The following is a 142709-nucleotide window of genomic DNA, read 5'->3' as shown; positions in this document are numbered from 1 at the left end:
ACTGCATAAGCAGCAGCAAAGGTGAAAATACAAGCTCCACTCAGGAAACACCAAAACCAAAGTTCAGAAAGGACTGAAAGCTCTGTACTTAAAATTCTTAAATTATATATGTGGGATAGCAGCCCCTGGAGATGCTAGCCGGGTGGGTAGAATTAATCCAGGCAAACTTCCTGGAAGAGGCACACCTTATTTTGAAATGTGAGAGATAAAGGAGAAAGGATGTGGGCTGATTGAAAAGAAGGAATGATTTTCTGTGCGAAGCTGGTCGGGTTGGCGGAAGGCGGGAAACTTGGAAGCAAAAGAGAAAGGTCTTGGAGGCCTCAGGGTGGCAAAGGATGTCAACTGGAACCTTTAGTCCAATCTAGCCCATTAAGACTTCAATCACAGGAGAAAATAAGAGATAACTTGAATGGCTTGATGTAAGTCACTCCACTACCGGCCACCTTCCTGGGACAGGCAGCCGATAGGATTTAAACACAGCATGTTTAACTTGTGGGTGTCCTCCCTTTGGTCAGGACCCTCTTCCAGGGACAGAAGCGGTTGGAAGCCACCATATAAGGTCACTGTGTCAAAGAGCCTCAGAAGAGGGTTGCGATGTGCTTCTCCTTAGATATTCCCACTGGGTAGGGAGCAGAGGTGGCTTTGGACAGCAAGATTTCTAACCTGGATCTCCACTCCCTGAGTCTGCATTCTGGCCACACGCATGATGAAATGTGCTGTGCCTTCTTTTTCTTCTAGATCTTTGAAAGCCAATTCAAGGGTCCCAGCTGAGAGATGGCGTCTTCCAAAAAGCCTTCTCTGATCCAACTCCAACACCCAAAAATCCCCTTATCTTAGTATGTACTGTTACATTATACCATAATTTCTTGTCCTCTTGTCTGCAACTACATTTGATTAAATTCCAAGAAAGAATGTTGCATTTTTTTTGTTCATTTGTTGCTGTTTCCTCAGGACCTAGAATAGCGCCTGACATATCAAGGTTCTTGATAAAGCTCTAAGAATTAAAGTCTACAACCCCCCCCCACTCAAGTGGTTCTGAGTAGCCCAGAAATGAAGGAATTCAGGATAGGTGGGACCTAGAAGCATCCATCTTCCCTGCCCTGAAGCTTGCTTCTGATATGGCTTTGGTCCTGGCCAGTGCTGTTGACTGGTCCAACACCACCTGAGCAGGTTGACTTTGGCTAGTATCATCCCACCTGCCCTCCACATCCATCTCGCCTAGGCTTTGGGGAATCCAAGTGACCCTGCAGCATATTCTGAGTATAATGCCATGTGCTGACCAGCCTTGGCAAATGAATTGGGTGTGGTAATTCAACCACAAGGCTGGTCAAAACAGACCAAGACCATGCACAATTGTCTCAGAGACTCAATTTTTTTTTTTTTAATGAGGGGAGAACTCACACTGATCCTCTAACTCCAACAAAAAGAAGACAAAACTATAAAAGGATCAGGCAGGAAGAACTAACCCTAGGACAACCCAGAGCCCGAGACCTAGACAATCATAACGGCTACGTCCGTAGGTTCCAGGGGACATCGGGTCAAGAGAAACATCTGGATGGTCCTGGAGTGGGAAAGAAGACACATGTGGGCAGCCTTTGGAAAGAAGCAGCCATTGAAAGCAGGGAGAGATGCCTGCCCCACCACGAAGGGCAGGCAGCGTCAGCCAACCACCGTACATGACCCCAGGCATCTCTAACACACGCTACCAAAGTAACTTCCTCCTCTCTCCCACCGGCTGCCCCTTGGCAGCTGCACAAGGGCCTGGCATGGTCCATAGTGACACCCCAGAAACATCCTGAAGGCTGGGTTTTTTCTGTGTCTCTACCCACCGTTCCCTCCTAGCGGCATCATGAAGAAAAAGGTTCTATCGCCCCCAAATCTTGAGGGTGCGTGATGGTACCTTTCTTCTGTTACTCTGCCGTGCATAAAAGGTCCCCAGCAGGGGCAGAGGAAGGTGGGGAGACAGAGTAGTCAACCTCAGAATAGTGGCTTCTGGTGGGCTCGGAAAGCCACCTTGTTTCCACCTCACAGCACTCACATTTTTCCGTCCATAGGCCATGCCCTTCCCTTCAGCTAAGGGTGACATAGATAACCCACTTCTGCCAGGAGATCTGTTAGATCCCTCTTCCTTTGCAAGCACCACTATCGTTTCACAATTCTGCCACTTCTTACATCCAAAAGGCCGTCTGCGGGGCTGCGGACTGGTGCGGTAAGAGGACCATCAAAGTGCGGTTGTCCCAACTTCCTCGCTCCCATCCCTTTGAATCCCCGCCCTCCCCCCAAGTCCGCAAGTTGCCCTCCAACATGGACCACGGCCTTGCCTGCGCTCTGCCCCACAGACCGATGATGACATAATTACTCTTGCCCTGTGACCATGGGGCTGGCCGAGCCTGACCCTCACGTGATCGATTTGCCCTGCGTCATTTATCAACAAGGTGGCTGGTTCCCCATGTCTGGGTAAGCGGGAGAGGCATTTTGTCAAGACATCTGACACCTTCCTTTGAAGGGTGAACAACAGAATATATGAATGCCCCTGATTAACATCTAAGACCGCACTGAAATTGCCCCTCCATCGGGCGGCTCTCTGTAAATCCAACCGGCTCACACGGGACGGACCTCTGCCGTTTCAAGTCATTTATCAGCAATTCCATCTGCCTCAGTTCGGGGCATCCCATGTGTCCGTGGTTGCGTCGTGTCAGGGCCTGGGGCTGCTCCCTCAAGAGTTTCCGGCCTCCACGAAAGGCCTAATCCAGGCCTGTCATCTTTCCCAGTGATAGCTGGAGCAGCTGCTGCTTCTTCCTCCGTAGCTTGGTGGTTGCCAGAAAGTCTACGGGGCCCACCATCTGATTTCCATGCTTGCAACTCAATCTGTGTGTGCATGATCTTTCCCCGAAACTCCAGGAGGGAGCTATGTCCCTCCACCTTTTACACGATTTAATGTCTTCTGGAGGAGTGGTGAGCTCATTCCTGATCCCCTTCAACTTCAACAGGCCAAACCGTCTCATTAACCTAATTGTCTGACTTTCAGTCACTGGCTTAAATTACCAACGAATGGATGGCCATTCCTGTCCAAACAAGATATGTTAAAGCATCCCCTCTAGAAAGAAATTTCTTTCAACCATGACAGATGAGTGTCTCCTTGAGAGGATTATTATAATAATTGTGGTAGATATGCTTCTGAGCCCTGAGACATTTTTAAAAGAAAGATATAAGTGGTGAATTTGTGTAAATCACAAGCCCTGGCATCTTTTCTTAGTGATAACTTTTTGCAAAGTTTGCCATTTAAACCGAGCTGCGCTGAATTAGAAAGACAATCAAATATCAGTGCTATAGAACAGTAGAACAGTTGCCCTTCTGGGGGAAAAAAAAAATCTCTCAGGAAAAAGTATACTGAAACTATCATTAGCCCCTGTTGGCTACATTAAACCTAATAAAATTACCAATGATAAATTTCTCGTCAATGAGGGTCCCCCGCTGGGCTGCCTCTGCTGACTTTACTCACAAGGAACCAGGCAGGGAGATTGAATTATTAGTTAGACTCATTTTATTGGTTTGGGCTGCGGGGGGCAGGGGGTTATATGGGAGATTCTTTTCATGTTTTGTTTTGTTTTTTTTTTTTCCCCTCAAGAAGCAGCTGGTTTTGTCTTTAGTTTCAAATATCAATTAAAAAAAAAAAAAACCCGAGCAATCATTAGAAGGCAGGAATCTATACATGGGAGCGTCCCAACACCTGATGTCAGTCCCAGCCGGTGTGCCGGTGGGGTGGGGGGGAGGCAGCTCGAGTCTCAGCGGGGGAGAGACATGGAGAAGGGCCAGACTGACATGGCCCATAGGTGGGTCCGGCGGAGGAAAAGAAGGGGGTGTGTGGAGAAGGAGAAGAGGAGCCGAGAGGTGTGTGGGCTAGGGGTTGCCTAGAAGGAGCAGATGGCTGGGCCTGCAGCCCCTGGGGCCGACTCCCCATAGGCCAGGCTCGGCCCAGCCTCTTGCTGGGTTTTAAATTTCCATATGGAGGTGCCAGCGACAGTATGCAAGTTATCACAGTTCCACTGTACGTCTCCAGAACAGCATGGGGTTCCTGAAGACAAGATGTGCAGCAGAAGTACCGGGGCCTGGAAACTTCGGAAGAGAGGGGACTGTGCCGATTTCAGAGTGTGCTTTCCTGAGTGCCAGGGGGATCCCATTACTGCTCCCATCCCTCTAATGTTAACCAGACAGCCATTTGCCACCTTAGACTCAGGCACAGAGGCTACAAATTGAAATCCAAAACCTGGGCTGAAACTCAGCCTCAAATCTCTCAGACTCTGTCCTCTTACCTGGCAGGACTCAGACCCAGGACCCCATGAAAAGGCTGGAGCATGTGTGTAACCAAAGCCTGAGCCCCTAACTGAAGCACAAGACCCCCTGCTCTGAGAAACACAGCTCAGAGTCCAGGACGGCCCCGGTGCCCACCGTTCCCCAGTGCTCCAGTATTTCCGGGCACCTTCTCACTGGCTGTTCACATCCCTGCTCTGCTCTGTTTCATCCTGCTCTGTTCCTAGGAGGTCGGCTTCATTCATGGGACACACTGGCAGGAGATGAGGGCCAGGAGCGTGAGGTAAGGGTCTTTGTTCCTCCTGCTCCCTCCACACAGGGACAGGGGACACCACGATGTCAACAACTAGACCCTCTACCCACAACTGGGTGCCTTCTCTTCCCCAGCTCCAGGCTCCAGGCTCTAGCAGCACGGCTCCATGTGGGGAAGACTGAATAATGGCCCCCAACCATAACCAGTCTTTAATCCCAGAGCCTGTGAAGGTTACCTTCTCTGGTAATAGGGGCTTTGCAGATGTGATTAGGGATCTTGAGATGGAGGGTTATCTGGATTCTCTGTGTGGGCACTCAAGGCAACAAGGTCTGCTTGTAAGAGGAAAACAGAGGGATATCTGACATAGAAGGAAAGACTGTGTGACCAGAAAACCAGAGAGCAGAGTGACACAGACATAAGCCAAGGAATCCAGCATCAACCAGAAGCTGAGAGAGGGAAGGAGTAGATTGTCCCCTACAGCGTCCTGACCCTTCAGTCCTGCTAACCCCCCAACTTTAGCCCAAGGAAACTCATTCTGGACTTCTGGCCCGTAGAACTGTCTGAGAATATATTTCTAATGTTTACGTCACAAAGTTTGTAGTAAATTGTGGCAGTAGCCCTAGGAAACAAATGCATTTCCCAAATCCCCTACACCTGGGATGTTAATGTTTCTCCAACTGCTCCTGTTTCTCCAACTGCTCCTGGTCCCTCTACATCTCTTGTGGGTCTCCTGAATCCTGTCCACGCCTCAGTGAATAGTCTTTCTCAGAAAAGCTCTTCAAGAACCTGCTGAGTGTGCTTTTGTTTCCTGCCAGAATCCTATCTAATATATTCTACTTCATTCAAAAAGAATTTAGATAGAATATCAAAAAATATATATGGTGCACTAATATTTTGTTTAATGAGAAAATTGGGGAGAAAAAGAAAATAAGGATAAAAGAAATGATGTGAAGATGAGTATTAATATCCAAAATCCATACCACGATGCACACGTACAGCCCTGAACACTTTTTGGGAACTGACCTGCGAAGCTCCCCAGCATCCAATGCAAAGAAAAAAGACATAATCAAGTTTAGGTTCCTTGTTCTTAAACTAGCCTAACAGTAGGAATGTCCTGGATACCTTATTAAACATCCAAATATCCCGTCATCACCTCATCCAAACCTACTAAGGAGAGAACCTAGTCGAAATGCAGTAAGAACCTGGATTTTAATAAATATCTAAGATGGGATGGGGGCGCCTGGGTGGCTCAGTGGGTTAAGCCTCTGCCGTTGGTTTGGGTCGTGGTCTTGGGGTCCTGGGATCGAGCCCCGCGTCAGGCTCCCTGCTCAGGGAGCCTACTCCCCCCTTCTCTCTTTGCCTGCCTCTCTGCCTACTTGTGATCTCTCTCTCTCTCTCTGTCAAATGAATAAATAAAATCTTTATTTAAAAAGTAGAAATAAAAAAATAAATTTAAAAAATAAATAAATAAATATCCAAAATGAATTAGACAGGTCACAGCATCTGTAAGATAGGAACACCATATGGGAATTATAGTCAAGGGTAATAGTGTTAAAGAGGTCAGAAGAAAGCCATCATCTCAAGACTTGAGAAAATCTCCAAGTCAGTGTCTTTCCAGCTATGGTCAGGCACTGTCTTCTATACTAGCATGTAGAGATGTGAGGGAGGACTTGCAACTGGGAGGGAGGCCAAGGTGAGCATGAAGTGAATACAGGGAGGGGAGAAGCCTGCAGAAAAAAGAGCCAGAGCCCTGATCAAACCATGTTGAAACTCACTCCACCACCTAATTTTTGATCATGCAAGCCCATCAATTTCCTTTATTGGATGTGTCATCTTGCATTGAGTTATTCTGCTTACATCTGATGGCATCCTAGGTAGAACACTTAATTATATTTATTTAACATTTCCAATGGACAATTTTATCTTTTTTTTCCATTGAAAGTGACAGAAAAGGAAATTCTTGGAAAAAGAGAAACTTTACCAAAAGGAAGCATTGAGTTCTTTTCAGTAACTACGGTTATTTTAGGGAATATTTTTTTCTCTCCTCCTGCCGCACTTCACCAAAAATATTACTAAATATCCCGACTTTTTTGTTCTCCTCAGAGCGCCAACCAACACCAGGGTTTGGGATGCAGCAAGATACTAATCTGGAGCTTATCTTTCTGTATCTGTTACTGTAACAACCGTTCAGGCACTTACTGGAAACATGTCAAAGTTTCCAGCCATTGTTAACTCCCTAAATGCGTGATGAGCCCTCATTTGGAGGACATCACACTATCTTCAAGCCCAAGGGACACCCAGGGCTCTGTCAGCAGCAGGCTGTTCGGATCCAAGGGGCTAGAGACAGAAGAATCAGTGGAAATGGCATATTCAGTGGAGCCTGATAACATTTTCAGGACTCTGGCTGTCTTTTCCCAACCAGTTCAGCTATTTTGAATGACTGACTAATTGATTTCTTTTTTTTTTTTAAAGATTGTATTTGTTTATTTGACAGAGACAGAGCACAAGCACTGAGGGTTAGCAGAGAGAGAGGGAAACAGGCTTCCTGAGGATCAGGGAGCCTGAGGCGGGGCTCGATCCCAGGACTCCAGGATCATGACCTGAGCTGAAGGCAGAGGCTTAACCTACTGAGTCACCCAGGCACCCCTGACTAATTGATTTCTTAACTGGAACGGTTAATATTAGACAAAAGTATTGACTAAAATTCTAATACCTGGAGTCCCATTCACAACAACATAAAAATATGACTGAAGGGAAGTTATTATTTAATGGATATAGAATTTCAGTGCTGTAAGATGAAAAAGTTCTGGAGATTGGATATCTTAACACTACTGAACTGTACAGTTAAACTAGTGAAGACGGTCAATTTTAGGTTTTGGATATTTTACCCACAATCTTACAGACAAATAGATAGATATAGATATAGATCTGAAAGGAGAGGAGGGTTAAATTTTATTGTCACCCAGTAAGGCTTGCAACCTGTATGTATAATAATAATAATATCTACTGCATACAGTAGTTAGTGGTTTCAATAGGTGAGTACGTAAGTACCTAAGCTCATTTGTTATCTAATTTTTTTAAAGATTTTATTTATTTATTTAACAGAAAGAGAGATCACAAGTAGGCAGAGAGGCAAGGGCAGGGGTGGAGGGGGGCGGGGGGGAGGGAGAAGCAGGCTCCCCGCTGAGCAGAGAGTCTGATGCGGGACTCCATCCCAGGACCCTGAGATCATGACCTGAGCTGAAGGCAGAATCTTAACCCACTGAGCCACCCAGGCACCGCTGCTATCTAATTTAATCCTCACAATAATCATAAAAAGAAGGCACTGTTGTCATTACTATTATTATTTCAATTCACTATAAGGAAACTGAGCCAATGTTGGAGAAGTTCCAACACTAACCCAGAGTCATCTGAGCTGAGATACAAGCCCATTCAGTTTCTCCTGAGTATAAGCGCCCTACCATCAGCCATGCTGCCTTTCCAAAGTTTATTATCAGAAACTATTGTCCTCATTTCACAGAAGCAGAAACTGACACTCAGAGTTAAGAAAATGGCTGATCACCATGAAGATAGCAAGCACAGAGTCCAGACACAAATTTAGCCTCTCTCATTCCAAGGTCTATGTCTGAGCCGTAAACTTGAAGATACTCTCAGGAGAAAATCTCAAACGTTATTGGCCTCAAAATCCTTTATAATCTTAACAAGTATTGAGGGAGCTAAAGGACATGTATTTGTGTGATTCCCCCCATTTACATTTACCTCCAATTAACACTGTCCAGGAGAACTTTCTATGGTGAAGGAACATCTGTACATTGGCACTGTACAATGGGACAGCCACTGGTCACATGTGGCTGGAGTGGCTGAAGAAAGAAATATTTCATTTCATTTAATTAAGTGTAAATAGCTATACGGCACGGGTCCACATGGGAAACCAAAACATATTTTTGGAATGTACTAGAATATGCCCACATTCCATAGGCATCAGAGCCATGACATCACCAAGCCTAATGTGACCTTTGGGAAACTCCATTGCACCCTTGGCAATGGCGGTGAGGCTTGCTGCGGGAGCATTCTCCCTCAGAGGCTCCAAGTCTCCAAGGCAGCGGGGATCAAATCAAGAAGTAGAAAGAAACTTGCAAAGTGAAATTCAAGATGCTGGAAAAGATGGAAAGGCTTCTTCTCCCTGGGGTCTCCCGCTTCTCCCCTCCTTCCGGCAGGCAGGAAAGAGGAGGCCGTTGGAGGGGGAGAGGAGAGGGCTTCGGAGGGTCTTCTGGGGCAACTCAATCAAAGAAATTATTTTCCCACAGACGAAGCCAAGAATATCTTAATGGCTTTTTCCTGATTGAGGAATAAATCTATTAATTTATGGCCCAGCCCCAAACCAGTTGTGTCAACCCCGCCCACCGCCTTTAAAAAAAAATAAAGTGAGAAGTGCTTCAAAATTCCACTTGTTTTCGTGATCTCCACCTTCTCTCTCCTACTTCTTCTTCTTTATTCACTCCGTTCTTTCCTAATTCACTCTGCTCCATTTTTTACTTCTAACTCTCCTCCTATTTTCAAATAAATCGCCACTTCCATACATGGATGAACCTAAGGAGCTCCCGCGTCCCCTGTGCAAAGTGAGGACACCCACACGCGTCATTAGATGTCCCCGGAGAGAAGAAGTAACAGCGAGGGCACAGCTCTGCTTGCCCGAGTGGCCCGGTGCATCAGAGAACACGCGTTTTCACCAACCCTGGGTTTCTGAAAAGCTACTGTAAATCAAAAGAAAGCAGAGGGCGAGAAGCCGGTGTCAATGACTACCGCCGAGTGCAATTAACACGCCCCGAGGGTAATTGCTCAATGGCCCGAATTTATGGACTGGGCCACCCCGCTTGCCTGACCTTGACAGCTTGCGGCTCCCAGGGAGGGGGAGAGTGTCTGGCCCCTTCCGAGGGGGACACAGAGTGGGTAAACAGATCCCCTGGGGCTTTCCGTGGCAATTCAGCCCGCCCTTGACTGCGTGACTCTTAATATATTCGAAATAAGTAGTGGTGTCACTAGTTCCACGATTAGATAACGTAGGTGGTGGAGAGAGATGTAAACTATTCCCAACTCCATTTGCGAACTGCCTGTCCTTCAGGGACTTAATTAACCTTTCTTTGACTTGGTTTATTCATCTGTAAAATGGGGACACTGAAGGTCATCACCTAACTGGAATTTGGTAAAAAGCAAGTAAGTTCAGTTTTTACAACAGTGCCTGGCACAGAGGCACGCAACAATCCGCTACGTGTGAGTTAAAAGTCATGCCCGATCAGTTAAACTGAGTTACGCTAAACCATCCTCCGAGGTCCTAGGCGAGCACACCCCATGACACCGGTCCTGGTGACACCATGAATAAAGGGACCTGTGAAACAAGGCAGTCACTCACAGCTCATGTGCCCCGGTGTGACCCCGCCTCGGAAAGACAGCGTGGACAGCTTTGTGCTAACCTGGCAGGAACGAGGCACCAGCACGCAAACCTCTGGTCTTGCCCTGCTTTGGCCCTCTGCCCCGACCAGCTTCCCGCCTCCCCCACTACCCAAGGCGCAAGGAATTTTCTGTTTGTTCCGACTTTTTCATGGGCCCTTTTATCCGCCACGGTCCCGCTCTAGAAACAGAATGAAGTCTGGGCCCACAGGCGGAGGACCGAACCCAGGCCTCGACGTGAAGCTGGGAGGAAGCGGCGTCTTGGGGACACCGCGGCGCGTTACCTGTCCGCGCTTGGGGCCACGTAGTCCTACACCGGGCCTGGAATCCCACCCTGTACCCCCTGTACCTAGACCACACTGTCGGTATAGACGCGCCTCCCTCCCAGGACTATCGAACACAGGTCTCGGAGTCAGTACCCTAAGGCTTGCCTGCCTGGGTCAGGGCGGCGCGGCCGGCACCCACCTCCCCGCAGGACTTTCATTTTCAGCCGCGCCCTCCCCGGGAAGTTTATGGCCTGAGCGCAGTAGAAAGGAGAGACTCATGGGCACCATACTTGGCCGTGGCGCCTACGGCCCCAGCTCTCCGCCTCGGGGGCTCGCGGGGCCCCGCGGGGCCCCATCCTTCTGGTGCGCGGGGCTCTGGAGCCAGAAATTGTACACAGACCATAAATTTCCCGCCCTGCCCGGCGCCGGGCCCCTCGCTCCGGCCCTGGATGCTGCAGCCAGTGGCAAAGCGCTGCTGGGACGGCCGCAGCTCCAGGCCGGTCGCATCCCGTCCCCCCGCTGCACGGGCACCAGAGCAGCGTAAGGACTCGGGTCACAGCCCGCCCGAAGCTCGGAGCCGCTGCGTGGGAGGAGGAGGTGGAGGCAGGCGAGGCCTGTGGGAGGCCCGGTGAGGATGGAAAGGGAAAGGAGTGACTAGGAGCACAGAGAGGGAAGCTTCTGTGCCTCTAGACTACTCGTCTTTTTCCATCCTGAGGTGGAGGGGGACAGTAATTGCTCCTGGCAACCACTAACTTACAGATGCTTTTGTAGTGAACTCTCCCCTCCTTGGATTGTCAACCTTGTACACCAGCCAGGGCCCACCAGGAATGCGCTTTGAGGGGTGGGGGAGCAAGGAGATTCTTAATGGATTTCTCTGGGGTTGTGTCTACTCCGTCAATGTAAAGAGGGTATCTGAAATAATGAATGGAGTAATTCACTTAAAAAGAGAGCAGAGCTTTTCTTTGAACTCTGAACTTTTCGTTTTCTTTGAAGAGAAAGTCAGGGAAGTCCTCCAGTTTAGGACTGGGACAAGAAACTGGTGGGCTTCAGGGTCTGAGGCATGGCCACGCCCCTTGCCAACCAGTACCCTGATCAAATTATCCAACCTCTGGCTTCTCAAACTGAGTATCTGACAGATTGGAAGAACAGTATCTTCTCGCCCAGCATTGGGGGGAAGGTTAAATGAGATACAAGACTTTCAATTCTTGCTTTAAAGTGGGCAACAACTGACTCTGTTTCCTCCGTCTTCATTTGCATGCGCCCCCCACACCTCGCCTTGGGTGATTTCCAAGTAAAGATGAGTCCGGGACAGAAGAAATTAGCTATGTAATGGTGGCATCAGTGGTGATAGTTTAACAACCATTCTCACTTAGTGAGCGCCTTCTGTTTGTTGGGGTAAGGGTGCCCGAGGCCGTGCCTGCATCTGTGACTGCTCGCTGTCCCAGACGCGCTCCCCTAACCCATGCAGACCGGACATAGAACTGCCTCCAGGTTGCAAACTGATGGGAAGAAAATGGGAAACCATAGTGGGAGAGCCGGAGAGAACCTAGAAAGCAGAATGAGTGTCCTCCCCACCACTCCTCTGTGATGGGAAAATCAAGAGGGGGAAAGGAGTGAGAAAGAAAGGTTCCGGTAGGTAAAATTGTTGGTTCGGACCATGCACCTTAGGGTGCGTTCCTCTAGCTTCCGAAAGGAGCCGCTGATGGTCTCTAACTCGGAACCCTCCAGCACATAGTAGGGGGTCAGATGGTGTATACCGGGGTGACACTGAGGCTCTGGGTGGCCCCTTTGCGCCGGGACATCACCCTTGGCTCCTGAACAATACTTCTGATGAGGATGGCATCTTTGCTCCTGGTTTGTTTTGTTTTGTTTTGCTTAATCTTAGGGAACCATTCAGTTTTTTAATAATAAGTTTTTAAAAACTGCCTTACATTTCATTTTGGGTCATGGAGGAGTCTGGAGTCCATAGTCACGAGCACCCTGGCTGCAGGATAACTAAAGTCACACACCTCACTGACAGGCACCATATCTAATCGCTTGCCCTGGTTCCCCCAGAACACCGCCATCCTGGCCCAGCTCCTCTTAAAATCCTACAGCAGAAGCTTTCACCATCTCAGGATGAAAGGAAGAGCCCGGCGCAGGGAGTGGAGAGGGGAAAGCAAAAAAAAAAAAAAAAAAAGGAAGGGGTAGGGATCCCCAGAGCAAGAAGGAGGACAGGGGAGAATGGAGAGTGAAGGAAATTGAAACATTTACATTACAGTCTACATTCAATTTTAAAATTGTGTGCCTCAGAAAAGTCTTTTGTTTCACTTTTTTCTAGTGTTTCACCCCCTTGTTCAACCACCAAAACTGCATTTTCAGGGAGAAAAGTCAATGGCGGAGGCAGGGACCTTGCCGGAGATGAGAACAAAGGGATTTGGCTTAGACCACTGCGGAGGACCTTAAGCAGCCTTCCGGCGCCTTCCATCCGTGCGGGGCCCACGTGGAGACCAACCCGAGAGAGGTGGTGGCCTGAGGGCCCTCGCTGACCCTGGACGGGGCGCTGGGCCGGCGGGTTGGGGATCCGAGAAGACAGAGGTCTTGGGAGCGTTCACCACCCAAACGAGTGTTGAACGGGACGCAGAGCAGGCTCCCTCCCTCCCAAAAAAGGCTTGAGGTTTCGTGCGCGGTCTGCGCGGGAGCAGGGAGATCCCGACCGCACCGCGTCTCGGGACGCTCCTTTGGAGGGCACGCGAGGCCTGTGATTCTCTCCATAGAAGGATCCAGAAAATGGCCTGATGACCAACGGATGCCCGTGGGGATTGCGAGATAAGGAATCCTATTCCGTTATTCATTCATTCGTTCGTTCGTTCACTGGCTCATTTCCTGAGCTCGCATCACGTGCTGGAAAGTGCGGGGTGCACTCTGCACCCCATTCCGACTAACAAAAATAAACAGCCCTGACAAATCAAAGCGCAGCTGAAATCTGCGGACCCTGAAGTCGTCAGAAGCCAGCGGGGCTGAGGGTAGCTTCGGAAGTCGGCGAAACTCCCCGACGCGTTGGTGCAGCAGAGGGAGAAGGCAAGGTGCAGGTTCACAGCGGCCGACTTGCTGCCCTCCGCGCTGCAGAGAGACATTCCTGCCATTCCCGACGCCCCGAGAAGCACACAGAGTGTCTGGCTTCCGCGTTGGTCCTCACGTTGACTGCTAGCGAGATGACCGTGGACGACTCACTCGAGACACAAAATGAGGCCCGTGGGCGCGCGACGTTCTACAGATGAGCGTGAGCGAACTAGCGCGCCCGTCATCTGTATGGGGGGCTGCTTGGGAACTCGTTTTCTTGCTCAGCCGTGGACTTAGTATCGGGGACCCTTGTGTATCCTCGTCCAGATGATTTGGGACTTCCAAGTCGGCTCCTCCTGGGTCACCCCTCAGCAGCTCCCATGCCTTGCGGCTCGGCTTCTTCTGTTTACAACGGCAATCACCCGATCCCACTCTTCCTGAGGATTCACTGGGACTACAAATAACCACAAGGAACACGCATTATTCAATCAACACTTCTTGAGGTGCCTTCCGTGTATCAAGCGCTGGGCTAGGTGCTAGAATTACTCCCGTGGTGAAGCAGAACCCAACCCTGCCCTCGAGAAGCAAGGGGTGCCTTTTCCCAGCTAAATGGACCCTTGATATCGTGTTTCCGTTTTGAAGTGTCTCCCTCTATGTAATTAGTTAAGAACTTAATAAAATCCCAAAATGCCATTTGTCCTGGTGTGATCTCAACAGTGGGCACATATTTTTTCCTCCTGGGGCCCCAGATACTTGCTTAGGTTTCCCTCAAATCTGAAGTGTCAGAAAACCCCGGCTCCTTCCCCTTCCAACCACTAAGGAAAACTCCCAGCCACATCTACCAGGACGGTCTTGAGCACCTGCTGTGTGCACAGGGTCTTAGCTGAAGTGTCTGGAGGATGGAGAGGAAGGAGTGCCGCTGGGCTTCTCATGGAGTCAGCGGGTCTAAGCTCAACCTCCATGGACATGCTCTCCAAACACTCTGGTCTACTCTTAAAAGGTTTCCCTGGAGGGGCGACTGGGAGGCTCAGTCATTGGGCATCTGCCTTCAGCTCAGGTCATGATCCCAGAGTCCTGGGATCAAGCCCCCCATCAGGCTCACTGCTCCGCAGGGAGCCTGCGTCTCCCTCTCCCACTCCCTCTGCTATGTTCCCTCTCTCGCTGTGTCTCTCTCTGCCAAATAAATAAATAAAATCTTTTAAAATAATAAATAAATAAATAAATAAATAAATGTATGTTTCCCTGGGGACATTGTGACTGCCCTGAATTCATGAGCCTCCACCTAAGGATTTAATTTCTGGGAGAGTAAGGATTTTCTTGTACTTTTTTCAACTGTGCAAATACTAATAAGGTAATAAATACCATTAACAATAGCCAAAGGGAGGAGGAATATAATAAGCTTATGGTGTATGACATCCACTTTCTCATTTCACAATTTATATTGCTATTAATTCTCACAGCAGTTTCCAAAAATCGAAGTTAGGCGACTTTGATTATTTCCTACCATAGAGTTGAAGAAACTGAAGCCAAATGGTTATATTTCCCATGGTCTCACATTTAGTAATTGGTGAATGAATGAACGCTTCTTGTGTTCCTTGGGTTGGGGTCAAGCGTGTTCCTTTTAGACACCCTCAACTCCGAGCTCCACCTGCCGGCCTTTCCTCATACCCAGCCCCCAGAAAGAGTTGTTGGAGTCACCAAAGCCTTGAGCTCTGAGCATAGGTCAGGTAGTATAGCCGCTGTCCCCTCCATGGCCTTCTATTTCTGGTCTGTCACCCACAGAACACTGTGCAAAAGGAGGAGGCTCATATCTGCCGGCTGGGACGAGGTCCAAGGGCAGGGGGAGAGAGAAGGAGCTAGCGCAGTGGCTGCCTGACAAGAGCAATGAGGCCTCGAACCCCTTGTGTTGTCCAGAAACCCATGTGTCAGCAACCACCGATGCGATTAGAAAATCACCAAGGATGATGCACTATCCCACGAGCAGGGTGTGGTCCCGACCTTAGACACATTAACAAAACCTATGGTGGCACAAGCTAAAGGGTGGGGTATCAATGCCCCTCGACTCCTGGAGGGTCACCTCTCAGGGACTACCCAGACAAAAACCAAGTAGGCCAATGGGAACTCAAAGTTCCCCTCGAAGACTCAACACCTCTTATGCCCTTTTTAAAAAGCCACTGAGTTGTATCAATCCAGATCAGAATCTGGTTGGTCAAGTGCATCCCAGAGGACCCCTCTCCTTTTGCTCCTCAGGAAGCACTAACCCCACAGCCTTATCCGAGTCCTGGCATCACCCTCCAAAGGACACTGGGCAAGTGTCAAGAACCCAGACTTCATTACCCCATCCTTAAAATGAAGAAGTCAGAAGTAATCACACCTGTGAGGACTCCTATGTTTGTTCATAAAATGATGGAAGGCAGCACATCCAAGGGACCCCAGGGCCAGCAGTTCTCTGAGCTTACCTGTCTGAGCTGCAGAGCCTGGGCCTGTTGGAACCCAGGTGGGGGAGGAAGAGGGAATAGCTTAGAAAGCGCGCGCGCGCACACACACACACACGCACACACACACACTCCGCCTTGCGTAGCAGTCAGAAAGTCCAAAGAGCTGCTGGGGTGGGGGGGTGCACTGCAGGTTTTAATACCCGCATTCATGGGGAGAACCTGCGTCATTCATTTATCTTTAGGACACTGGCCTCAAAGGGAAGACGCTGAGCCAGATGCGTGCGTGAGCACAATTAAATCGCTCTAATACCTGCAGTTAAAGCCCTCGGAAACCCAATAGGTGGGGCTTCACAAAGACCATGGAGTGTGCAGCCTCCTTCCCAAAGGCCAAAGAAGGGGGAATGTGAGGGCCCTTCATGTTTAGAGTCCTCTCCACCCTCTTTAAAGTAGGGTCACACGGTCCTGTGGGGAGGGCCGAATTCTCACTCCTTCAACCAGCTCTTCCTTCTCAAAGAAGGACGAAGGTGGAGGAGACCCTTGGGCAACCCGGAGGTTGGTGCACCCACCTCAGCCCCCTGCCTCTCTTCCCCATTTCTTGCTCCAGAGCTGCCCCAGCCCCCCTACCACCACCACCCACCGATCCCAGCCCCGCCTACCCAGGTCTGTTTGAGGTCCAGCCCCCCTACCACCACCACCCACCGATCCCAGCCCCGCCTATCCAGGTCTGTTTGAGGTCCGCAGGGGCTTGAGGGGAAGTGGAGTCTGATGCGGGAATAGATTCGAACTCAACAGGTTAAAGCCACACGGGTTAAAGCTCAATTCTGAAACGCCCCCATAATAACCCCGACCCACCTCCTCACAGGTCCTGGTTCCTGCCCCGCCCTGGGGACCTTAAGTTCCCTGAGACTGGGACCGACCCACGGCAGTGGAATCTGGGGTCACCTTCCAGTTAGGTTGGCTTCCGGCACCTAGAACAGGGGGGACCAGAGGGCTGGGCACTCAGAGATCACCTGCTTGGCTATGGCCTCAGGCCAGAACCCCCGCCAACACCCTCCTTCGGACCCCAGCTAGAGGGAGCAGCCACCGGAAAGATCCCAGAGCCATTGGTCCCCTCTGAAGTTTGGAGGGAGTCAGAGGAATTGGTGACAACCGGAGTCTGAGCAAGCCCCCCAACCCCAGCACACACATGGTACCCACGAATCCTTGCGTGGTAGTGGAGTAAGAACAGAGGGCGATCTCCTTGGCTGGTCTGCGGGCCAGAGCCTCCCTTGGAGACAGGACTTAGCCTTGAAGTGCCACGGGGCCGGACAGCTTTGGCCCCGAGAAAGGAGGTGGGGGGGGGGCACAGGGCAGCGAGGGCCACGAGTTCCCAGCAACTGGGGACCGCCGGGTCCTGCCAGCTCTGGACTGCGGCGCCCGAAGGGAGCGGCGCCCGCTCTCAGTGCTTTGGTCGGCGAGGCTTGGCTCGGGCAGGCTTTTCTGGAGCCCAGCGCCCCACGCACCGACCCTGGCAGAAGAAGGCGGCGTGAGACTTCTCGCTCTGCTTTGCCGTCTGGAGAAGGGAAGACTTTATTTGTGTGGTTTTGATCAGAAGAGTCTGAAATGGCCAGTACCTCGTCTCCCCCGTGTGTGTCTGAGTCTGCGTGGCTGGGCACCTCTGGGAGCGTGTGGATGTGTGGCCTACGCGTGTAACTGTGGTGTGCGCGCGCGTGCCCCCGGAGGGTATTAGAACCCCTCGCGTCCCAGAGACCCGCGGCAGCCAGCCCTCGGCACCCCCCGAGCTGCGCCTCGGTAACCTGGCTCGGAGGGCTGGGCGCCGCGGGGGCCACTGCGGCTGGGAGGCAGAACCCGGCTCGGACAGAGTTCTTGCTGCTTTTCGGAAAGGGCAAGTCTCGGGCCGCGAGCGTCGGAAGCGCGGGTGGCGGCTCGGCTCGGATCTGGGGCCCGCGCGCACCCGCTGCCCGCTCCGAGCCCCAGCCGGGCGGGCCTCGGCGGGCCTGGAGTGTGCGGAGCTAGCGCGCACGGCCTTCTCTTGGGCGCATTAGAAATCTCGGTCTCTGTTCAAGAATTTCTAGCTTTCCTGGCCGCTCTTGCAAGCACTCAACGCCAGCGGGAAAATTCCCGATCCCTGGGCCAAGCGAGCAGTCCCGGGATGCGTGGAGACCCGGCCTGAAAAGCGGTTTTTGCTCCCCACCACCAGGCTGGCCTCGAGAGGGCTCTTCGTCCTTCGGCTGCTCCTCTTGCAAATGAACTTTAAACTTCTGGACTCGTGATACCACGTTCCTGATGAAAAGGTGGAAGAACTCCACTGCCCAGGGTAAAGCCCAGCTGGGGTTTCACGGGGAAGATATTCGAGGAGAGGTGGGGGGTGGTGGAGAAAGGGGCGCCTCCTGGGAGCCCTCTAGGAGCATCCCCAGTGCCACCCCAAGGAGCTCGCGGCCCAGCGCATTTCCCTCCCGGTACCCACCTTTGCTGCGCCCTCTGGTCTCACGGATCCTGGCAGTGCTAAGGCCAAACGGTCCTTGAAATCACAGCATTACGGTCCTGGGCGATTATTTCCTTCACTTTTTAAACCCGGGCCCCAGGAGGAGAAATGTGAGGGGGGATTGGAGCAGCGGGCACCTCGAGGGCCTTGTGGGAGGCAGAGTAGCTGCCCAGTGCCTAAAGCACCAACTCCTCCCCAGTTCTCCTTCCCAGCTGAGCTCCTGTACTAGAGTCTCCTGAACGCCAGCTCCAGATTTAAGTGTCTCAAAATTCCACGACCTTGGGATGTCCTGGTTACAGAATTTCAATATTTCGGGGGTCAAAGGAAACTAATCTCGATAGTGAAGGCAAAACTGAGGTATGGGGAGAATCCTGCTCTTTGGGCAGCGGAGTTTGTGGAATGGTGGAAGAACCCCCCCCCCAAAGGCTAGAACCCAAACAGGTGTGGAGGCTGCTCTGCTGGGAAACTGGGGGCATATTTAAAGACAATAGCTGGCTCACATTCCCTTTTAACTCGAGGTCCCTTCTAGAGCCCTCTACCTCTCTTTTCTCCTTCCTCCACTGGACCACCCTGATCGCTCCCACTCCCCTCCCCACTACACACATTCCTCTAGGAGTTCAGCTTCATTTGGAGGCTGGGAGGTTGACTGGGGCAGGGAATGGCCAGCCTTGAACCCCTGTGCCTTGCCAGGTCAGCAAAGGCTAAATCTGGGGCCTCTACTCTAAAATGGAGGTCTTCTAATGTGCTCAAGTCAATGAGTTAAAATGGGGAAGAGGCTAGCCGGATCTGGGAGCCACTAGGAGCCTCCTCACTCCAGCCAGGGGACTGGGATGTGTCCCGGGCTAGCTGACCTGAGCATCCCACTCTCTACAGAAAGACATCCTACCAGAGAACCAACTCTTAACCTGGATGGTGGGCCTGTGAGAAGCCTTGTGCCCTGGCCAGAGTTCAGTGCCAAACAGCCCCGCGTGGTCAGGTTTGTTGGCAGTCTGTTTTTAAATCTCGCAAAAGGACTCTATACCAACTCGGGACATTTCATTTTGAGGAAAGGAGAGCCAAGAGAGGACAGGTCTTCAGCCTTTCAAAAACAAAACAAAACAAAAACCCTTAAATGGCCTGTTCCAGTTGCAGTGTGGAAGCAAAACTGGTATTTCAGTGGCAGTATGGTTGGGAGACGGGGCGCTGGTCTCCTGGCTGCTTGGGGGTTGGGAGCTGCGGAGAGAGTCACTGGGCATCACCAGGGGCTTAACTGCAAGGAAGACTGTGTGCCTGAGGAGGGGGTTGAGATGCAGTTTTGAGAGCCAGGAGGTCTGAGCTCTGGTTTGGGTTATTGCCTGGGTGTGACCTTGAACAAGCCACCTCCCTGCCCCACGGTTGTTTGGGCACCTTTAAAACTTTCTCAGGCCCAGCCTTTTCAGCTCCAAGGACGGTGATTTGTCTGTCTTTTCCTCCAGGACACTACCTCCTCTACTTAGACATCCTGAGCAAGGGGCGGCTTGTGTCGGAACTGCCTAAAAGTTCCGCTGTGGACTTTGGACTTTGAGTGGCCGCCTTTGTAAGCACCCACTGTGGCTAAACTGGCCACCTGCCTCACCATCTTCTCCACTCCAAGTCTGGATACTCGCCAGCAAAGGAAAGGCCACGGGCCCACTCAGTGTCCTGACTCAGGGTGGGGAGGCCATCTGCCCCACGGGACTAACCAATTCTGTGACCACCTCTGCCTTCTGGCCACACTCAGGGTCATGGAACACCGGTTCAGTGGCGGGGAAGCAAAATTTATGGCCAAGGAGGCCTCTGAACTTGAAGCCTATCTCTGCAGCAAGGCGGCTCTGAGGTTGCAGGACTTCCGCCAATCCCAAAAGCCCTAGTCCCCCACCTCCAGCTGCTGTGACCTGCTGTGCCCCCAGCGCGGATGATCCCCGGCTTTCACGACAGCGCGGCCCCAGCAAACCAAGCGGCCTTTACAAACCGTAGTAAACATTTTATTTACAAGTTCATGGCGTCCTAAGTGCAGCTCGTCCTTGCGGCACAACCCCCCGGAGTGCGGGGAGAAGCTGTTTCGTCCGACACTTCACAGTGTGAACTGCTCGCTGCTGGGGAGAAGTTTTGGCCGGCGCCGGGTCCTCGGGCGGGGGTCCTGAGGCCCCCTGGGCTCTGGGCACCAGCGCGACAGCGGTGGGCAGGTGGGACCTTGGGCAAGGTAGCTCTGCTGCGGCGTCTCCGGTCCCAGCCCCACCGCCAACACAAAGCAGGCGCAAAATCCAGCCCACCCTGGGAGGCTGGGGGCGGCACGCGGGCCCCGGGGCCCTGCCTCGTGCAGTCTACGGGCCGCCCAGCGGTGCCTGGGCGGGCTCGGGGCTCTGCGGAGCGCCGCTGAGGGTGGGCTGGGGCGCCGGTAGCAGCTCGGAGGCGCCGCCGCCCCCGCTCCCCGCGCCGCCACCACCGCCGCCGCCGCCGAGGCTGGAGAAGCTGAAGCCGCCACTGCCGCCGCCGCTTCCCGCGCTCCCGCAGCCGCTGGCCGGGAGGAGGGCGCCCGCTGCCGAGGCCTTGATGACCGTGGTCTGGTGCAGAGACCGCTCGGCCCCCTCAGTCCGCTCCGTGTCGCTGGGGGCCATGTCCAGAGACTCGGAGTCGCTGCTCTCGCTCTCGGCCTCGCCCTCCGAGCGGCTGAGGCTCCGCTCCTCCTGCTCGCCGTCCGCAGCCGCTCCTCCGCCCGACGGCTTCTCGCCCGCCTCTTTGTCCTTGTCCTTCTGGGCCTGGGCCTCCTTGGAGTGCCGCCACTTCATTCGCCGGTTCTGGAACCACACCTTCACCTGCGCCGCAGCACGTGGGAAGACAAGAAGGGACACCGAGATAAGACGTGGGCTTGCCACGCTCGGCTCGCGCGCAGCCTGGAGCCCGGGGCCCCAGTACCTCTGCCACTGGCCGGGCACTGGGCTCGGCTCCGGCGCCGGGAGGCAGCCCAGGAAAACAACGACATCGCCGGGGACCCTCGCCTAGGGAACCCACGAGAACTGTTTCTCAAAATGTAGCCCTCCAGACCGGGTCCTGAAATAACCTGGATGCTTTCCGAAAGGCGGAGTCCTGCACCTCTCCCTCAAACGAAGCGATTTCTGTTCTAAATCAATGCTTCTTAACCCCACTTGAGCCAGGACTCCCCAAGAATCTGATTAAGTTACGGACCCTTGGCCCAGGGGAAAAAAAAAAAAATACCCAGGATTTTAAGGGTTTGGTGAACCAATGTTAAGAATTCCTGCAAAGCTGGTCCCCTCCTCGACTGCCAGCACCCAAGACAAGTTTCTACAAAAGTAATTCTTAAAGAGAAACCGTGGGAAACACAGAGGGAAAAGAGGGTTCAAAGAGTTAATCCCACTGGGGTGGGGGCATTGCCGGACCATCAGTAGAGGAGCATTTCCTTGGCATGTGTGTACTCAGAAGCTGATAAGGACCCTGCCCCTGGCTGGGATGAACTCCTCCTTCTGCAGCCTTCGAATATACCCGCATTAAACCTGTGCAAAGTGAAGGAGGGGGGTAGGGATGGGGTGGATAATCTATATAAATATATACAGTCCCCTGGGGGACCCAGTGCTGTTCACACAAGTCCCAGCTTCCCTTTTAAAAATAACATCCACAGCTGGTGGAAAACGGCTGGGCTCTTCCACCGTGTGTTGGGGAGGGGAGCTGTGTAATGGAGGACAGAAAGACAAGGTGGGGGGGGGTCGAGGGGGACCCTAAAGGAGCTATGAAAAGGTACCTGCCTTTGACTTCTGCCCTACTCAGAACATTGAACCCCCAGGGAGCAAAGGTCACCGCTGTGGGGTTTGGAAGAATGGTGACTCTTCTATTTTCAAACCACTCCCCAAAAAAAGTCCAGTTCTTGAATTGGAGAAAAGAAAAAAAAATTGAATCCAGAAACTGAACTCCAACACGACAGATTCGCCATTGTCCTGAAAAAAAAATTCGAGACAGAACCTGCTGAAACGCTCTTGGGTGTTTTAAGAAAATCTTTCTTTTTCTTTCTTTCTCTCTCTCACTCCCCTGCCCCCTCTCCCCCCCCGAGATTTTTCTTGAGAGCTTATGCCGTTAGAAAGTCAGCCGGACTGTGGCTGCTGCTGTGTGCACTCCTGGCCCTGCTGGGGCTAAGTCATTCCGTTTGAAATGATGTTTTCACTTCCTCACAAATGGGGATTTCACAATCCAGCGGCAGCAGCAGGAGGAGGAGGGAGGAAGGACGGGAGGAGAAAAAAAAAGAAAGAAACCAACAATCTCTTGACTTTGGATTTTTATCTCTTCCGAAATAAACTGCCTCCTACAGCGAACGGCACTACAGTCGAGTACATAATTATTATCTCCTGCGGCCTATTTGCTTTCTCCGCGGTTCTTTCTCCTGTTGGCCAAAATAAACAGGCTGTACTTGTTGACATACATCTTTGGGGATGGGCTATTCTTTCCGTCCTTCTTTCCCTCCCATCCCCCCACCTCCAGACTCAAGTTTCGACGCCTACAATGTCTCCAGAAATCCAAGACCATGCGTTTCCGTGGCAAACGCGGAGTGGGCCGGGGTGGAGGGAGGCCTGGGGCCAGGCCGCGCTGCTGCTGCCCCCCCACCCCGCGAGGGGGCTGGGCGCGGGAGCCCGAGCCGGCTTACCTGGGCGTCGGTGAGGCCTAGCATCGCGGCCAGTTGCTTTCGGTCGGGTTTCGTCACGTACTTCTGGATCTCAAACCTCTTCTCCAGGCCTTTCCTCTGCAGGTTGGAGAAGACCGCCCGCGACCAGGAGCGCTTCCTTTTGTAGGTCTGCGGCATGGTGTCCTTCGTAAGCACGGCGTAGGGACCTGCCGCCCGGCGGTAGCGGGAGCAAGAGAAAGACAGGGGGCCCCGTCAGTGCCCCCGTCCGTGCTCTGCGGGCCCGGGACTCGCCGTGCTGCTTTAGACTGTTTTGCGTGAACAGCGGCCCCCATTCAGAGAGCCCTTGACGCAGACCTGGAATGGCCTTTCTAAAAAGGAATCCTACAGCTCTTAAAACTTCAGGCTCAAGGCCGAAAGCGAGGGTGGTGTGGAGAAGTCCCGCGCTTCCTCGATTAATTCCAAAGAAAAAACATAAACCTAACGCGTGGCCTTTGGGGCATGCGAAAATGTCCCTTGGGCCTGAAGGATGGGGAGATGACAGCTTTGACTCTCGTGTGTGTACGTGTGTACGTGAGTGTATGTACACGTTCTTGCCAACGTGTTCTTGCAAGACGGAACCTCCTTGGACAAAGTGTCGGAGGTCACTCCTAACTGTATGTTAAAAAGCAACACCTCTTGCTGCATTTTCAAGCCACTCTCTGGCGAAAAGACTAGGGAAAGCCCCTTCGCCCCACCCCGCCCGCCCACGCACACACCTTCTCTGCACCCCCAGGCCCCCCACCTCCCTGCCCCCAGGGAGCCGACGGAAGAGTGAGCTAGCTATCTGAGAACTCTTTCGGTTTCTGTCTCCGGACTTGGTAGCCTCCTGCACCAACTCCGGGATTGGGGCACAGCTGGGGCCACGTGAGGCGTCACTCCTGAGTCAGTCGACTTGCCCCATTAAGCCGTCGCTCGGGAGGGTTTCCGTACCTGGAAACGTGTCTTGAAACTGATGCTGAACTGAATTCCTCGGGTTCGAGCTTAAGGGACTCAGGATGGCAGAAGCCTCGTTAATGGGATCTAGAGACGCGAAGAACTGCCCGGCAGAGGGCTGCAGGCCGGGGAGGTGCACCCCTGCGGGCCGCCCGCTGGTTAGCAGGGAGGTGAGGTCTGGAAAGGAGGGAAAAGAAGAGCCGGTTACACCTCGGGCAAAATCACACTCTCGGGCTGAGTTTTTCCTCCCATCCCCCTCGACTGGGTTTTCCTGGAGCAAAGTCACGAGAGACGCTTGTCTCCGCGCCAAAACCCCTCTCTCCCGACAGTGGCCAAGGGGCGATGCGCAAAGTGTTCCTGCGTGTAGCCCATAGGTCCACGTCCACACGTACAGCAAGGAAGGGCTTTGCATAAAACGGCCAAAAGGAAGTCACTTCCAGGTGCCGGGCTAGAATTCCACAGACCTGCCCCCTCCCCCGTGAAGGAGCCCCAACTCTGCCTTCTCTTGGGACCCGAGACTCTATTTTGTTTATCTACATTCCTTGAGTGGAATTTCACTAGAAATCAGATAAATGCAAGAGAAAGTGTTCCCCAAAAGGGCTTTCCCTCTCAAATTAATATAGTTCTCTCTCTCCATACGAGATTCAAGAGACAGATGATAGTCATTTCAGCAAATATTTAGACCAACGATTTTTATGAGTAATGATTCCAGAACGTGCGTTTTTAAAGCATCCCTGGAATCTTTTTTTTTTTTTTTTAACGCGGAGCAGGTGAGTTTTAAACCTATCGTTTCAGTCTTCTTACAGTTCACTCACTTGTCCCTCATTTTACCCGTTTGTCCTTAATTGTGCAAATACTCGAAGGCATTCCAAATGGCCCTGGAACCGGGGAGTGAGTGCGCCAGGGCCGTGGTAAGAGGCCTGCAGCCTCTCGCCCAAGACCTACCTCTCAGCGTGTTGCCTTCCTTGACTTTGGGGTCAAATTCTGCAGACAAAATGCGATCAATTCCAAATTTGAGGTCCTTGCTAGAGGGGGCCGGGGCCGAGCCGCTGTGCGGGGGGTTTGGAGCCACCCGCGCCCCGGAGACCGGTGGCTGCAAGGCGCCAGCCCTGGGTGGAGGCGGAGGCTGCTGCTGCTGAGGCGGCTGTTGCTGCTGCTGTTGCTGCGGGTGATGGTGGTGGTAGGCGGCTGAGAGCGGAGACAGCCGCTGAGGGAAGCCAGCCGGGACTTCGGAGGGCGCCACCACCGGGGTGGGTCGAAGCGGGGATCTGGCGGCCGCTTGGAAAGAGGGGTGCGGGTGAGCCGAGCCCAAATGCGCGGTGAGGGCGGCGGCCGAGGCCCCCGCCAGACCCTCCGCGGCCGCCCCTGGCTCCCCCACGCCGGCGTGCAGGATGTCTGCGATGCAGAAGGAGGGTTTCTTGACCGCGGCGGGGTCCAAGGGGAAGGCGCAGCCGCCCGGGCCGGCCGAGGAGCAGTAGGCGGCCGACCAGAGGCTGAAGTTGGAGGCGTAGAAGGGAGCCAGCCCGGCGGCGAACATTCTGGCTGGGTGCGCCGAGCTGCCGCCGCGGCCGGGCCGGGCCCGGCCGAGTGGGTGGGTGGGTGCGCCGAGGGAGAGCGCTGAGTCCCCGGGCCAGCGGCGGTCCAGCCGGGACGATCCGCTTTCGCTTCTCCGTCCGCACCGAACACAGGCCAGGGAGCCCTAGCGCCGAGGGAAGAGGCGAGGCCCGGATCCCGGCCGGTCACAGCCGCGGCCCCTGGCCTCACTTTAAAGGCGGCGCGGCGCCCGCGCTCCCCGCGGGCTGGAGGCGAGCGAGGGGCGCTGGAGCGGCTGGGCGGCGGGGGCCGCGGCTCCGCACACGCCGGGGAAGCCGGGGAGACAGGGGCCGGCACCGAAAGAAAACCCAAACAGCTAAGCCCTAAGAGCTAAATTTAAAACAACAACAATAATAATCCGTTAGTTTAAAAAAAAAAAAAAAGTAATAAGAGGGAAAAAAAAAAAAAAAAAAACTCCTCTCTAAAAACTCCCAAAGTTTTGGCAGGAGCTTTGGAGTCAGACCCAGGGTAGGACCTCGAACCGAGCGCTCATTGGCTATCCTCGTGACCAATGGGAGCGGGGAGTGGAGGGGAATTGGGGAAATAGGGGCGTGGCCCACCGCCTCGGCCACGCCCCGGCCACGCCAAAGTGTTTGCTGCTGCCGCGTGGGCTGAGCGCGGTCCCGCGCGTAACGGCCCGAGCGGCGCCTCCAAGGAATTCTGACCCTCCGCTAACTTCTGCAGCTCCAGACCGACATCGGACGTAGAGAGCTGGTCCCAGCGCTAGCTTTTACCCAGAGTGGCTGGTGCTCCCGTGTATTTTCACGGGTGCAAAGCCCGCCTCTTGGAACACGGGGGCGGCCCCCTAGGTTCCCTCCTCCTGACTTCACTCGGGCCTGATTTGTCTTCGCTCTGCCGTTCTCCGAAAGTCGGTGTCCTCTTCCTTCGTGGGCTCCCGCTGCCGAGCGGCTCCGCTCTGAGCTCTGGCGCGGGAAAGCTGGGGTCCAAAGTCCCCGCCCAGTTTAGCCCTGCGGCCGCCTCGCAGCCTCGGAGATCCTCACGGAGGAGGGGAGGGGCGATCACCAATTAGCTTCAGTCCAAGCTGTCACCCAGCGACAATTTGGACGAGTAACTTTTCAAACAAAATAAGATGGATGTCTCCGAACCTCTCCCTTGGACGCAGCCAAACCCTCTCCCGAGCCTCAGGCTACAACCAAACAGGCCGCCCTCCGAAACCCGGGAAAGCGGCACGCGCGTCCCCTTCTCTGCTGCACCTTGTAGGAAATGTCACCCTCCCAGCTCCACCACATCCCCAGATCACGTGGGGTCCATTGTTTTGCAAGTGCACATTTCCTGGGGGTTAAATACTACTTTCAATTCAGTGACTGTTTCCCCAGGAACCCCTTGGGCCTGGTCGCAGAAGTTGCAGTGGAGACCAACGCCGTCCATTCGTGCTTTGGGTCTTTAGAGCGCAGAGTGGATGTAGTGGGGTTTTCTGCAACATCAACATCTCTATTTTAAGAATTCGTTCTCTTTTAAATTACGGTCAGAATGGATTTCCCCACCCCTCTCCCAAACAAACCACAGGCCACCCAGATGAGCTCTTCTTGCACATTTTCAGGAAGAAAATAAAATAATAACAATAATGAAACCACGTAATCTTTTGTTTTCGATTGCCCTAATAAGCATCTCTTAATTGAACTTCTGTGCTTCTGTCGCATGTCTCCCTCCCCCCAAAAGACTTTTAATACAATTGCATTAAAGCTTCTGTGACATTTCTTATTTCACTTCGTCCCAAAGAGGTCTTTCCAAATCAACCCAGGAAGGCAACTGAATTTGCCATACCTAGGTCAAATTCAGGATTTGGGCTGCTTAAATTTATTTCTAGTGGTTTCTGGCCTCTTGTGGCAGATGCTGTCATTTTAAGCTTTTGACTTTCTCCAGGAAAGTGATCAATCCCTTCTTAGAGGCAGCCCTGGGACACGCCTGTCCCCTACCCGTGCCTCCATCCTGTCTTTCTTCGTCTCTAGGTCGCTTTTTTACTGAAAGGTTTTCGTGACTTGCAGGGACAAAGATGTTATTTCCAGAGATGATATGAAGTGGTTGGATCGCCTGAGGACACTGGCATCTGGGGCAAGAGATCCAGGAAGACCAGACCCCTTTCTAGCCAGAGGCAAAGGAGTGACAGGTATAAGGCCGCTTGGGGCATTGGACCCTTCTTCAAGTGCCCCAGTGGGTGTATTGCAGACAGGAGCAGGGACTGTTGGGGGACTCCGCTGGAAGAGTGAGGCCTTCACAGCTCCCAGGGACAGTCACCAGCGCGAGTGTGTGTGAGAATGGGCATAAACCCCCTTTTCTTCTTTTTTCTAGTGTCACTTCTAATTCCAGTTTGACTGCAAACATTCAATCAGCAGCGCCTAAGTTCAAACTCAAGGTTCTAAAGGAGGCATATTTAGGCCTCACCCCTGCCTTCCGCCCCCAAATAAGACTCTCGGGGTGGGCGCTGCGTGCAGTCTAGGCGGAACGTGGACCCTCTGGGTGTCCCGAGGCATCCACGACCCGCTTCTGTAGCATTTCAAGGCCCGGAGCCAGGGGCAGGCGGGGCGGAGCCGAGACCCTGGAGCAGGGTTCTCCTGCGGACTCCTAGCCCCGCTGCGCGCTCCTCCTCTGTGTCCCCGAAAGGCAGCGGCTTGGTTCTAAATTGCAACTTCTTGCGCGCCCCCCTGCTCTTCCAGGCCCTCGGGTCCTTTGCAACCGTGCCGGCACCTCCCGGGCCACCTGGAGGGAAAGGCCAAAAAGGAAACCTGTGGAAGGACCCTCTGCTTCCCCCATCGCCCCTCACTCCCGACACACACCCCTTCCCCAGGATCAGGTCTCAAGGCTGCGGGCCCCTCGCCCTCTTCTGAGCCCGCTGACTCCCCTCCTCCTGACTACCCACCCCCCCAGAACCAAGAAAGCAGCAGGAAACCCCGGGCTCGCCGGAGTTCAGGTCATCTCCTGTTTTTTGATGGGCTCAAACTCGTACTAAATGAGCGGATGTGCCTGCGAGATTGGTCTCAAAATAGAAGCGGCGTTAGTATTTTAGGATACTGCAGAAATCCTTATTTCTTCCGGAGAAAAACTCTATAATGACTCCTAGCACTTCCCCTTTCAATATTTGTGCAACTTTATCTCCACCGACAAGTTGCTCGGGTGACGCAAATCCGCCCTTGTGTATTACAACTACCAAAATAAATGCACGGAAATCAATTCCCTTCTAGCAATGAAAATATAAATATACAGCTGCGACTTTCCCCTTTAATCTTTGCTTTCCGAGCGGCTCCGAGCTGTGGCGAAATGAACTGGTCCAGAGCAATTGAGACGGGCGGGGAGGCTCTGGGGGCAGAGAGGCTAGGGCTTCCCGGGGCCTGGTAGCCGCGAGGCTCCCCTCTCCAGCAGGAGCCTAGAGCGCCTCACTTCGCCGCATCAACTTGAGCTTAAATGGGGCCGCGCTGTCTTTGAGGAAGCTCATCTGTAAAGACAATTTCGTCAGAGGCTGCAAAGCTGTGCTGGCAAATTACAATTGAAAATAGAGCAAAAGAAGTAGTTGTTGATACTAAAAGACCACAAGAGCAGGGGGTTTTGATCAGTTCTGATGGCTGTCTTTAATGCATTCAACTCTCCCCTTCTCTTCTGCTGGGTAGACGCACAGCCAAAACAACAACAACAACAACAACAACAACAAAAATACTGGGAGTGGACAATGCCAGATAAGGCCCCTTTTGTAATGGAACATTGCTTATAGGGACCTAGGATTGAAAGAAGGGACCTAAATCAGAGGTCAATGCATTGATGGGAGTAAGAGATGGGTCCCCTTACCCTTTGGTTGTCCCTGTCTTTACACCCCCCATATTGAAATCACCAGTGCAAATTCTTGTCCTAAACCCCAGGACGCAAATACACACCAACTGAGCATAGAAGCTCAAAGAGAGTGACTGTTGACCTTTGTTTATTGAAGTAACCTAACTCTGTGAGGGCTTGAGCTGTCCAGATCTGCTATCCCCTTTTATTTTTCCTTTCTCCTCACCCTCTGCCCCCTCCTCTTCCTCCTCCTCCTCCTCCTTCTCCTTTCCCCCCTTCTTCTTCTTTTTGTACATGCTAGGCAAAATAATGTGCAAGGCAGTTGCTCTGTGGACTTGGGACTCTTCCACACCCCTTTATCTTGAATGTTATTTCAATCACGGTACCTCCTGGTTTCAAAGACAAAGAAGGAAATAATTAAATATTCACAGTCCGGAAATAGAAGGAAACATAGCTACCCAGCTGAGGATAGAGAGATTACTAGTAATGCAGGAATCTGCTTGTATTCTGCCTTCATTCTTCCAACTCAAGATTTATAGACTGTAGGGTTCAGCGCTCACATTAAGCTGTGGGTATGGGAGCTCTGTTCCTTGTGGATGCTACATACTGGAGATTAGGACTCTAGAGACCACACACACACACACACACACACACACACACACTTTGTATTATTCTAAGCAGCCCCTAATCCCTTTTCCTGGAGACTTTAGTTCTTCCAGAACTAGAGTTCCTGAGTTTTTCTGAAGATAGTTAGACTTTGATATGGGGTAGGAAAGGCAGATAACAATGCAATAGGACCAAAAGGTCCAAAACCACTAATTTCTTCTTTTGCCTTTTTCTCATTGCCCAGGTGTGGGAGACTGGTAGATGGCCATCTCTTTATGTAATCATGGCCGTGCCCCTGACCTCCTGCCCACAGATCTGGCTTCAGAGCCTCAGATAACCTTCTGGGCCTGATCATTTGCCGTTTCCTCTTACAGAGTTTTTCACACACGTCCTTCCTTCCATCACTAAGAGGTACGACTGCACACATGTGTACCACTGCCCCCCACCACATCCACAATATACACACACACACTTGTGGACTCACTGGCGGTCTTAGAGACTAGGGAGAAGGGCAAGCAAGCAGTTTGGGGTTTTATCCTACTGCAAAAAGCTGTCTCTCCATCTCTCCAAGTCACCTTCACCAAACCCAGCCAGGAAAGACCTCAGACCTCATAAAACCTAATAGTAGGACCTATTTCAACATGGCACACTGTAACGTAGACTCACATATATTTGCATTGAAATCATGTCCCCATAAGAGTAAACTATGAGAGGCCATCTTTAACACATAAGATTTGGTACTTTATTCAACAGGCTCTGTTTGGTTTCTGAAACAGCGCTTGCCACGCTCAATGCATTAGCCTTGTGAAAGCTGCATTGTTTATCTGAGTTACCGCATCTGAATAGCTGGGGATTGGTTTCCAGTGAGTGAGCTGAATGTTAAAGAAGGAGAAGGAAGTGTAGGTGAAAAATCATACATTCAAAACAATTCTGGTGTTGAGAGGGAAAGGGGACATCACTTCCAAAGTTATGTTTCTGTAAAGAAACAAAACCTTTCGTTCCTTTGACACAAGTTTTCCAAGTGATAGCACACGTCCTGAAGACGGAAGAGGGGCACGGAATTGTCCAATTCAGGAATGGGAGGGGAGCCAACCAGAGCTCCGTAGGTAGGGCTGGAGGGTTGTCTCCACCTCTTGGTCCCAGTCTGCCCACCCGCAGCCCAGCAGGATTGGACCGGGCAGACTCCTGCCAGCACTGTCCCAGCCGCCAGGCCCCAGTGTCCCCTCCACCCCTCGGCGAGCCTGCGGAGTACCAAAACTTGGTTCTCTGCTGACACCTGCTGGGCCATCTCTACATCGTGGTCTGCAATGCCCGTCCTGTGCCAGCAAAGTTGTTGTGATGAAGTTGGTTCTTCCTTTTGTGAAAACGCGTGTTTCTAAAATTGGCTTGGACCAGCAGCTGTTTCCTTCCATATTGCCAGCAATATGGAAATATCTTGTATTATGTGTTTAAAATAACTGGACGGGGTGAGGGAAGCTGTCACCCTTCAGTACTAATATCTTATATTTTACAAATCTCAAGGCCAGTTCCCATTTATTATCTCACTCGTTCTTTGAAATAACCAGTCGTACGGATGCAGAGAAGGTATTATTATCCTGATTTGAATCTAGGATGTGGCTCCTCAGAGAGGTTAAGTGGCTTGCCCGAAGTTACGTAGTTAGGAAACGGTGTAGCAGGGATCAGAGGCTACATTTTCTGACTCATTGGTGGGAGACATACCACTCAGCCAATTTCTTTAGGGGAAACCCTTCATTCAGAAGGAAGACTCCTGCCCTCAAGCAGAACGTGCACTGGGTCAGGCAGAGGCTGAAGGATAGAACTGGGTCTAACCCGGAGGCTGGCACGGGAACACTGTTGAGCAAGGGCAGACCGGTGACCGCACCATGAATTTGTGACCATGTGTATCAGGAGGAGCCTAGGTTCACCATGTTTTTCTCCCCTGCCTCTCGAGGTAGCTGAAATTCTGCTCCTGGAGGATTCCTTCTTTGGAGAGGAGGCATTCTATGAATTCATGTGTCTGACCATTCTTATGGTGCTAATACCTGAGGACAAGGAATCATTTGCACCAGAAGGCAGGAGGAGGATCTGGGCATGAGATTCAAGCAAGGACACAGGCCTTTGCTGGGGGGGGGGGGGGGGGGGGATGCCCAGGGAGCAGCATGGGAGCATTGGACACAGGCTCCTTGCCGGACACTAAAGAGGGGGATGAGAGGATGGCATTTCAGTTTTTCCAGAGTCTGACCTCTGTCTACAGCTGCTCTAAATGGGTATCCACACAATTTCTCCCACCAGCACCAAATAGTTCTGTAGGATTTCCATGCCCTGTCGAACTACCCAATAAGAATAATCTCTCACTTTCGAAGCTCTTCTACAAAGAGTGTAACTGCATTATACAGTCATTTGTTTTAGATACAGGTATTTCTGGCCAGAAGCTCTTTTGGCCGAGCCATAGGTATTACAAAGGCTTATAATACTAGCCTTTAGGGGTCTTGAAAGAGAATTGGGGTCTTAGAGAAGCAGAAAGGCGAGCTTGGGTTTACAAAAGACTTCAGTTGACCTGGGATCCTCCTACTAACCGGTGTGGACCTAGCTCAGCCTGGCTGCAGAACTTCGGTCCCACCACACATGGAGATAGCCTAAACTAAAGCAGAAGTGGTAAGTATTGATGGAGATCAGGGGAAGAAGTGACAGATGCTTAGGAGGTAGGAAAGACCATCTTTAATCAATTCCTGTTACCCGTTGTACTAGAACACAAATGTCATCATGTTCAGTCACAAATTCGGAGAGGAAGAGCCCGAGGCTAATTGAACACCGGCTTTATGGTTTTTCCCTTGAGGGCTGCTTCCTTAATGGGGAACCGCCCACAAAATACGCCTCATTCTTCAAAGTGATCCGTTGTGTGTGAGTTTGTCCCTCCGAACTCAGGGCTGATTGTTGTGTTTCTTTGTAATGAGGCACACTTAAATAAGCTCTTAGGTTCCAAAGTATTTACAAAACAGAGAAAGTATTTACAAAACAGAAATATTTACAGAAGCACGGTTTGGTGAGTCAAGAAGGCCATTAGCCTGGTAAGGAAGGCAAAGTTTGGCACATAATAGTATTTCAAGACCCTCACTTGTTAGAAAATAAAACACAAGTAAGGTATTTAATCTAAGATGTCATAGTGGGCGCATAGGTGGCTCAGCCAGTTAAGGGTCTGCATTCTCCTCAGGTCATGATCTCAGGGTCCTGGGATCAAGCCCCACATCAGGCTCCCTGGTCAGCAGAGAGCCCGCTTCTCCCTCTGCCCCTCTCCCAGCTTGTACCCTCTCTCTCTCAAATTAATAAATAAAATCTTTTTTAAAAAAAGAAAAAGGGACACCTGGGTGGCTCAGTGGGTTAAAGCCTCTGCCTTCAGCTCAGGTCATGATCTCAGGGTCCTGGGATCGAGCCCCGCATTGGGCTCTCTGCTCAGCAGGGAGCCTGCTTCTCCCTCTCTCTCTCTGCCTGCCTCTCTGCCTACTTGTGATCTCTGTCTGTCAAATAAATAAAATCTTTAAAAAAATCAAATAAAAAAGAAAAGAAAATTATTTTTAAAAAATAATAGATAATAAAATAATACTAAATAAAATAATAATAAATAAAAATAATAAAAATAAATAGACCAGCTGCTATTTAGGACATTAGTTCCTTCCCTTCAATCCCCTAATTGGGCCTCAGTGGATTGTTTGTTCATTGTGTCTTTCAAAATCTCCAAAATAAAGAAGTTTTATTTCCAGAATACTAACATTTCAGATAAAGACTTACAGTGCTAAGTGAAGACTTATCTTAGCTAAGAAATCATGTGAGCAAGAAGCAAAAATTAAGCCGACACACGCAGGTGACTCTTCACACATGGGATAGTATGAATGGTTTGACAATATCCACGTAATTCAAGTCCAAACTCTCAGAAAAAGTTGGTTTGGTGTGATGAGTTCACGTGAATGATACCCTGACTTCTCCATGTCTGTCTAGCTATCTATTTAAAATTTCCACCTGTCTGTCTCATTTGTACCTCACACTCAACTTATCCTAAACTGAGCTTACCATTTACTGCTCCGAAATGTTTCTCCTCCAGGATTCTTGGTAAAGGCACTTTTTGTTGTTGTTGTTGTTGTTGTTGTTGTTGTTGTTGTTGTTGTTGTTGTTGTTTTTAAGATTTATTTATTTGCTGGGCATCTGGGTAGCTCAGTGGGTTAAGCCTCTGCCTTCATGATCTCAGGGTCCTGGGATTGAGTCCCACATCAGGCTCTCTGCTCAGCGGGGAGCCTGCTCCCCACCCCCGTTCTCTGCCTCTCTGCCTTCTTGTGATCTCTCTCAATCTCTGTGTCAAATAAATAAATAAAATCTTTTTTTAAATAAAGATTTTATTTATTTGTTTGAGAAAGAGAGAGAGAGCTTGTGTGTGCACGTGCACGTGCAGCGGGAGAGGGCAGAGAGGGAGAGAGAGAGAAGCAGATTCTCCATGGAGCTCGAAGCCCAACTCAGGACTCCATCTCACAACCCTGAGATTATGACCTGAGTCAAAATCAAGAGTTGGATGCCAAAAGGTACTTTTTTTTTTTTTTTGGTCTGGTATGGTTTGACTTTTTTTTCAGACCAAAACCTGATCATCATCCTGGACTCTTTCTCTCATTCCCTACATCCTTCCAGCTTTCAAGGACATTAAGATCTTTCCATGTTGCTCTATCTCCTGGTCACCACCTCAGCCCAGGCCACCATCATCCCTCCTTTGAACCACCCTGGCAGCTTTCCCACCTGCCTCCCTGCAGCCACCCGTGCCTCCCTTCCATAGTTCCATATTCTACAAACCCAGTGTTCTCTTAACAACTCCCTTACACTCGTATCACTCCTCTGTCCCCAATCCTGCAGTGGCTTCCCACCAGCCTCAGCACACACGCCTTCACCCTACACGTTACCTACAACGTTCCGCATGATTAAGACCCTGTCCCCTTGCCGATCCCCAACCAACTCCAGTCTACATTCTGACACCTGAGTCGGCCTTCTCTAGACTCTGAGCACACTGCCCCTCTCTCTGCCGTGGGGCCCTTGTGGGCACTGTCTCCTGATGCTGGAGCGGCCTCCCCTTCCATTCCCCTTCTGTCTAGCTGACTCCCACTTCTCTTCCAGCTTTTACATGACATGTCCTAAAGAAGCCCCTTTTGGTTCCAACTAAGTGAAGTCGGAACCTTCTTTGCTGCCCCTGTAGTTCTAAGCACCTTTTTTGAATTAGTCCCCATCACGTTTGCCATCGTTTGTTTACTACCTGTCCTCCACCAATCCACAACACACTCTGAACTTTAGAAGGACAGGGCCTATGTCTGTGAAGTTAGTAAAGTGCCAAATACATGTTAGGGGCTCAGGAAACACGTACGGAGCAATTAATGGTTGACATAACGGATTGGCTCATTGCTTTCCTCTCTAGGTTGGTTTGTTTTACTGTCTCCCATCTGATGTCTTCATCTTTGGCTGCCTATCTTCCATGGGCCACATAAACAACTAAATCAACAGAGAGATGGGGAACAATGTTCCCTCCACTCCTTTTACTTGTGATATGACAATGTCCTTAATTCCAACCACTGAATGGGGCTGTTTATTTACTGGGCGAGCCTGCTTTCTCAAACGTGGGTCTTCCCCTTCTCTGAGATGCTTGGTTTTATATAGTAGTATGTAAATATAGTATCAATATGTATCAATATAAAGCGGAAAAATGGAAAGCAGTAAGTAAGGTCCCCTTTTCTCTATGCAATCAGTATCATGAAAAACTGAAGGTTAGGAGAAGTTTTATGAGCTGTAAAGGAATGTGCTTTACATGTTAGAATCTTTTTGTTAACAACGTAAGCTGAATTTTGTTTATGCATACATGTACATAGAGAAAGGATTAGGCAGATATTGCAGACACATGTTATCTTTCTGATCTGCTCAGCAGCTTCAGCTTTAAGGAACCACTCACCTGCCTTCCCAGAGCTGCAGGTGGTAAATTGTGGGACCCCGCACAGGACTAGTATGCTGCAAGCAGACATGCAGCCAGAGGTACGAGCCTAGAGCGCAGCCCGTCGGACCCCTTTTCCAAGACTGGTGGATAAGGTGAATGAGAGGATCTCTCTGTCTCCCTGGAAGTATTGGTTCTGAGGAAAACATATGCCTGGATGCCCATCTTACCCTCAAAAGGACAAAGCCTGGGGCGCCTGGGTGGCTCAGTCAGTTAAGCGTCTGCCTTGGGCTCAGGTCATGATCCCAGGGTCCTGGTATGGAGTCCTGCATCAGGCTCCTTACTCAGCGGGAGCCTACTTCTCCCTCTGCCTGCCGCTCTCCCTGCTTGTGCCTCTCTCTCGCTCTTGCTCTCTCTCTCTGACAAACAACTTGAGTTCCATGACTCTCTGGACCCCCAAATGCCTCTCAGCTTCAAACATGTCCTCCTCTCTAAGTGCCCACCTCCCCCACCCCCTACTTCCCCCAACAGCCCGTGGAGAATCCCTCTGGAAAGGTGGCATCTGAGGTGCTCCAGAGGCGGAGCCCAAGAAGTCTGAGTGGAATTTAGGGGGCTTCTCTGGATGCCCAGAAACAGGCGTCCTGGATGGCAAGGAGGCTCCTGGCACCCACTCGGCAGGGAGGTAAAAAGGTTTTAGCTACCGTCTTCTTTCTCCTGCCGTTCTTTCCCGTCCCCTATAACACATACAATTTAGTCTTAAAGGTCCCAGAGACTCTTCTGAAATTTCTCTTAAAAGTTTCCAAACCTTTTGCCAATCTCCTTGGTTCAGAGGCTCCTTGCTTTATGCTTAGATCGATAAAAATAGTGAGTATGAGGGCTCCACACCCTGCTACACTCTGAACAACACTATCACAGTTGATTTTAGAAACGACCCTAGAAAGGAGTTTTGCTTACTATTTCCATGTACTTGGAAAAGCGGAGTTTTAAAAAGTAGGAAACTTGCCTGAAGTCACTGTTAGGAAGTGGTGCCCACTGGACTCGAAATGGCTTTTTCAGCCACTGGGGCGCTGGCTCGTCGTTTTTCTAGGGATCCCTTGCTCTTGCTCTTTCTTTAGAGAAGGAGCCAGAATTTTCCCTCCCAGGCACCATTGCCCCTTGGACAGTAGTATCCAGAGATCAAGAGTCTATCCTTTCCAGCCTTTTGTATCTGACGTTCTCCGTCTTCATTGACTCAGCCTGATCCCCTCTACCTAATCAAGTCTGCTCTCCGCTCCGCTCCCTCCTGCCTGGCTCTCTGACCTCATTTCCCTTCATTCTCTATGATTCCTGGCACTTCAGCCTCCCTGGCCTTCTTCCTGTCCCTACAACAGACTGACTGAGCTCAGGGGCTTTGCACTTGCTTTTCCTTCTGCTTAGAACACCCTTCCCCAAGTTTTGTATGGCTCTCTACTTTGGGTCACTCAGCGTTCAACTGAAATGTCCTTTTTCAAAAGAGACCGTCCCTGAACCCCACCTGTTCCTCTCTATAACACCACCCTATTTCACTTTCTTCAGAGTGTTTATGGATACCTGGAACTATGGGATTCCTTTTTCAGACGTGACTATTGTCTGTCTGTCCCCACCAGGTTGGAAAGTCTCTGAGATCTAGTCTTTCTCTGCAGGCTCACCACCATCTCTCCCCTAAACTGCACCAGACACATAGTAAATGGTCACTGTTGGTTTGATGGAGAACCAGAATTCATCTTAGCATGTCATTCCTTTTGTCATCCCTGCTGAAATAGTTCTATCCTGCCAAACCCACATCTGCCATTTTTATTTTTTTCTTTAAAACTAAATTTTACTTTATTAGAAACACATATTTACATTCAATTTTACATAATACAGAGGCATACAATTTTTAGAAAGTCAGTGGTATTCCTCAACCCCTTCAATCCCACTATAACTAAAGTTAACAGGCTGGACTGGTTTTTGTTCCATGGTTTTTCTATATTTTCACTAACATAAAGAATTATATATATACTTATGCAGGATATTTTAATTTTTAATGGAATCATAATTTACATAGCTTCTTTTTTTTTTTTTTTTTTTTTTTTACAATTCAAAGTGAGCTCACTTATGCTGTGAAGGTCATCTCGATGAGCTCCTCCTAGGAACTGATTACCTGTTCAGTGTTATTTTTCTTTTTCTTTTTTCATGATTTATTTATTTATTTATTTGTATTTATTTAAGAGAGAGAGAGAGTAAGGGGGTGATGGAGAGCAGAGGGAGAGGGACAAGTAGACTCTGTAGGAAGTGTGGAGCCCGAACCAGGGCTCCAACCCAGAACACTGAGATCATGATCTGAGCCGAAATCAGGAGTTAGACCTAACTAACTGAGCCACCCAGGAGGCCCCGGTGTCCCTTTTCTGAAAATCTTACAGAAGCTCTCTCGTTTCACACTCATTACTTTCCTCATGTCTCATTGCTTTTCTGATGGCATTCCATATATGCCGCTGTTTGTCTCATGCATTCTATTTCTGTCAGTGCTTTTTCTCCAATATTCCTAGATGAGTCACATCAGGCAGTGCAACAGGAAAATATTAAGTGTAGTCATCAAAGCAGTTTGTCCACAGCTTTGAATCCAAACTTCAAGAAACACTGTCAGCCTTAGCCCTTTATGTGATAGATGAGAGTCACAGGATTTTAGTCGATCCTAATGGCTCGGCCCTGCCCCCAGTTCCTATGAAGACTGTGATTCTCCGTGTTTGGTAGAGGATATTCAGGACAAGCAGAAGGCCCCGGTGTCACTGGTCCTACATGGTAACCAGTGTCACTAGCAGGTAATTCCAAAATCTAAGGGATTACATTGAGGTAGTGAAACATGGGGGAAACAGCTGTCCTCCCCTAACCAGCTTTGTTATTTTACCAAGAAGTAGACAACAGTTAAAGGAGCTCTCAGTACTTCCTGGGGGAAATATGTAAGTACAGAGCTAAGAATGAGGGGTGATGGGGTAAATGGTAACGCTGAACTTAGGATCCACAGATAAGTCAGGCTCTGTGCCACATATTCCACAGTGTATGCCTCAGCTTGGTACAGTTATTAATTAGATCATAAATATGAACAAATGAAGTCAGATCTGGTTTTCTCCCTGTATTTGCCCAGAACCTACTTGAGATTGCCCATGAATCTATGGTGTGTCAGTTCTCTATACTGAGTAATGAATTACCACAAATTTAGTGATTTAAAACAAAACATGGCTTATTAAAGGAAAGATGTTTCTCAAGGCCACTATTTTAATTCTGTATTTGGCCTTGCGTATAGACATGTTCACATGGTTTGGATTGTTCTGCATTCCCTTTATCAAAATTACCTCTTCTTAGTCCTTACTTGTTTCTTTCTGAGGAAATTTTCATGTTTTCCTGATAATAGCTATGAACTTTTATATATTGAAGATGTATCATGACTTTGGGTTATACTTCCTTTTTCTCTGTTTATGGCTTACCTTGACTTGTCTGGGCTCTGTCCCTAAACTTCCAGGAGAACTTGGGGCCTTGCGATACGGGCCTGGATGTCCAAGTGTCCCGTCCTCCTTTCAGCCACTGCTGGACTCCCTACATCTGGGGGAAAGCTCCCTCCCCCCAAGTAAGCCTGTCTCCAGTGACGCCTGATTTCCTGTGCTACCACCAGGAGTCCAAGGTCACAACTTCTGCGTGCAGCAACGGCAGCCTTGTCTACTTGCCCACCTAGCTTTCCTGGCAGCCAAGACTGCCTACTTTCTGTTTCAGTTCTCCTCACTTAACCCTCTCAAGGCTAAACACACCAAGAATTCGAAAAAAGAGAGAGGGGGCAGTGACACATCACATGTGCCCAAGCAAAAGTCCATAGCCAGTCCTTTTTTTCTTTTTTTTTTAAGATTTTATTTGGGAGAAAGAGAGCACAAGTGGGCAGAGCAGCAGAGAGTGAGGGAGAAGCAAATGCCCCAGTGAGTGGGGACCCCCAAGCAGGGCTCAGTCTCAGGACCCGGAGAACATGACCTGAGCCAAAGGTGGACACTTAACCAACTGAACCCCCAAGTGCCCCTCAACAGCAAACCTACGATGAGCAAGGATGAGCGGAATGAGTCACAATTCATTTGAGTTTGCTTTGAAATATATGTTTGCTATAATTGTGTAGGGAATTTGGTTGTAACGTTTTTCTTAATTTTGTTTACCAAATTACTTTCAAGAAATTGCTCTTCTTAATACTTCCACTATATGTTCCATAATGCAGGGCTGTTTCTTTGTTTGAAGCAGCATTATCTCAGTGCTTTGTTAACTTGGACATTACCTAATAACTAGAAAAACATGTAGGTGTTTATGGAACTATGGTGTGAGCAATGCAACTTCCATCATATGGAAAGAGACTGTAAGAAGAAATATGTCTCAGAGAGGATAGAAGATTTTCAGATTCCAGACTTAACAACTGTCCATAACCCCAGTGGAAGAAAAGAAGCTGTCTGAAGAAGCCAGCATGACTGTACAGGGAAGTGAGGGCTCTCCAATAGGCTTTAATTAAAAAAAAAAATCACATCAAGTCACTAAGATCAAGTCCAAAAGAATGGCAGGAATATCTAAGAGTAGCTTCAGAATACCTAGAGTCCATGGAAACTTTCTAAAATGCATGATTGGTAACAAATAAGACTTCTAAAATCTATGTCTGAAAAGAAGGCTGGAAAAGCATGAGGCTTCAGTGAAAATTGTGTGATATCAGCTGACACCAGACAAATCAGTGATCCAATGCTTTATTCAAGTCTTCTAAGCAAGAATGGTTTTCAAATAGCAAATAATTTTTAAACAACTAATGCAGATTTGGAGTCCTAATACAATAGGCTCCTCTATATCCCCTTTAATATCAAAGATACTAAAATAAAAAGTAGTTACTTTAAATAGATTCAGTGCTTGAGGTCAGATTCTCTATGTCCCAAAGTGTTGAAAAAACATTCAGATATAATCTTAGATTAATTGTTAAAGATAATTTGGGGAGGGGAAACTGGGTGGCTCAGTCTGTTAAGTGTCTGTCTTAAGCTCAGGTCATGATCCCAGGGTCCTAGGATCGAGCCCCACTTCAAGCTCTCTGCTCAGTGGGGAGTCTGCTTCTCCTTCTCACCCTCTGCCTGCTGCTCCCCCTACTTGTGTGCTCTCTCTCTCTCTGTCAAATAAATACAAATCTTTAAAAAAAAAAAAGGCATTTGGGGGAATTTGTGAGGAATGGGAGAGGTTCCAAATGCAAGAGGCCAAACTAAGCCAAATTGTAAAGGATTTTTAAACTTCAGACTATTAAGTATGATATTATTCTCTAGAAATCCTGGACTGGAATATTAACCAGATAATTTGTCTGATTTTTTTGAAAACCATATAGGATTCCTTTAAAGTAAATGCATTTTTCTTAATTCTTTATTTAAATTCAATTTAGTTAATATTACTGTATTATTAGTTTCAGGGGTAGAATTTAGTGATTCATCAGTTGCACAGAACACCCAGTGCTCATTACGTCAAGTGCCCTCCTTAATGCCCATCACCCAATTACCCCATTCCCCTACCCTACTCCCCTCCAGCAACCCTCAGGTTTATTCCTAGAATTAAGCATCTCTTACAGCTTGCCTGCCTCTCGGTTTTCATCTTATTTTTCCTTCCCTTCTGCTATGTTCATCTGTTTCATTTCTTAAATTCCACATGTGAGTGAGATCATATGATATTTGTCTTTCTCTGACTGACTTATTTTGCTTAGCATAATACCCTCTAGTTCCATCCATGTTGCAAATGGCAAGATTCGCAAATGGATTTTTTAAAGAACAAACTAACGTGTCAAACTAATGACATTTATCTTTCCTAAGCTGATAAATACTTAATTCAATTCATTCACAAATATTTATTAAGTCAGATCCTATGTGTCAGGAACTCTGCTAGACAACAAGATAACTTTAGCAGACAACCTGGCAGAACAAAATAGACATGTCCTTGCTTTCTATCTTTTTGTAAGATTTTATTTATTTATTTGTCAGAGAGAGAGAGAACACACAAGCAGAGGGAATGGCAGGCAGAGGGAGAAGCAGGCCCCCTGCTGAGCAAGGAGACTGCTGTGCCACTCCACACCAGGACCCTGAGATCATGACCTGAGCCAAAGCCTGACGTTTAGCCGACGGAGTCAGCTGGACGTCCCATGTCCTTGCTTTCTAGAAGTACACACTGTAGAGGCGAAGCTGGCAAAAAGTAAATAGAACAATGAATATGTTAATGGGGATAAATGCTGTGGAAAAAGATAAAGCAGTATAAAGGGATAATAAATAAGAGTAATAACACTGAAAAACTACATAGTGATATAAGCAAACATTCAGCAGCAGCTGTGTAATATACTTTAGGACAAGACAGTGAAATGTGAATTGCTGATGTGATGCTAGTTGATTGAATTCTCCAACCCTGACACCCAGTGGTTGACATAGACACACACAGGTTGGCTGAGGAATATGCCTCAGACTGTTTCCGGCCCAGTCCTGATCCACACCAGTATCTAGGACTTAGACTGTAGAATGCACCTTACTAAATACACAGTGCAGGAAAGCTAAAAAGAACAATCAGACAAAACCAATGGAAAAACCAAAAGAGGGCAAAATGATGGTATAAGGACCTCTGAAAATCCACCCCTTTATATTTTTAAAGATTTGTTTTATTTATTTTAGAGAGAGAGCATGCACAAGCTGGAGGAGGAGCAGAGGGAGAGAAAGAATCTTCAAGCAGACTTCCCTGTTGAGTGGGAAGCCCAGTGCGGGGCTTGATCCCAGGACCTGAGATCATGACCTGAGCCGAAATCAAGATTCAGTCTCTTAACTGACTGAGCCACCTAGATGCCCCAAAATCCACCCCTTTATAAAAACAACAAGAACATTGGCAAAAATGGTCAAAATCAATTTTTTTTCAGAATTCTAGAGACTAAGCAAAACCTCACAACAATTTGAGAAGGGTTTATTTGAGAAAACTGAATGAGTCTTAGGTGGAGCTAGAGAGTATTATGCTAAGTGAAATAAGTCAGAGAAAGACCAATACTATACGACTTCACTCATATGTGAGATTTAAGAAAGAAAACAAACGAGCAAAGGAAAGAAAAAGGAGAGAGACAAACCAAGAAAGCCAGCTCGTAACTATAGAGAACAAACTGATGGTTACCAGAGGGGAGGTGGATGAGGGGATGAGTGAACTAGGGGATGATGATTAAAGGGTGCATTTGTTGAAACAAGATGGGATTGGGAGGGAGACAAACCATAAGTGACTCTTAATCTCACAAAACAAACTGAGGGTTGCTGGGGGAGGGGGTTTGGGAGAAGGGGGGTGGGGTTATGGACATTGGGGAGGGTATGTGCTATGGTGAGTTCTGTGAAGTGTGTAAACCTGGTGATTCACAGACCTGTACCCCTGGGGATAAAAATATATTATATGTTTATAAAAAAATAAAATAAAAATAAATATTTTTTTTTTTAAAAAAGGGTGCATTTGTCGGGGTGCCTGGGTGGCTCAGTGGGTTAAGCCTCTGCCTTGGGCTCAGGTCATGATCTCAGGGTTCTGGGATCGAGCCCCACATAGGGCTCTCTGCTCAGCAGGGAGCCTTCTTCCACCCCCTACCTACTGCTCTGCCTCCTTATGATCTCTCTCTCTCTGTTAAATAAATAAATAAAATCTAAAAAAAAAAAAAAAAAAAAAAAGAGTGCATTTGTCATGATGAGCACTGGGTGATGTATGGAATTGTTGAATCACCACATTTTACATCTGAAATTAATATAACACTGTATGTTAACTATACTGGAATTGAAATTTTAAAAAAATAATAAAATAAAATAAAATGGCTGAATCTTGTTAATAACAATGAGCTCTATGGCACTTCAGCTTGCCCCTTTCTGATCCCCCTCTCCTCAGTTATGGAGTAGCCATGAAAACCGACAACTTCACAATTATAGTACCATGAAAACCAGCAGCCTAGCAGTCATTACAGCAAGCTGATTAACTTTGGATCTGCTCAAAATTCCCATCCCCAGAGAACGGTCAGAATTTGACCTCTCTGGAAGTTCACTAGAAAATTCCACTTACAGGGATAACCTTTATTTCACCTGATTCAGAGTTTACTCACTGTGAACAGCCTTTTCCTGGGAGCATTTACCAAAACAATCAGCAACAACTGTTTAACATCTCAGCTACCTGAGTCTGCAATAACAGGACAAACAAGAACCTTGACTAAAAAATGTTTTAAAAACTTTGGGGAATGAGAGGCTTACTGGGGGCTTTGTAGAACTCTGACATAGTCCTGAGAATCCGTAAGGTCATGTACACTTGCAAGGGCTGGCACATGCTCAGGAAAATCTGAGGCCCTAATCTCTCATCTCTGGCTGAACCTTAGGATATGCAAAAGCAGGAAATGAAAGCTAAGATATGATTGTGAATTGCTTGCCACGGCATTGAAGATGCAACCCCAATACGTACACAGAGACTCTTGGTAAAGGCAGGAAGACTTACTGGTCTAATGCATTAAAGAAATCGTGCAATCATTAATTGACCATTAAGCTAACCAAACAGAAACTTCAGTGACTATACATGATGAAGAATAAAGACTTTATATAATTAATCAGGAAAGTCACTAAATACTAACAATTACAACAACAAACATAAAAAGAGCAAAGCCTTTTGAGGAGTGGAATCTGAAATCCAGAGTTGCTACGTTATATCTTCTTTAAATGTCAAGTTAAAAAAGATTACAAGATATGTGAAGAAAGAGAAAAGTATGTCTCATACTCAAGCAAAACAAGCAGTCAAGAGAAACTGTCTCAGAGAAGCTTCATACTTTGGACTTACTAGACAAAAACTCAAAATGGGCTATTACAAATGTGTTCAAAGAAGTAAAGGAAACCATGTTTAAAGGACAGAAGAAAAGTATGAGAATGGGGTGTCACAAAATAAGGAATGTCAATAAAAAAATAGAAATTATTTTAAAGAGTTGAATGGAAATTCTGGAGTTGAGAAATAAAATAACTGACATTTTTAAAATTCACTTGAGTTTCGTGGGGTGCCTGGGTGGCTCAGTCAGTTATGCATCTGCCTTTGGCTCATGTCATGGTGTCAGGGTCCTGGAATCAAGCCCCACCCACATCAGGCTCCCTGCTCAGCTTATTGCTTTCCCTCTGCTACTCCCCCTACTTGTGCTCTCTGTCTCTCTCTCAAATAAATAAATAAAATCTTGAAGTAAAAAAGAGTTGAATGGAAATTCTAGAATTGAAAAATGAAAGAACTGAAATATTTTTTCAATTCACTACAAAGTTTCATAGGACACATGGGTGGCTCAGTAGGTTAAGTATCCAACCCTTGATTTCAACTCAGCTCATGACCTCAGAGTCATGGGACTGAGTCCCAGCTTGGGCTCCATGCTAAGCATGAAACCTGATTGGGATTCTCTCTGTCCTTCTCCATCGGCCCCCTCTCCCTCTCACTTGCACTCACTCTCTCTCTCTCAAATACTACTACTACTAATAATAATAATAATAATAATTAAAAAATAAAATTTACTACAGCATTTCAACAATAGATTTGAGTTGCAAAAATAAAAAAATAGTGAACTTGACAGTAGGTCAATGAGGTTACCTGTCTGAGGAACAGAAACAAAAATGAATGAAGGAAAATGAACAGAAATTCAGAGACTTGTGGGACATCACCAACTGTACTAACATACACATAATGCGAGTCTGAGAAGGAGAAGAAGGAACAGCAGAAAAAATATTTGAAGAAATAATGTCTGAAAATGTTCCAAATTAGCTTTAAAAAAAAAACCACAACATACATTTATGTACACACCCAAAAACCTCCACCAATTCAAAGTAGGATAAATGTAAAGAGATCTATACCCAGACCAATCATAATAAGGATGTTGAAAGACAAAAAAATAAAGAAATAAAAATAAATAAATAAATAAATAAATAAATCTGGAAAGCAGCGAGAGAGAAGTATTCAACATACATAAGGAATTTTCAGGATAAACAGCTGATTTCTAATAGAAATCATACTTTCTTTAAACAAACATAAAGAAATACTTTCTTTAAATAGATATTTGACAGTGTCCATTTTAATATATTCAACAGAAGAAATCCCCTCAAAACACAATAGTTTCCTTTTAGAATGGTCAAATATGTATTTGTACACTAATATTTCTTTTTTTATTAACATATTATGTATTATTTGCTTCAGGGATACAGGACTGTGAATCATCAGTCTTAACACAATTCACAGCCCTCACCTTAGCACATACCCTCCCCAATGTCCTTATTTTCTTCTTTTATATTTAACTTTGTGATTATTAGTCCCAAGTTGAATGCTTCATTTTTTAACCTTTTATCTCTTAAAAGTTATACATTTTAAAACTCTAAAGCTTCCCAAGTATTGCTTTAGCCATAAAAAATTTTTTGATAACTTTCATCTTATCATATACTTCCAAATGATTTTGATGTAGTTTTAACCCCCAAAACTTAGAAAGACATTTAAAAATTTCCAAATTCGGAAAAAAATTTTCCAAGTGGAAAAATTAGTATGTGTGTGTGATGGTCATTTTTATTCATTTTTTTTTATTGCATTACACAGAGCAAATACAACCTATATTATTCCATTTATTTGGGGACATGTTGGTACCTTCTCTGTGGTTCAACATATGATCTCATTTTTGTCATGTTTTAAAAAATAATCCATTGTCATCTCTGGTGAACACCAAGTTTTACACATATCTGTTGGGTATATACATATTATTCAAAAGCTATTATTATGTCATTACTTATTTTGTGTATTTAAGCTGATTTTTTTCTGTATCTTCATCAGTTTCTCTTCCCTTTTCTATTGGTTTTACTTTGTATTTTTTTGAAGTTGTTGTTAGATGCTGAGGTTAACAACTTCTTGATGGACTGTACGTTGGTTCAATATAAATTCCCTTCCTTTTCCTTTTAAACTTTGGTCTTAAAGTCCATTTTATCTCATAGAAAAACTCTAATTTAAATTTAATTTAAGAATTTTTAGAGTGTAGGTGCATCTGGGTGGCTCAGTCAGTTAAGCATCCAACTCAATTTTGGCTCAGATCATGATCTCAGGGTTGTGATATCAAGTTCTGTGCCAGGCTCCATGCTGGGTGTGGAACTTGCTTAAGATTCTCTCTCTCTCTCTCTCTCTCTCTCCTTCTTCCTGCCCCAGCTCATGCTCCCTCTCTAAAAAAAAAAAAAAAAGATAGTGTTATATTCACATATTTCAAACTTGAAAAGAAATAAAAGTATATGCAGAGAAGTTGCCTTTTCACTCTGGTTTTCCCCAGCCACAGAGTTTCCTTCCCCAGACACAAGTGTTATCAGTATATTAAATATGTATCCAGATTTGGGAAGAAGCAGGAAAGGCCGACTCACAAGTTCAAGCTGCCATCTTGATTCAGTCTCTGAATATAATTTCAGTGCTGTGAATGCAGCCCCAGTATTGTCTTGTATCAGTCTGGAATTGCAAATTCTTACATCAGATCCAAAAAGAATTTCTTGTGACCTCTCTACCTCAAGGCTTTCTGGCCTAGAGCACTCTTTCTTTATTCCAGAACCTAGACTGTTCTTTAATCTGTTGGTGGGAGGAGAGAGAGGAAGGTACTGTAGGTGTAGAAAAGTTGACATAGGCTTTAGCCTTGACTTAACTCATCTTGAAGTTTTTCCAGTTTTTCTTGAAATGCTCACACATGAGCAACTTTCTGACATTTCAAGACTATGGGACTCCGTAATGAACGGATCAATCAACCGGTTTCGATTGATGCTTATTGTCTTGATGTAAATAACCATTACAGACACAAGTTATTTTCTACCCTTGGAGAGCTTAAAATTTACATGGAGCTAAAAATATTCATGAAACAAGTAATAACATGGAAAACATAAAACCAGCTCTCTGCCTCAGGGTGATCCTATTGGTTTGAGAAAAGTGCTATTCGGATAGTTTACATAACTGATAGGTAGATGATAGATAGGTGTTAGATAGATGGACAAACAGATTTAGATATAGTTAATTGCACATAGTTACAGGTACATTCTATATATAATATATATTATACAGTGTTATAGAACTCCTATGTGTGTGTAGACAGATTTCACAGGACTCCAATATACATCTTTAAATGGAGTATTATTCCTGGTGTCTGTTCCTTGCACAGAACATTTGAAAAACAACTCCCTGATTTTTATGGGAATCACACCCAAAGCATGATGTATATTCACCAACTGTACACAGTGGCTGATACTTTGGACCACAGATGGACAATGAACTCTTCTCTCATTCATTTACCACTTTCTTCATTTTCCTCCCATTCTTATAAGACTTGTTCTATCTTTTCTTTCTCTATCTCCCACTCCCCTTCCTTTCTTTCCCCACTATCCTTCTTCCACCCAGTCTGATGTATTCCCAGAAAGCCCTCAGAACAAACCCTCCTCTGTGGGCCTCCCTCCTGAGAAATTAGGTGGCTGGGTCAATGCCTCTGATGCCTATTTTTACACTCATGTTTGTCCGGAGTCTGACGTGGTTTATCACAGTCTCTCCAAAGGCCCATTGTTCAGCACTTCAAGAAGAATGTTGTTATATTGACTGTTAGTGCGTCAGCCCGGCTCTCTCTGGAGGAGCTTTTGGATGAAATTAGATAATTTCCATTAGGAGACCGTGCATTATTAGTCCCCGGTGCCAAACTGGAGAATGAGCCAAGATGACTATTTCTGGCCAGGCTCACCTCAGGAAGGAACCTTCTCGGCTTTAATGGGATTTTGCTATTGTTGGTTGCCTTCTGTTTGACACCAGGCCAGCCCAGGGTTGGAAATTGTTTAGAAAGCTGCATGAAATATAATAGAACCCCAGCCATTTGCTGAGGCACATTCCTGCACAATGTTTATTTTGAAGAAGGGAAAAAAATATATTGTCCTTGGCAGACAACAATAAAAATTTTTTAAAAAGCTGTAACTTGAATCTCTGACCATATGCTTCTTGTTGCCAGTTGTGTTTAAAAACTCCCTGCTGGTATCAGAGAATTTCACACTGAAGTGATAAATCTCTTGTAATATTTATAAGCATCTTCATTACAGACCCAGAAAGATATTTAAAGTCACCAAGGCCCTCAAGGCTGAATTTGGAATGGGTGGGTGTTGAGGAGGAGATGAGGCCTGAAAGCCAATTCCAGACTCACCCTGATCCTAGTCTGGGCCCAGATATCAAGTCCACAAAAGTCACTCTGTCCCGCTATCTAACCTAGCTATAGGAACTGAGACTTTGTGAGCTAAATGTGTTCTCAGCAGACTTAATCCCTGAAGCCAAGGAGGATGGGTAGGAATAACCTCCTCTTCAGTCTTGAGGACATTGGAAGGATCCGCCTTTGGTCAGAATGGTAGGGGTGTTGTTGGGTTTTTGTCTTTGCTTTTGTTCAGTAAAAGCTGGCTCACCACCAGAGATGACTTTGGAGCAAAAGTTGTCTCTATTTTGGCTGTACTATTAGGTGAACTGTCTAAGGATATCGAAGCCTTGGACATTTTTAAATGATACTGAAAGCCCTAAATTGCTTTCTTACATATGTGCTTAGTGTCACAGTCTTGGCCTTTTTTCATTGTCCAATCCTTTTTAGGCTGAGTGTGTATACGTGAAAATGGTAGAACAAAACAAAATAAATCCAAAACCAAAACAAAACGAAACAGCCTTAAGGTGGGGTCTCAATAGACAGCCCTTGAAAAGGCAATCTGATTTCATTTATAAGAATTCCTTCGTTGAATAGCAGTTTCCCAAGACCATTTAAAGATAAAATCTTCAAGTCTAGAAGCTGATTCCATCAATTGACATTTAGATGTCCTCAGACATGTTGCTTCCTTTCGATTATTTGGCCTTAGCCTTGGCCTTTTCCTCTTAAGCTCTTTCAATAAATAATATGTACAACTAAGTCCTGACTGTTGACAACAGTGGGGGAGAGGGGAAGCAGAGATCATTAAAAAGTAATCACCAAAGCTAATCACCAAATCAACTTTAGACATAAATCTTGCTGTTTTCCCATGGAATCTTTCATTGGAAATGCTGACCCACCAAAGTGATGGGTGGTAGGTGGACCCTGCACAAGAGGAAATGGACATGCAGAATTCCAAAGCCCATGCAGCTTACCAAGAGACTCTGCTCTGGCCCTGCCTACATAATGGAATGGATTCTTGTTTTAACCTGAAGGAGGCCAACACAACCTTAGGCACCAGGAATGAGTTCCATGCACCAGGCAGAATTCTAAGCTGGCCCCCAAACTTCACTTCCTGGGTGTACTTGTCCAATATAATCCCCTCCCCCTGATTTGTGGACAGAAACTGTATGAAGGGTGGGGTATCACTCTTGTGATTAAGGTAATTATCCTGGCAAAGATGAGGAGATTTTGCAAATGTAATTGAGATCTCAAATCAGTCAATTTCCAGTTAATCAAAAGAGAGATTGTCTTAAGTGGATATGACTTATCAAGAGAATGCCTTTTAAAAAGAAGCCTCCTCCTTCCTCAGAAGAGAGATATGCTCCTCAGCAGATATGCTACTGGCCTTGAAGAAGCAAAAAGCTATACTGTGAACTGCCTGTGGAGAGGAGCAGCATCTAGGAGCTGAGGAAGCCTACAACTAGGACGAACTGAATTCTGCCCACAGTCTGAACGAGTTCGAAAGAGGAGCAAGCCTCAGCCTATAATGTTGTTGCATTGTCCGTGCATTGTCCAATACTTTGAACGTAGCCTTGGGAGACCTTAAGCAGAGGATCCAGCTAACCCGTGTCCAAACTCCTGACACAAAGCAGCTGTGAGGTAGTAATGGGTATTGCTTTAAGCTGCTAAATTTTTGGTAATTTGTTACTCAGCAGTAGATGACTAATACAACTGCCCTACAGACAGCTTGGCCAGTTTTTAAATGGTGGAAGTTCTACCTGAAATCTGCTATTGCTACAGTCCTACCAGTGGCAGTTCCTCCATAGGAGGCACCGGTAGTGAGCAGGAGACATGGATGGGGTCCATGCCTGAGATCTCCCGATTGCCTTCAGTGGCATGTAACTGCCTTCCTGGAGTTCCTGAGGCTCTGAGGGAATATTGGCCACTTTTTTTTTTCTCTCGAGGCAGCACTCTGGCTAGTGGGGGGAAATGGCATTTTGTGAGACCATGCTTGCCTGGGTTTAAATGCCCCATTTGGTGTTTATGAGCCACATAACTCAGGCAAGGTATTTAATCTCATTAAGTCTCAGACTTGTAACATAAAGACAATAATATAATTTCCAAGGTTATCATGAGCAGTAAATGAAAGATCTATATGAAACCCCTGGTCCAGAGACTGGACGCCCACATGTGCTAAATAAGTTAATTTTCGCCAAGACAGCCTAAGCTCTGTTGAGCTGCCAGCTTTGATCCTGCCTCTGCTGCCTGCTGGTAAGTCAATTAACTTTCTGCTTCCTAATTATCATGAGCAAAATGAAAATAGCATTAGTACTTATTGTACATGGGTGGTATTGGAAGAATTCAAGAAAATAATCTAAAGGACACACTCATCACTTGCCCGGCACACAGTAATGTTAGTGTTCTTACTCTCACTCCTCTCCTGGTTCCCAAACTGGAGTGCATTGTTTCCTACACCATTATCTCATGAACTCGGACGGATGGCTAAGCTAGCCCTTCTCATATTCTGCAACACATGTAATGTAATAAGTTGTATGCTTTTCTTTATCTCCCATTCTACCTTCTGCTTTTTCAAGGGCAGGAGCCATGACTAATTCATTTCTGCAATGCACACAAAGCTTTGTCCATGGCCTTCTGCATAGCAGATGATCAAGAAATAGTGACTTGATTGAATTTGCAATAGAATTGAACAGAGTCAGTATCAGATAGGAGCTAATTATGGAAACCAAGAAACAGTGGTGACCTTGTAGGATCATCTGGTCTTTCCTTCTTGGTAATTGAGTCAGCCAAGATCAATGGGTCTCTAGTCTTGCTTGACAGATCCTGACATAAGTAGCTGTCCATACCATTCATTAATCAACCAATCGAGCATTTATTTCTGGGAATAGACATCTAGGAGATGCTGTGATGGTGCAAGCCCAGAAGTAGGTAGGAGACAGATCCCTGCCCCCAGAAAGCTTCTTGATGTCACAGAGAACGCTTCTCCCCAAGACCCGAAACTCTCTCCCTCTCTGTCCCTCCCTCCCTGCTAACGGTCTGCTCACATCCTCTCCTCTGAACTCAGGAGAGACTCTCAAGACAGCTGCTCCCCATCCTCGGCCACATGACCCTCACATATTTAAGGCCTATTACTGAGTCACTCCTCAACCCTTATTTCACTTAAGCTCTGCTTCCAACACGGGGATATTGATGACGACCTGCCTAGGAGGACGACTCAGGGAAATAACTCATTAAAATGGCTGCGTGGTGCGACACAGAGGCCAAAGAACAAGGCCGAGCCGCTCTCCCCGGCACTCCATTCATTTTCAAGGCAAAACAGTTCTGGATCGGAGCTATAAAAAGAATGCCAAAGATAAAGCGTGCCTCTCTCCCCACCTCGAGGTATTTGTTTTCAATGAGGACCTAGGCGCTCACCCACTCACCCACCTCCTTTCTGCCTTTATCACAGCACATTCCTCATCTGTTCTTTTATTCACGCAGGCTCCTTCTCATTGTCTCCTGCTCAGAAACGTTTGATAAGAATCTCACCAAGTGGCATTAGGAAAATCCGCTGTTCAACAAAGGAACCTGTCATTGTGCCCCAGGCACTTCAAAGCTCTCACAAGATCTTATTTTTATTATTTCTCTTTTTTTTTCCCAAAAGTATGAACAATGTGTTTTGCATCCCAGACATTCTGTGGGAAAATGTAATTCTCTCATTAGTTGCATCCTGAACTGCTATGACAGACAAAACGATATAGTAATTCATGCCGAGATTTGTCAAAATGTTGTAAACTCTATTTTTGTCTACTGTAACATACAATAGCACTGATTAGACCTCACTGAGGGCGCCAGTGGACACCAAGGGTCAGAGATCTCTGATAAATTAGTCCAGACTTCATGTTAGAACATCTTTGTTTAATTATTAATTCAGTGTAACGGAGTCTTATGTTTGGTGCGAGAAGAGTAGAAAGAGCCTAGATTCTCATGGGAGGGCTAGACACGTCCACCAGACTCTAGAGTAATAGTAACAGGGGCAATGAATGGTGTGGGCACAGAGTGTGACGTTCAAGTGGATTTTAGACCCAATTGGGACTCATAATTCTGTAGATCATTCTTAACATACATGGGGTTGGTTTTACAGATCAAATTAATTAAAAAAAAAAACCTGATCATACATTGTAGACACCAGGAATTAAGAGAAAATACAGCAGATGGCAAGGAAGCATAAACTGAGAAGGAATGAAAGGTTAGTACTTGGGATCCATTCACATTTCACCAAAAACATCGACTTTTGGCTAGTGCACACTCAGCCAAAAGTGGATAGTATTTTGCTGTGGATCTCATCCTCTTTCTCCTGTCCGGCGATGGTATGTGATACAGATCTAGTCACGTTATTTTACACATGTGTGGATTTTTAATTGACTGCAACATTGTCTTCCATTCTTTGTGTATACATACCATCATCTTAGACTTCCTGTTCCCTTAAGAATGGACAGATGATTGCCTTTTGCTCTCCACTCTTTCAGTTACTCATACTAGCCAACTCTTTCCCCGCTGGCTTTGTTGATAATTTCTAATTCTGACATAATTTCAAGCTTACAGAAAAACTAGAAGAGGAGCACAAGGCCCTCCCAGACAGTCTACCCACATTCACCAATTATTTACATTTTGTCCCATTTGCTTTATCTATTATCTCTATACCTGTGGGGTTTTTTTTTTTAAGCACTTAAGATAAGTTTGGACATGTCATCAGGCCCCTTTATCCATGAGTATTTTAGTGTCTTTTTCCTTAAGAGCAAGAACATAATCTTGGGTATCACAGTTCTATGATCAAAATCAGGATATAAACATTGATATTGTGACATTATCTAATTCAGAGTGCATATTCAAATCTCATCAGTTGTCCTATTAATGGCATAGAGCTATTGCACTTTCCCTATCCAGGGTGATATATTTTGCATCTCTTTAATCTCACTTAAAAAAAAAAAGATTTATTTATTTTATTTGAGAGAGAGGTGGAGGGGCAGAGGGAGAGGGAGAGAAAGTCCCAAGCAGACTCTGCACTATTTAAGGATCTGGGGACGAGGGGAGAGCTCAATCCCACTATCCTGACATCACAGCCCTGAGATCACAACCCAAGCCAAAACCAAATGCCATTCACTTAACCAACCCTTTTTTTTTTTTTTTTTTTTTTTTCTTTTTAAGTCATCTCTACATCCAGCTTTGGGCTCAAACTCAACAACCACCAGATCCAGAGTCTCATGCTCCACTAATGCAGGCGGCCAGGCACCCGCTGTTTCATCTCCTTTTATCGGGACTATTTCTTCAGCCCTTTTCTCAACCACCACATTTTCGAAGAATGCAGACTCTTCAAAAGAAGAAGAGGAATTTTGTAGAACGTTCTTCGGTCTGGGCTTGTCCAAGGTTTCTTGATATAAGGTGGTGCCTGCCATATTTCTCCACTGTTTAACAGTAGTATTTTTTTTCCTTCATAAATAATAAGTAACATATTGGAAGATCCCTTAAGACCATGTAAATATTCTGTTCCTCTCCAAACCTTCACATTAGTTTTAGTAGCCGTTGAGTATTTTCTAATTCCATTCCATTGTTCCTTCCATTTTCGCTCTTTATCCCCATGCATTTATTTATTTGTTTGTTTGTTTCTATCAATATGGATTGGTGGATTCTCATTTTATTTAATGAGTTCTATCCTTTAATGTTACTCCTTGTTTGATTACAAAACTGTCACAGATTTGGATACTGACAACCACTTCAAACCAGTGTCAATATCATTTTGACGTATCCCCATTATTGGGGCTCAAATGCTTCCTGACTTTCTGTCATAATAAGATGCTCTGGACTCATCTTACATATTTCCTGCCCGAGCCCTGGAATCAGCCTTTCCTTCTGGGGAGTCCTATGTACATCTTTATATATAAATGACATATGTATAATATATACATAATTGTTTATTATACAACTGACAATGGTTTATAATCTAATTACAGAAAATATACTCTGTAAGATTTCAATCTTTTGAAATGTATTCAGACTTATTATATAGCCCAGCATGTAGTCTATCTTAGTAAATGCTTTGTGTGCACTTGCAAAGAATGTGTAATCTACAGATGTTGGTTATAATGTTCTATAAATGTCATTTAGATCAAGGTGTGTTAATAATATTATTCAGATCTTCCATCTCCTTGATGTTGTTTTTGTGTAGTTGTTCTATCAATTTCTGAAAGAGACGTAAGAGTATCTTTAATTGTGATTGTGGGATTCCTTCTCCCTTTAGTTCAATCAATTTTTGCCCAATGTATTATGTAGATCTGTTATTACACACATACATGTTTCTGGTTGTTAGGTTTTCCTGATGAATTCAATATTTTATGATTATGAATGCCTCTCTTATCTCTGATACTATGCTTTGAAGTCTATTGTGCCTAATTTTAACACAGTCATTCAAATTTTCTTATGTCTACTGTTTACATTGTATATCACTACTTGTTCTTTTAGTTTCAATTTACCTGCGTTCTTATATTTAAAGTACCTTTCTTGTAGACAGAAAATAAGTTCAGTCTTGCTTTTTCATCCATTCCTACAAACCCTATGAAATTGATCCAATTACATTCAATTTAATTATTAATGTCTTGGATCCACCTCTACCATTTGCTCTTTGTTTTTTATTTCTTCCATTTTGTTTTTTATTTCTCTGTTTTTATTTTTCTGTCTTTGTGGTTGAATTATTTTTAACATTTCAGTCCTCTACTGGCTCTTAAACTTTGTCTCCTTTATTTGTTTTTTTTGTTGTTGTTGTTGTTGTTCAGTGGTTGTTTTTAGAGATCCTTAACTAATCACTTAGAGTTAATATGAAAATGTAAGTTAATATAAAATGTAACATGAAATATAAGAACAGCATTAACAATAGGGTTCTATTTACTTAGCCCCAGCCTTTGTGCTATTAGTATATACATATTACATCCTATATATTATACATGCCCAAATACAATATTATAACTTTTGCTTTATATAGTCATATGCTTCCACGAAATTAAAAGGAAAAAAGGGTACTTTCAACTTAACCACTGAGTTCTCTATTTCAACTATTATTATTTTCAAGTTCTGTATTGCCAAATGGAAATATAGCTCATATTCGTAAGTCTTATTCCTGCCTTATGTTTTCAATTTTCTTCATTAGAGCTTTGAAGATGTTCATTAAGTTTATTTTACATTCCTATTCTTCCCAGTTCATTAATTCTTCTTCCTCTAGTATATGATTTGTTGTTCAGTTGGGGCCCTTCTTTGGTGATACTTGTGTTCCTTGGAGTTCTCATTTTTTTTCTTTCTGCATTTAAGTCCACTGGGCACTCCCAAAGCCTTAGATTTCATGACTTCCAAGTGAGTTGGGAGAGTGAGAATCTCTCCAAGTACTTGAGGAGGACGTTATAATTTCACTATAACCACTACCTATGTAATCACCCTCAAGGAAATGCATAGAAGACCTATGCTGGCACTACTCTTTTTCAGAGATTATCTTTCTCTGTGGTAATTACCAAACCCAAAGCATCAGCAGGAATGTTTTGGTGAGGGAGTACTCAGAGGAGGCCAGCTACCCTCCACTTACCAACCTAGGAAAAATCTAAGATCATATTCTTCTGCCTCTGCGATGCACACATTTTTTGTTTTTCTATAAGGTCCATGTGGTGGGTGTGATTCATTTAGATAAATATGAAAGAGAGAAAAGAGTCCAAACTGGAAAGAACTTTCCAGGCACAACCTCTGTGCCTTAGTCAGGGTTCTCCTGAGAAACAGAACCAATGGGAGATAGACCAATCAATCGACTGATAGATTGTAAGGAATCGACTCATGCAATTATGGAAGCTAATAAGTCCCAAGACCTATAGTCAACAAGATGAGGATCCAGGAAAGCCACTGTGTCAATCTAGCCCAAGTCTGAAGGCCTGAGAACCAGAAGAGCTAATGGTGTAAGCTTCAGTCCAAAAGTGGGCAGCTCAAGACCTGAGAAGAACTATATTTCAGCTCAAGTCTAAAGGCCAGAAAAGACTGATGTCCCAGCTCAGCAGTAAGGCAGAAGTAGTCTCCTCCATTCAGACTTTTTGTTCTGTTCAGGTCTTTGATTGGGGCCCATTCAATTAGGGAGGGCAATCTGCTTCAATCAGTCTACAGATTCAGATATTAATCTCATCCAGACACTCTCACAGACACACTCACAGACACCAAATGTCTGGGCACCCCATGGCCCGGTCAAGTTGACCTCTAAAGGTAATCGTCATGCCCTGTCTGTAACACTTGGCCCCCTCCTGCTATGCATTCCAATCTCCCACCCTCACCACAATCCCTAAAGTTTTTCTCTTAGATTCCAGGATCCACCAACTCCCTGTTTAAGAGAGTCTCTAAGACTGGGCTCTGGGAGGAAACCAGCACCCTGTGCTAGTTTGCCATCTTCTGTGGAACAGGAAGCTCTCAAAGTGTTTAATTTCCACCTTATTTAAACACCCCTGATTGTGGGTCTGTTCTAAGGCATTTCTTTAAAAGCTGTGAAAACCTCAAGAGCAACTTTCTTGAAACTTCTCTGATGTTTAATTAACAAACTTGCTCTTAACCAAGGTTTGTTTGGCTGGGTTTCTGTGCTTTGTTTTTAGCGAGTTCTGATAGTTGAAATTCAATATGTTAGCCATACAGGAAATAGGACAGGTCAGGAGCCAAAAGAAGTTAGCTATAGGAAGTGGAATTTCTGAAAAAGGCAGTGGATGAGAGTTGTTGACTGATATATACGGTACATCTAACAAGATTCAATCCCAGAGGAAAATGATTTTATAGACTCAACCTTATTGATGGTACCAGATTTCCCTTTCCCCCAAGGAAGCATTTCCCGGCTCTCCATCCAAACCTCCTATTGCTCCCCCATGCTCCTTTTCCTAAGGAAAGGGAACTAGGCTCCAAAGCCCCAGTTAGAGAATGCTTTGCTTCTGGGTGAATGGAGAGGTGCAGAGCTTTGGCCTAAAAAGCCTGAAATCCAAATAAATATGCCAAGTATCAAAGTGTTGTTAAACCCTTGGCCTGGATGCTGGTGTGGCCTGTGTTTTATGCTGCATTTCAATATGCTTTTTTATTATGATGTTATGTTAGTTACCATACAGTACATCATTAGTTTTTGATGTAGTGTTCCATAATTTACTGCTTACGTATATCACCCAGTGTTCCATGCAAAACTTGCCCTCCTTAAAGCCCCTGGGCTAACCCATCTGCCCACCTCCCTCCCCTCTAAAACCCTCAGTTTGTTTCTCAGAGTCCATAGTTTCTCATAGTTCATCTCCCCCTCAGATTGCCCTGCTTTCATTTTTCTCTTCTTTCTCCTAAGGTCCTCCGTGCTATTCCTTATGTTCCACATATGAGTAAAACCAAAGGATAGTTGATTTTCTCTGCTTAACTTATTTCACTTAACATAATCTCCTGTCCCAACCATGCTGATGCAAAAGTTGGGTATTCGTCCTTTCTGATGGCTGAGTAATATTCCATTGTATGTATGGACCACATGTTCTTCATCCACTCATCTGTTGAAGGGCATCTCGGCTCTTTCCACAGTTTGGCTATTGTGGAGATTGCTGTTATGAACATTGGGGTGCATATGGACCTTCTTTTCACTGCATCTGTATCTTTAGGGTAAATACCAGTAGAACAATTGCTGGGTCATAGGGTAGCTCTGTTTTTAATTTTTTGAGGAACCTCCACACTGTTTTTCAAAGTGGCTGCACCAACTTGCATTCCCACCAACAGTGTAAGAGGGTTCCCCTTTCTCCACATCCTCTCCAACATTTGTTGTTTCCTGTCTTGTTAATTTTTGCCATTCTAACTGGTGTAAGGTGGTATCTCAATGTGGTTTTGATTTGAATTTCCCTGGTGGCTAAGGATGATGAACATTTTTTCATGTGTCTGTTAGCCATGTGTATGTTTTCTTTTGAGAAGTGTCTGTTCATGTCTTCTGCCCATTTTTTGACTTGATTATTTGTTTTTTGGGTATTGAGTTTGAGAAGTTCTTTATAGATCTTGGACATCAGCCATTTGTCTGTAGTGTCATTTGTGAATATCTTCTCCCATTCCGTGGGTTGCCTCTTTGTTTCGTTGACTGTTTCCTTTGCTGTGCAGAAGCTTTTTAGCGTGACAAAGTCCCAAAAGTTCATTTTCAACATGTTTGTAACCAGTCTTTTAGTTCTTGAGGAAGAGGGGAGGAGGTGAGATTCAACTGCTCCATCCCTCGTTCTGTCTTATGAAGAGCAGGGCTCTGGACACTCTCGTAGAGAGAGACATGCTTAGATTTGCTCTTATTTTATTTTATTTTATTTTTTTTTTTTTTAGAGGGGGAGAGAGAGAGAGAAAAGGGGAAAAGGGGCAGAGGGAGAGGGAGAATCTCAAGCAGTCTCTACCCCTAGCACAGAGCCTAATGCAGAGATCTGCGCCCCTACCCTGAGATCATGAGCTGAGCCAAAATCAAGTGTCCGGCGCTCACACCGACTGAGCCTCCCAGGCAAACATGCTCATTTTCCTTTATGTTTTCCTTCCACGAAGTCGCCAGGATTCGGGTCAGAAAGAACTCAGGTTGGAAATCCTCTACTCATTTTTCCTTTAACCCTGGGGCGGTTGAGGTGGAAGGGTGGGGGGTAGTGGGATGGAGAGGAACCGAGGCCAGATGGAGTCAGCAGTCTGCTTAAGGTCTCTCAGTTGCAGCAGTGGACTAGAAGCTAGGTGATCTGACTCCTAACCAATGTTTTTTCCACTAATACTCATTGTTAAAATCTGCCCTTCAAAGCTCTCATCTGTTAAATGGTTAGGTTTCTCATCCTGAAGGGATGAATGGCCTTGGCTCTCAGAGCTAAAACTTTTATTCTTATTTGTTTCTATGATTTTGCTTCTTTGTATTGGAGGGGGACAGCTCAGGGAGTGGGTAAAGGGTAGAAATAAATAAAGTAACCTGATTTTAAACAATTTGATTAGTCTTTTTTTTTTTTTTTTTTTTTTGGACAGAAGTATTTTCTAAAGCTGAGATTGAGAGAGAGATAGGGTACAAGAAGACCCTCCATTGCTTTCATAGCCCTGAATGACATACAATCAGTGGGCTAGTTTGGGCCCAGCTCAAACTCAAGGGCACACTGTCATTCCTAATTTTCAGTGCATTGTGTCTCAGTTAATCTATGCTCCCTAGCTTCCTATGTAGGTGGGAAATATTTATTTAAATATTTAAATATTATATTTAAAATAAAAATATTTATTTTATTTACTTCTCACCATAGGTGGCAAATATTTATTACATGAATGAATGCACAGGTAAGTATTATAGGGTTTGTAAATATCAGGTGGAATGTATAAAGGATCCAATACTGTGTCTACACACACAAGTAGCACACCAGCAGCCACAGGTTAAATCTGATCCACAGATTTTTGTCTTTGGCCCATGTCATGATTTGCAGAAATTGAGCCACATTTGACTTAAAAATACTGGTTCTCTTAAAAGATCAGCAGAATATCTAGCAATGCTGCACACTTATTCCAGAATGAGGCCAACTGGTCAGAGCTGAGTGGAACTTAGATCTCCTTCAACGGAGCATGAGACCAGAGATGTTCATGTCCCTACCAATCATAATGTGTGGGCTTGTGCACCTCACCTGGCCATCTTCTATCATTTGTGTTACAGACCAGGATCCTGGAGGCATTTAATTCTTGGTCTGGACATCTCAGAGGTGGAGATCCATGTGGGAAACAGTAGGTTTAGCTGGGAAAGCTAAGGAAAGATTTGTGGAGTTCGAAAGTCCTGTAGAAGTGCAGACAGATGGATGTGGAGACAAGGAAAGCTGGAGAGAGGGCGGCTGGCCTGGACAAGAGGAACTCCTGCTTACTTTGGCTCCAGCAAAGTGATCCTTGAAGACGAGGAAGGCCTTGGCTCCAGTTTCCCTCTTGAGAAAGAGATAGTCGATTCTGACTTTTCAATATGGAGCCTACAGCGGCTGGGTGAAATGTCTCTCCATTGTGATTCTCCCAAGAAACAAGGAATGTAGGGTTCCGAGTCCTAGGATCCATCCCTGTGTTGTACATTTGAAGAAGCTGAGGTTGAGACAGGGGGAAGTGGCTTAACCAAATTCACACAGCAAGGTCAAGAGCCAGACTGAAACCAGCTTCTCTATTTCACTTTTTACCACACCAGAGAAATAAAGAGGAAAGGAGAGGGAAGAGGCAGGTATGGAGGGACGTGAAAATATGGGGCAAGTGTTGTGCTTCTAGGATAATTGACTTTGAAGTCAGAAGAGGTTTTTTTTTTTTTCTTTTAAGAAAGAAATGTGTTTTTAGAATCTTATTTCAATGGCTGGTGGGAAAAAAAGTCCTTCAAGTCCCCAAGGAATGTTAGAAAGAAAAAAAAAACTCCATTAAATTCTAGTCTTCAAATCTGTCTGAGTCATAATAACTATAATAAACTCTGGGAGTGTGTGTTTTCTTCGGCTTTCTCTTTTGGTCAGTTATGTAAGGGGCAGGGAGGGGGCAGCAAAAAGGAATAGCAAGCTTCATGTGTATAATATGAAAATGTACAAATTGGGCTGGTTTTGTAACTAAGCATAGTGTCTCTGTGTCTAATTAAGAAACGACATTTGCGGAGTTCTAGAAGTGTTGAGATGAGAGGCTACAAGTGGGGGAGGGGATAGGCAGACTATATATGGCGTTTTGCCCCTTCTCATGGAAGAAAATGTACATATACATATGTTCCCTTAGCTGGGAAGGCTTGACCCACTTCTGACCCTCATCACCATCACACCCTTCACTGGGTTGAGGCCACTATTCTTCAGGGCTCAAGTGAAACATTCCCTCAGCACCCCGCACTTCCCCTTCAGAGAACTCCTCACACTTGCAATTAATTATTTGTGTCATTAGTTGTGTAACACCAGGCACAGTAAGCTTGGTTAAGAGCATGTGTCTGTTTTGCTCATGAAGAATGGTGCCTAGCCCATCGTAGGGGCTCCGCAAACATTTAGTGAATGGCTTTAAGATCTCTTTCCTGCCTCTAACACCTCACAATCCTTATGGAAAACAATCAAACGCCAGCTAAGCTGTACATGGACTTTCAGCATGGCAGCTCCTGGCCTCCCCTCCTTCTCAACTTGACCCTGGCCCATCTCATCTCCAACCTGAGGCATGTGCTTGAGGAGGCAGGTCTAGCAGAGGGGGCATCCATTGGCCTGGGATTAAACAAGCAATGCAGAAAACTTCTCAAGGCTTCAGCTGCAATAGAAGTGAATCGGGAGCAGGCATCCCCTCCCTGCTGAGGTGAGCAGGATAGTAATGGTCCAGAGGCAGACTGAGGAAACAGTGGTTTCAGATGTGAGCCCCAAAGTGCCATCCCAAAGCCAGTTCCTCAGAATTACATGACTTGCTTTTCCGTTGAACTGTTTCTCTCTTGGGTCACTAGACAGCATGAGCTCTTGGTGAGAGGTAGGGCTTAACAGATTTCACTGGAATCACGCCTCTCTCTTAAAGATTCTGTAAAGTAAAAGTTAACCATTTGTAAACTGGAGTTCTTTGAGTTCTTGGCAACAAGGCACTCTCCATACATCCCACAGCGAGCTGCTTGACAGTCCAGAGAGCTAACATTTAGGCACTCTACACTTTGCAAAGTAGTTTACATACGTGTTATCAGACCCTTACATATGTGTGAGGTATTATCGTCGTCATATGATGTATGCTGTGTTATCATCATCATACCTATACTACGGATGTCCTACAGAGGTTGGCAAAGCCCTGGTCATCCAGTCAATGGAACCAGAGCAGTGGACAGGCGTGGACAGGTTGCTCTCCCAGCCCCTTGCCTGTTCCCTCTTGCCCATTACATGAGGTCAAAAGTTTTTCCAAGGGAACCAGTTGCTGTTGATGTTGGAACCTGGAGCTTGGCCTTCCAGCAGGCAGCAGACCTGGACCTCAGCGCTTAGCCTGGGGCCAATGTGACCATTTCTGGTTGTGCTCCAACAAAAGAGAAACTTCTCCACAGGCCAACAACATTGTTATTAAGCTCTATTGAACTGACTACCTCATAGTGATCCCAGCATTAGGTCTCTCTGGTGTACCGAGGGGGTCCAGCTGGCTGTGTAGCCGTGTGTCCTTTGCACTTTAGAGGTTGGGGCTGGGGTCTGAGCTTGTGTGTGTTGGGGAGGGGTGTGGCTCTGGGAAGCCCATCCAGCCAGTGGTGTTGAAACTCACTGCAGCAGGGTGGACACGGGGCAAGGAGAGAGGGTCCAGACCTGGTTTTCAAAATCAGTCGCCAGGCTGTTGTCCCCAGAAAAGGAGATCCAGGGGACACCACAGTTCCCATCACAAAGTAAAAGAGTCATAAAGGAGAAAGCAAATGAAGTTGCTTATCTCATTTATTTATTTTCCCTTCCCTGTTTCCACATATGCTCCTCCAACCCATGTCCCCCGTGCCTCTCCCCAGCCGCTATCTGCTAACAAGCTCCCCCATTAGCATTCCCGGCCCCTCTACTCCCTGTCATCCCTTCTCTAGGCTTCGCCGAGCATGGAATATACCAGCACACAGGATTTCCGTAGGTGATAACTGCAGCCAGGGCCCGCTTACCCCGGAGGGGTCCCTCCTGTCCTTGCCGGCGACTGTTCACAGCAGGCGAAGAATTCTTTTTTTTTTTTTTAATTTTTTATTTAAATTCAATTTAATTGACATATACTGTATTACTAGTTTCAGGGGTAGAATTTAGTGATTCACCAATTGCATACAATACCCAGTGCTCATTATATCACATGCCCTCCTTAATGCCCGTTACCCCATTCACCCCATCCTCCTACCCCCCACTCCCTTCCAGCAACCCTCAGTTTCTCCCCTAGAGTTAAGAGTCTTTTATGGTTTGCTTCCCTCTCAATTTTCATCTTATTTTATTTTTCCTTCTCTTTCCTTGCTCATCTGTTTTGTTTCTTAAATTCCACTGATTTATTTCGCTTAGCATAACACCCTCTAGTTCCAATCACGTCGTAGCAAAAGGCAAGATGTCATCCTTTTGGATGGCTGAGTAAGCAGAGGAGAAACTCCAGTCTCCCGCAGGGATGTGACTATCCATAGCTAACTCACCTACACAAACTAGCCTGCCTTTTGGTAAGCAACACCTCTGACCTTGTGTGTGGATGCCCCAGAGGGAGAAACAAGAGATAAGGTAGAAGACAAATTTTCCGAGGTGGGTCACTCACAGAACACTAGTCTGGAGAAGGACCTCCAGGGGCCACCCCATCTGGGCCTCCATGACCTGTGGGGCCGGTCCGGGTCCCATATGGAAGGGAATACAGCGTCTGCTGGTGTCCACGCTCACAGAATACACACCAAGGCCTTCTGTATTCACTCCTTCCAGAGCTGTTAGCTTTCCACTCAAAAAAAGTGTGCACCTCTCAGGATGGTTTGAGTTTTGTTTTTTGTTTTTTTTTTTTTTTAACTTTTTACTGATGTATGAAGGCATTCGGAAAAGTACCCAAGTCACAAGTTCAATAGCGCTTCACCAAACGGATACACCGAGATCACGAGGCACCAGATCAATACCAGATTATTCCCCATAGCCCTCTCTGAGGCCCCAACCTGCCCACCCCCTGCCTCCTCCCGACCCCGAGCCCCCCAGCCGCTGTCCCGACTTCCAACATCACACATCAGTTTGCCTCATGGGTTGTACTTTGAAGAAGCTGGATTCCATAGATGTGCAGAAAAGATTTTATTTTTTCTTAATCAACACTATCTGGGAAGGGGAGGGACTTGTCGAACCTGATCTGGGTGTCGTATTTTATTTCCAACCCTCAAGATTCCTAACTCCTTAACGCCTCATAAACTGGGAGGAATTTTAGGGAAAGAGTCATCTTCATGAGCAACCTAGCAGCGGGCAGAAGGCCAAGCGGGGAAGACAATGGAATGAGATAAGAGAAAGGCATTATGAAGAGACAGGAGCCCCCGGGAGGAAAAGTATTTGGACTTCTCCCAACAGATTTCAGACCCTCTTCTAACTTTTTTCTCTGTTTCTAAAGACACTGTTTTCAGCAAAGCCACATACCCCCACCTCTTTACTTTAAACAAGCATTGAAAATACAAGTATAACGTGAGCCACATATGCCATTTTTTAAAAGATTTATTTATTTATCATTAAAGAAAGAGAGAGTGAGAGAGCATGAGCTGGAGGAGGGGCAGAAGGAGAGAGAGAATCCCAAGCAGACCTCCAAGCTGAGCACAGAGCCTGATGTGGGGCCCTATCCCATGACCCTAACCTAAGATCATGACCTGAGCCAAAATCAAGAATGGGACCCTCAACTGAGCCACCCAGGTGCCCCTGCAATTTTTTATAGTGGTAAGACACACATAACAAAATTTATCATCAGTGACATTTAGTACATTCATACATAATACTCTACCACCAACCGCCCTGTCTATCCAGAACAGTTCACTACCCCAAAGGGATACCTTGTACCCATTCAGCAGTCACTCTTCTCCCTCAAAACAATGTTTACATGCCACCAAGTAAGTGACACTGCCTTAACTCTATGTGTGTTGTACAGGCCCAAAGGCCTCCTCTGTCCTTGTCAAGGAGAAGGCTAAGCTTCTCTCCTTCATACAGCACCCACGCATGTAATTTTATATTTTCTAGTAGCGGGGCACCTGACTGGCTCAGTTAGTAGAACATTCAACTCCTGATCTTGGGGTTATGAGTTCAAGTCCCACTTTGGGCGTAGAGATGACTTTAAGAAAATATTAATTAATTAGTTAATCAATTAATCTAGTAGCCACATTAAAAAAATTAATTCTAATAATTTACTTAACCCTGTTTATCCACACTGTTATCATTTCAACACGTTATCATTGTAAGAATGGTTGCAGGGGCACCTGGGTGACTCAGGTGGTTAAGCGTCTGCCTTTGACTCAGTTCATGATGGATCCAACCCCATGTGGGCTCCCTGCTCAGCGGGGAGTCTGCTCCTCCCTCTCCCTCTGCCTCACTCATGCTCTCTCTCTCTCTCAAGTAAATAAATAAAATCTTAAAAAAAATAAAAATGATTGCAGAGACACATTACACTCTTCCATTTTGACTGAGTCTTTGCGATCTCACATGTATTTCACACGCACAGCGTTAACGCCATTTGGACCAACCATATGTCAATTACCCCGAACGGCTACCATCTTGGATAGTGCAGTTCTAAGTAATTTGTAGAATGCTGTTAATATCCTAAATCATCTTCGTAAAAGGCAATTATTAAATACACGATATTCTGAGGCTATAGTTTTATTTTTAATATAAATGTATCAACTCAATGATAAAAAATAATATATTTGGAGACAAAAATTGTCCATAAGTGCCAACACAAGTAAACCTGAAATCACTTCTTAACACTCCCTCCGTTGACTTCTTTGACTTCTTTGTGGCTCTTTGCTCATGACTGTGTACACCATGCAGAGGCAAGGCCACTCCTTTGAGGGAGGGAAATGAAGGCCAACCTGACCACTGTCCAGAGGCAGACGTGAAGCTTTACACAGGGTCATGATTATGTGTCCTTACTGAGGCCTGGGGTTGACCCCCAAGGACAGTGGCAGGTTTGTCATGTGACTGACAACCCTGCCATTCCTCTAACCAAGCCAGAGGGCACAGAGGCCTAACCTAGAAACTTGGACTTGAATTTCAAAATTCCTCCCCACCTCCAGATTTGTATGGCTTTCACTCTCCCACACATTCGAACCTAAGTTTAAGAACATGACCTGAGCAACGAGGAGGTTGGTGAACTAGTGTGTTTCTAAGAGCCCTTCCAACCCAAACATTCCAGGGTACTCGGGTGCCATTCATCTTCCCCACTCGACAGCCACACAGCCACACAGACACACACACACACGGCCTGGGTCACCAGCTCCACCCGAGAGAACAGCCTGTAAAGAAGTAAGAACACTTCTACTCAACCTTGCTAACTCACCGGGAAAACAGAGAAACCTAAACAGAAGCACTCTCCGTTAGCATCCATGTGCAGAAAGAAGAAAACCTAGCAGAAACTGGCCTCAGGATCCAAGAATGTAAAAACATTTTTTTTTAGATTCCCAGAAGCTTCATGCCACCATGCCCCAAGTTGGGAAAAAAATGTGCTATTTTATATGTTTATAACAACATCTGATTTAATATTATACAGTTTTGCTTTGTCACAAACCAGAACAAATACTTTCAGATTTATTGCATCCTTCTGTTCAGAGACTTAAGTAATCATAGTTAATAATGCAGCCATTCCACAGCCTGAAGAAGAGCTTTATAATTGGGCGGGGGCGGGGGGGACCAAAGATTCCTGAGAGGCAGGTTATTTTCGAGAAGGATTTAAGGTTTTAGAGTTCTCAATGAAGCTTGAAATTCATCTTTTCCAGCTCACGTGGAGTTTCCTCTGAAGCTTGGCTGGGAGGTATAAATAGAGAAAAACCAGTAGGCTCACAGCTTCTCCCTGAGCCCTCAGAGCATGTAGCAATTACTCATCAGCGGTCCTAATCCTTACCTTGGCTTTAAATATTTTTTTAGGGGCGCCTGGGTGGCTCAGTGGGTTAAAGCCTCTGCCTTTGGCTGGGGTCATGATCTCAGGGTCCTAGGATCGAGCCCAGTATCGGGCTCTCTCTCTCTGCCTGCCTCTCTGCTTACTTGTGATCTCTCTGTGTCAAATAAATAAATAATTTTTTTTAAAAAAACTTAAAAAATAAATAAATATTTTTTTAAACCATCCATCAGCTCCCAAACTCTTTATGTTATTAACGCTGTATTTGGGGCCTCCTCCTTATTTGTTGATTCAATGAAAGGCACTAGTTGTTTTTAAAAAGAAGCAAATATTTTTACAAATCACTTCCTCATTCGTTCCCCCCACACATACATGCACACAGAGGCAAAGCTAAGCCCCAGGTGTTCTCCCTCCTGGAGAATTAATTCAGGATTAGTTAATGATGTAGCCGGCAACTCGGCCGCTTGGATGTTTGTGGGGTAGGTTTGGTGTCTTTCCCGACCCCTGCATCCAGAAGGGGGTGCTGTGGTCCCCTGAGGGCGCCAGGGGCCTCTGTGTGTGTTCACATGAGTGTAAGCCCATCATCCAAAATGTGTGCGTCCGTGGCTAACCATGATGTATTTCTGAGTTCCCTTTTTCAAAGAAAGCCAGGATTTGTCACTCTACCCACCATGAGGGAGCACGCCCACATTAAAACGGGTTAGGATTGTGAGAACTTGGTTTATGGAAAATCAGGGAAGACTTCAGAACAGCTGGGTTTTTATAAAAATGAGACTCCCTAAGCCCACCTCAGTCCCCCATCAGCATCGCTGGGTGTCAGATGCAGGAACAGCCCTTGACTCAAGGTTCCCACAGGAGTCCCCTCCACACTGGAACTTACGGACCCTGATCTGAAAGGTCCCTTCGTGACGTCATCAGCAGATGCTTCAAAACAAGACTGTGGAATCAAACCAGTTTCCAGCTGAAGATACTACAGCTCTTTGAGATAACTCTTGCTAACTTTAGGAGCCCACGACCCAAAGCCAGAAGCCTGGAGTTCTCATTCTAGCTAGTTAGTTCACCTCTTCAAACCTCACCGACGGGACGTAGGCAATTAGGGACAAGTGTGATTATAACACTGCAGCAGCTTCCAAAGAGCTTGCACATCCATCCGAGCTCACTGGAGTGCCAGCGATCAAACAGCGTGTGTGGGCAACAGTGATCTGAAGACTTCGTGACATGCTACAAACGTGAAGGCATAATGAGAATGTGGATGTGGTTTTCCCAGCAAAGAAAAATCCTGTTTTACATCAAAATATCTATTGTATTACTGATAAGTTAGCTTGGAGGATGTGGTTTAGAAATATAGAAGCAATGGAATTTTTCATGCAGAATCCCGGAGCTGAACCCCAGGCAGCACGACACAAAACTGTAGGCTTCCCCCAACAAGAGCAGGGTTTTTCTGCCCAGCTCACCACTCAGCTCAAAGAGACCTGGGATCCTGCAGTTAGAAGATGAGCAGAGCCCAAGAAGAAAGATGGAGGAGGAGGCACAGAGCTCAGTGGCTGCCCCCAAATTTACTAGTCAGGTCTCCCCTGAGAAGAAGAGTGTGGGGAGGCAGAGAGGGGCCAAGACGAATTAACATCTCTTCATGTGGGTATATTAGGGATACGTGCCATCTCAATCCCGAAGCGGTTTATTACAGGGAAGTTACTTACCATCTCTGCCCCAAAATTCTTCAGTACTTTTTTGTTGTTGTTGTTCTCTGTTCCCACTATGTTTACCCATGATGCCTGTGGTCAGCCAGAAGTGGGACAGTATCTTCAACAGTTCTAACACCCACTACAGCTCCATTAGGGACCTTCTAGGACAGGCAGTGGGGATTTTCGTCCCAAAAGTTCCTGAGATGGATCAGTACAGGACATTATGTTCTTCATGGCCTTTCTGTAGTCTAGACAGAAAATGTAGATTCTCTTCTATTTCCTCAAATAGACTGAGCTCTATTTCCAGCCTCATCGACCGACATAACCTATTAGAAATTAGGCAATGATCCGATGATATCATAGAGGCACCCCAACAATAAAAGGCCAACCGTAAGCTGTTCTACATTTGAACTTAACTCCTCTCAAAATATCGAACTACCAGAATCTCCAAAGCTCAAAATCCCCTTACAAGCGAAGGTCCGGGGCGCCTGGGGTGGTTGAGTCCGATGAGCGTCCAACTCTTGATTTCAGCTCAGGTCATGTTCTCAGGGTCATGAGATCGAGACCAACTTCAGGCTCTGTTCTCAGTGGAGTGAGCCTGCTTGAGATTCTTTCTCTCTCTCTCCCTCTGTCCCTCTCCCCACTTGCACTTGCTCTCTCTAAAATAAATAAATTAATTTATTTGTTGTTTAAAACAACAACAAGAACAAGTTAAGGTCCAAAGAAGTTAAAACAAAACATTAAAGTTTAAAGTTATCTCACCCACGATCAAGGTTAAGTTTAAAGTTATCACATTTCAATTTCTAAGTCTCTTTAGTCTCAGCAAGAGGAATTCTTGGTATTCTGGGTGGGGGTGGGGTTCTCTCAGGGGCTAGAGTCAGGCTGTTTCCAGAAAAGGGGCCTTGGAGTTTGAATTAAGCTAATGCCAAGTCTCTGATGTGCCCCACTTTTTTTTTATTTTTTATTACTATTTTTTAATTGTGGTAAAATACACATCACTTAAAATGTACTCTCTTAGCCACTTTGAAGTGTACAGTTCAGTGGTATTTTTTTTTGAAGATTTTATTTATTTACTTGTCAGAGAGAGACAAGCAGGGGGAGCAGTAGGCAGAGGGAGAGGGAGAGGCAGGCTCCCCAATGAGCAAGGATCCCAGTACAGGGCTCAATCCCAGGACCTTGAGATCATGACCTGAGCTAAAGGCAGACACTTAACCGACTGAGCTGCAGGCGTCCCTACAGTTCAGTGGAGTTAAATACATTCACACTACTGTGCAGCCATCACCACCATCCATATCCAGAACTCTTTCTATCCTACAAAACTGAAACTCTGTTCCCAATAAACAGGAATTCCCATTCGTCCTCCCCTGGTTCCCAGCAGCCACCATTCTACTGTCTGCTTCTGAGTCTGACTATGCACCATATCTCTTATGACTGGAGTCATACAGTATTGGTCCCTTGGCGAACTACATATTTCAATCAGCATCATGTCCTCAAGCTTCATCCATGTTATCGCATGCGCCAGAATTCCCTTCCTTTTTAAGGCTGAATAACATTCCATTCTATACAGATATAACATTTTCTTTATTCTGTTTATCTCTCATCAAACCCTTGGGTTGCTCCCACCTGTTGGCTAGAGTGAACGGTGCTGCTGTGACCCTGGGTGTATGTGCCTCTCTCTCTAAATTAATCAAAAGGTTTCAACCACAGAGGAGATTATCACAGAACTATCGCCACATCATCAAATTAAAGAAAGTAAGTCAACCCCCAATCCCAGAGAGGGTATCCAGGCAAAATCATGACTCCAAAGCCCACTGGGTGATACTAGAGAAGACAACAGCAGATGCGGAAGGAAGGTTCCTCTTAGAAGACTCTTCTAAGGGAAGAATGGAAAATGGTTTTATTTGAAGTGCTCATCAGTCATTGCCAGGTGACCGTAAGCCACACAGATTTTCATCATGGGACCATGTCTGCTATACTCAGGGAAGACCAACTCCCCCTGGAAATGGTCTGCTCTGTCAGAGACATTACTGCCTTAAACACATGTTCATGGCTCAGACTAAGCTCACAACTAAAAAGGATTCTAAACAAGCATTTATTTTCTGCCTGAGAAGCTTAAAATGTGGACACCACCAGCAACAGCCAATGCTTCTGAGGGCTGCATAACAGAGAAGAAGACGAGGTGTTCGACCCAGCCTGTGCCCAGCATATAGACTGCAAAATGTCAGCTGTGCATCTGTTGAAAAGGGGCTCCTCCTACAGGAAGCAAGCTGGCGGAGCAGGGGGCACTCAGATAATTAAAACTACCAGGCAAAGCGTGGGGTTGAGCAACGCATTTGCTGAGTCTTGAAATCCTTATTTTGTTCCTTTGCAGAAGCACTGTGAGCATAATGAAAAGAATACAGCTTTAAGAACTAAGCTTCACCCCACCAGGCATTAACGGAGTCCAGAAACTATGTGAACAATCTTTCTTGACATCCCCAGGACGTTTATATCTGTCCGACGAGAAACCAGAGGGGGAAACATGTTAATTTTCTCAGCCTTTTGATAGCACGTATACAAGATCTCTTAGCCCCACAAAAAGCTCCAAATATCCTCTAGAACTTCAACTGCCTTAAAATATAGACTTGCATTTATCTTGGCCACATTAACGAGATCTGTTTGACCAATACATTTATATTTATGATGACTAAGGGCAGATTATGGTTGTTAAAATTTGTCCTTGGGACATGAAAACACTCCTCTGTCATTAATACATTTTGTAATATAAACTATGATGTCAGGTCAACGTAAAGGGTAAAAACGTTCCTAAAGTATGCACACATCATTTTTTAAAGCAATTGAGCCTAATGGAATAACAAAGGTCATCATAACAAACCATTACAGCCTTGGTCTTGGCAACTCTGGCCACAGAAGAATCTCCAAGAAACGATCATCATTCCTCCAATGTTATGGCATCCAGACGACAGGGATGGCTTGCAAATGAGTCATACAGGCTCAGATCCGCGGTAGCTATGTGAGCGCGGGACAATCAATTATTCATGTGTTTACAAAGAGCTTTCCCGCTTGATGTTAACCAGAGCTGCTTGCAAAGAAGAGCTCTCCAGCTGTCCTCAGCCATCCCGGGCCTCCAACTAACAAGCTGCTTTAATTGCTGGGCAAGTCATCTGGAAGGTGCCCCTCCCCTAGACCAAGTAAACACCATCCCTTCGAAACTTCATTAGGCATAAAAATGTTAATCGGTAATAATTATGACAATACTTTATTTACAATACTCCCAGCAAATCCCAAAGAGAGAGAGAGAAGTTAGCCTTGACTTACATCCCACAGGGCTGCCCCAGGACTGGAGTCTGGACTATTGGAGATACAGGTCAGGGTTGGTAGATGGCATAGAGCAGGAAATGAAGGGAAGGAATCAGAGGCTGTGGGCTTCAAGAGGGAGGTAGTAGGAAGAGCCGTCTGGAATGTTCTGTGACGGGAAAGGAGCACGACGGAGGACCACCAAGAGTAGGTAGATTAGGTTGGTCAACAGCCAAACATGAGTGAGCTTGACGCACCCATCAAAATCAGCCTTGGGAGAAGTTAGATGAGAAGATACTTCTCAGCCCCTGTTTTTACTACAGCCTGTCCAGGAAGACTAATAATAGGATTAGGGCAACTCCTCTTCCTGAGCTAGGCCGAAGAGGACAGGACCAGATGGCCCCACAGTCCCCTATCAACTGTGTTTTAAGGGAGAACAGAATCATAGTCAAAGCTGTTGCAGGGGCCTCTCCCTCCGAAGACAGTGCAGTCAAAGCAAAGGGATACCTCTGGTGTCCTTCTATTATCCCAATTCCAAGAGCCTTTGTTGAATCCTTCAACCAGATTCTTCCCCTTGCTTGACACTGGGCAACTTCAGACCCTATCGTAACTTACTTGTCCACTTCTAAGAAAGTGGTAAAAGCAAACAGTGTTCTTGTGGATAGAAGATCATGGGATAAAGTGAGAATTTAAGTATGGCCAGGGGCAATAGGATCCCTGGGGTAGCTCTTCTTGATACAGTGGGAGGCAGCTCTAGGTAACAAGATGTGAGGAAAGGTAAAGCTAGCAGGTGGGAAGACAGTGCCCCTCCCTGGTGCATCAAGCATCTTGGAGAACTTGCGTGGTATTGTTGTAATGCCAAGACTAGACTCTGTGTTCACCCCCTCAACCCTTATCCACCCACTCCATCCATGAATGCAGATTTGGAAAATGAGTCCAGAGAAAAGGAATGCATCTCCCCAAGGCCCGTATTAGGAGAGCTGGTCTAAGGTGTTCTCTCCATACCTCCTTTAACCTTTTATGCCTCAGTCCGGGGACAAGGGAGAAGATAAGAGGAAGCATCCCACAAGAGGCCTCCTTCATGTGACTGGGGGCTCTTCTAACTTCCTCAGCCTTCTCATGAGTGCACAACTCCCGCTCATCGTGATTCCTTGCTCCTGACTGGTGCTCCCTCCGGAGAGCTGGAGGTCAGAACGGGTTTCTCAGGAGGGGGTCAGTTAGGAGTTAGGAGGAGGATTGGAGGAGACAGAATTCTTTGATGCAGGTCCCAAGACTCCAGTGAGTTGCTAGGCCTTTGAAGAAATCCTAAAGGAGGCATGCAGGATTTCCCAGAGTTATTGGTCCATGGAATTCTTTCATATGAGCATCCCTCCAGGCAAAGTTCCAGAATTTCATGGGCCAACCAAACCTAAGGAAGTGTAGTGTTAGGGTACAGCCCCAATGCCCTGGTTAGAGCTCCAATTTGTCACACTATCAGAGTTCTGGGGACACAAGCTAGGAGCTCCAGCCTGCCATCACTGCTGGGGACAGCCTCACAGATAGTTTCCCAAAGTCACAAGCTGGCCTGTTCTACCAAAGGGGTAGCCCCCAACACGCACACCTCCTCCCACACCTCCAAGGGCAGAAAGACAGGAGGAGGATCTCTCATTGTCAGACAACTGCCTGGTTTCTATCAGGCCGAACCTGATTCTTTTCTGCCCTTGTGTGGATAAGTCTCTGCTCTCTCTCCTGGTTGTGAAGCTCTGACTTTATCTCTGGAACAGCCATGAAAGTGAGCCTTCGAGCTGTCTGCCCAGTGGAGCCTTCCCCACCTCTTTGTTTCAGGATCTCCAGCTCTGGGCTGGTAACCTTCTGCTGTGACCACAGCACAAAGTCACCACCCAGAATGAAACATGACCCCCACCAAGAGTGGCCATTTCGGCCTGACCTCGAATGTCCATCACCCACAGCTGTTAAGATCTTTCTGAGGGTCTGTGATCGTCTATATTCCCGGTCCGCTATTTCAAGTGGAAACTGTGTGCAAATGTTCAGAATCCAAAATAAACGAGACATCAGCCCAGCCTTTGGCATGAACCAACTCATTAAATATAAAATAAACACAAGTAAATGGCTTTTAAATCTCCCTGACAGAAAGCTTGGCAACTACCCGGAGATTTTGGGGGTCATTGGAACTTCTCTCTCCAGACGGGAATCTTCCTCACACTCTGAGGGGCAGAAGGGGACTCCCGACAAATGATGGTATCCCGGTACCCCTGCCTCCCAATTTGAGACACGCTCTGTACTGCAGACAAGGACAGGGTCTGCGAGAAGGATGGCCTGTGACACAGAACAGGTCACTGGGGAATCGGACATTACTATTTACAAAGGGTTAGGAATTCAGGTTGAAGGCATTCAGCTTGCCGCCAACGACAAATCTCCAGGAACTGCCACCAAACCAACCCTGAGTTTCTCACTGCTGTCTCTCTCTCGGTTGCCCTGAGTTCATACTCACCTAGTTTCTTAAATCCTGTGTGCGTTCTGCCACGGGGTCCCAAGGTCCCCTTGGGAATGTGACTTGCTGAACTCTGATTTTTGCCTCTCTCTGTAGTTTCAGCATAAAGTGGATTTATCGGGGAAGGTGATGGGCCAGATGACCTGATGGATTGTTTTCATTCTCCACATCACGCCAAGTGTGCAAAACACAAACTGCAAGAATTCACCAACCAGAAAACATAGGCACATGCACCTGTTTGCTTCTAATGTTACCTCAGAACTAGGCTAGATTCCAATGATTACTAACGTCTTTTATAAAACCGATGTGGAAAATGCACAGCTTTTGGTAAAAAGCATGTTCCCTTGACAGCCCGTCAAAGATGAGTGTTCACCTGGGGAAGCTTCGTGTGAGCAGGTCCGTTTGTAAGAGACCCAGGTCTGGTCAGGTGGCAGAATTATTGGCTTTTCCCATTCACATCAGTCAGCTTCAGAGTCTGATTTCTGTGCCAAGAAGTTAGTAAGATCCGAAACTAGTCAAAGTAGCTTCCATTTACTTACAGTTTGGGAACATTTTTTCATGATTTGGTCAGCTCCTAAGGACAAAATGCCAGTGAAAGAAATGGTTCACCAACTTAGAGTTAAATCATTGGATCAGTAGAAAGATTAGATTTTTTTTTTTGGTTTTTTTTGTTTTAAGATTTTATTTATTTATTTGACACACAGAGAGAGATCACAAGTAGGTAGAGAGGCAGGCAGACAGAGAGGGGGAAGCAGGCTCCCTGCTGACCAGAGAGCCCAATACGGGACTCGATCCCAGGACCCTGAGATCATGACCTAAGCCAAAGGCAGAGGCTTAACCCACTGAGCCACCCAGGCATCCTAGATGTTGTTTTTTTAATGAACTAGAACATGCTTTCTTTTTCTCCTTTGAAAAGTTTCAGTGGTTTATTTAAAATCACAAAATCACATTTCTTCTCATCCATGGCCTCCAGAACTTTCTCACCTTGAATTTGAGGATGTGTAGCTGGTCATGAGCTAAGGTGGCGTACCAGTCATGAGTTGATGGGACAAGCAAGGATCCCGGAGGGCTTTGTGACAGCACAGCCATCCTCCTGAGAGCTTTTAAGAAATCAAATATTTAAAGCTGAGAAGGAGAGAACACCTGGAGGGTACCCCCACTTCCTTTAAAAAAAAAAAAAAAAGTTCAGAGATGGAAAATTAAAACCCATCCACGGGTATTTTTTCAATGTTTTCCACAGCATGGGCTGAGCTACCATTCACCACCACTAGGTGGCATCCTCTCCTGGCCCCTTCTTTTGGCTCTTTTGCTAATAGGTGACACCATCATTTCCCTGGACAACATTAAACAGCCTCTCGGACAACATCCAACTAGGGGTCTCTAGTTTGATGTTGTGCTCTAGTGCTACTGTCTACTCTCCTATGTTGGGAAAGCTTTGGGATTACTAATGAGATGTATTTGATATTTTGTTGCAAGGCGAGGAAGTTTTTGTCTTGCTTTTCACATGTTCCGTATCAGAGTCTGACAGCAATGCTGCTCTGAGCTGACTTCCTACCCTGACATGCCTGTTGTTCTCCAGCCCAGAGACACCCCATGCTACGAAGGATCTATCAAACCTGTGCAGACATTGTCTGAGGAGCAAGGTCCTAGATGACCCATGGAAAATTAACATCTTGATTGTTTCCCAAAGGTCAGGCTCTTTCTGCCTTCTCAAAAGCTAGTCTAGGGCTTGAGGAGAAAAGCGATGTGACCCTCCAGCCTTATCTGGGGAGCTAGTCTGTGTCCATCGCATTTTTCCAGAACATTCCCCTCACCTGCCCACTCTTCCTCTTGCTCTTCTCTTCTCTTTCTCTATGGACCAGTAATGAGATGATGGAGGTTAGCCCTCTGGATAGATAAATGGAAAAGGAGGAGCACAGATCCCACAGTCACCGTTACAAAAGGGGTTTTCAGAATTTTCTCGTCATTTAAGCGACTTACTGAAGTCCTCTTAAGTTATCATGACTGCATTTCTTTGCTTTACACAAAGGCACTGGGTGGGGGGCACTGAGGCACCAGGAAGTCCAAAAGACAAAATGCTTGGAAGTCACAGATCTAAAGAAAATGCTGAGGCGTCAGTTCCAGAACTAGGCCTCCGGTGTTGGCAATTTTTGAGTGCATTTTTTCAAAGGTAGCTGACATTCCAGAACATGATTCCTACTCCTGGGCCAACAGGTACACAGGGTCTCCCACTTTGATGGTCCCTTTGTTTTCCAGAACAAAAAACTGCCCGAAGAGAGGTGATTTTCCATACAGCTTCTGCTCAGAAGGGTCACAGAGACGATAGCTGCAGTAGGAGAAAGATCGCCATGAGTCACAGCCCAACAGACAGGAGCAAGAGCTCAAACAGCCAGGATTCCTTCCCGGCTAAGGTAACTGTCCACCCCCTACAGGGCCACCAGGGGGCACCATTCCCACCAAAGTCTAACAGAGGAGCACCTCCTGGGGTTGGGTGGGAGCAGCCTGCCCGCAGGCACAAACCACAGAAGAGCCCCCCATGGCCAGACGCCCACATCTTTCCTCCATGGAATGTTCCCGTTTGCAGCATTAAGCGATAAGGTACTTGAGAGGTTTAGACACATGTTACCACCTTTCTTCTTCTAGACATCCCTCCTCACTAGGACCAGCATCCCCACCAGTGCCCCAGGCTTAGAGCCCTGGAGGCCTGCAGTACCCCCTCCCCCTCACTCTCCACCGCTTGTCCACAGTTGCCAAGTCCTTCCCCGCATCACTGGATCTGCTCACGGTTTCTCTCACGGCCACCACCTTGCTTCCGGCATGCTCGGATCGCTGTGACAACTTCTGAACCAACCTCTTCTCCTCATTCTCCGCTCCCCGGCTCCCAGTTCACTGTTGGTGCTACACTATATGATGTTCTTAGTTTTGCTCTGGTCTTAATCATGCCTAAGCTCGGACACTCTCGATGGCTCATTGAGTGCCTACAGAATAACATTCCAGCCCTTCAGAAGGGTGTGCAAGGCTCGCAACCTGGCCCCAGCAGCTTTTCAAACCTGTCACCCTCTGCCCCTTACCTGCACCTGTGTCGCTCTCCACTGGATCCCTCAAAGTCCTTTTATCTTGCTTTGTACTTGGCTGGCTCCCGTGAGATGCCCCTCTTTCATTTCCCCGTGTGTTAAAATTCTACCTCGCCCTCCAGGTCCAACTCAAATGCCCCATTTCGTAGAAAGGAAGCCCGGGAGCCCCCAGCCAGGAGTAATTTTCCCATCCTCAGGGTGTCCCTGCCTAGCCCTGGAACACTCCCATGCCCTGTCCTGTAGTCAGGGCACACGTCCGTCCGTCTGCAAGACAGAGGGTCCCTGGAGAGCAGCAGCTGTGACGAACTCTGTGGCACTGCTCACACCCAGCTCTGGGCCCCACATGTCCCCAGTGACCCACAACCATTCATCAATGGATGAATGCGTGAGTGACTAAAAGCCTCTAGCAGAATTAGCACAAATATCTTAGTCCAGCAGAAAACACCAGTAGCCCCAGGTACAGTGAGTGGGAACAACATGGCGACATTCGTCCCCCCGCCCCACCCCCCCACCACCACCCAGGAGCAAGTTTTCCTTCAGTATCTCAACGAAGCAAGCTCCAACGTTATATCATCTTTCTATTTCAAACACTTTTATAGAAAGTCTTCATTTCATTCTACAGTGCTTTAAAAGAAAAAAGAAAGAAAAGAAAGCTTGTGTGGCATCCGGGTCCTTATTTTGTTCTTCGCATCAGAAACTGGAGCTGATCAAATCCAGAGGCTCCTTCCGGGACCCTTGGCTCCTCGCCAGGATGCAGGTGCCCTGCCAGGTCCCGGTCCCCAATCCCTGCGGCCTCCCTGAGCCTGCTACAGAGCCTGGCCCACTGTGGCCTCTGCTACAAGGTCAGCTGAACAAACAAATGAGCAATGGGTGGGTGGGTGAGGGCCAGGAGCTGCTGCTCCAGGCTGCCCTGCCTCGCCCTGAGTACTCCCCCCTTCTCCCCCCTGCCCGCTGCCCCAAGTTCAGGGGTCAGGTCCCTGCAATGACCTTGGACCCCAGGAGCCCAGGTTCCTCCCTCACCTGCCTCTCCCATCAGCACACAGCACCAGCGACATTTTAGGGTCTGTGTCTGTCAGAGAGGATTGGAGTCCTGTAGCCTGATTCCCCAACTCCAATTATCGGGGGCGGGGGGGGGGGTCGGAGGGGGCCCTGAACGTTCTGAAGGACTCACACAGCAATCTCCTAATCCTTAAAACAAGCCTAGGTGAGAATGTGATTTCTCTCCATTTCACAGCTGAGTCTCAGAGGAGGAAGCAGCGTGCCCCAGAGCACAGATCTCAGTGGTCAGGCGGGGTCTGGCCACTGCACCCACAGTCACCGGCTTCCGGCATATTTATATGCCTTATTCTGATCAGGGATGTGATTGATCCCTGGCCATCTCCGTACCACCTGGGGACACGCACAGACCTGAGAAGAACTGAGCAGGTTACTATTAGTTCTTGTACACGGGGGCAGGCCACTCGTGGGTTCCACCTGCCTGTTCCCATCAACCGCTCACAGAGACTCCCCCAGCAGGTGACTGAGAGGGGAGGGCCCCTTCCAGCCCAGCCCCTTAATCAGTGCAAGGTGGGGCGAACAAGTTGGTTTGTAGGAGCGCAGACTTGGTCACCTGGTTCGCAGGTGGCAGGCCATTTCGCGGCCTAGGAAGAGAAACTCGGTAAGCTCTGTGGCTGCGGGGAGCCAGCTGTCTGCGAGGCCCTCCTTCCCCTACAAGCCTCCCCAGCCCTCGCCCCCTCTGCAGGCTCTCGGAAGCCCCCATTAACGAGATCATCGGCGACCCCTCGTGGGGATAAGCGGGTACTGCGAGCGCTCTGCGAATGCCCGTGCACACCAAGCTCTTTGTTGGACAGACAGCAAACAGCACTATCTTCCCAGGATCATCTACGATTTTGTTCAAAGATAATTAATAAATTACGAACTCATTTAAAATCTACTTTCTTAATGCATTTCCTTTTCAATGAATAGGAAACATACAACTACTGAGCAGGAGGTCCCAGCCACTTCGCAGCACTTAAGCAGGGGTCTCCAGCCTGGAAGGGTGAGGTGGGAGCGGAAACACCACCTGTAAAGTCCTGCCCACCGGGAGGGCTGCTCGTCATTTACTCTGCCTGGTCTGCTCCGTTACTGGTCAAAGCCCGAGGCCATGACGACAAGCAGGGTCTCTCTCTGGTCACCGCTGGGTCCCCACCTTGGGGCACAGGCGACTTCTGAGGCCTCACAAACCCACTAACCTGATGGCCAGGTTAAGAATGAAACAGTCCTGTGAAGGCAGCTCAGGGGAGAGAAGCCCTAGAGGCTGAGCAGATCTGGGTTGGCTCTAATTTCAGAAAACAGAGAGAAGTGGCTTCCGGCTTCTCCCTCTCCCAGATGGTATCAAGTTCACAGACCAAGATTATCACCAACCAGAGCCTACGTGGGCATTGTATACAATATTTTATCACCTATTTTTAAAAATCATATTTATTGCCTTATTCTGATCAGCCAGGAGAGGTATTATTAGCCCAGTGTTTACCATTAAGGAAACTGAAGCATTAAGTTAAGCAGCTTGCTGAGGTCACCCAAGCAGCTGGTGACAGAGCCAGATGGGGCTGGGGGTGTCTGTCTCCTCCCCCAGGAGTACCACTACAGCTTTCTGTCTTTAGCTCAACACAGCCTAACACAAGGAGCCAATGTCCTTCATGTCAAAGTGTTCATGTGTCCAACAAAATTTTTGCATCTACAAAGCAAACGTGCTCTCCTCTTTCTATTAGGAGCCAGAAGTTGGGGAAGCAGCAGTGACAGGCTCCCACCACTCCTAAGCCCTAGTGAACAGTGTGGAAATCACTCTCCCTTATTAAGGAAAAGACTGGGGGCGCCTGGGTGGCTCAGTCGGTTGAGCGTACAACTCTTGGTTTCAGCTCAGGTCACGATCTCAGGGTCATGGGATTGAGTTCCGTGTCGGGCTCTGCACTCAGAGTGGAGTCTTCTTGGGATTCTCTCTCCCTGTCCCTCTCTCCCCCCCTCTCTAAAATAAAATAAATAAACAAAATCTTGAAAGACAGAAAGGAAGGAGGGAAGGAAGAAAGAAAGGAAGGAGGGAGGGAGGAAGGGAGGGAGGGGGAAAGGAAGGAAAGAAAGAATCATTCCATCTTCCTATTTTCCCAGGAGCCAGCAGGCCTCCCCCGTGCTGCCCATGGCGAGGACCTTATAGACAAAGGCTCCCCGGAGCCCCCCGCCTGCAGACATTCAGCAGTCACAGACTATTACTTTTTCTCTCATTGCTCTGCCGTCCCGCACTTTGCCTGCAAGCAAGAGGCTTCAGTGGATAAGGCTGGCAGAGGTCTCCCTTGCGTTCTCGAAGCAGCACAGCCCATGGCACCTGAGGACACAGGAAAATGGAAAGCAGTGTGGCCCCGAGCCCCTTGCCTGAGAGAGGTGTTCTGCACACTGCTGTTTGCTTCGCTTCCCATGATTTATGCCGCGAGACCCAGCCTTTCTCTTCCGGATTTAAGGCTACCTGTCCTGGGGAGAGCATAAATCACTACATCTATGGCCATTTCCACCTCCGTAAGAGATCGGAGGAGACCCCTAGCCTGGCCGCCCTGTCTCCTGGGCTATTAGGAGCCAGTAGGGCATGACTGCTGGACGGCGGAAAGCCTGCGGGTTATCGGGGTGCTGTGCTGGCTTCCCGTGACCCCCACCTGCTTGCCCTCGCTCTGTGTTTGGGTCCATGATCCTCGTTCTAGAAACACAGCTTCCCGATGGACGTGAGCACAAAAGATTCAGGGGACGGATCTGAACACCCGAGTGCTTTCAAGGGCGGGTTCCTGCGGAGACACTAAGTCCAGGGTAACCGAGTAGCATGTTGTGGGGAGAGACGGGTCAGGTCCCAAAACCACTCAGCGGGTTTGCACACAGAATCATCCAGATCTGTCCTACCCAGCTTATGTCGGAGGGAAGAACACCCTGGCCGGCGAGAGGGGATGCAGCTGGTGAGCACGGGGTTCCTGACTCCCAGGACGGGGCTCCCCCCAACCTGCCCTTCTCCCTGCAGCTCCTCTGTGGCAACAGGAGGTAGGAAGGAGGTAGGAAGACCACATTCTGCTTTGTTCCAACGGTGAGTGAGAGCGTTTGAGGAATAGCTCGTCTGTCATCGCCACTTCTCAAAACCCTGCTCCCCTGACTGTTTCAACACACATAGGAGTGTTACAATTCCCAGACACGCGAACAAGTTAGAAGAATTTTATAGCAAACACCCATTTACCAACCCCCTGGACTCTACCCATAATACTTTTTTTTGAAAGATTATTTATTTATTTATGTGACACACACACACAGAGAGAGAGAGAGCAAGCAAGCACAAGCAGGGGGAGAAGCAGGCTTCCTGCTGAGCCAGGAACCTGATGTGGGGCTCAGTCCCAGCACTCTGGGAACATGGTCTGAGCTGAAGGCAGTCGCTTAACTGACTGAGCCACCCATGTACCCCACTACCCATAACACTTTACAACACTTCCTTGATCACATTTGTATCCATCCATCAATGCATTATAATTTTTTGGCATTTCCAAATAACTCACAGACATCCGTGGATTTCATCTCTAAACAGTTCAGCTGGTACATCATCCCCCTAGAGTTAAAATTTTCCATACTTTTTTTTTGATGGGGGAGATGTTCATGGAGTGAAATGTACAAAACTCAAATGTTTTAACATAATAAGTTCTTAATATGAAGTAATAAAATTAAGTGAAAACAAGAAAGTGAATTCACATTGTTTTGAGGATTGAGAAACAGACAACACCCCTGAAAATGATGAGATTTGCCTTAGGCTGGTCTGCACCATCTCTTGGAATGTTCTGGCAAATCCACGCTGAGTGGTGGGGACCAAATGGAAAGCAGCCATTTGCTTTTCAGTTCAAGAATGCCTCTCCTTAAGCTCACCCAGCTTGTCTGACTTTACTCCTGACCAGCTTCTCTGCCTTGTGGCCTGGCCCTCATGAAGGACACCCGTCTTCCCAGACTATGGGTGCTGGCTTCTGGGGGCAGGCCCAGAGCCTCATGCCTGGGGTGATTTGCTGGCTGGGACAACAGCCATCTACCCCAGGGCTTCAGCCGGCCCAGGAATGGCCAGATAGTAGCTTTTGGAACAGCAAGATGGGCAGAAAAAGATTGGTGTTGGGCCAAAGAAGGCTACAAGGTTTGTGAGAGAGGGTGGGGGGGCGTGGGGGTGAATGCTGGGGCGGGGGCAGGTGGCAGGACTCACATTCCAGGGCAATGAGTCTGGTCACACAGACCCCTCACTGTGCTCTCCCACGACAGTTTTAGAGCCAGATGGCACCAACTGCGTTCCTGCCCCAAGTCTTCTGGGGCTTTGTCTGAAGCAGCCACCACCGCGCTCCATGCCTTCCCCTCCCCCTCTCTTAGAGCTTCCGGGGACACAGGTCAGGGTCAAAGCTGAGGGGCTCGGGAGCTGCAGAGATGAGACCCGACAGCACCCCTCCAGCCCCACAGTGGGCAGATACCACCACTGCAGCGCTCAGGTCCTGAACTGACATTTTAGCAAAAGTAACACAGTTGATTGCAGAAAATCTAAAGACTACGTATAAGAATATACAGATTTGCCCATAATTCCATTACCACAAGAGCATCTCCATTAACATTTTGGCTTATAAACTTTCAAACCTTTATCACTCATGTGCATTTGTATATTTTAAAAAATAAAATCAGGGGGTGCCTGGGGACTCAGTCAGTTGAGCATCTGATTCTTGGTTTAGGCTCAGGTCATGATCTCAGGGTCATGGGATTGAGACTTAAGTCCAGCCCCGTGCTGGGCGTGGAGCCTGCTTGAGATTCTCTCTCCCTCTCCTTCTGCCCTGTCCTCTGCTCGCTGGCTCGCTCTCTCTCAAATAAATAAGTAAATCTTTAATAAAAAAAAAAACTAAAAAGCAAAATCAAATTAAAAAAATACTATATATGCTATTTTGTAATCAGCTTTTAAAAATCCAAGTTACTGGGACACCTGGGAGGCTCAGTCAGTTAAGCAGCTGCCTTCGGCTCAGGTCATGATCCCAGCATCCTGGGATCGAGTCCTTGCTCAGCAGGGAGCCTGCTTCTCGCTCTGCCTCTGCCTGCCACTCTGCCTGCCTGTGCCCTCTCCTTTCTCTCTGACAAATAAATAATTAAAACCCTTTAAAAAATAAATAAATAAAATAAAATAAAAATCCACATTATTTTAACTATCTTTCTATGCAATCTGAACTTGTTCTCTGTATCTTTCACTTAAAATTTCTTTTATTTTTTATTATGAGTATTTTAGAGTAAACATAAAAGTAGAAATGCTGCAAGGAATCCTCCTGTAATTATCCCCCAGATTCTATTAATCAAGGTTTGACATATTTTTCCACGTGACCTTTGTTTGTTGTTGTTGTTAGAATAATATATAGCCCATCCCAGACACTTCCCTACTTATTTCAACACCCCTCCCCAAAATATATGGGGGAAATTCTTCCATCACAATGCCATTATCACACCCAACAGGTTTTTAGTATCATCTAATACTCACTTCATAGTATAATTTGCCAAAATATAAACAACGCATTTCTTAATGGGTTCGCTTGAATTGTGAACTCCAGATGAGAAATAAAATGATCTGTGCCAGCAGGCCCTCTAGGAACCACGGCCCCCAGGAATACTGCCCAAGTTACCCAGTCACTGGGACCCCCTGCAGCTTGAAGACTGCATGTTGGTGGTATTTTCACAGCTTCTAGAAAGATCATGCTGCCTAGTCCTACCTCTTCAGGGTCTCCAGCGGCTCCTTCCTGCTCATGACGCCGGTATCTGGGTCCACCGTCGTTAAAATGCACCTGGACACACACACACACACAAAACATCATACAAGGGGCAGAGAGGACTAGCCTTGGCCCGCCCCTCCCTCTCCTGGCCAGGGCTAGAGGAACTTTACCTGGAACAAGCCATTATTCTTTTCATTATCACCTCACCAATAAGCAGCTCATCCCACGAATCCTAGGGGACAAAGCACAAAATTCCTTTGAGCCCTTCTGAGACCTCGCCCTGACCATGTAGGGACTTCACATGACATGCCGCCCGATGGAGCCATGTACACCCAAGATGGCAGATGTTTACGTCAACCCTGAGAAGCCACACACCCTCCTGTCCCCTCTCGGCCTGTGACATGTCTGTTCATCTTCCTGACGTGAAAGGCTCTCTCTGCTCCCACTGGTCACACTGTGATGGAAACGTCCCCCACCCCCGACAGATGCCACTGGGCTCGAGGAGGTGGGAATGGAAGGCTTGGGGCCCCCAGAGGGCATGGGAGACAGAGAGAAAGGGCTTGGAGGGGGATCGCCCTAACCTGTTCTTGTCCTCCTCCTCTGGGGATTTAGACCCTGAGGGCACTGGTAGGTTTACCTTGCATCTCCCCTGGCAGAGGTTTTATGGAAAAGATAGGATTTGAATAGAACCTTCCAGAACAGAGATTTTGGAAGGCACAAAAGAAGGGTCAGGAGACTCAGGGAACGATTAGAAGGAAGACACTGAGGAGACAAAGGACATCTGATCAGAGCCCTGAACTTCTTACCCTGGCAGAGAGTCGCAGGCTGCCTGAAGACAAAAATTCCTAAATTAAAACCAACCTGCCCAGGCCTTTGTTGGTCACAAGCCAGAAAGAGACTTGCAGACTCAGAATTTTAACTCTAAGAGTGTGTATCATTTTTGCTATTATGTATTAAAGTTTTTATTTTTTTTAAGATTTTATTTATTTATTTGACAGAGATCACAAGTAGGCAGAGAGGCAGGCAGAGAGAGAGGAGGAAGCAGGCCCCCTGCCGAGCAGAGAGCCCGATGCGGGGCTTGATCCCAGGACCCCGGGCCCCGGGATCATGACCCGAGCCAAAGGTAGAGGCTTTAACCCACTGAGCCACCCAGGGGCCCCCTATGTATTACAGTTTTTAATCATAAAGTGGGGCTTTGAACTGTTGGTGTCGCAAGGGTCCAAAAAAACCGCACCCAAACTGGAGCAACCCCAGCCTGTTCTGTGTGTGTCTGTCCACCAGGGGGCACCGTGGTTATTAAAAAACATAAAAGATCCAAAAAGAGAAATGTGGGTTCATTTATTACCCATCAAAGAATTATTTCCTGAGCCCCTTTCAGGTACACCAGAAACGGCTGAGGGCTGAGTCACAGATAAATAAGGTTAAAAAAAAAAAAGTCCACCATAAGGAAAGCCAGAGATGTAAATGGGTCTAAGGCCTGAGCCTTGGGATGCTTGGAGCCTGAGCAGACCGTTGGGGGCCAGCATGTCCCATCCAGTCTGGGTCAGTCACACCCCAGAGTCACCTACCACCCTGCACTCACCATCCTCCTGGCCTGCTCACAATCTGTTCACCTGGGACTGTGATCTCCTTGGAAGAAGCAGCTTGTTTCTTCAACCCTGTTTTTCCATGTGTCTATACATATTGCACCGGACACGGGGGTGCCAGCTCACAGTGTGATGACAGACACGCTAGGACAAAATGAGCTCAGCCAGTGTCATGTTAACATCTGACTTAAACCGAAATGTTCCCTGTGAGGGAGCACTCAGAGTTGGAAGGAAATGAAGGCTTCCAGAGCAAGATTCAGTTCAAACGAATCCAAACCAAAGGTCCTACTCTGGGCCATCTCCTCCGCACTCAGTTTCATCGACAACTGACCATCTCGGAACTCTGGGGTAGGAAACATCATCAACAAGACCCAGGGCTCAGGGATCGCAGCGGGAAAGAAGCTTAAGTCGGTCATAGCTGGGGGAATGCCTGAGCCAGGCCCCTTCGCTCTGACTGCTGGACAGAAACCCTCCCCCACCTCTCTGTGACACTCTCTGTGCCTACGAGCTTTTCCGCAGATTACTGACCTTGATTCTGACAGCTGCCCTCAGGGGACGGGCCAGCTGAAATCATCAGCATTTAACACCTGCAGGAAGCAGAGGCCTCAGGGGTACAAGGACCTGTCCAGGGTCACACCGCCACTTAGTGAAGCAGGTGGATTCACATCTGGTGCCCCAACCTCATGCATACCCCCTGCAATGCTCAGAGTTCCTTTGGCCCCTGGTACAGTCTGGGTTCAAGACCCAGCTCCTCCACTTCTTGCCATGGGGTAGCCCGGGGTGAGCCAGCTCACCTCTCCGGGCCTCTCCTCCCCCCTCCCCCTAATAAAACGGGAATGATGACTTCACCTCCCTGGGCTGCAAAGCACAGTGTGAGCATTAAGCAGAAATCCTCCCCGCTCCTTTCTCTTCCCCGAGAAGGAAAACCCTCCAGAGAAACTGCTTTACTGGCCACAGCTGGGGCGAGATGAGTATCAATGAGATGGGCAAAGGCAGCCCACACTGATTTTTCCCTCTTGCCTGAGCCCAGCTGAACTGTGCTGGACGTGAGCAAGGGCCGACGAGTTCCCTCGTCACAGCGGACCACGGAGAGACAGCCCAGTCCCGGCTCCCGGGGGAGAGCGTGTGTCCGGCCTCACACTAGGAGCGGACCTGCCATCTTTGGAAGACTTGATGTGCTCAGAGCGCTTTACATAAGGATGGGGTCTGGGGGCACATCCGTTGCCCTCCACTGCCTCACACAGCATTTATACTTTTCATAAGTTACCCTAGCCAAATTGGTCTTTTTTTTTTTAAGGTTTCATTTATTTATTTGACACAGAGAGAAAGATCACAAGTAGGCAGAGAGGCAGACAGAGAGAGGAGGAAGCAGGCTCCCCGCTCAGCACAGAGCCCGATGCGGGGCTCGATCCCAGGATCCTGAGATCATGACGTGAGCTGAAGGCATCATTGAGCCATCCAGGCGCACCCAAATTGGTCCTTTAATAAACCTGCAAGGTAATCCTGGGCAGAAAGGATCACCTCATTCTCCATGCAGGTAAAGGAGCCTTAGAGGGAGCGCATAGGGTCCTACAGAGGCCAGCGAGGAAGCTGATGGCCCACCTCAAAGCCTCGGGTTTGCGTGTGAGCCTCAAATTCCTAGACTGCTTCTTTGAGCACACGTAGCTGCCTCCTCACAGCATGACAGAAAGCCAGAATCCGTTCCCTTGAGTAGAAGGGATTAGAACTCAGTCACGTGGATTCGGTTCTGCCCCCTTCCCGTCCCCTCCGCTTTCCATCTAGAAACACGCACCATCCCAACTCTAGAACTCCCATCTGAGAACTAGTGCCTGTCGAGTATCCACAGATGGGTGGTCGTCACTCCCCAAACCCCCAGGCCTCCAAACTTTGCCTTCATGGCTGACGAGGGAGAGAACCCAACAAAATGTCCAAAGACAACGACAAAGCTAAGTCTGCCACCAGAACCATGTCACGTGGTGGGAACCCTCCACGCTAAGCCATAGCAAAGACATGTGAGCGCAGGTCAACGGTGGCACTGGAAGAATTTTAGGGCAGCGCCATCCAGCCTGGGGGCTCTGCTCCCACCTCTCCCTGACCCCCGCAGCAGCCATACTGTAAATGCCTGACTTCTCCTGCGGCCATCGACTGAACAGGAAAGCCAGCTTCGACAAGACATGAACACACCTGCTTCTGATCCATGGCCCACACATGTCATGTATTTTACACCACATAAAGCTGGCAGGGAAACTACTCTACCTACTGGGAACTGTCATTAGAAGTCTCAGACCCAGAACAGCCCCCTGACACCAGCATGTCATTTGTACATTTGTATTTCCGCCCTCCCTGCGGAAGTCTGTCCTGATCAGATGCTCCAGAAATCAAAACTCTGAATTGTCTAGCATACAAGCAATAATTAATGAATTCTTCAATAATCTAATGCAACGTTAGAGACTCCTATACCCTAAAAAAAAAAAGTTAAATCCAAGGAGAGGGACAAGGAAGGTATCCTGTTACCTCGGCATAGACACCACAGCCTGAAATTACGATATTGGGCCTGAAGTTCGTCACTTTAACTTTCTTCTCCAGCCTGGAGTTGAGATCTGCCAACGATGCCTCAGACAGGATCAAGAATGGGCTGGCATCAGAGTACGCAATCTGGTAAGGAAATAGAAATGGTTAGAATGTGGCACACAGAGGTCACATGTGTCCCATGTGCCTAGTTCCTGGAACCCTCTCCTCCCCAGCTCCCCCACCCCGTGTGCACACGCACATCCGCGCGTGCACGCACACAATATTTCTACGTATTTCTTTAGTTCTTTCTGTAGAAAAGTCACAGTGGTTCAGAACTCTTAAGCAGCCTTACAGATAACAGGAATCACAGGATGGAATGAAGAGAACGTGGCCTCGGGATCAAGAGTTGCCACCGGCCAAGTGCCTTTAAGGAAGTCACTCCACCTTTCCAAGCCTCAACTTCCCCAATGTTGATGAGTTTGATGACCTCAAGACGGTTGAAAAAAAAAATTAATTGATTCCCTGGATACCTATTTTTTATGCAACCTGCAAATCAACATCAAGTCCGTTTTCTATTTATATAATTTTTTTAACAGCCATAATAATTGTGCTACCGTAGCATCGGGCTACCAACCCTCCTTTTGATGAATCCTCGCAGCCTTATTCCTGAAAGGGCCAATCTGGTCACTTTAAGCCTGTGGATCTCCACACCCTCATACGCATTTGCCCAACAGTGATCGGACCATTGCAATCACACGGTAAAAAGGCTGGACTCCACATACAACTACAGAAACAGAGTGGAAAAGATCTGGATATAGAACAGTTTTGAAACCCTGCTGACACTGGAATGCTTCCATAGATAGGAAGGGAGATGGCCATGGGAAAAATGCAAGAGTCCCCCAAATCAAGAAACACAGACGAAGCTTCCAAAGGAAGGGCTTTGTTTTGCCTGTCGTTTATAATCTCCAGCCGCAGCTTGGGCCAAGCTTGTGGCAGGGAGTTGGGGGGGTTGCCTGGCAAACCAACAGAGCGGAGCTCAGCAGACAGGCTGCCCCTCCTGATGGGCTCTGCACCCCCGAGGAAGCTGCCTTCCACAGAACACAACAAGGGTCAAAGGCAAGGGATGCTCCTCTGACCTGGTCGGTGGGCCGGAACGCGTCCAATATTTGGTGAGAATTTCTCGGTCGCAGGTGAGGCTCGAAGTGCACCAGGCGGTAGGGCTGCGTCTTCAAGAAGCCCGTAATCCACTGGGCCGCAGCCTCCCCACAGTCCCTGCCCTCGATCTCCAGGCCGTGCACTCTGCAGGGGGGGCGGGGGGACAGGAGCAGAGAATGGCCACGGGTTTGAAAATCTGGATACCTAGCGTGTCCTACACACATCCGAAAAGCCGGGATGTCACTGTGATGCTTTACTTACCAGGAAACATGATTTTAGCCTGGCCCTGCCTCCAAACCCCTGTGTGAGGCTCAGTGAAGTCCATTTCAAGCCTTGCTTTCCCCAGTTTCATAACAGAGTGATGCATACCTGTGCCTCCCTGTTTGTAAGGCATGCACGGGAAAATAAAATAAGATCATAGGTTTGAAAAGATATGGTGTTCTCCGGAAGAAAACGAATGTGTCAGTATAAAGTAAACTTGTCATTAAAGCAAAACCTGGCTCCCCCAGCTGGAGAGGAACCAGAAATCTCTCCTGATAGGCCCAGCTAAACGTTACCAGTATGAAGATAATGAAACTAGAGGCAGCCATGTGTGCGAAATGTCCTATAAAATCTAAAACATTATAGGGACGCCTGGGTGGCTCAGTTGGTTAAGCGGCTGCCTTCAGCTTGGGTCGTGATCCCAGCGTCCTGGGATCGAGTCCCACATCAGGCTCCTTGCTCAGGAGGGAGCCTGCTTCTCCCTCTGCCTCTGCCTGCCACTCTGTCTGCCTGTGCTCACTCTTGCTGACAAATAAATAAATAAAATTTAAAAAAAATCTAAAACATTATAGACAATAATCCAATTTGATTTGATTGCTAGCAATCAGCATACCACTGAAGTTACCCCTCCCCCCACCCCTGTCCCAGCCCCAGACATCCAGGATGCAGGACTGCGTGGGAGCTATAGGATCAATACTACTGTCGTTCTTCAAGGTAAGACTGGGTCTTGGGTACAACAGGAAAGAAGGGTGAATTGCACAGAGAGAATGTGATTTCTGTTCGGTTTCATGATAGCACGGCTTTAACTTCTAGCAACACATGATATTCATCTCTTTTTAAAAAGAAAGACCTCAGGTCCAGAGACCTCTCTGTAGGCAATATTTCTAGCTAGAATTGGGTAACATTCCATTTATAGCATATTTATTATTTCAATTACCTTCTCTACCTGGCAAATTGTTTAGGTACCCATATAACGTTTCCCTATTTTTTTTTTTTAAAGTAGGCTCCATGCCCAGAGCCGAAAGTGGGGCTTGAACTCACAACCCTGAGATCAAGACCTGAGCCGATATTAAGAGTTGGACACTTAACTGAGTGAGCCACCCAGGAACTTCCAAGGTTTCCTTTTTAAATAAATGCCTTTAAGATTGTCCTTTCTGGGGGCGCCTGGATGGCTCAGTGGGTTAAGCCTCTGCCTTCAGCTCAGGTCATGATCCCAGGATCCTGGGATCGAGCCCCGCATCGGGCTGTCTGCTCAGCGGGAAGACTGACCCCCCACTCCTGCCTGCCTCTCTGCCTACTTGTGATTTCTGTCTGTCAAATAAATAAATAAAACCTTTAAAAAAAATTGTCCTTTCTGTAAAATGACAGAAAGTAGAGGCAAAATCACCACAAAACAAAACAAAACAAAAATCCATTTCAAGCAGCAGAAGCAGCAAAAAGAATAAAGAAAAAAGTATCTCATGCTGAACCCACGCTGCTCCAAAACAGTAAAATTTTACACATCTTAATTTTGAAATAAAAAAAATAAAGGATCCTTCCTTTAGGGGTTTGTCCACAGAACAGGAAATTATGCCCAGCCTATATTTTAGGGTAAAATTAATAGAAATACAGCAACTTCGTTCTTCATCAGTCTCATTTAAAATAGGAACATGTTTCTCAGCTGTCTATGGCACCATTCATCAGAGAAAAAGGAAGAAAATCTAAATTCACCCCTTCACCAAATTAGTTCCTTTCATCAAGTCCCACAAATCACGGATTCCTGTTCAGCAGGGAAGGGAAAAGTACTTTCATCCTCACGACATCAAATTAACTAATTAATTGTACTATAAGTAAATGAACTCAACATTAAAAAAAAAAACTTTTAGGGGCGCCTGGGTGGCTCGGTGGGTTGGGGCCTCTGCCTTCGGCTCAGGTTGTGATCTCAGGGTCCTGGGATCGAGCCCCGCATCGGGCTCTCTGCTCCACAGGGAGCCTGCTTCCTCCTGCCTCTCTGCCTAGTTGTGATTTCTCTCTGTCAAATAAATAAAATATTAAAAAAAAAACTTTTAATCTGGGATTAGAATTTTAAATCATGTTCAGAACAGCAAATATATACAAGGCAATAATCTAATTTCTATGAAGAAATAACATGTGTCCATCTGAGAAGAGAAACCCACGGTAATGAACAGGTACAGAGCTGAAGACCATTTGCAGAGAATAAGAAGCCCCAAGCAGAGAAAGAAAAAAGGAGGAGGGGGCTGTTCCCAGGACTTAGGAGACAGGCATCACTCCGTGGGGAGGGGGCTCAGCCTGGGACAGCCACAGGCACAATAAGCACCACCTGCAGAATTGAAGAAACCAGGGGTTTAGGACCTGCCCGCATGATTACCTGCCAGAATCTACTAAAATCTTCCTTTTTTTTTTTTAAATCTTATTTATTTATTTGACAGACAGAGATCACAGTAGGCAGAGAGGCAGGCAGAGAGAGGGATGCAGGCTTCCTGATGAGCAGAGAGCCCGACGTGGGGCTCTATCCCAGGACCCTGAGATCATGACCTGAGCTGAAGGCAGAGGCTTTAACCCACTGAGCCACCCAGGTGGCCCTACTAAAACCTTTCTAAAGTTAATATCCTAATGCCTGTTGTTCCCCAGAATTCCAGAATGCGCTTTAGAAAAGCTGATTCAAGTTATGCTGATAGTCTATCTTACGCCTATTAAATCCAGTATTAGTGCATGAGAGACACGTTTCTTTTTTTTTTTTTTTAAGATTCTATTTATTTATTCGTCAGAGAGAGAAAGAACGAGAGAGAAAGCACACAAGCAGGGGGAGCAGCAGGCAGAAGGAGAAGCAGACTTCCCGCTGAGCAGGAAGCCCAATGTGGGACTCCATCCCAGGACCCGGCATCACGACCTGAGCCTTAAAGGCAGACACTTAACCCACTGATCCCCCAGGCGCCCCGAGATACACATTTCTTATAGAATTAAAAGCCTTTGATAGTTCACTACTGAAGATGTATGTAAATGAACTCACTACATATCCTGTAAAGAAATACCAAGAATAAGAAAAATAAATAAATAAATGCCTTTAAGGTCTTTTTTAAAAGCTGAATCAATTTGAAGGAAAACATTAAGTAAGTAACAGTTGACTCTTGAACCTGTGGGGTTGGGGGCATCAACCCTCCATGCGGTGGAAAATCCACATCTAAATGTTGACTCCCCAAAATTTTAACTACTAATAGCCTATGTTGACCAGAAGCCTTAAGGATAACAAACAGGTGATGAACACATTTGGGTTTTTTGTTTGTTTGTTTGTTTAAGATTTTATTTATTTATTTGACAGAGAGAGAGAGAGACAGCAAAAGAGAGAGAGAGCGCACAAGCAGGGGGAGTGGGAGAGGGAGAAGCAAGTGCACAAGCAGGGGGAGTGGGAGAGGGAGAAGCAGGCTTCCCACTGAGCAGAGAGCCCTATGTGGGACTCAATCCCAGGACCCCGGGATCCTGGCCTGAGCCGAAGGCAGATGCTTAACAACTGAACCACCCAGACACCCCTATCCTCAAATTTTTTAAAAATTAAAAATAAATAAACCAGCTCTTGGTTTTGTTGATCTTTTCTATGATTGCTCTGGCCTCTGTTTCATTTATTTCTGCTCTGATCTTTGTTATTTCCTTCTTTACGTTAACTTCTGGCTTAGTGTGTTTTTTTTTTTTTTCTTAACTCCTTGAGGTATAAAATTAGGCTATTTATTTGAGATCTTTCTTTTTTTTAATGTCAGCGTTTATCACTACAAACTTCTCCCTGAGAACTGCTTTTGCTGCGTCCCACAGGTTTTGGTAAGTTGTGTTTCCATTTTCGTTTGTTTCAAGATGTTTTCTTAAACTTCCCTTTCGATTTCTTCTTTGACTCACTGGTTGGTCTGAGTGTAGTGTTCAATTTCTGTGTGTTTGTAAACGTTTCAGCTCTCCTCCTATTTTGGCTTCCGGTTTCATACCATTGTGGTTGTAAAAGTATTTAATATGATTTCAGTCTTCTTCAGTTTGCTGACTTGTTCTGTGACCTATCACAGGACCTCCACTGGAGAAGGCCCCTCATGTCCTTGAGCGGAAGGTGTATTCTGCTGCTGTTGGAGAGAATGTTCTGTGAATGTCGGTTAGGTCCACCTGGTGTGAAGTATGGTTCAAGGCCAACATTTCACTATTGATTTTCTCTCCAGGTGATCTATCCATCACTGAAAGTGGGATAACTAAGGCCGGACTATTGCTGTCTTGTCCATTCTGTTAGTATTAGTAAATTAGTAAATATATTAATATATATTAATATATTACATATATTAATATTATAATAAATATATTAATATTTAGGAACTCCAAAGCGGGGGGGGCATATATATTTATGATTGGTACATATTCTTGATGAATTTATCCCTTTCAGGGCGCCTGGGTGGCTCAGTCGGCTGAGCGTCTGCCTTCAGCTCAGGTCATGATCTCAGGGTCCGGGGACTGAGCCCAGCATCGTGCTCTCTGCTCAGCAAGGAGTCTGCTTATCCCTCCCCCGCCTTCCCCACCCATCCCTGGCTTGTGCTCTCTCTCTCTCTCTCTCTCTCAAATAGATAAAATTTTTAAAAAATTATTCCTTTTCATTATATAATGACCTTCTTTGTCTCTTATTACAATCTTTGGCTGAAAGTCTGTTTTGTTTGACTAAATACAGCAACCCTTGCTCTCTTTTGGTTTTTGGTTTCCAAATGTGTTGAATTATCTTTTCTCAACCCTTCACCCAGAGCCTGGGTGTGTCCCTAAAGTTGAAGTGAGTCTCTAAGAGGCAGCATATACATGTGCCTTTGGAGAATTTAATCCATTTCCATTAATTATTAATACCTAGAGGCACCTGGGGGACACAGTCAGTTAAGCATTCAACTCTTGATTTCCACTCAGATGTGATCTCAGGGTCGTGAGACTGAACCCCACATCAGGCTCCACACTGGGCATGGGGCCTGTTTAAGATTCTCTCTTGCCTCTCCCTCTGCCCCTCCCCCCCAGCTGTTGTATTATTGATTACTATTATTGATAACTAAGATAATGTCATCTTGTTATTTTCTAGCTGTTTTGTAATTCCCTTGTTCCTTTCTTCCTCTTTTTCTATCTTCCTTTGTAAATCGATGATTTTCCATAGTGGAATGCTTTGATTTCCTTCCCTTTATCTTTTATGATTCCACTGAAGGGTTTTTGCTTTGTGGTTATCCATAAGGTTTAGTTAAAACCTCTTATAGATATAGCAGTCTATTTTATGATGACAACTTAGATCTCATACAAAGCTCTACCCTTTAACTTCCCACCCCCTTTTATGTTTCTAATGTCACAATTTACTGGTTTTATACTGCATATTTATTGACAAATTATTGTACCTATAGTTTTAATATTCTGGCCCTTTAACCATTATGCTAGAGTTAAGTGATTAACGTACCACATATTACAGTATTAGAATATTCTCAATTTGATTCTTTGTTTATTATTTATTTATTTATTTATTTTAGTAATCTCTACACCCAACATGGGGCTCAACCTCATGACCCCAAGATCAAGAGTTACATACTCTACCAACTGAGCCAGCAGGTGCCCCACGCCTGTGTTTACTTTTATCAGTGTGTTGTATATTTTCATATGCTCTCCTCTTACTAATTAGCATTTTTCCTTCCAGCTTGAAGAACTTCTTTTAGCATCTCCTGTGAGACAGATGTGGTGGTGACGAACTCCGTCAGCTTGTGTTCGTCTGGGAAAATCCTTATCTGTCCTTCATTTCTAAAGGCTAACTTTGCCAGAGCGGGTACTCTTGACTGGCAACATTCTTGATCATCCCATTCTCTGCTAGCCTGTAACGTTTCTGCTGAGAAGTCGGCTGATCGCCTTATGGGGGTTCCCTTGTAAGTTACGAGCTTCTTATCTTTTGCTGCTTTTAAGATTCTTTTTCTTTTGGGCGCCTGGGTGGCCCAGTTGTTGGGCGTCTGCCTTCGGCTCAGGTCATGATTCCAGCGTCCTGGGATCGAGCCCCACGTCAGGTTCCCTGCTCGGCGGGAAGCCTGCTTCTCCCTTTCCCACTCCCCCTGCTTGTGTTCCCTCTCTCGCTGTCTCTCTCTCTGTCAAATAAATAAATAAAATCTTTAAAAAAAAAAAAAAGATTCTTTTTCTTTGCTTTTTGATTGATTTATTATAATGTCTGGGAGAGGCTCTATTTAAGTCTGTTGGTGACCTATAAGCTTCACAAACATGGAGATGCAAAGGTCTCCCCAGATTTAGGAAGTTTTCAGCCATTACTTCTCTAAGTAAGTTTTCTGCCACTTCCACTTTTTTTCTTCTTCTGGAACTCCAATAATTCACCAATTGTTTCTTTTAATGGTAATCAATACAGCACATTGGCTTTTTTCACTCTTTTTCATTCTCTTTCATTTATTCTCCTCTGACTGGATAATTTCAAAGTTCTGATTTTCAACCCCACAGATTCCTCCCTTTGCTTGACCCATGTTGCTGCTGATAACATTCTAGGCATTTTTTATTTCATTCATTTTATTCTTCCAGAATTTCTCTTTGTTTTTTTTTAAATCATTTCTATCTCTTTGTTTAGCTTCTCACTTTGTCCATTTATTATTTTCCTGTTTTCACTGAATTGTCTCTCCATGTTTTCTTGTAGCTCATGGAGTTTCCTTAAAACAGCTATCTGCATGTCTTGTTGGGTAAATCACACACCTCCGTGTCTTTGAAATACGTGACTAGGTTCCTATGCTCTCCTAGTGATGTCAGGTTTCACTGACTTCTCATGTTGCTCAGGGTTCTGTGTAGCTGTCTTCACATCTGAGTAGGAGTTACCTCCTCCATTCTTTACTAACTGCCTTCAGTAGAGAAGATTCATAAATACCCACAACATGAGGCCCTTAAATTAGCACGATTTGTTCTCTGCCTTCTTCCTTTCTCTTCCCACATTTCTCCTGTGTTCTGTGCAGCCTCAGCTGTGTCATTGGGTCCAATATTCCACTGATACTCTGTCCCAAAAAAACCAAGCCAAAAAAAAAAAAAAAATCCAAATGGATAATCCATTGAGTGGCCCTAATTCTCTGTATCCCATCAGCAGCTGGCATGGCTTGTAAGAAAATCAAGCAAGAACTTCAACAGTAAAAACAGGTGTATTGGTTGTGATCACGACCTTTTGAAAGTGACCCCAGGGCCCTAAGACTCATCCAAAATCTTTAGGAGATGGGGCCCCTGCACGGCTCAGTAGGTTAAGCCTCTGCCTTCGGCTCAGATCATGATCCCGGGGTCCTGGGATTGAGCCCCAGATCAGGCTTTCTGCTTGGCCGGGAGCTTGTTTCCTCCTCTCTCTCTCTCTCCCTGCCTCTCTCCTACTTGTGATCTCTGTCTGTCAAATAAATAAATAAATAAATCTTTAAAAAAAAAAAAAAGAGGGACGCCTGGGTGGCTCAGTTGGTTAAGCAGCTGCCTTCGGCTCAGGTCATGATCCCAGCGTCCTCGGATCGAGTCCCGCATCAGGCTCCTTGCTCGGCAGGGAGCCTGCTTCTCCCTCTGCCTCTGCCTGTCATTCTGTCTGCCTGTGCTTGCTCTCTCTCCCTCTCTCTCTCTCTGACAAATAAATAAAATCTTTAAAAAAAAAAAAAAAAGAAAGAAATCTTTAGGAGACTGTGGGCTGAAGCTAAAAATCCATGAGAGAATGGCCTGGGCTGCCAAAGGAAACCGAGGTCGAAAAGGTCCTTGATATACTTGCCCTAAGAGTCTGTGAACTAGGGGCACCTGGGTGGCTCAGTGGGTTAAAGCCTCTGCCTTCGGCTCAGGTCATGATCCCAGGCTTCTGGGATCAAGCCCCACATCGGGCTCTCTGCTCGGCGGGGGAACTGCTTCCTCCTCTCTTCTCTCTGCCTGCCTCTCTGCCTACTTGTGATCTCTGTCTGTGAAATAAATAAAATCTTAAAAAAAAAAAAAAAAGAGTCTGTGAACTATTGTAACATGTCTAAACCTTCTCATTTTGCAATTTCCAAACACGTTCTTGTTTAGTCTTTGAGTGTGGACCAAAGAGCCTGTATGGGGCCATGAAAAAAGTTTCCACGTAATTCCAAATGAATTAATAATGAAGTGGGAAAAAAAAAAAAAAACACAAGAAAATATGGGTAAATACCTAGTCTTGGCAAACAAACAGGAACCAGAACATGAGCAAATATATAACACAAATTACAACAGACATATTAAAAAGTTTGCCTCGAGGGCGCCTGGCTGGCTCAGCTGGTGGAGGATACAACTCTTTGATCTTGGGGTCATGAGTTCAAGCCCCATCGCTGGATGCAGAGCCTACTCTAAAAAAAATTAAAAATAAAAAGTTTGCCTCAGATAAAAATTAAATGCAAATGAAAGCAACAAGAAATTGCGATTTTTTTCCCTATAAAATGGCCAAATATTTTTTAACATAGTGGTCAGAATGCAATTAGACAGAGATACCCACAAAATACTGATTGCTATACAGTTAGCGTAACCATTTGGCAAAACTATTTAGCACATACATCAAAGGTTATAGTTTCTTGTTTCTAGCAAAACCACCACTAAAAATTTCTCCTTAAGGAAATAATAAGCCTTTTGAACAAACACTGAGATAACTGTCACATTCTTCTTCGCACCTGGAAAAACTGGAAAATAATCCAAATATTTAATTGTGGGAACATGTTAAAATGAATTATAGGATGCACCCTCAGAATGAAATGTTAGGCCAATGTGAAAATTGTTATCTTTGAAGATTTTTAGCAATATGAAAAAGTACTAAACATATCAAGTATATGGCCGTATTCAAGACTCTGATTTTTATCAGAGTCTTTTTTTTACAGAAAACATCAGTGTATTACTTATAGTTAGCTCACAGGTTTTTGTTTACTCCTTTTAGTATTTTCCAGTTTTTCAACTATGAATATAGTTAAAAGAATGAATATAGTTAAAAGACATCAAATTAAAATAAGAACATATTAGTCTGAACCTCTGAACTATTACAGAAATTAGATGGGTATCGCTTTTGGGAGTCTTTAGATATTTTTCAACTAATTCAGATCTACATTTTTTGATGTGATGTTATTTGCGATGATAGGCTATGGACTCCATTAAGCGTTCACAATGCATTTTAGTTCAAAATGCAGAAAACAATGACAGGAGTACAATTAGACCAAACTCTAATTTCCCATTATGGATAAAAAAATCACCTCGAGACATGCATTCTCAGAAGCAAAGCTAGTTTTCTTAGACTGTTTCCTTGCAGCCCTGCTAATGTCAGGCGAAGAGTAAGCCTCTGGGCAGAGCCCCTTCCTGCCTGAAACCCCCACCCTCGCAGTCGCACACATAGACCCCCGGGTACACGCAGGTCAGAGCACTCTCCTGGCTACAGTTGTCTTTTCTATCTTAGAACTTTCTTTCACCGGTACTAAACTGCACAGTTCACAAAAACATTTGCCACTCCCTTCCTAACTCAGATTTGGAAGGTTCCAGTCTCCCCGGGCATAACAGGCCAAGTCTGACGGCAATACGCAGGTCTCATCTCACATCTTCCGAACATCGTCTGCTGTCACTCCCATCCCATCCCTGTCCTTCATCCTCTAGTGGCGTGACTTTCTCTACGCCTTCCTTACCTGCACTTGTACACCGCATTCGTGGCCGGTGTCTTGAGAGGCAACTGCAAGTCCTGCGTGTAGGCTGCACTGAGGGTCAGGGCATCACCCTCGCAAGTCAGGGAAATCAGGACCAGCCGAGGCTCCTGCCGGGCCGTCACCATGTTCCCCTTCTCGTTGATCACCAGCCAAAACCTGCCGTGTTCAAAACACAAGATCTGCACATGGGAGCTTCAGGCATACGCTGTCCTCTTGGATTTCCTCCCTGTCAGCCTAGTGTGTGAGTCTGTGTGTCTGTGTGTGTGTATCTGTGCATCCATCCTAAACATCAACTCAGCAGCACAGCACGACTGAGTCTGTCGGTTAATTTCAAAGGGTTTAGGAACCGGTCAAGCATCCGATATTTCTAAGATCTTCAGAACATTCTGAGCTCCGGGATGGCACAGAAATCAAAGATGTTATCATATTTTCATTTCAACTGCCAGAAATTCTGACCCGTTTCATTAAACATGCCCCAAAGAGATGACAACAAACTATTTCCCAGAGAGAGGCTAACGGCACCGGGAGGTACTGTGCCTGGCACACACTAGGCCCCAGGCTCCAGCAGCGCATAATAGGACGGTTGCTCTCTTGTTCTCAGAGCATGGAGTCCGGGGGGACAGTGCATAAGACACCACTTACACCTTGGCAAATCCACCCCTACCTTCTTAAAAAAATTAATGTTTCAGTATTCAGGGAGGTGAATTCTGCAGTTTGCTCCAAGGTTTATTGATACCATGGACAAAATTTTTTCTGGCACAAAACTCCTGATCTAGAGGTACCTGCCAGAAAAAAGATAAAAGAACGATTGGAAACTGTTCCAGGGTGGGCGGTGGGGAGTCCTTTGTACAGGTCACTCCTCAGCTGCACGTATGGGAGCTAAACATACGGACACGCTGGTAATTTCAGTTCACGCTGGATCAAGAGATCACAGTTATAAAAGTCCGCTTGTGCCTTCGGAATCCATAAACAGAACTTGCCGGTAAATAGGGGAGGTTGTTAAGAGCTTCCTTGCATCCCTTTAGTGGGTCATCATGGTCGAGATCCTTCAGCTACACGAGAAAACAAGGTGAGTGGGAGCCCCTTCCTGAACTGCCCATTTACCGGTCCTCATCCTGGACCCAGCCGGAGCTCTGCCCTGCTCCAATCCTTCGTACCAGCACATGAATATTCTTCTGATGTCATAATTCTTCCAGGTAACGATGGCAGCCTGATCTTTCCTTTCTTTTTACTATTTTGAAGTAATCTCTATGCCCAACGGGGGGGCCTGAACTCACGACCCCAAGATCAAGGGCCTGAGACTCCTCCCACAGAGCCAGCCGGGCATCCTGCAGTTTGATCTTTCCCAACCACCAATCTAAATGTGTCACCCCCTCGTGAAAAATCCCTTCATGGCTCCCGCTTTCAGGATAAAACCCGAACTCTTTGGCCAGGCAGGCAAGGCCCTACGTAACCCAGCTGCCCTGTCAGCCATTCACAACTCACTGTGCCCTCACACGGGCCAGCCTTTTCCTTTTTAAATTTTTTTTATTGTAAAGTATATATAACATAAAATGCCTGGCATGCTCTTGGGTATGTCCAAAAGGATTGAAAACAGCGTCTCACACTGATCCTTGCACACTAATGTTCACAGCAGCATTACCCACAACACTGAAACGTCAAAACAACCCAAGACAGAAAATGGGTATTTTTTTTAATGTGTTTTTAACCATTTTAGGTGCACAATTCCAGGGCATTAAGCACCTTCACAATGTTATGCAACCATCACCATCAATTTCGAAAACTTTTCATCATCCCAAATAGAACCTTTAACCCCATTAAGCAATAACTCCCCATTCCCCCCTCCCTCTGAGCCCCTAGTAAACTCGAATCCACTTCCTGTCTCTAGGAATTTGCCCACTTCAACTATTTCATGTAATTAGGATCATGCATCTGTCCTTTTGTGTCTGGTTTATTTCACTTAACATAATGTTTTCAAGATTTATCTACGCTGGGGGCACGTGGGTGACTCAGTGCCTTAAGCCTCTGCCTTCAGCTCAAGTCATGATCTCAGGGTCCTGGGATCGAGCCCCGCCTCTGGCTCTCTGCTCAGCGGGGAGCCTGCTTCCCCCTCTCTGCCTGCTTCTCTGCCTACTTGTGATTTCTCTGTCAAATAAGTAAATAAAATCTTTTAAAAAAAAAAGATTTATCTACCTTGTAGCGTATATCAGAACTCCGTTCCTTTCTGTGGCCAAACAATATTCCATTGTGCAGAGATATTGTTTATCCACTCATCTGCGGGTGGGTATTTGGGTTGATTCCACCTTTTGGCCACGGTGGTGTAGACATATCTGCCGGGTTTCAATTCCTTCCCGTAATCCTCAAAGAACTCACTCACCTTTCCCCCAGTATACTTTCCCTCCAAATCCGGGTCTTTACCCAGCTTCCTCGGTGTCTCTCTCTCTAGAATGTTCCTCTCCCAATTTACTTGCCTGGAAAGTTCATAATTATTTGAAAATTCGTAAATTTTCAGTTCAAGTGACGAAGTCATTCCTGCCCACGCCAGGCGGTTTCTGGCGCTCCCTGGCACTTGTCACACTGAGTACAGTAAGCCTTTGTTGACGTCTCCCGATCATACTTGGTGGTAGTGGGTGGACAAAAATAGGGTCGGCCACAATGCAGGCTCTGATTGTTCCTTATTAATATATGAGCTCAGTAACTATTCCCAGTCCATACAGTAAAATAATAATGCCCTTTGCCTCTGGGGCCTACAAAACGAATTCAATAAATTCGACCATCTTGCAGAGTTGGGGAGCTCCGTACAAACCATGAAATATCTAGGACTCTTGGCTTCCTTCCTGTAGCAAAGGCGCATAGCTCACCCTTCACTGATGCTGTGAGTTGCCTCTGTCCGGGGGGCCTCAAGGCGGGAAGGCTACAGCCCCGCTCCGCTCTGCGCTCCCTGCAGGAGCTGGGAGGGCTGGGCTGGGAGGACCGCGCTTGAAGCGCAGCCTCACAACGAGGCTCCCGGCTGGCCTGACGCCCGACCCAGAGAAGAAAGCCGCTCGCTCGGGGCCTCTGCAGCCTTCCCTGCACCCCGAGGCTTCACGCAGATCGTGAGCACCCACACAGGGCTTTACTAACAGGACCTCACAAAGCACCCGCGTGCTCAAGAGAAGGAGAGTCCTGGTTTCCCGGCTCAGGGACGCGGGAGCTCGGTTTCTTCATCCCTGCAGGAGGCCTTGCGAGAATTCGGGAAAAGGCAGCACAACAGCACTTCTAAAGCGGCCGGAAGCTTAAACTGCAACATCTGTCATCTGGACTATGAGCCCCACCTGGGTGCGCTGCAGGAGGGCTGGGCTTCGCGGCCCCAAGTCTCCCCAAGTTCTCCAGAGACAATTAATAAAACTAATGTGGCGGGACGAATCCCTGGACGCTCGGCGCCTCCGCTAGACGGAGCTCAAGTCGGCTTGCACACTGGCAGCCACCTGGGCGCCAAAACCAGTCCCGGGCAGGAACGCAGAAGGAAAAGCGCCGGCAGGAGGCGGAGAGACAGCTGTCTCCGGGAACTAGGTCGGGACACAGAGGCCCAGGGTCCCGGGCTCCCGGGGTCCGCTGTCGGGAGGTAGTGCTCCTAGCTCTTTGTCCTTGCCCCATTGTAAGGGAAGGAAGGACCTGCCGGCGGACTCTGCAGACCACCCGCTCCCGCCCGGCGGGAGCCCACCCCACGCAGCCCCGGCCCAGCCTTACCTGTCCCGCAAGTGGCCGCAGCGCAGCCCCAAGGCCGTGCACTCCGCCGCGCTCACCGGCACCCCCTTGCACGACTTGACCGGGTAGATCCAGAGCTGCGCCACGGTGCCCACCTGCTGCAGCCGCCGGCGCCGCCTGCAGCGCGCGCGGCGCCAGGCGACCGTCCCCAGCGCCACGGCGGCCAGTCCCAGCGCGGCCACCCCGAGCCAGGCGGGCCGGGACGGCGCGGGGAGGCCGAGGCGGCCCAGAGCGGACGAACCGGCGGCGCCCATGGCCGAGCCCGCGGGAGCGCGGGCGGCGGCGGCCGCTCCGGCGGGGCCTTCCGCGGACGCCCAGCGGTCACCCCCGCAGAGCGCGGCCGCCGCTGGGGCTGGGAGGGAGGCGAGGACCTTGGCCCGGAGCCGAAAGGGCAGGCCGCTCCCGAACCCCTTCCGGGCGCTCCGGGTACCGCGGCCTTCGCCTGCGGAGTGGCCCCTGGGGCGCCGGCGGTGGGAGGTGGTGGCTCCGCTTCGGCGGGTGCTCTGCCCGCAGCCTCCTCCGCCTTCCGCGGCCCGCGTGGCCCTCCCCCACGATCGCCGCAAGCGACCACTTTCTTTACGTGTTGGTGCGGTTTTACGAAACCTCAAGTGGTCCGAGATACCAAACTTGCGGGACAAAGCGTGATTTCTAAGTCAGAAATCCGGCGGCCTGGGGGTCCCTGCCGTGCGGAGAATGGGGCGCCAGTGGGCACAACGCGGCCGGCACGGAGCGTCCCGCTGCCCTCCGCCGCCCTCCCGCCCGCCACGCGGGACCAGGGAGCTTGCGGGAGTGGGAGTCGGGGCGGACCGACGCCGTCAGCCGCCCAGGGCCCGCGAACCGAGCCTGGAGGGGAGCCAGCGGCCGCCGGGGCTCGGGGGTCGGAGCAGCACTGAGTGGCGAAAAGCGCCCTCTGCTGGGTCTGGGGCACAGGGCGCGCCTGGCCGCCTTCCCCGCACTCAGGGTTTGGGAGGCGGGTCCTAGCCCGAAGTCCCGAGGCTTCTTCAGGGCAGAAGGGAACGTCCACCAAAGCGGCAGGCACTGACCTCAGTCACGTGTCTCTTTCAATCGGGTCATGTTTTAAAGAACAGGGTCAACCATCAGGATCAGGGTGGTTTAAGAGTCTTGGGCTCCGGTTTCATGGGCCAGACTTAAAAAATTACTGTGACACTTGTTAAAATGTAAGGAAGACTTCTTTTGAGACTACTGCTCATCTAAGATCAGGAGCAAGACGAGGATGTCCACCCTCTCACTTTACTTGACAGGGTGCTGGAAGCCCTAGCAGAGCAATTAGGAAAGAAAAAAAAATAAAAGGCATCCAAATCAGAAAGGAAGAAGGAAATCTCTGTGTTGCAGATAACACGATCATATATTTGGAAAACCCAACAGGTAACCACCAAAAACTATTAGAATAACTGAAGTCAGTAAAAAAAAAAAAAAAAAAAAAAAAAATCAGTTGCATTTCTATACAGAACAACAAACCATCAGAAGGAGAAATTAAGAAAAATAATCCCATATATATAAAAAAGAATAAAATATCTGGGAATAAATTCAACCAAGGAGATGATGGATCTGTACACTGAAAATTAGAAAATATTAATCAAAGGAATTAAAGAACACAGAAATAAATGCAAAATTGTTCCGTGCTCATGGATTGATAGAATTAATATTGTTAAAATAGCCACAGAACACAAAGAAAGCTACAGAGTCAATGTAATTTCTATCAAAATTCCAATGGCATATTTCAAAGAAATAGGAAAAAATAACCTTAGGTTATCCGGCTGGCTTAGTTGGTGGAGCGTGTGTGACTCTTGATCTTGGAGCTGTGAGTTCAAGCCCATGTTGGGTGTGGAGATCACTTAAAAATAAAATCTTTAAAAATTAAAAAAAAAAAAAAAGGAAGAAAAAAAATCCTAAAATTTGTATGGAACCACAAAAGACTGTGAATAGTGTTGGGGAGGATGTGGAGAAAAGGGAACCCTTGAACACTGTTGGTAGGAATGTAAATTGGTGCAGCCACTATGGAAAACAGTATGGAGGTTCCTCAAAAATTTAAAAACAGTGCGCCTGGGTGGCTCAGTGGGTTAAGCCGCTGCCTTCAGCTCAGGTCATGATCTCAGGGTCCTGGGATCAAGTTCCAAGTCTGGCTCCCTGCTCAGCAGGGAGCCTGCTTCCCTCTCTCTCTCTCTCCCTCTGCCTGCCTCTCTGCCTACTTATGATCTCTCTCTGTCAAATAAATAAATAAAATCTTAAAAAAAAAAATTTAAAAACAGGGGCACCTGGGTGGCTCAGTCAGCTAAGCGTCTGCCTTCGGCTCTGGTCTTAATCCCGGGGTCCTGGCATTGAGCACCGCATTGGGCTCCCTGCTCAGCAGAGAGCCTGCTTCTCCCTCTCCCTCTGCCGCTCTGCCTGCTTGTACTCTCTCTCTCTCTGTCAAATAAATAAATAAAATCTTTAAAATAAAAAAATTAAAAACAGAACTGCCATAGGATTCAGCAATTCCACTTCTGGGTATTTATCCAAAGAAAAACACTCACTTAAAAAGATTCATGCCCCCATGTTCACTGAAGCATTATTTCCAACAGCCAAGACATGGAGACAACCTCAGCGTCCACTGGACAGATGAACAGATAAAGAAAATGTGGTGTCTACCTACAATGTAATATTATTCAGCTTTATTTAAGAAAAAAAATGAAATCCTGCCATTCAAGATAAAGTGGATAGATCTTGAGGGCATTATGCTAAGTGACATAAGTCAGAGAAAGATAAATACTGTATGATCTCATTTACATGCGGAATCTAGAACAAAAACGAAAGTACAAACAACCCATAGATACAGAGAAGAGACGAGTTTGCCAGGGGCAGGAGGTGAGTGGTGAGAAAAATAAATAAAGGTGGTCAAAAGACCCAAACTTCCAGTTGTAAGAGAAAAAGTTTCTAGGGACGTAATGTACAGCATGTTGACTATAGTTAACATGTGTTAACTATGTGCTGTGTTGTGAATGTATAGAATATATATATATTATGTGTTATATATATAATATTTATTATATAATATATGAGTGATTTTATATATATATATATATATATATATATATATATATATATATATATATAAATTATCTGTTCTATTCTCTCATCCAACCCCAGGTCCCCCTTTCCCTGCCCCTGTCATGTGAAAGTCAAGAACTGTGTTCAGAGCACAGGGGTCAAGGTTACTTCCACTGTCCTAGTACATCAGTGACCCCCTCTTCCAGGAATAAGCTGGAGAGAGAAGGGGCTTGGGTAAATCTAGCTTCTCACAGGTGAAACAGGAGAAATCTAGCTTCTCACAGAGGAACGTTGATGGATGGTGATGTATGCCCTGGGAACAGAGCAGAGAGCGATACACCTCAGCAGGACAGAGGACTTGAGCTCCATATTCTCCATGTTCTCCACAGAAAGACAGCTCCTGGGCACTCAGTCTTTGTGTTTATCTCCTTCTGTAATTTCTCTTCAGAAATTTAGTTTTTATTTATTCATTTATGTCCTCTCGACACCCAGCGTGGGACTTGAACTCACGACCCCGATATCAAGAGTCACATGCTCTTCTAAGCCAGCGAGGAGCTGCTCTCTTCAGAAATATAAAAGGAAAGAATCTGCTTCTCTATTTCAATGGCTGACTTCAAAGTTTCCTTTGACAGTCTCCTCAAGGTCACTGGCCATCCTGTCTCAGTGGGCCTTCTGTGTCGTGCATGATGCCCACCCCCGCCACCCACCCACCAGGGGAGGTAATGTTTACCGAGTCCACTCCTAACTCTAGAAGGAAGCCCTCTTGCTAAGCTACTAGAAAAGAGTAAAGAAAAATAAATGCCAGTAACAACATTCTAATATAAAATGAAAGAAGCCCTAAAGCACACTCATAAATACCAGAGAAAAAGTACAACTAAGATTCACATTTATTAATATTAAAGAAACCACAAAATTTTAAGTTGGTTAATTTGTTCACATATTTCTTCGGTGAGGGTTTTTGGTTAGTCATACCAAAATAGTTCATTTCTCTGTTACAAAAAAAATTATTTGCACCTTAAAAAAACGTGCTCATGCTTTCCTCCTCTCTCTCCTGCTCTCAAAATTCCATTCTTTTTAAAATCCCATCTTTTCTTCATCATACTTGGAATTCCAGGCAGTGTATCTGGCAGTTACACACACATTACTTCCAGATGGCTTCACAGAGGCTTAATCGAAAATAAAAACAAGATCTATAAATTAACTTCCATACTCACGTACAACCCGATTCCAAAACCCGTGAGCAAAAGGTTGACAGGATTCAACAGCCACGTAAAGACCGACAACAGGAATTTGTGTTAACATGTAAAAGACACCTCAGAAAACGGTGATCTCATTTCCCATTCCCCCTAAAACACGATTCTTCAAGCTTTCTTAAACACTCATCAATATTAACATCAGGGATCCAGAAGCGTAATCACCATAGTAACATTCAAAACAATTTCACAGACAGTGTGATTTATTTCAAAAGTCCTCATTACCTAAAATCTACTATCTTCCTATTTCTGAATCGGCCTCTAATACTTTTCCTGCATTCACTCAGAGCACGTGTAACTTCAAAAAGCTGAAAATGGGGATTCATTTCCAGCTGAGGATGGCTGCAGGCTGGTTACCGAGGATGGCCCGGGTCGGTGCTGTTGCTGCTGTGGGTGAAATCCTACAGAGGCCTCCCGGACCCTGAAACCTGAATCAATGCAAGGACCTCTGATTATTTGGTTATTTCTCCTACAGGTCATAAATACCTCCAATACTCACAAAACGGTGCCTCAATGAGGATAAAATGCAGGACACATAAACTACTTCCTGCACCAAATTACCTCCATGGGAAAAAAGCAGCCCATCAAGACTGAGAGGCCCACCCAGGTCTGGCAAGAGCCCAGAGCCAGGATGTCTCCGGGGCATGAGGGGGGCTCAGGGGAAGAACGCTTTGAAAGTCGTTGGTCAAGATGCTGAAATATACGCCTTTATCCCGCACATCAATAATTCCACTTTAGCGATCTAATTTACAGAAAACACTTTATTGTAAAACAGCCCTGGGAGCACCTGGGTGGCTCCATCGGTTAAAGGTCTGACTTCAGCTGGGGTTGTGATCTCGGGGTCCCGGGATCGAGCCCCACCACGGGCTCCCCACTCGGCAGGAAGGCTGCCTATTCCTTTCCCTGTGCCCCTCCGCCTGCCTGTGCGTGTGTGCTCTCTCTCTCTCAAATGAATAAATAAAATCTTTAAAAAATAATAAAATAACATGATTCTGCATACAAAGATATATGCTATACTATTATTTGCAACAAAATTGGATATATTCCAAGTGTCAAATACTATAAAATAGTGTTTAGAACACAGTGTGTATTTCTACATGTGATGTTATGAAGCCATCCCATCAGAAATGACGTTTGAGAAGCCGGGAGGGCTACAAAAGTGTGTATGATACATACTTCTGCGTATATGTATGTGATATACAGATGACACAGATCCCATATATATCACATGATACACAACATCTATCTGGATATGGTACGTATGATATACACATGTACATATTACACATGTCACACAGATCATGGCTACATTAAGCAAACAAAAAAGCAACCAGAATACAGTCTTTAACAGTGACAGTGGGTGATTTCTTTCCCCAACTTCTCTGGTATTTTCTAAACTCACCGTGAGGAACGTGTACTGCGTCTACAATGGAACAGATGACTCTTACAGAATGAAAGTTTAAATGAGTAAGTGACCCCCCGTGCTTTAACCAACCTGATACAGAGAATCCAGAACGCGGAAACCAGACTAGGCTCACAATGGAGAGGAGTAACATCACCGTGATTTTTAAAGCCCAGCAGCAATGCGGGCCAGAAAGGAAAGTCCTCCATGCTTCTAGGGGGTGGGCCGCGGGGCAAGCCTCCTAGGTTTGGATGGGGGGACTGCTGAATGATAAGGCTAAGAGTTGCCCCGGGCCCAGTGGCCAACAGCATCTCGGCCACGTGCACCGTCTGGGCACTCAGGCATCCCTCGCCGTGCCCACAGCTGGCACCTCACTTAAGACCCATGTTGCCACCCACGCCTGGCCTCTCACGGCCCCTCCCAGCTCCAGTATCCCGGGCAGGTGTGACCTAATTGACTTTATTAACCAGTTCATGAGTCACACGGCATCCCTTCTAGCAAGGACAGGGGAGCTCCACTGAGCTAAACTAAAGTTTTTCAAGGCAGAGAAAAGACATAAAAAGAAGAACGGACTTCATTAGCAAGGAACGCACTGTTGAGGCAAGCCTGCCCTCCTGAGAACGGTCTGCTAGTCGGCTTCCTACTTTCTCACCAGAAAGCTCCATGTTGCCTGGTCAAAGGGTACATTCTAGGGGAACGGGAACCGCAGTCAGGTCAGGTAGGAAGTCTTGGTTTACTGGCTTGAAGCCTTAACTGAGTGAAGACACTTTTCTTGTTAGCAATTCCTCCCTCTGGACCAGACTCTCAGCTAAACAGAGTTGTGCTCAAAATCGAAGGCACTGGTGTCAGTCTCAGCTCTGCTGTGTGGGGCTCGCAGCTTCTTCTGATCCTCTGTGTGGCATTCCCAGGTCCTGCTGCTTCTGCTTTATCGCTGTGAAATTCACAGGTTACGACTCAAGGTCTGCATTCCCTAAGTCTGTTCTCTGTTCCTTTTCTCCTTTCATTGTAGTCTTCGGAGATCATGTGCTTGGTGGCTAGTGGTTAGGATCAGACATTTAAAGTTTCAAAGGATACAGGGGCACCTGGGTGGCTTAGTCGGTTAAGCGCCTGCCTTCAGCTCAGGTCACGATCCTGGGGTCCCGGGATCGAGCCCCGCATCAGGTGTCCTGCTCAGCAGGGACTCTGCTTCTCCCTCTCCCTCTGCTCCTCCCCCACTTTCCCTCTCTCACTCTCTCTCAAATAAAAATCTAAAAAAAAGAAAGAAATAGAAAAAGGTTTTGAGAGGATACAAAGCAGTAGGAAGATTATTATAATCACTATAAGCAGGATAATCCCCAGTATCTGGAGTTCACTTTGAAGCCTTGGTGCCCAAGACCCAAACCAATCAAGTCAAATTGATCAAAGACAGACCTCTCCAAGGAAGGGGTCATCCTTTAGGCCAAGTGGCTTGCTCAGTGATCTTAGGTAAGTGAGTTTTAGTTTCCCCAGAAGTGTCAATCCAGGTACAGCAAATGGTGTTGGCCACAGCACAAATACCTCCTTGCTCAGCTCAAAGGTAATCAAAAGGGGTCCTATTATCAAGAACTACTCTGGCAGAGACTCTGCGGATCTGCCCTGAGCAGCTACTGCTTCAGCAGCAGCTTCTGTAATCATTATAAGAATTCAGAAATTAGCCCCATTTTTTTTTTTAGAGACAGAAAGTGTGGTTGTCTGTGTGCATGAACCCAGGGTTTGGTGGGGGGCGGAGGGAGAGAATCCCAAGCAGGCTCCACGCTCAGCACAGAGCCGGACACAGGGCTCAATCTCACAACGCAGAGATCATGACCTGAGCTGAAATCAAAAATCGGATGCTTAACTGACCGAGCCGCCCAGGCGCCCCGAAAATTAGCCTCATCAACATTTATTCCTAACTAGGGAAATAGGGAATCTGTCAAAAGGAGTGAATCCCCACACTGGTAGGTCCCTTTTAATTCAACAAGGTACATTTAGCCTTGGCAATGGCCTGCAACATAGAACGAGTGTGTTGTCTTTCCAAGCTAAGACCAGAGTAAAGGAAAGGAAAAGAAGGAGAAGGAGAAGGATTTTATGTACATAGTATAAAGTCTTGATTTGGTCCTGGGTGGAAGCAGCTGACAGCAAGTCCATGATTTCTTTTCCTCCTCAATTTAATTTCTAGGTCTTCACAGTCTGCATAGGACCAGGTGTCACGGACAGCCCTTCTCCTGCTTTGTGATGTGTACCCAGACTTAACACCTTCTAGATTTGCAGCAGTGTCCGTGGTCAGGAGCACCAGGAAACGTCTCTTTTGATGGGCCCTGAATGGCTGTCTTCCTCTGATAACACTTCCAGGATACCTAGTCACCAGGCTCTATGCTGTGACCACCAGGATTCTTCGAACTGGGATCTGGGAAGTGTCTTCAACCTCATGACAATCAGAAGAAGGTTGTTTCGGGGCACCTGGGTGGCTCAATGGGTTAATCCTCTGCCTTCGGCTCAGGTCATGATCTCAGGGTCCTGGGATGGAGCCCCATATCGGGCTCTCTGCTCAGCGGGGAGTCTGCTCCCCACCCCCTGCCTGCCTTTCTGCCTACTTGTGATCTCTGTCAAATAAATAAATAAAATCTTTATTTAAAAAAAAAGAAGAAGGTTGTTTCATTCTCTGCCGCTAGAATTCTAAAAATTTTGCAAGGTTATTGTTAAGGCTCATATGGTCTGTCTAGTGACATGGTGCTTGATCATGGGAAATCATGAAGGGAGACCCCAAGTGGGAAACACACTCTTTAACAGGTTCTTTGCTACTATGGGGGCATCAGCCTTGCAGTAGGGAAAGGCTTCAGCCCATCGGGAAAGTAGGCTACAATCACAGGAACATACTGAGAACCGGTACTAACCGCCATTGAATGAATTCCAGATGTAGGTGATCGAAGGGTCTAGGGAGAGGGAGGTCTGAGGCCTCTGGGCATAAAAACAGTTTTGTTTTGTTTTGTCTCGGGATTATGCACCTGACACGTCAGGCGTTGCTGGTAGACTGTTTCAGCGATCTTACAAACGTCTCTCTGCCCATGTCTGTTCGTAACTTGAGTCATCTTAAGTGTACCGTGGTGCGTGAAAGAAGGCAAAACCTGAAAAATGGGGTTTGCCAGGGAGAACCAGGTGGCTTTCCTGGGATTCCTATAACCCCGGCAGTTCAGGACTTTTTCACCCACCTGCGTTCTTTTAAGTCAGGGGCAGACTGTGTCCACGGTGGGAGGACATCCATATGGCAAAGGCCTGGCAACGAGCAGCCTTTTTTTTTTCTCAGAAGAATGGACTTAATCCACTTGCCACAATTTTACAATTCAACAAAAAGAAGGCTTGGTATTACCCCTTATCTGACAATGCTTCTCATGTAATTTGATATACCAAATAAGCCTAATGAGTTGAACAAATCTTTTGGAATGTTCAAGGTCAAAAAGGGTTAACAGACCAAAAGTGCAGGAAAAACAAAAACAAAAAAACCCACTTTGTCTTTTTAATAGAGAAACCCAAATTACAATTTTCACCAGCTTACTTTTGATATTAAAACTTATTTTTAATTCTATTCATTTTAATCTTAGCCAGCTCGACCACACATTAAAATTCCTTTTCAAGAATTCTTTTCCACAAACCTTCTACAACTTTATTATTCCTTTTTAAAGATTTGATTTATTTACTTGAGAGAGAGAGAGAGTATGAGCAGGGGGGAGGCAGTGGGAGAGGGAGAAGCAGACACCCCACTGAGCAGGGAGCCCAAGGTGAGGCTCGATGCCAGGACCCTGGGATCATGATCTGAGCCGAAGGCAGATGCTTAACTGACTGAGCCACCCAGGTGCCCGAAGTCAGGAATTTTCTGATGGGCACCAATGAGATGGCCACCGGGGCCTTCTCCATCCCCCAAAGGAAGATGGCGTAATCTGCATGGTAAGACGCCCCCCCTCTCCTTCCCTAAGGGAAGGTGATCCTGCCTGGAACAATCCTTTTCTTTTGCTGACAACCTTCTTGCCCACCCTTATTTCTAGAAAAACCTCGTACAACTCCTCAAAGCTCCCCGCTGCTGGCTGGCTGGTTTGCTGCCAGATTCAGGAACTGCTAACTAGAGCCAGTTATATCTTCAAATTTATTTGAATTTTGTGTTTTAACAGCTCCCAACAATGATGTATAGATTAACCAAGAAAACTGTGAGAACTTAGGCAGAGTCAGTCATTCTCCCGAGCTATTATTTTTTTCTTAGAAGGGGGCACCTGGATGGCTCAGCCAGTTGGGTATCTAACTCCTGATCTTGGCTCCGGTCTTGATCTCAGTGAGCTCAAACCCCACACAGGGCTCCACACTGGGTGTGCAGTCTACATATATACGTACGTGTGTGTGTGTGCGTGTGTGTGCGTGTGTGTGCGTGTGTGTGCGTGTGTGTGTGCATGTGTGTGCATGTGTGTGCGCGTGCATGCGTGTGCGTGTGTGTGGAGCATATATATAAATTGTAAGAGATAGGAAATACTTATTTGCTAGTAAACTCAAGTAGAATAAAAGTTTTACATTTAATATTGATAACTCTAAAGATGTTGTAAGGCCTCTTTAGCCAGAGCAGCCCCACCTCGGTCCAACAGCCATTTTGTTGTTTATGCAGTAGAACTTAAACTGACCCTGCCGCCCCCCAGGGGAACTTGCTTAAAAGCAAGTCCAGGAAACCAGTCCCAGGTAACAAAGCCCAAATACAAGGGTGGGTCAGGCCAGGTGGAGACATCCAACCAGTGGGGGCGCATACTGTCTCCCTAGCTACCAAGGAGTGTGGGCCCCGCCCTTTGGGCGCCTTTTGGGCCCCAATTCTGGCCAAGGTGATAGGCTGGTTCAAATATCTACTAGGGTGAATTGTAATTCAATTGGTCACTTATGTGTGACCTAGCATGACTGTGCAGCTCTCTCTGTGTGTTACAATCTCATTGGCCACTTGTGTGTGGCCAGGCCCAGCCACATGGCCTTTGCCTTTAAAGGCTGGTCTGTGGGGCAGGGAGGGGTCGCCCTCTCTGTAAGAAGCGGCCCCGACTGGTCTGTTTGACGGTCGGTTTGATTCTTGATGCTTGGCACGAAATAAAGCTTTGCTTGACCTTCGCTTTGTATCAGTCTCGTTCCTTTGACCATGGACCCATTATTGGGGGACCCAACAATGTGTCTATTTTAATTAAACCAACAAACTTTTTTCTAAGATTTTATATATTTACTTGAAAGAGAGTGAGGGAGAGAGAGCACGCGCACAAGCTGGGGAAGGGAGAAAGGGAGAGGGAGAAGCGGACTCCCTGCTCCACGCCAGATTCAATCCAGGACTCCGGGATCAAGACCTGAGAAGGCAGATGCTTAACCGACTGAGCCACCCAGACGCCCTAAATCAACGAACTTAAATTAGCTTTAACACAAAACATTTCCTCAGATCTCATGAAGCTGGAAAACATTTGGGTTAATTTCTATCTTTTCCAGAGTTCTAGAATGTCCAAGCCTTACAAATGCTTGTCTTCCGGGGCGCCTGGGTGGCTCAGTGGGTTAAGCCTCTGCCTTTGGCTCAGGTCATGATCCCAGAGTCCTGGGATCAAGCCCCGCATCAGGCTCTCTGCTCAGCAGGGAGCCTGCTTCCCCCACTCTCTCTGCCTGTCTCTCTGCCTATAAATAAATAAAATCTTAAAAAAGAAATTAGAAAAAAAAAATTAAAAAAAAAAAAACCCACAAATGCTTGTCTTCCAACCAACTAAACAGAGCTCTTTCACGAATTACTTTTAGCAATACCATCCAGAGTGAGAAAAATGCCTCACACTTCTAACAAACACATAAACACACAGATGTGAAAACCTTATAGTTACTCGTGTTGCTGGAGAAGATTTTGAAGACTTACATTTGTCTCTGGAATGAAGGAGACTTGCAGGCAGGCGGCTGGGCACAAATGCCCTTAACAGTAGTTCATATTTTTAAAAGCCTCTTTTCCTTTTTTCCCTTAGTCTCAGATACTGGATCGTGAGCTGTATTTAAACTTCAAAGACATGATAAGATGCACAACTAAGGGACACGTTTTGTTTCCTAAGGCCAATCAAGCCTTTGCGGACAGATAAGGGAAGTTGGGGGTTTGGTAAAGGAACAGGTGAGTTGTGAATTGCCTCTAGAGCTGACTTCTGTTTTGCAAAAGATCTGTCAGCTAAGGACAGTAGTTCTACATTCTTCAAAAAATTTAGATTCTGGGTTGATCCACCCGTCCAAAGGTATTACCCTCAATTTGCTTCTTTCCCTCCTGGTATATGGTTCAAATTTTAAATGTTTCTCTTTTTTTTTTTTTTTAAAGATTTTATTTATTTATTTTATCTTAGAGCGAGAATGCATGAGCAGGGGCGGGGAGGTGGGCCACTGTGGAGACACAGAGGGAAAGAGAATCTCAAGTAGACTCTGAGCTCAGCACAGAGCCCGTAGAGGGCCTCCATTCCGGGACCCAGGGATCGTGACCTGAGCCAAAATTAACAGTCAGACACTCAACCAACTGAGCCACCCAGGCACCCCCGATTTTAAATATTTTTGGCAATACTGAATAACCTCCCCTTGGGCATAAGACAGGTCCTCAACGAGGGTGCAAAGGATATTAACGTCCTCAAGGCTGGTGTCACTCCCGAAGACAGCCAGAAGAACAAGCCAGAAGAATGAACCAATAACCTGTGAGTTCCAGGCAGGCAGAAAGCCAAGCCCAGTTATGCAAAATGAGACAAGCAAAAGCAACAGCTCCCTCTGGGAAAGAAAGAATCCATAAGTAATGCATTTGGATTTGGAAAGGAAGGGACAACATGGACTTCTATTTTTCTCTCTCAACTGGGTACTACAGCCAGAGAATTGCAAGAGTTGATTCTGGTAAGAATGTTTACCTTTTGCTGGTTTCCACCAGTTTTCCCAGGAGCCACTCTGCAATGGTGACAACAAAAATCATGGCTAATATTTACTGAGCATTTTCTGTGTTGGTTGTAGAGGCTGTTCTTAGGCAACAGGCTTGAGCTATGGAAGCTTGGGCAAGACAAAATGGCCCACAGTGACCAGAGAGCTGAGCGCAAACAGGCTCATTAATCCACAGGCCCTACCTAATCAGTGGGCTACTTACAACCAGGGAGAGTTCTAATATTACCAAAAATGGGAAAATTCCCCAAGTCTCCATAAGCCCCTCACTCTGCCCTATAACTATAGCCCCTCACCACCGCCTCCTAACAGACAGTCTCTCTTCTCTGTGCTGCCCACTGCTCCCCAGCAGTGTAGTCAATAAACCACCTCCTTTCCTCTGCCCTGGGTGAATTCTTTCTTCGCCCATGCTTCCCGCCCCCACCGAATCGGGACACCTCACATTTCTCTGGCAATGCGGCAACTTTATCTAAATTAATCCTCAAAATAACTACGATGACTGTTTTGTTGAGTACTGCCGTATTTCTACTTTGTAGAGAGGGTACTAGGCTGAGAGGTTAAATAACTCAACCAAGTTAGGAAAAGGATCTGCTAGGATTGGGGCCCATGTCCCGGGTGCTGGATCTAGGCAGTCTGGACTGGTATCCCATGCTGTCCTCAAGGCTGCTCAAGCGAGAAGGTGAAGAAAGAAAGTCAGGCCAGGGTTAGAAAGGACAGTCAAGAATTTGACATGAGGTGACTTTCGGAACTGGGTTATAGATTTTATGAAAAGAGTTGCTTAAGGGTCGCCTGGGTGGCTCAGTGGTTAAGTGTCTGCCTTCAGCTCATGTTATGATCCCAAGGTTTTGGGATCGAGCCCCGCATTGGGCTCCCTGCTCAGTGGGAAGCCTGCTTCTTCCCCTCCCACCCCCCTGCTTGTGTTCCCTCTCTCGCTGCGTCTCTCTCTGTCAAATAAATAAATAAAATCTTAAAAAAAAAAAAAAGAGTTGCTTAAAAATCTCAGTTTGAAGTCTTCCAAATGATTTTATTTCTATAATTTGGGAGGTGGGCATTATGCTCCAAGTGTCACGTTGCATTTGGCCGATGAAATCAGGTAAGAGCATTATTTTCTACCTTGTGATTCAGAATCCAGGCACCCTGATGCACTAATATTTTGCAAACTTTAAATCACATTTTAAAAATAAATTTTATAAAAAGTATTTAACGTTTTCCTCAAGTTGATTTTGCATAACTTAAACATTTCCCCTCACTTTTCTTTTTTTTTTTTTTTTAAGATTTATTTATTTGACAGACAAAGATCACAAGTAGGCAGAGAGGCAGGCAGAGAGAGAGGAGGAAGCAGGCTCCCTGCTGAGCAGAGAGCCCAATGTGGGGCTCAATCCCAGGACCCTGACATCATGACCTGAGCCACAGGCAGAGGCTTAACCCACTGAGCCACCCAGGCGCCCCTCCCCTCACCTTTCTATCAGAGATAGGAAAAAATCAACCTGGAACTCGAGACCTGCTCACCTTCATTTCCTAATTCCTTCATGATCTGAGAACATCTCCCTGTCTTTTGCTGGGGCCCCTGCATCAGCATTTTATAACCCAACGGGAAGTGGGAGAGCCGCCTGGGCGAAATAAATCAGATCGTGGAGGGAAGAAAAATAAAAGCCATTTTCTAACTTCAAAGAGCAGAACACAAACCACTCTTTCTCCCAAGAGTTAAAGCAGCAAAACGTAAAAACATCTCAACACAAGAAAATGTGGCCCTGGCCTCGAGGCAATGCATTACAGCGGCAAAGCTGGCCCTTCACCTACCATGTCACTGAACCAGCTGGTACACAGGATCACCGACTTTCAGGCTGCCAATTTTCTCCACTGAATAATAGACCCCAAAAAGTGGGGACGAATTGTATATCGCCTTCTCGGAAGGATCACACAGGCGGTAGCTGAAAGAAGCAAAAATTCATCATCAGGTACAAAAAGGAAGTCAGAATCTAAGTGCTCTCGAGAGAATTCAAGGGGCGCCTGGGTGGCTCAGTGGGTTAAGCCTCTGCCTTCAGCTCAGGTCATGATCTCAGGGTCCTGGGATCAAGCCCTGCATCGGGCTTTCTGCTCAGTGGGGAGCCTGCTCCCTACTCCCCCATCTCTGTGTCAAATAAATAAATGAATAAAATCTTTAAAATTTTTCAAAAAAAGGGGATTCAAGTTTTCATTCCCAGATGACCTATACATAAGTAGCAAGCCTCTTCCGCAACGTGGACAGAGAAGTCTGTGGACCAGGAGCCTGTTTCCCTAGAAGCATCCTGAGGGCCTATACAATTTTTCCATGGTTTTAGTTTGTAAAAACTTTAAGTGTTATTCAAAATAAGTGGTATGTTTAAAAAAAATAGTAAGTGGTATGTTCTCATGTGCATCTCGGACTTCACAACTCCCGGAAACAAATGCCCACACAGTCTCGAAATGGAACTGCCTGCACTCGCCAAGTTCTTTTTTCTTTAATCAGTTAATTGATTTATTTGGGGGCAGGAGAGAAGCAGGCTCCCTGCTGAGTGCAGAGCCCAATGCGGGACTTGATCCCAGGACCCTGAGATGGCGACCCGAGCTGAAATAGAGTCAGATGCTTAACTCACTGAGCCACTCAGGCGCCCTCCAAACCTTCTGTTCAATGATTGTAAATAATACGCTTCCCCCCACCCCAGGTTTATCAGCCCAAAGCTGAGGCTCTTTGGTGAACAAAAATAAAGATACAGATGCAACAGGCATGAAGCAGGACGACTGACGAAGTTAATCTTTTTTTAAAAGCCCTGTCTAAACAGAAAAAAATTAACTTCACCTCAGCTCAAAAATCAAAAAACAAAACACAATTGCATATCCGAAGGCTTCAAGAAATAACCTCGGGGCGCCTGGGTGGCTCAGTGGGTTAAAGCCTCTGCCTTCGGCTCAGGTCATGATCTTAGGGTCCTGGGATCGAGCCCCGCATCAGGCTCTGCTCAGCAAGCAGCCTGCTCTCCTTCCTCTCTCTCTCTGCCTGCCTCTCTGCCTACTTGTGATCTTTCTCTGTCGAATAAACAAGTAAAATCTTAAAAAAAAAAAAAAAAAAAAGAAAAGAAAAAGAAAGAAAGAAAGAAATAACCTCTTCTCTAACTCAAAACCACTGGAGACCAATAACAATAGAATTATCTCCCAAAAATGTTGACTTCGTGTTAAAAACACATTCTCTATTGATAATTAAAGTCAGCTAATAAGAAAACACAACACCCGGGCCCAAAAGGTGGTCCCAGATAAACTCTGACAACTCGTTCCATTTCTGCTTTTCTCATATTTCATTATACAACTTCAATTAGCCTCATAATCCTTGATGTTGCATCTAATAAAGAGATCCGAGGTACAATAAAAATAACTACAGCATTTGGGGTCTTCATTTGGACATGCCCACGTGACGTATTGAAAATTGACATGAGAGATCTGAAAATTTCCAAACACAGCATTAGACAATGAAAAATCTGTCAAAAGCACTCGAAGATCCATCCACAAAAAAAGAGGAAGCAATTAACCCACACACATGCCAACCAGAAGGCAGAGGGAAAGGTGCTCGGGAGGGGCACCTACCCCCACAGGTAGCTCTGGGATGGGGATAATATTAAAAACACAGTGGACACACGGCTGTTTACCTCTTCAGGGTTTCCAGTGGCTCCTTCCTGTCTATCACTCCAGTATCTGGGTCTACAGTGGTCAAAATGCACCTGTTATTCAAGAACCAACGATTAGGCGGTGGTTAGGAACCATCGAACGGGCCACCTCCCCCCACCCCCCAAAAGGCTGACTCTCACAGAATCCTTACCTGGGGCAAGACAAAACCTTTTTCATTTCTACGTTGCCAATCAGGAGTTCATCCCAAGTATCCTAGGAGGAAAGAAGTTACCTTTTGAATCAAGGCTTCATTCATCTCTAAAGCAGTTTACTCTTCAGCTAGTCCTAACTATGAAGCTAGCAGAGGAAAGCAGAGACAGTCACCCAGAAGCATCTCCCAAAGGGACCAAAGGGAGACGGCACATGGGCGAGGCCAGGATCCAGCCACTCTTGACGCAGTGTCTCCAAAACCCATGTCCCGTCAGCACATCAAGAACAGACTTCCTCTGCGGGGCCGTTTGTCGTGAGAATCATACATTACCTACGAGGCCAATTTACTGACATATAATGAGAAACGCACAGCTTGCAAGACAAGCCCACTTTGTCCTTAGAGCTAAGTTACAGTGGAAGCCAAGTTCAAATCTGATAGTTCTTTGTTGAATGTCTTCACCCACGGGAAGTCAGGTATGAGATAGACACATTCAACAATCACTCCCAGCTCCACAGAGAGGCAGCCTGGGGCAGGGGGCGGGGGGAGTGACCTCGCGTGCCAGAGCCACTGAACCTGATCTCAACTCAAGTGAGGTTTGGAGGCCGAGGGTCTAAGGGGTTTGAGGAGTAGTCAGTCCCCAAGAGAGGAAATGAGACATCTACTCCTCTCACGTGGTCCTGGACTCCCCCCTCCCACCACCACTTCGGGGACAGGAGAGGGAGGCAGGATTGCGGGGGGAAGGAGGGGAGACACTAACACATCATGTTTTCCCTTCCACCTCGATGACCAGCCCCACTTCTCTTCCAGGGGTGCCCGAACCCCCAGGGCCTACAGCAGTGACTTAACAAACACAGGAAAGGTACTCCCGTTCCTAACCGCTCCGGAGCAGGCGCATAGCCACAGTAAAGGTCTCTGTGGATGCCCGGGGTTCCCAGCCACAACTTAGGAAAACACTGCTCTTTCCAAACAGCCAGTTGACAGACAAACCACGTTGTCCTTGCAAAAGGCAAGGACCCCCATGTAACAAGTGGGATTTCTGTATCCCAGCCAGAACTTATTACAAGCTTTGTGCAAACGGGAAAAATATGCAAGATAACCAGAGCAGGTGGCTCAGCTGGCGGAATGTAACTGGGATCCCGCAAGGGGAAGCGACAGGTCGGCCACCTGCAGCCCTGGCCTGGGGCCGGCAGAAAAGGCTGATGCATTTTGCCACACGAGGGCGCCGCGGCCACAGGAATGTGAGCCCATCAGCGCCCCGCAGCTCTCCAACTCCCTTCCTTTCATGGTCTTTGCACAAATGATGATGAATTTCATACTTCAAAGCCACAGATCTGTGAAAATGCTGCCTTGTGACTGTGGCATGAAGCAGGAAAGTCTGAAAAGTTCAATTAGGTGTCCTTGCTTAACAACACAGATTTATTCTGTACACAAGTTTGTTTCTCTAAACTGGGTACTGCCGTTCTCTGGGCAGCACCCAGTTTAGAGAAACAAATTGTCTGCATACATAGAAATTGTCTCAAGCTCCCCAAATGGCAGCTCTAATGACCTCCGAAAATATTAATCACTTTATATAATAATGTCACTCACCCTAATCTGATCACAGTTGGCATTTTGGTGCAGAGTGTTATTGGCAGCAAAAAAAAACCCCAAAAAACAATAAAAAACCACTACATGAATATGAATTACGTTTAAATGTAATTATTAATTCAGTTATTAGAGGAAAATAATAAAATACCTTAAGTTATTAAAAGTTCATTTGAATTAAGAAAGCACGAAATTAAATTTTCCATTAGGTTTATTAGACACACGTGAAGTTCCAGAGCCTTCCCTAAACCCAGGAAACAGCTGGAAGAGCTGACTGCTCCCCCTGCTGGCCAGCAGCCGCTCTGCAGTCGGGCAAAATCCAGGCCCCCAAGACCTACATTTACCGTGATGGGATAAAACCACGCAGTTTTTGAGGAGCAGGAAGAAAGCAAAGCAACAAGAAAGGAGACAGCATTGTACACAATGGGCTCAACTCTACGGAATCAGCCTGAGAAATTACGATGAATTTACCATTTATATTGGCAAACATTACATTAAGATTACGTTGTTTCACGTGACAAGGAGCATCCAAAGACAGACATGAATTAAGAATCTGGGGCAATTATTGTGGAGCACACAGCACAGTGCAGACGAGGGTGTCTGCTTCGTTGAGACAGTCACTAGAGTCCAGAGAGGCAACAAATTAAATGGATGACAGGAGATTCCCCCCCACCACCGTCCCCTTCTCTCTCGCTCTCTGTACACACACACACACACACACACACACCCCAAGCCATGTTGGGATAAACTGAGGGGATGAACAGGTAAATAAACAAGTTTGTTGCTTAGCAATCCTTTGCTATTTTTCTGGTTTGGTATCAATGATGCCATAAGATTCCAGTGAGTGTAAGAAGCCATGAACTAGGGCTGGTAACTACATGTGGCCCATACAGAGAGGGATTACTGTTCAAGCAGCAGAAAGGAGGATGTGAGTCTTTATTTATCGACTGAATAAGGTTCAAGATGTTGCTAAGTGAAGAAAGCACATCTATATATACACGATATGTAGGATAAGGCTGTTCATGTAAAAAAAAATAAAAAACCAACGACCAGTACATGCAACTCTGTGTATATATTTAGAGCAATATATTTGGAAGGCTCCTCAAGTTTAAACAGTATTTTTATAATAATTTTATTTTTTGGTTTTCCTTTTTTGTGTATCTTTTTTTTTTTAATCAGAAGCATATCATCTCGGTGTACCTGGGTAGCTTGGTTGGTTGGGCAGCTACCTTCGGCTCGGGTTATGGTCCCGGAGTCTCAGGATGGAGTCCTGCATCGGGCTCCCAGCTCCGTGAGGAATCTCCTTCTCCCTCTGACCTTCTCCCCTCTCATGTTCTCTCTCTCTCTCTCAAATAAATAATAAAATCTTTCAAAAAAAAAAAAAAAGAAGAAGAAGAAGCAGCATATCATGTCAACAACACATTTTTAAGATCATCTTGGTCTAGGAAATTTCTCAGATGCTTTCCAACAGCAAACACATGGTGTGTTTCCAACACCAATTCTGCAATTCCCTGACACCAGGAGAGGTCCTGTGATTTAACCCGGTTCTGACGCTAACCAGCCAGAGTTCCTGAACACAGACCCCTTGGGTTAAGGGCTTGCACCCACAGACTTTCCCTCGCTCCTCACTTCAGATGCCAAGGGTACAGCCCTCCCACACTTCTGGTAGACCAGCTATAAATCGAGGATTCCCAGGACCCCTCCGCAGGCTGGGTATTTTGCCAGGAGAGCTCACAGAACTCAGGAAATTACTATTACCAGTTCATTATAAAGGATACAACTCAGGGGCAGTCAGGTGGAAGAGATGCAGGGGAAAGGTATGGGGGAAGGAGCACAGAGCTGCCAAACCACGGTCCCAGCTCCCCCTCCTCCATGTCTTCACCAACCCGGGAGCTCTCCAAAACCAGATGTTTAAGAGGGGTTTCTTGGGGGGTTTTTTGTTTTGTTTTTTTAAAAGATTTTATTTATTTATTTGACAGAGATCACAAGTAGACATAGAGGCAAGCAGAGAGAGGAAGGGAAGCAGGCTCCCCACTGACCAGAGAGCCCAATGAGGGGCTTGATCCCAGGACCCTGGAATCATGACCTGAGCTGAAGGCAGAGGCATTAACCCACTGAGCCACCCAGGCGCCCCCGTTTAAGGGTTTTTAGTGGAGGTTTTATTACCGGAAGATCACATCACTGTCTACTTGCAACTGAACTCAACCTCCAGCCCCTCTCCCCTCCCTGGAGCCCGGGGAGTGGGGCTAAAAGTTCCAAACTTCCCGTCAAGGCACGGTCTTGCTGGTGACCTACCTCCAACCTGAAACTACTTACCCCACCCCACCCCCAACCACTGGCCTCATCAGCATAACTCAGGCTATGAAAGGAGCCTGTTATTAATAATAAAAGGTGTCCCTATCGCTCCTGTCACTCAGGAAACTCCAAGGGTTTTTGGAGCTGTTTTAAGGGACAAACACCTAATATGTATTTCCCATGACACCACACAGTTCAACTATCTCAGACCAAAAACTTTTTCTGTTTTTAAGATATACATGCAAAATTCCAAAATTTAAATGCGCTCCCTTTCTAGAAACCCGTGGCATTCTTCCCAAGGACACACACATACCCTGTGCTAGGTGTTCCTTTCTCCAGGCTCCCACCAGTGAGGTTACGTCCCTCAACCCTCTGGCTACTGAGCCCTTGGTCCTGTTCATCCTGGGACGCTTGTAGGCAGACACAGTGAATTCATTTCTGTAAGTTCAGCACCCAGAAAACTCTCAATAAACATCTGTTGCAAGCGTGAGTGTTCTAGAACCTTGCTGATACACCGCAATTAAGTTTCCTTAACCGAAGTAAAACTCTACCTGAGGCCAAACTTCCCTCACAGATCAACTAACGCAAGATTCCTTATATTAAGAATTACCAATTTACAGGAGACAGGACTTTGCACTTATCAGACTGAGGAAAGATTATGGGCATCAATGCTGTCCGGGGTCGGAGAGGAAGGGCGCGCTTCTGCTCAACTCATGGGAACACAAATTGGTACAAGGTTTCTGCAAATCCATTTGACAACACGAAAGGCCCTTAAAATTCTGACTTTGCATTTCTTAAGAATAAGTTGAGAAATGTAGATAAAGACTGTTTTACAAAGCTGTTCATTATTTATGTAAGGGAAAATGGAAAACAGCCTACACGCTCAATTATAAGGGAATGGCTAAGTAAGTAAAGGCACAGCTCAAAGGTGGACAAATACGGACCATAAAAACTATGCTAAGGAAGCATCTCTACAGACAGAGCTGTGTGCCATCTACCATTAAGTGAAAATGGGGGAATTCAATACTACCTGTACAACATCACATAAATAATACTGGAAACACAATACAATGTTACCACAGGCTACTTTTTGATGGTAGGATAGGGAAGGAGTTTTATTCCTTCAAGTTTTCCTTCACACAGAAGAAGTGGTACTTTAAAAAAATTACTTTTGGGGCACCTGGGTGGCTCAGTGGGTTAAAGTCTCTGCCTTCAGCTTGGGTCATGATCCCAGGGTCTTGGGATTGAGCCCCCGCATCGGGCTCTCTGCTCAGCGGGGAGCCTGCTTCCTCCTCTCTCTCTGCCTACTTGTGATCTCTGTCTGTCAAGTAAATAAATAAAATCTTTAAAAAAAATTACTTTTAGTGGTGCCTAGGTGGCTCAGTTGGTTAAGCATTTGCCTTTGGCTCAGGTCAGGATCTCAGCCCCCTGGGGTGGAGTCTCCCACCGGGTTCCCCGATCAACAGGGAATCTACTTCTCCCTCTGCCTCTCCCCTGAGCCCCAGCCACCGCCGGCTTGTGCGCTCTCTCTCTCTGTCTCTTGCTCTCTCGCTCTCTCTCTCTCTTAAATAAATAAAATCTTTTCTTAAAAATTACTTTTATAATAAAAAATGAACTATCTGAAAGGTTCTTGAATTGAATCATTAAAAAGCTTGCCATATCCCTGAGCCCTGGTCCCAGATTCTCTCTTGAGTCTCTCTCTTGCTTCTGTGCTAACAGCACTGTGTGGAGACGCTGTATACTTCCTCTGTAAAGCCTAAGTCTCCTCCCATTACACAGTGGCTGGTGTATGTTCCTACAGAATCACAGGAGACTTGTTTCTGTAAACCTAAGTGCATAATAAATGTGCCAGGAGGAATTGGGTGTTTGGGGAAAATCAGGCAGAAGGGAAGGACAGAAACCTTGGGCTTTCTGCAAAGCTGCTTCCGGTCCCTGGAGGCCACCTGCGGTGAAGAACTCCAGGATCAGGCTACAAAAAGGGTAAAAAGAGACCTTGAACCATTTCTCCCATTTCTCCATCTCTGATGTGTATTCACGGAGCTGAGGTGGCTGAATTTCTCCCGGGCTACTCACAGGGAAGTTGGAGCCACGAGGAATCTGGAGCCTCGTGAACAGAGATCCCAGGCTCCCCTGGGCGTCAGCTCCTGACTGAGATGCGAAGGGGTCCCACACCCACCAAAGCCAGAGTCTGGGAGAAGCAGCCGTCAAGTCAGTTCCCAAAGGCAGCAGTCTGGGTTGCTCTGGGCTGCTCTCTGGTACCCTTGGCTGAGAATCGCAGTCCTCCAGAAGACAATGAGAGAGCTGGGGGTGGGGTGGGGGGTTTCCCCACACAGGACTCCTATCTCTGCTACTCTTCCATCAAGATTTCAACATCTTTATCTGATGTGCTAATCCCTAGGGCAGCTTTGGAAAGCAAAAGGCCACTCTTCCAGGACGTGAGAAAAAGGAACGCACCTGCACCACTGGTGGGAAAGCAAACGGGTGCAGCCACCGTGGAAAGCAATATGGAGATCCCTTTAAAAATTCAAATAGAATTACCATATGATCCCCTAATCACACTCCTGTGTATCGACCCAAAGAATACGAAAACACTAATTCAAGAAGACATAAGTACCCCGTGTTGGTTGCCGCATGATTTACGATAGCCAAGATATGGAAGCCGCCCAAATGCCCATCCACAAATGGGAAAGAGGACAGAGAAGACGTGGTACACGTCCACACGGGCTACCACTCAGTCATAAAAAAGAATGAGATCTTGCCATTTGCCACACCATGGATAGACCTACAGGGTATTATGCTAAGCGAGGTAAGTCAAACAGAGAAAGACAAATACATACGATTTTACTTACATGTGGAATCTAAAAAACAAAATAAGTGAACAAACAAAAAAACAGACTCTTAAATACAAAGAACAAACTGGTAGTTGGCAGAAGGGAGGTGGGGGGCGCGGGGGATGGAGGAAACAGGTGAAGGCAGTTAAGAGGTACAAACTCCAGTTATGAAGTGATTACAGTAAGGCAGAGGCAATACAGTCAAGAAGATGGTCATAATGCGGGCGCCTGGGGGGCTCAGTTAGATAAGCTTCTGCCTTTCAGCTCAGGTCATGATCTCAGGGTCCTGGGATAGAGCCCCACATCGGGCTCCCTGCTCAGCGAGGAGGCTACTTCTCCCTCTGCTTCTCCCTCTGCCTCCCCCCCGTTCATACTCACTCTCTCTCTCAAATAAATAAAGTCTTAAAAAAAAAAAAAGATAGTCATAGTGGTGTACGGTGACCGATGGTGATCCCGCTTCTCACGGTGAGCACAGAGGATGACAAGAACTGCTGAAGCCACGAGCCCACAGAGCAAGCCTTCACCGTATTAGCTATAGTCTATTCTAGTACTTTTCATTCCAATCTTTTTTTTTTTTTTTTAATGCTGGTCAGGACCCAAAGAACTGAAATTCTAACCCCATAATGGGTTACGAGCTGCAGCTTGGAAAGGATAAAGTAGGAGGGTAAAGTCAGATCCTGCACAAGAAATGGCTGGCACAGTGCCTGGGATATAATGCACATTCGTCAACCGGGAGCCCCGGCTGTTACTGTTACTTTGTTATTGTTTTATATGCTGTTGTTGGCCCTGCTTCTTCAGAAGTCCCTGCAGCCTGGCAGAGATGATGCTCTTATTCTAGGACAGAGACTTCTACTCATGTATGCACCCAAGTAAAATCCGAACTCATCCCCACTCCAATTTGGGGGACTGAGACCTTGGTGATAATGGTTTGCAAAAACTTTGCTTCTCGAAAGGTGCAAAGGATAGGACTGAAAGGATCCAGTTCACCCAGCCAGTTAGTGATAGGCCTGGGAGTCCAACCACAGCTGCCTGGCTTCAAGACCCACCATCACTTCCTGAGTGAGTGACAGATAACACACCCAAGGTTTTCTGCAAGCTTCTCCACATACTTCTTCTTTCATACTGTGGAGTGAGAAACGATACAAACAAAATATGCCCAGAAAAAAAAAAAAAAAAGTCAAGTCCTACGTACCAGGAAAATGAGCAAAATTCGGGCAACACCTGATCCCTGACTCCTGCAACGGCCAAGCACACTGACAAGAAGCATTGTCAACTGGATTATTTTTAAACTCCACTGCTCTGCATTCCCTGAACTCACACACACCATACCGGCCCAAGGGAAACCAGCTTTTAAAACTTGCTTAACATTCTGAGTTACCTAGAAAAAGGACTGAGTACTCTGGTCACAAAGAGCAAATGTTACACAAGGCGTTCTACTATCGCTCCACATTTTTGCAATAAACAGATGGCCTCTCTGCACCATGCTTAGATTTGCTATTTTTTTTATTATTAGTGGGTCTATTAAATATTTACATACATCAGCACTTTACATCAATATTTAATAAAGTCCCACTAATTGAAAAGGTCATAGTTGGGCAACAATGCCAGGCAGAGAGGTTCATGTATCAAGCCCTTAACGACTGGCCTTCCCAAGTTCAAGGAGGATAAATCAGCAACATTAGCATCATTTTATAGAAGGATTTTTTTTTTTAATGTATACAAACAGGGGACTTTTCTAGAAAAATAAGAGCATTCTGCCTTACTTACATTACTATTTCATTAAGCCCATCATGATGCAGGAATTAAAACAGAGAGCTCAAGGTGACTGAACATTTTTCAATTAAAAAAAAAAAAAAGACTCTACCCACTCAAATTACCTAAGAGAACACAATTCAGCTCACCTTAGCCTCAGGTTCATTTTGGCAAGTTACAGAGGAGCAAAAACTTGTACTCGGCAAATTCCGGGAAAGCAAAAATTCTTTCGCCAGGAATCTGGTTAAGGAGTAGCTTTTCTTCTTACTCCTCCTGGCTCAAAATCTTATTAAAATTAGGCCCTTCCATGGAGACAAATCAAGAAAAACTGTATTTCCTAAAAGAAAATTATTCAGAAAATACTGGAGCAGTTACAGGATTCCTGTGAAGTGTTTTTGCTTCACGGACTAATTTCTAATCCGAATCTCAACCACTTGCATCAGTAACACCAAGTATCGATTTCTTCTGTGTTTAGCGAGTGTCTGAGGACTGCACGCTTATGCACACTAGTAGACCACACAGTGCGGGGACAGGCTAGTCCCCTCTCTTGCACCCGACCCCTTCTAGGCCCTGCACCTGACTGTGTTACTGTCTTTTCTGAAGGAGCCCTCGCAACCTTGTATAAATGCTAAGTCCCACCAAATCTGGATTTAATCCTGGGGAGAAAAATCGAGCCTCTTCCCTCAAGGTGCTGACTGCCCAAGAATGTCAGGGCCCCTTCCTGTGCTGCCCCCTCCTCAGTCAGTGCTCCTTCGGGCACGGCCAGCACACGGGGCTCAATTCCACGACCCCAAGGTCACAACCTGAGCTGATGCTTAACTGACTAAGCCACACAGGGGGGCCCCCCCGCAAAGGTTTCCTCTAAAGGATGACACTTCTCTGCAAATAGGGGCACATTTTACTCACACAAAAGGAAATGTGGCCACACGAGGGAGCAAAGAATGGGGAGATTCTCCCCTCGGCCTTAGCTACTTGGAATTTCTAAATTGGAGGCATGTCCTCACCCCCTCAGAAGCTGGAGGTTCTAATCCCACCAACGGCCAATCACATGTCCAACAGGTGCGTAAGCCTCCCCCCTCCAGCTTCAATTTCCTTACAAAAAGGAGACAGTCACACAAGAATTCACAGGGTTGTCATCGGGATCAAATAGAAGAATCTGTATGAAGTAATACATTAGTTCGGTGTCTGATGCCCAGCAAACACGCCGTCAATGGATTTGCCGCGGTTGCTTCCAGGGCTCATAGAGTTTAACCCACCCCCAACGTTCACTAGAACTCTCCATGTTTCTTAGCACAAAGCAACGCCCAGTTATGTTTTTCTACACAGATCGCAGGACAACTGGGGTTTAATGTTGGTGTCCTGTTAGGGCTACCGGGGGCTGTGGCTGGAGAGGGTGGAAATCCCAGCCACCAGTCACACAGGAGAGCACGTGGGTCCTCCGGGACAGAACTCGGCCACAGCAGGGACTGTCCCCGGGGCCCTGTTCACAGGCAGAGCTCCTGTACCTCTAGGCCACCTCTAGGCCTTCCGGGAGTCTCAAATCCTTACGCACACATGGCTGTTCTCTCCATTTCCCTTCAGTAATCTCTGAGCCAGAAGGACACAGTCTGGCCTAGTTCCACACTTGATGGAAAGGGTGAGCGGCGCCCTCCTGGGGCCGGCGAGGGGACGGCGGCCCCACCAAGCAGCCGGCTCTGCCAGCTTAAGGGGACTCGGGGAAGACAAGTGTCCCTCACAGCTGACAGTAGCGGGTCTGAGCTGGGGCTGCTGGGTAAGGGGGCAGCCGTCAGTGAGCACCTTGAACAGCACACCTGAGCTTCGAGCACAAAAGCGGGGAGCCTCTTACCTCCTCGAAAGCATCGCAGCCTGTCACCACGATATTGGGTCTGAACTGGTCCATTTTCACTTTCTTCTCCAGCCTGGTATTCAGGTCCACCAGCGAGGCTTCCGACAGGATCATGATCGGACAGCAGTCCGGGTAAGCCACCTGCACCAGGAACGTGGCACCCTCAGTCCTCCCTGCCCCGTGAGACGCCCTGGCCCAGCTGGAAGGGAAGCAAAGGCCAGAAGGGCTGTGCAGGGAGGGCCAGGGGTGTCATCCCCGCATTCAAACAGCTTGTGGCTCAGGGAAGAAAGAGAGAGCTGCCCGAGGAGCTTGCACTTTGTTGTTGTTGTTGTTTTTTTTTATATTTTTTTCAATTGATTTATTTATTTGACAGAGACCTAGCAAGAGGGAACACAAGCAGGGGGAGTGGGGGAGGGAGAAGCAGGCTTCCCGCTGAGCAGGGAGCCCTACGTGGGGCTTGATCCCAGGACCCTGGGATCATGACCTGAGCTGCAGGCAGACACTTAACAACCGGGCCAGCCAGGCACCCCAGGAGCCTGCATCTTAAACCCTAGCTCACTGAAGAATCCAAGGCTCTGGGCTGCAGCTGGCTCGCTCCAAAGGTGGCTTTTTGGTGCCTGAAATAACCACACCAGACAGACGGCCAGGGGAACCCCAGGAGAAAGTCGGCCTCGGTAATTTTAGGAACGTTGGTTCGGACCCAAACGAACTTCTCAATTCCCCTTCCCAACGTGTCTCCTGAGTCCCCATCTCACCCCATCTCACCCCATCTCACCCCGGCTTCTGCCTCCACAGTACGGGACACGATCCATCCTCCACGCGTGCTGGAGAGCCAGCTCAGCTCAGAGCCGCTTCCCCTCCACCCCCATACCTGCCCGGGACGCACCCTCAGACCCCCTCACCTGGGCATTCCTACACTTTCCTAACCGGGGCCCCCAAAAAGGCGGTCCTGGGGAGTAAGAAGGACGCCGGACACAGAGGGGGGGACTGGTGGAAGGAAAGGGCCGTTCCCTGAAAGCTCACCTGGTAATCCGGCACTGAGGTAGAGAAAATGTCCTTGGACGGCCTTCCCTTCATGTGCTTCTCAAACTGGACCAGCCGGAAAGCCTCTGTTTTCAAGAAGTTGGTGAACCACTGAGCCGCCTGGTCGCCGCAGTCCCTGCCCTTGATGTCCATACCAAAGAGCCTGGAAGGGTCCCAAGGTCACAGTCAAGAGAGCCAAGGTCACAGTCCTGCTGAGAGATGGCCTCAACAATGGGACCGCCAGACCACTGGGACCTGCCCATCCCGGAGCGCCAGGACATGGTCCTCAGGCCAAGAGCGTGAGGCCGACAGAAACAGAAGGGGAGGCAGCAGAACGTGACCCAGGGAAAGGCCTTGCAAACCCTAACATGCCTACCAATGACTGAGATCGGGGTAAAATGCAGACTCTGCTTCAGAAGCAATATTTGCTACATAGTAACCGTTCATCAAAAAGTATTTGGGGACACCTGGGTGGCTCAGCCAGTTAAGAGTCCAACTCTTGGTCTCAGCTCTGGTCTTGATCTCAGGGTCATGAGTTCAGGCCCCACAGTGGGCTCCATGTTAGGCATGGAGTCTACTTCGAAAAAAAAAAATAATTATGAACAAGAATTTGATTAGCATAAAAAGTAAAATTTTGTTTAAAATTAATTTCTTAATAAATCCTATAGTATATGAATATGTCTGTGCATGACTCTTACTTATTGCTGGAATAAGATAAGGTTCAGCATCAACTTTATTCTTTGTGAGTGACAATCTGATCAGTGGCCCCTTCGCTGTAGCGTGTGGAACCCCCAACTCGTAGAATGATCGTCCCTGTCATTAGAGTCCTCTTCATCAGCACCAACGCTCCCCATTATTTGGGCCCACAGGTTTCCTCCCCCAGAGCAATGCTCCCCATTAAGACGCGGGTGGACAAGCCTTTCGTGTGTACAGAGGGGAGGTGGTAGAGGAGGAGGCTTGCACTGTGGGTGCGACTCAGACTGCAGTGAGAGACAAGCATTTATGGGATTGGAGGATCTGATTCTCTCCAAGCATCCTGCCCGCAGAGACCCTCACATACCATGAGAGGGTCTGCACCTCCTCTAGTGCTACCCCAGTTTGAGACCTCCCAGAGCGACATACAGGAAGGAATCGATGTGCGCTTACGAGGTACTCTGGACCAGATGAAGCCCTGGGCTCCCCGATGCCCCCAGGCCCACTCTGACCCTTAGACTCGCCTCCCTTGGGGACGGCCTCTCCCATCTCCTGTCAAATCTCAACACTGCCCTCAAGTGTCTTGGGCCTCTTTCTTCTCTCTAAACCCTCTTTGTGGAGCCCCTGCTTGACTTCTGACTTATTCCCTGCTCAGTCCCAAAGCCTCCCCATGGTCCCTCCTGGCCTCCAGCTTTTCCTCTAGGAGTCTCGTCACACAACCGACTACCTGTGACAGACTGGACCCCACCGTTCACGAGTTCCTGAAGCACCCGCTCCCAGGTCCAGAACGTTCCTCAACCCCTCACAACAACACCCGTGCTAGGGCACACACTTCTGCTCCCAGCTTCCGTCTGCCAGGTGAGCCTTCTGTTGGCACTTTGAAAACCAGAAAGCAGCCAGTGGGTAAGGGAACGCTAAGTCTGCAGCGCCCTTCCCACTCCTGGACGCCGCCCCCGACTAGTCCTTACTCCCTCATCCCGGCAACAGGGGCCACCTTCCCCTCCACCACCCCAGCTTCTTCCACTCTCTCAGAATGTTATGCAAAACCCACCTTTTTCCACATTTTTTAAAAGATTTTATTTCATTTATTTGACAGAGTGCATGCACACGAGCAGGGGAAACGGCAGGGAGACAGGGAGAAGCAGACGCCCTGGCTGAGCAAGGAGCCCCACGTGGGGCTCGATCCCAGGACCCTGAGATCATGACCTCAGGCAGAGGCTTTAACCCACTGAGCCACCCAGGTGCCCCTGTTTCCCACATTCTTTTTTTTTTTTTTTTTTTTTGGTGTTTCCCACATTCTTAATGCTTTGTATCCTGGGGCCTTGCTGATGTGGAAGGAACCCCCCCACCCCCCCAGGGCTAGTTTACACCTACAGGTAGGAACCTTTCCCATGGTGCCAACCAGTCCAACCACCTCCACTCTGGGCTCTTTCAGCCCAGGCCACTGTCCCCTGGCCCTAGCCACCCAGGGCCAGGTACCAGCCACCCACAGACAGCCTCTAGGCCCCAGAGCCCACTGAAATGACTCAAATAGCCAACCCCGAGGCTCTTTACCCCGCCTCGCCTGGTACTTCCTGTGGAAACCACAGTCAAGGCTCTCCTAGGGACGCCTGGGTGGCTCAGTCCGTTAAGTATTTGCCTTCAGCTCAGGTCATGATATTGGGGTCCTGGGATCGAGTCTCCCATCGGCCTGCCCCCAGTTCAGCGGGGAGTCCACTTCTCCCTCTCCCTCTGCCCCTCCCCACTGCACATGTGCACGCGCTCTCTCTCCCTGCTCTCTCTCAAATAAATAAATTAAATCAGCCTCCCTCCTGACTAACACTGCCGCTCCTCTGGGCAACCCCGCATGACAGGCCAAGCCTCCTGTTCCCAAGGACCCCTGACCACGGGAAAGGTCTTTCTTCATCAAAGTCATTTGCACCTCTGCCTGCCTCACTATACCGGAGGAAAAGAAATCCCAGGGACCTGAAAACAGTACTCTGCCTCGCCCACTAGCCCTCACCACTGGATTGATCCCAGCCCTGGCCGGACTTCTCTTCAGTATTTCCTTCACCAAACTCATCACCTACTATACACACTGCGGCTGGACAGGTGCAGGGAGGAGCCTACGGAAAACCGCGTCCGCCTCACGTCCCCAGCAGCCCCAGAAAGAGCACCTGCAGTCCCGGAGCTTGTTTGAGGAAGGCAGCTTGCTCGGCAAAGCCAGCTGGTCCATGCCAGGGGCCTTGAGGATCAGGCGGTCGCCCTCATAGGTGATGGACACCAGCACCAGGCGAGGCTCCTGCCGGGCAGTGACCATGTGCCCATCTTCCTTAATCACCAGCCAAAACCTGCCAAGGAACACACAGGAACAAGTCAGAAAAACCTCTTCCCCTCTCCATGTGCATATTCTGATGCAGAGCAGGAAGCCCCCCACAAACCAGGGGCTGGGTCAGAAGCCACTTACCTCTGCTGTTCTAGGCTCTGTCTTCACACCACATCACATCTAGGGGGAGAACTAAGCCTTCCTGGGAAGGGGAAGGGAGCCTGGCCTGGGGAAGTCCGCTACACTTTTATCTACATTCCGGAGTTACACCACACAAAGGATCTGATGACTAAAAGATATTTAAAAAGCATTGCTCCCCCTGGAGAAAGTAAGTTTCAACGCCATCGACACAGAGCACAGGGCAGTGCGTGAGGAAGGCACTGGTTTCCAAGCAGCTGCTGAAAGAAGGGCTTTCCAAACCTCCATCACCCTGAGAAGCCATCTTTTTCCTTCCCAGGGTCTTGGGCTCACGGGGTTGTCTGGCCTGCTCACTATGGGGTTCTGCGACCAAGGGCATTCCTGCTACTTTGCTCCATTCCCTTGGGGCTGGGCCCTGTTCCTATTTCCAGCCTCATCCCGCGTGCAGAGTTCTGGATGACCCTGCTTTGGCTAATCCTGCCAAAGCCTGCACCCTCAACTTCCGACATGCCCCAGCACCCGACAGGACTCCCTCGGAGATCTGCACCCAGCCAGACCCACGTGCCAGCAGGAATCCACATGTTGAGTTCTGACATGTCAGTCCCTCCCTGAGCTGAGTCTCCTTGTCCCCCGTCCACCTCCGCCTCAGCCCTTCACTGGGGCTCACACGCCCCGCCCAGGGGTTAACCCCTGGGCAGTGACAGTGAGAAAAGGGGGCGGTGCTGGATGTTTTGTGCCACCAGCTGCCAGTGGAAAGTCAGGAGACGACTTGTAGGCAGTCTAACACCAGGAAAGGACAGAGACACCAGTAAAAGATAAAAACTTGCTGCGTATAGCAGACCCCAGCCACTCTCATTATCCTGCCCAACGGGGTCACAGCCTTTGTCCTCTCTTGCATACAAACGATGCCCAGTGAATGAAAAATTATCTCTGTCCTGCCAGATCTGAAAGAAAGTTATTCGTGACCAAGGGGTCCCCAAACTAACACCTTCTTTTACGCCTAAAGCAGGAGTGTGCAGTGTGAGGATGGGTGCAGAAGCCAGAGCTCAGATTCTACAAAAGAACAACAGTGACCAGGGTGATCACAGGGGTGATGGAGCAGCTGGAAAACCTCACGTCTAAACTTCGAAACTGGTCTGGCGAGCAGAAGTGCCTGAGCCTGAAGGGGGGTGGGGGAGAGGGAGCACGCCCCAGCCACAGACAGTCATAGGGCAGTGACGCTCAGGATGATAAACTCAGAGAACTCATTTTTCCAGGAGGTCCCAGTCTGTGCAGAGAGCATCAAGGGCTAGCTTCGGAAGGGTAGGGCAGATTTAGGACCGATGAAGTCATATACACCCACTACGGAGAGCAGGATTTACAAAGTCAAGGAGGGCAGCCAACCCTCCCACCTTCTGTGCCAATCAGGCAATCAGTCCGTTGTGCTAGACGGACTCTGAACCAGCTCAAAGTCCAGGGTGCCCAAACCAAACATTCACAAATTTGTCAAGAGCTTTGAACAAAATAGTCCTAGAAATCTGAGGACAGAGCCCTTATGGAGGAAGAGCCCAGCTTCTAAGAATGGTTCAAAATGGAATTAACTCCAAGAGGCCTAGGAGCGCCCGGGCAGCTCGGATGGTTGGGTGTCTGCCTGCAGCTCACGTCATGATCTCCACGTCCTGAGATCGAGCCCCACATCGGGCTCCTGGCTGGCTCAGCAGAAAGCCTGCTTCTCCCTCTCTCTCTGCCTTTCCCCCTGCCTGTGTACTCTCTCTGTCTGTCAAATGAATAAAACCTTAAAATAAATAAATAAATCCGAAAGGGCTTTTCCTGCATTCCAGGCTGTTATCAGTTTCGTTATCATTGAGAGACTAGCAGTCATTCAAGCAGAGTTCTTTCTAGCTTGTTTCCGAGTTTCAATTATCCTTTAATAAATAAAACCTAGACTAAATAGTGTCTTTGAGCTCATCAAGTCCAAGCCCTTCCTTCAGTAAATGAGAACAAAAAATGAGGCTCAGAAAGTTTCGATGCTGTGCGCAGGTCTCCCACTCCGTGCAATCCTCGCTCTTGCAAATCACACTGGCTTCACAGAAAGTGCATGACTGCTGGACCCACAGGGATCCGCGTTCACACCCCTGCACACAGCTGCTTTGGGTGAGACACTCACCCTTTCTGATCCTGCTGGGTTTTATTTGCAGAGTGGAGATAACGTCTAGGCCACAGGATGGTGCTGAGGCACTTGTGTAAGGTCAACCATGGAACAGGATGTCTGTGTGTGAGGCACACGTGGCACGGAACCCATGGTCATCCCACTGCCTCACCCTGCCTCCTCCCAGTCTCCTCGCCCCACCCCCCACCCCAAGCATGTGTTGTTCAACACAAGGGGAAGTGGACACAGTTCCATTTCTGTTCTGATACCCACTGAAGCAGAAAAGCAAAGGACACATCTTTTCTTCCCACAAAAGCAATAATCACAGCAAAGTAGTGACAATGAGAAGCAGGAAAAGAGTCCTTCAGATGATCCGAAGAGACATAGGTAAGAACTGGAAATCTCTCTGAGAAATGACTTCAATCCTTCAAGTGGGGAAGGAAGTAGCACAAGGAGACTTTCTCTAGATGTGCACCACAAGAACTTGCTTCTCCCAGTTTGGGGAGGGTGTCTAGTACTCTTACACCTAAAGTTTTCCCAGCAGTAGGAAGGCTTTTCTAATCCTTCATACTTGAATAAGCTCTAAACATGCTCTTCTCCTTCTTAATGCCCCAGATACCACCCTTTGATGATAGCATCAGGTTCACCTGGGGAGATCTTAACACTACAAGAGGTGGCTTCCCTCTGGGTGTCTCTAATTCCACAGGTCTAGGATAGGACTCTCAGGAAATTAAAGTTTTTTAAAAAATCTCTCTAGTGGCTCATTAAATGTTACAGTTCCTCTGGTCACTCACTCCTCTCCTAAAACAAGTCAGTCAAAGAAAGACAAATTCCACATGATTTACTCATATGTGGGATTGAAGAAACAAAACAAATGAGCAAAGAGAAAAAGAGACAGACAACCCAAGAAACAGACTTTTTAAGAAAGATTTTATTTATTTTGTTTATTCATTTGACACAGACAGAGAGAGAACATGCACAGACAGGGGCAGGGGTGTGGCAGGCAGAGAGGGAGAAGCAGGCTCCCTGCTAAGCAGGGAGCCTGATGTGGGGCTTGATCCCAGGACCCCTGGATCATGACCCTAGCCAAAGGCAGATGCCTAACTGAACCAGCAAGGCACCCCAAGAAACAGACTCTTAACTATAGAGAATTGATGGTCACCAGAGGGGAGGGGGGGAAGTTGGATGGGTTATATAGGTGATGGGGATTAAGGAAGACACTTGTGATGACCACGGGATGTCCCCATGGAAGTGTTCAATCACTATATTGTACACCTGAAACTAATATTCCACTGTATGTTAACTAACTGGAATTTAAGTAAAAACTTAAAGTTCTGTTGGTAAGTTGTGTACCCTTGATATCATACAAGGAGAATGGAACTTTACTTTTGTGCTCTTCCTCCTAAAAATCCATAATCCCTGTCAACCATAAGGAAAATATGACACAAACCCAAACTCAAAGACACTCTACAAAATGCCCACTCAGGAATCCTCAAAACTCTCAAGATCAAAAAACATAGGAGCTTGAGAAACTATTACAGTCTAGAGAAGCCCAAGAAGTCACAACATCTAAATGTAATCCTCTGGTGGGGATCTTAGGATAGAAAAAGAAGGATGTTACGGGAAAACCAAGAAAATCTGAAAAAAGTATAGGTATCCATCCATCCATCCATCCATCCTCTCTAGGATTAGGGGTGCCTGGCTGGCTTCATTGGTTGAGCATGGGACTCCTGATGTCAGGGTCCTGAGTTCTAGCCCCACGTTGGGGGAGGGGGGGTACAGATTACTAAAAACAAACACAAAACATGAAAGTCTCTCCAGGATTAGAAATCGGAGTGGAGGAGGATGGAAAATCCCCAACAGTTACATGGTCTGCATACACAACACTTCTCTAAATAAGCTGAAGTTTTTCAAAGCCGTGAGAGCCCACATTTTTTAAAGAAGACAGCTGAGAAGAGCAAATACATGTGTCCCGGAGTGAACTCAGGGCAGCAGATAGCCTCCTAGAAGATTCTCTGAATGACCAACTTGCTAACGTCCCCACCCTCTGTATACAGAGGACCACAGCAGAAGCACCCTAGCCCACAGGAAGGCATCTTAGCCCTAACGAACCCAAGAAGGGGATCTGTTCTTCCTTGTCCACTCTTCCTGGAGTGTTGCCTGCTTCACCACCAAGTGAGCCCTCCAGACACCCAGCTGCATCATTCTGAGAGTAAGTGTCTGCAGCCTCAGGCTGGGATGAGTTCAATGACAGGACACCCATTCTTCTCTAAGGGAAATGAATGGAACTTCCATATGCTGGTCCTTACGTGAGTACAGACTTTATTTACCCAGAGTTCTTCATCAAGGACCACTCTGCCTCTGGGGAGAGAGGCACAGTATTCTCTTCAGGGCGAATACTACATTTGTGATGCCCTAGATACCCGCTCTTCCCAACACAAACCTTCACTATGAAAGTGGATCAAGTCTCCCCCGCCCCCTTCCCGGGTCTCCCAAGCACTTGCTCCAGGACTGGCGACGTGGGAGGAGCAAACTTCAGGAGACCAAAGCCAGTGTCCTTGAAGGAGACTTGGTTTCAGCGTTGCCGCCTTCGGCCCACGTGTGCTCCTCCACAGCATTTTATTTTCTACTATCGTGCCGTAGACTAAGAATCAGAAAGTGTAGAACTAGCAGGAGACTTGGCGATAACCCGGTCAGACCCCGTCCTTCACCCTACCTACCTTCCCGAATCGCAACCAGACACGAACTGACCTTCCCAGCTAAAGGATCAAAGGCAAAGCGTCCAACCAACAACCCAGGAAACGCAACATGCAAACCTACTCCTTCCCGCGAGCACCCCCTCTCCAACCCGTCCCGGGCAGGTTCCCCGCAGCCCCGGCCCCGGCCTACCTGTCCCGCAGGTGGCCGCAGCGCAGCCCCAAGGCCGTGCACTCCGCCGCGCTCACCGGCACCCCCTTGCACGACTTGACCGGGTAGATCCAGAGCTGCGCCACGGTGCCCACCTGCTGCAGCCGCCGGCGCCGCCTGCAGCGCGCGCGGCGCCAGGCGACCGTGCCCAGCGCCACGGCGGCCAGTCCCAGCGCGGCCACCCCGAGCCAGGCGGGCCGGGACGGCGCGGGGAGGCCGAGGCGGCCCAGAGCCGACGAGCCGGCGGCGCCCATGGCCGAGCGGGCGGAGACGCGGGCGGTGGCGGCAGCTCCCGCTCGGCTGCCCGAGCAGGGGCGCGGGGGCGCTCAAGGCTGGCGGCGGGCGGGAAGAGGCGCGGCGGCTCGGGGCTGGCGGGGAACTGCGGCCGCGCCGTCACCGGATGTGGGGCGGAGAGCGCCGGGTCTCACCGCCCCCGCACCGCCCGCTTTCCCCCGGTTGGTCACGGGCCCCGCGCCGGCGCCCCCTGCCGGCACCGCCAGGGTCCCCCTCGCGGGACCACCCTCTGCCCCCCAAATCACCCCCGCCGCTCCCCCTCCGCCCCGATTCTGACGCAGCCCCCCCGGCTGCCGGATCGCGCGTTCCGAACCGCACCGCGAAGCGCGTCATGGGCGGCAGGGTGGGAGGTGTTCGGGAACTCCTCGCTCCGGCAGATCCCGCTGAGACATGCAGCACTGGGGGTCCATAAGCCGCGCGATGGAAACATCGGCACTAAGAGAAGACCCAAGGCCAGCGTCGCTTCTGGCCGGGTCCCCGGGATGACCCCAGCCCCTCTCCCACCCCCGCCACATCAGTGAAACACCTGCCTGGGCGAGCTCGCCGCTGCCGGGACACTTCAGGGCTTGCTCCTGCCATCATCTGGGGCTTCAGCCCCGGACCTCCTCCTAGAGCATGCTCTCAGCAGGGCTCACGATTACCAGCCTTCCTCTGGAACCTCTGAGATGTGTTTATGTATCTTCGGCGACTAGAACTAGTTCCAGGACAGTTCTAGTTCAAGGACCTGAGAGCCGTTCCTTCAAGGAGGAACAGGGCTTGTGTCCCTGTCTCTGCGGGAGGATGGGATCCTACCTTCCGTAATTGCCCCTAGCAGGTTCAAGGGCCTGACCACGTTTCCACTGGCCAACTTTGGTCATTTTTCACTTGAGCTCCCCACCGGCACACCATTGTCCCTTTAACGGGTCCAGTCACCTCTGCACAAATGGGACTGGAGCTCCGCTCTTTCCCTTCCTGTCACTAGTTACTGAATAAAATTTGTTTTCACCACTTCAACGTGCAGCTTTGTTCATCTGGACCAGCTCCATTCACATAGGCTTTGTGGTGAACAGGGGATTTTCTTAGACAAGTTCAGGTTTAAAGTTTATTTTGCAAAAGAAAAAAAAAAAGACAAAAAGAAAAGAAAAAAGAAAAGTTATTTAAATTGGGGCACTGTTCTGGGAACGTTAAGGCAACCAGTGGGCCATCTCCCAAATATGAATCAATCACCCTCTGGAGAGAAGGGTCACCCTCCAGGGCAGGAAGGGCCTGGAGGAAGGAGCCAGAAGAGGCAAGCTGCCTTCCAGGGCTCCTTGTGAAAAGTGAAAGTCAAAACCCACCTGAATTCCAACCCCCCCCCCCCCCCCCCCCCCCCCCCCACCCCCCACCCCCCCCACCCCCCCCCACCACCACAAACAGCCCCTGCTGGAAACCCCAGACAGCAGAATTAGCCTCTTCAGGAACTACACAGTCTCATCACGCTCAGCAGCAAGTCTTGGATATCTGTGTCGAGCACACTGTTGTGAATGAGGGGTGCCCCTGATTCCTTTTCCTCCCCAGACTCTAGAAGACAGCCAGAGCCCTTCCCCAACCGGAGCCTGCTGTCAGGTGGAGGTTGTCTGTGAGTCCATCCTCCTCGCTAGATGGGAGCTCCCCGACAGGGAAAAGGTTCCTTATTAAAACATCTGTTCCTTAACACACATTTATAGGTCATTCGCCAGGCTTTGCCCTAGACTGGCACTGGCCATGTAAAGTTTCGAAGAAGATGCCCATACAGGAACTTAGGGAGCCCCTGGCAGACTGCTCGGAAGAGGAGGCATGGACAAGATGCAGTGGAGACAGAATAGGAGTTCCATCTCCCAACCGTGGTGTCTTCAGAGGAGGGAGCTTTCGAGCTGAGCCTGAAACACATGAAGGGTTGGGAGGGGACAGAAGAGGGGATTCTGGGCCAGAGCAGAAGCTCGAACCACGCTCGGAGAAATGCAAGGATCGTGAGGATGTGGCGATGAGCAGCTGTTCAAAAACTTGAGCAGGTACCTCCCATGCAGCTGGGGCTGGGAGTTGAGGCAGGACAGCTGGGCAGGGGCCAAATCGAGATGCTCCGTGTCTCACCTTCATATGGAGACACATCGGAATTCTGAACAGCAGGAGACATAGTCAGACTTGGGTGCTGGAAGGCGACACTGACCACTTCAAGAAGGGGTAACCCCAAAGGTGGGTTGATGAGAAGCAAAGGCTGTAGTTTGGGCCAAAATGATCCTGAATCAGGGGAAAAAACAGTGGAGATGAGATGGGGGTGCAGACATGAGAGGTGGTGGGGAGACACTTAGCAAGAGGTGGTGACAGACGGAGGGAGAGAGGGAGAGAGGAAGGGAGAGAAGGAGGGAAGGAGTGTGCCATGAATCCCAGCTCTCCCGCTTGGCTGGGTACAGGTAGGGTATATCATTCTCTGAGATAAAAAAATACTCAAGGTAAGGAGATGATCCGGGGAGAAAGATGATGAGGTCTGTTGTGCACACTGACCTTGAGCCAAGATCAAGAGTCAGACGCTTTTAGGGGCACACCCAGGTGCCCCTAAGATTTTACTTATTTTTAAGTATTCACTACACCTAAATGTGAGGCTCAGACTTATAAGCCGAGGGGCACCTGAGTGGCTCAGTAGGTTGGGCCTCTGCCTTCAGCTCGGGTCATGGTCTCAGGGTCCTGGGATCGAGCCCTGCCTTGGGCTCTCTGCTCGGTGGG

The 142709-nt window shown here is 47.3% G+C and overlaps 3 protein-coding genes and 1 non-coding gene across 4 annotated transcripts; all 4 read right to left on the bottom strand.

The window, feature by feature from the left end:
* Positions 1-20223: 20223 nt before the first annotated feature.
* HLX (H2.0 like homeobox) lies at positions 20224-25635 on the bottom strand. Its single transcript, XM_032872963.1, has 4 exons — positions 24788-25635; positions 23840-24019; positions 22892-23076; positions 20224-21056 (listed from the first exon to the last, which is right to left on the bottom strand). Exons 1-4 carry the CDS (start codon positions 25377-25379, stop codon positions 20565-20567), a joined length of 1449 nt encoding a protein of 482 aa, XP_032728854.1. The 5' UTR covers positions 25380-25635; the 3' UTR covers positions 20224-20564.
* Positions 25636-65486: 39851 nt separating this feature from the next.
* On the bottom strand, positions 65487-65612 carry LOC116876686. The gene has a single exon (XR_004384443.1). It is a non-coding gene; the product is annotated as a U6atac minor spliceosomal RNA (small nuclear RNA).
* An 11527-nt stretch (positions 65613-77139) lies between these two features.
* MTARC1 (mitochondrial amidoxime reducing component 1) lies at positions 77140-103990 on the bottom strand. Its single transcript, XM_032872961.1, has 7 exons — positions 103719-103990; positions 99972-100145; positions 90051-90213; positions 88918-89058; positions 84988-85049; positions 84818-84889; positions 77140-77302 (listed from the first exon to the last, which is right to left on the bottom strand). Exons 1-7 carry the CDS (start codon positions 103988-103990, stop codon positions 77173-77175), a joined length of 1014 nt encoding a protein of 337 aa, XP_032728852.1. The 3' UTR covers positions 77140-77172.
* A 3663-nt stretch (positions 103991-107653) lies between these two features.
* MTARC2 (mitochondrial amidoxime reducing component 2) lies at positions 107654-139974 on the bottom strand. The gene is made up of 8 exons (XM_032872962.1): positions 139680-139974; positions 134376-134549; positions 131527-131689; positions 130504-130644; positions 120196-120257; positions 120026-120097; positions 118170-118300; positions 107654-108465 (listed from the first exon to the last, which is right to left on the bottom strand). Exons 1-7 carry the CDS (start codon positions 139949-139951, stop codon positions 118174-118176), a joined length of 1011 nt encoding a protein of 336 aa, XP_032728853.1. The 5' UTR covers positions 139952-139974; the 3' UTR covers positions 107654-108465; positions 118170-118173.
* Between the last annotated feature and the right edge of the window lie 2735 nt (positions 139975-142709).

This window comes from Lontra canadensis, unplaced genomic scaffold (assembly GCF_010015895.1).
Source record: "Lontra canadensis isolate GAN:19392208 unplaced genomic scaffold, GSC_riverotter_1.0 scaffold46, whole genome shotgun sequence".
NCBI classification, from domain to species: Eukaryota; Metazoa; Chordata; class Mammalia; order Carnivora; family Mustelidae; genus Lontra; species Lontra canadensis.
Note: the sequence above shows the minus strand (reverse complement) of the source record. Positions and strands in the feature narration are given on the sequence as shown.

What these genes read in the sequence shown, in the direction of transcription:
- HLX (XM_032872963.1), bottom strand. Translation starts at nt 25,379, where the DNA reads ATGTTCGCCGCCGGGCTGGCTCCCTTCTACGCCTCCAACTTCAGCCTC. An exon ending in GGAAGGCAACACGCTGAGAG is followed by an intron (nt 24,020 to 24,787) that starts GTAGGTCTTGGG and finishes CCTCCTTTCCAG; the next exon opens with ACCTCACCTCCCTGCTAACC. An exon ending in GTTTCAAGACACGTTTCCAG is followed by an intron (nt 23,077 to 23,839) that starts GTACGGAAACCC and finishes GCCGGGCGGCAG; the next exon opens with GTCCCTACGCCGTGCTTACG.
- MTARC1 (XM_032872961.1), bottom strand. Translation starts at nt 103,990, where the DNA reads ATGGGCGCCGCCGGTTCGTCCGCTCTGGGCCGCCTCGGCCTCCCCGCG. An exon ending in AGAATAATGGCTTGTTCCAG is followed by an intron (nt 84,890 to 84,987) that starts GTAAAGTTCCTC and finishes GTGTGTGTCCAG; the next exon opens with GTGCATTTTAACGACGGTGG. An exon ending in CCGCTGGAGACCCTGAAGAG is followed by an intron (nt 77,303 to 84,817) that starts GTAGGACTAGGC and finishes CTCCTACTGCAG; the next exon opens with CTATCGTCTCTGTGACCCTT.
- MTARC2 (XM_032872962.1), bottom strand. Translation starts at nt 139,951, where the DNA reads ATGGGCGCCGCCGGCTCGTCGGCTCTGGGCCGCCTCGGCCTCCCCGCG. An exon ending in CCTCAGTGCCGGATTACCAG is followed by an intron (nt 130,645 to 131,526) that starts GTGAGCTTTCAG and finishes TTCCTGGTGCAG; the next exon opens with GTGGCTTACCCGGACTGCTG. An exon ending in GCTGCGATGCTTTCGAGGAG is followed by an intron (nt 120,258 to 130,503) that starts GTAAGAGGCTCC and finishes CTTTCCTCCTAG; the next exon opens with GATACTTGGGATGAACTCCT.